The sequence below is a fragment of the Rhyacophila brunnea genome, unplaced genomic scaffold (assembly GCF_057557595.1).
Source record: "Rhyacophila brunnea isolate RB1 unplaced genomic scaffold, BYU_Rbru_1.0 scaffold_23, whole genome shotgun sequence".
Classification (NCBI taxonomy): Eukaryota; Metazoa; Arthropoda; class Insecta; order Trichoptera; family Rhyacophilidae; genus Rhyacophila; species Rhyacophila brunnea.
The window spans coordinates 16887134-17031312 of record NW_028232893.1 but is presented as its reverse complement, the minus strand read 5'-3'; the positions used below and the strand labels follow the sequence as shown (position 1 = coordinate 17031312).

Here is a 144179-nt window from a genome sequence, read left to right as displayed (position 1 = left end):
TACCCCCGTCGCCATCACGAAACAAATTGACGTGCTCCCAGCTCGACGTTCTCTCTCCGAATGGCAGCGAGTCCAAAATTTCGTCGCGCCTATAGTTGAAAATTATTTGCCGTGTCATGTAGTGACTATCATGTGGGCTAATGAGGGTAAATACCCTATTGTATTGAACATTTATTGCCAAGTTTGCCACCCATTTTTATTTATAATCAAAGCTACTCTATTCGATGTATTGTATGTCTAACATTCTATAGTACTATTAACCATTTAATAGTAAGCGAATCTAATTTTATTTCTAATTTTATTGCATGTCTCATTACACTCATTGAATTCATGTGAAAACCAACATATTACTTTTAGGGCATTTTATTGTATTATTTCCACCCCATCGAAATCAATAAATCGATTTCGATATTGTATTGTATTGATCAACCCTAATGTAATCCCCTAACCTAATGCCAGCGCTCCATTGGCGAGCCAAAAGTCCGACGACAATAAGTCTTCAGATTTTTCTACGTTCTGCTACTGGCCAACAGACGTTCAACGAAACGAGTATATAATTAATTTGACGAGTAAAACAGTCGACTTTGACAGCATAGATAATATACGTATATCTGACAGTTAAATCGTGATGGCGTTAAATGATACCGACGTTTTATGTTTTTTGGGTTATTGGGTGGCAGATAATGTAATAACGAAGCAAAGGGTACACAAATACTGGGTGAAACATTGGATAAGGAAACGAACGACATTATCCCACACAAATTTAATACGAGAATTGCGTTTGCAACCGAGCGATTTCCGCAATTATTTGCGAATGTCGGAGGATGTATACACAGAACTGTATAATTTGGTCTCCCCATTTATTAAAAAAAAAAAATACTATGATGAGGGAAGCTATTTCTCCTCATGATAGATTATGTGCAACCCTGCGATTTTTGGCTGCCGGCGGAACATTCACTGACTTGCATTATAGAACTGCGATTGGAAGACAAACTCTGGGCAAGATAATTCCCGAAACTTGCCAAGTCATCATTGACGTTTTGAAAGGAGAATATTTCAAGGTGTGTATTATATTATACGTCATCTAATAAAGTTGGGCAAATTTACAAATATATCATTAACAAGTAGACATTGGTTGGTCTTATAAAGTGAACGTTTAGTGGATTGTTTTACCTATATAAATCATAGACGGCAACATCATAAGAATGGCAGACAAGATGCATTTGAGATAGGTATATATATAGTCACAAATAAGGCCATCGTTGACATGCTAAATATTCAATAGACCATTAGAATGCTGTACCTAGCCAGGACTCTCCATATAGGCTGTAAGCAAGCTGCTTAATTATTCCTGTTGAATGTATTGTAATACTAGTCATATTCTTCGAAAAGCAAGCATGGAATTTGATTTCTAAATGAGGCCACATAATAATATAGGTTTGCTAACATAGCTCAAATACTTACCATTTGTTGTATCGCTTAAGCTAAGGTTTATAGGCATAAAAACAAACAAAAAAACAAATATTTTTACAAGATATTTATTCATACAAAAAACATTAATTTATTATACCGGCTTTTGTACATTTTTGCTTAATATACGATAAACTGGTTGAGTATGAACAGTAGTTGCTGGCATTATTTTGTCACTTTGTCCCATAAAGGCAACTTCATGCATCAGCTTCTCGGCCAGCAATCTTTGTCCCTGTGACATCGATCGTAGTTTCATGGCCATCATTTTGCCAAAAACATCAAATTCATCTTCAGTCTTGCTTAGTTTGTCGGTGATTAATTCTAACACTTTGTTGGCGCTATCATTCGATTTTTTTCGTTTGAACGATGGGGGTTCTGGTGCTCTATTGAGATTCGACCTTGGAGTAGTCGACAACGTGGATGTTGAAGGCGAATATTCTATCTGTAAATAAAATGTTGATTATTTTTTGTTGCAGTTCCCTGATACGCACGAAGAAATGGAGACGATTGCAGAAGAATTTAATAGTAAATGGCAATTTCCAAATTGCCTGGGCGCAGTTGATGGGAAACACATTGCAATCGTGCCACCTGCAGGCGCCGGCTCCCACTTTTATAATTACAAACATTTCCACAGCATTGTTTTGATGGCGATTGCAAATGCTAATTATGAATTTATTTATGTTGATGTTGGAACAAATGGACGTATTTCTGATGGAGGCGTACTGAGAAAATCTGATTTTTTCATACGTTTAGACGAAGGCAAATTAAAAATACCTGCACCAAAAAAACCTACTGCTAATTCTGATGCACTGCCATTTGTTTATATTGGCGATGAAGCCTTTGCATTACGTAACGATTTCATAAAGCCGTATTCACAAAGGCAATTGAATCACAGTAAAAGAATATATAATTATCGGACATGCAGAGCCAGGCGAATTATAGAAAATGTTTTTGGCATTTTAGCTGCTAGATTCCGCATTTTTCAAGCTCCAATAAACATGAAAATTGAAAATATCAATACAGTTGTATTAACTTGCTGTGTGCTGCACAACTTTCTTCGTCGCAAATCAACACATACTTATACTCCTTCTCATGACCTTGATAGGGAAAATCCTGAGACAGGTTTAATAGAGCTCGGACTGAGGTCACAGGACACCTTAGCGCCTTTGGAAGCAACGACTAATCGGAACTCGACTGCCAATGCTAAGAAAGCGCGAGGAGATTTCGAAAAATATTTTAATACTACCGGGGCTGTCACATGGCAAGAAAGTATGATAAGCAATAGATAAATTAAACCAATGTAACAATTTAGTTAAAATGTTTTACCTCAATACAATCTTCGTTGTTTAACGAGTTGGAGTAACTCTCACCAGGAGACATGTTTTCCAAATCGTCCACCATGCTGGATATTGAGCTCGATTCTGTAAAACAAAATGTAAATTGTTAAAATACAACATAATACTCAAACTTGTTTTTTATTATCTCTCCCCTAAGTACCCATTCCTTCATACGGTTAATATTGATATTGGTATAATTGGTGTAATCCAGTATATCGGGTATTTTCAAAATGTGTTTTCCGCTGTATTCCTCATAACCAAACTGTACCATTAATTTTGATTGATGATTGACGATTTATTGATTGTCTCTGAAGGAACCTAACTCGAGCGATTTTTGATTTTATGATCATTTCTTTTCTTCTTCTTTCGACCATGTCCGATCATAATATGGACCTCCACGGAGTGGAGGTTTGTATTGACAGATTTTGTTTTTACGAGAAATGGATGTCAGCCACTTGCTCAACATATTAGGTCCATACTCTGACTCATACACAAATTGAAATTCAATGTGTACTTGTCAGACCCAGGATTTGAACCTGGGACCCGACCACGACTCAATAAGCCGCGCTTCCACCGCCATGATCGTACCTATATATTATTATTTCTTACCTACCTCAGCAAAGAATAAATAATTTTATTGTGACTAGAAATGATTCATAGCTGTATGTTTTAATTGCTTAATAGTAGCTAATCTAATGCGATGTCACTTTCAGAGCTAGGTACGACAATTTCATAATCTGCACGTGTATAATAAATAGCTTTAAAGCATTCCTACGTACCTTCCATTTGGTCGTTCAAGAACTCCAAATTTTTATAGTACCACAGTTTGGGTAGATAAACTGCGTCTGTGCCGGCTCCGCTTCGATATGATGTCCTTACTTTATTTCTCTCCTTTCTGTAACCCGACCTCAATGTCTGTATTTTCTTTTTAACATCGTCGACCCTTGCCTGCGGCTCCACCTTGATTAAAATCTCCAAAAGTTCCGCATACGCCAAGGACTTGGCATCACGATTCTTGTATAGTGGGCTGGTCGTCTTCCACAACGATGGGTTGTCTTTAAAACAACTAATAAAATCTTCCAAGAAACTTTTCGAATGCACTCGTAGATCTACCATTGTTGTTATCGATGTGAGATGTCCGAACACTTTGAATGACAGTAAAATAATGATGGCGCTGTCGTCCGTCGGCATAGATATAAATAATGTGACGGTAAAGCGTGGTGAACGTACGAATTTCAGCGGCTCGGCGAGTAAAATATTAAACATGTTTGAAATCCAACGAGCCTGGTCTGCGGATTAAAAAGTCCGCAGACCTGGGGTGCTCCACGCGAAAAAAAAGTCCGAAGACTCTAAATCGTCTGACTTGCGTGCCAATGGAGCGCCGGCATTACACGTGATTTCTAACGAACACGTATTCAACCGCATCACTGATACTCACAAGTGTAATTATTATATAAGGAGAGTAACCCCTCTTATTAGTGACATTCATTCTTGATATTTAATTGAAACACGATCTGATCTCTGAGTCTGTATTCCTGTATTTCATACTTTATAATTGTGCACTTTAGTGACGAATAAAATATAAGTTCTTAATAATCTTCAAAAGCCTTTGATTGATACACTTACCACTCCTGTTGCTAAGATAACCACCTAACAAATTAATTGGCGCAGCCGGGTAGGATGTTGTCGGTGTGACTGATCATCACATTAAGTTCCAACTTTTAACTGACAACTATCTAACAGCAACGTGGTAGAAATCAATCTGATTTGGACGGCGACGTGCTTCCAAAATCACCGATTTGAATAATCTGGAAAGGACAAGATCTTCAGGATCAGGACATCAGAAGTCATCACATCATCACAGTAAGAGCAGTGAAGACCTCGTGCGTAGCAGCCAGAAGACTTCGCCGCATATTCAAGTAAGAGCAGTGAATACCTCGTGCGTAGCAGCCCGAAGACTTCGTGCGCATATTCAAGTAAGAGCAGTGAAGACCTCGTGCGTAGCAGCCCGAAGACTTCGCCGCATATTCAAGTAGGAGCAGTGAAGACCTCTTCCCTGTGCAGCCACTTCTATCGGAGCAGCAAGGTCCTCATCTTGGCAGCAGACGTCATCAGTAAACTCCACGTCCGTGTGAGTAGCAGCCAGAAGACTCTTCGCCCGCATATTTGGTCGTCACGATGTTCCAGCTCATAATCATCATAAAACTGTAAGTTTTTACATAAATTGTCTTTTGTGCCATTTGTTTTGTTTAAACGTGTTGCACAGTTTAGGTATACATCACACACAATTAAATATGTCTACTCCACAGCTTGACGAAAAAAATTTGTCGTTAGACACGTTAATGAAGTTTGTCCCTACATTCAATGGAGAGATAAAAAATTTAAATCCTTTCATTAGAGATTGCGACTTTGCAATACAATTAGCAAACGAGGCATTAAAACCTATTTTATTGAGGTACATTATGAAAAATATAATAGATAAAGCTCAACATACTGTAGTTAATTTTACTTTTGACACTAGGTTAGAGTTAAGAACATTTCTCATTAAAACTTATTCGGAAAATAAGCATACTTCACAGTTAGAACTAGAACTAAGGTCATGTAAACAACGCTTTAATGAACCAGTTATCAATTTTTTGCAAAGAATAGAAACTTGTATGAATAATTTATTAGATTCTAATAGGTATACAACAGAAAATAAGTCAGAATTAAAAGGTCGTAATGACGCGATTCAAGAAAGCGCACTTAATACTTTTATATTAGGTTCTATGCCAAGAATTTCTTCTGCTATCAGGTATTCGAAAGCCTCTACATTAACCGAAGCTGGTCATGTAGCTATGCAAGAAGAGAAAACTCTTAAGGCAATGGATGAATTAAGTAATTCGTTTTCCAAAATGAATAGACCAAGTCACACGTCATCTAATTATTTTTCAAACAATAGTCAGAATCGTTCAGCAGGTAACCCAAATAAATTCATTAAGAAAAATGAAGGTAGAGTTAGTCATTTTAATTCAAGTAAAAATAAACCGAATTACAATAATAAATTTTGTGAATATTGTAAGCGAGCAGGTCATGTAGTTAATGATTGTCGTTATCGACAGTGGGATAATAGGCCTCAGGTTAACAGGAATAATCATGTTTCTAAAGATTCTTTAAACGGAGTGAATTCCGGAACAACTGCCGTGTCCCGGAAAATAAACCTAGCAATGGCAGAATATTAAATACTCAGTTAACCAGTGCTTATATAAATACATCTGCAATAGAATCGAAAAACAATTCGTTAAAATTATTAATTGATTCCGGAGCAGACGTGTCATTAATTAATTGTGATTGTTTATGTTCTAATGTACCAATATATAACGAAGAGCAAATTAATTTAAAGGGAATTAACACTTGCGATACATCATTAACAACATTAGGTTATTGTTTTGTAAATCTTAATTTTAACAATTTCAATTACATTCATAAAATGCATGTTCTACCAAAAGAACATAATGTCCCTTTAGATGGAATCTTAGGTGAAGATTTCCTTAACAAGGTTGAAGCCGAAATTAGTTATAAAACTAAATGTTTATCATTTCAAGAATTAAGCATTCCATTTTATGTTAGAGGAGACGGATCTTCTAATACAAATAATGGATATATTTTTATGCTTCAACCTAGGTCAGAAACATTCGTCGAATTTACTGTTTTAAATCCTGAAATTAAGGAAGGATTCGTTCCGGACGTAAAAATATTAGACGGTGTTTATATATCTAGATGTATGACGTCAGTCAACTCTAGTTCGAAAGCTTTTGCAAGCATTTTAAATACTACAGAAAAAGTAGTAAAAGTAAAACATTTATCTCTTAATCTCGAGCCAATAAATAAACGTTCTATATTTAGAATAGAAAATTGTCATAGGAATATTCGTACGTCAGTAGATATTTCCAGAAATGATAAATTAAAAGAGATCCTTAGGACGGATCATCTTAATAAGGAGGAGGCCAGATCTGTATTAGAATTGTGTTATAAATGTAATCATATATTCTTATTAGAAAATGATGCACTGACTTTCGCGAGGTCAGTACAACATGAAATAAATACTGGTGACCATCCTCCAATCTTTACCAAATCGTATAGGTATCCTGAAATACATAAGGCTGAGGTTTCTAAACAAATTGATAAAATGTTAGAGGACAAAATAATAAGTCCATCTACTTCGAGTTGGAGTTCTCCATTATGGATAGTAGCGAAAAAATCGGATTCATCCGGTAATAAAAAATGGCGTATAGTTATAGACTATAGAAAACTTAATAGTATTACGGCAGGTGACTCGTATCCACTGCCCCTTATCGCCGATATTTTAGACCAATTAGGTCACTCAAAGTATTTTACTACTCTAGATCTCGCATCCGGATTTCACCAAATCCCAATGAAAAAAGAAGATGCACATAAGACGGCATTTTCTACGCCTTTTGGTCATTTTCAATATAATAGACTTCCATTTGGTTTGCATACAGGACCTGTGAAATTCCAGCGTTATATGAATAACGTCTTGTCAGGTTTACAAGGACTAAGTGCTTTTGTATATATGGACGACATCGTGGTATATGCAGATAATATTGAAACGCACACACAAAAATTAAATGAGATTTTTAAAAGGTTAGATAAGTTTAATTTGAAACTTCAACCAGATAAGTGCGAATTTATGAGACGTGAGGTAGTTTATCTAGGACATATTATTTCCAGTGAAGGATTGAAAACCAATCCCGATACAGTTAGAGCGGTTAAGGAGTATCCACAACCGAAAAATGAAAGGGAAATAAAATCATTTTTAGGTCTCACCGGTTATTATCGTAAATTTATTGAAAATTTCATTGACATTGCAAGACCGTTAACTTCGCTTTTAAAAAAAGATGTTAAGTTTGTCTGGACGGACAAACAAGACTATGCATTTAAAACTCTTAAAGAAAAGCTCACATCAGATCCCATATTACAATTTCCAGACTTTACGAAACAATTTACTCTAACAACAGATGCTAGTAATTATGCAATTGGAGCAATTTTATCGCAAGGTCCATCTGATCTTCCAATTTCTTATAGTAGTCGTACATTAAATAAAGCAGAAATGAATTATTCTACAATCGAAAAGGAACTTTTAGGAATCGTCTGGAGCGTTCGACACTATAGACCATATTTGTTTGGTAAGAAATTTAAAATCGTTACAGATCATGAACCGTTAACATGGCTATTTAATGTTAAAGATCCAGGATCGCGTCTTGTTAGATGGCGTTTAAAATTAGAAGAATTTGATTATGAAATTGTTTATAAACCAGGTAAGATAAACTCGAATGCAGATGCACTGTCACGTATACAATTAGAAAACAATATTTTACAAGTTCACTCGTCAAAAGACACATATAAAGATTTTATGGAAAATTATTATATGAAAAATAAGTTAGATAATTCTAATATTAATGAGATTGATAAATCCATATTTAGTCAAAATAATCATTTGGCACATTGTATTTCAAATGACAAAGAAATGTCACAGAAAATAGCGTTTGAAGTAAAGGAATTAATTGATAATTATGACGAAATTATAGCGTCTGATTCTAAAGTAGGCGATGTTTTAACATCCCCACATAAAGATAATATAACTATATATCATGTTATAGTTAAGCAAAATTATTGGGAAAAAACCAGTTATCACGAGATATTTCTAGGTTTAAGAAATTTACGAAATGAGTTATTAAAAAACTCACATACTGAGGTATCATTACCACGAATAGGGAGTGGTTATGATAATTTGAATTGGAATAAGGTTAAAGAAATAATCGAATACGTATTTTATAATACCAACATAAAGGTATTTATTTGTCATAATATTATTATTAATCCGAGTATTGATCAAATACCTCAGATTTTAAGAGAAAATCATGATCTGCCAACAGGCGGACATTCAGGGCTCCATAGGACAATTAATCGTATCAAACTTAAATATAGATGGTCTAATATGCATAGAGATATTAAACAGTATGTACGTCAATGTGAATCATGTCAGAAAAATAAAGTTAACCGTCAATTAACACGTCAACCGTTAGAAATAACTACGACAAGTACCACAGCTTTCCAGCGTATAGCTTTGGATATAGTAGGTCCACTTAATATGTCAGAAAATGGAAACAGGTATATACTTACCTTACAAGACGATCTTACTAAATTTTCACAAGCATACCCTATACCTAATCATGAAGCAGAAACTATTGCAAAACAATTGACAGAAAAATTTATATGTAACTTTGGTATTCCAACTAGTATACTTACCGATCAAGGAAAAGATTTCACATCAAATTTACTAAAGAATGTAGCAAAACTATTTAAAATTAAGCAGATCCAAACAACAGCATATCAACCACAGTCTAATGGCGGAATTGAAAAATTTCACGCTTGCTTAGCTGATTATTTAAAACATTTTATTTCAGATAAGCTAAATAATTGGGATGAATGGGTCCCATTTGCTATTTTTTCATATAATTCAACCCCACACACATCTACAAAATTTTCACCGCATGAATTAGTATTTGGACAAAAACCTGAATTACCAACAGCATTAAAGCATACAGAATTTAAATATACTTATGATTCTTTTCTCGATAATCTCAAGCTTCGATTAACTAGATCACACGAAATTGCTAGGAATAATTTGATTAATCAAAAGCATATATCTAAAAAATATTATGATAAGAAGGCAAAAGTTATTAAATTTAATAAAGGAGACTCAGTATATTTGTACAATAACAGTATTACTAAGTCTAAAAAATTAAGCCCTAATTACCAAGGACCTTATGAAGTTATGCAAGTACATTCTCCTGTGAATGTTAGTATTAAGATAAAAAAATAAGTTAATAAGAGTGCATACTAATAGGTTAAAACATGCTATTTCAGATTGATAGCGTCTGCGTGCAGTCAGCATGCCGACTACGAAATTGAAAAGATTTCTACGTCACCAGGTATATATTTCGATAATTTAGGATTTCTCAAATTTTATGATTCTTCATGGAAACTTGTGACATATTATGACATATCAACACTTAGTGCAGAAATTAAAATGGTGGACAATATTTACAAAAAGACTTCTTATGTTTGCTACTTAACAACTAAGAAAATGGAAACTCATATATGTAATCAAAATATAAAAAATATTGAAGCAAAATTACCTAACCTAAAGGCGTTAGAAAAATCTTTGTATAATTTAGTGGGTCATAGTGACCAAAATCAAGTTAAGTCTAGGCAGAAAAGAGGATTGATAAATGCTATTGGAGCAATTTCAAAAACTTTATTTGGAACTCTGGATCAAAGCGATAGAGAGTATTATGAAAAATTAATAGATAAGGTAGTATCTGACGATAAAAATATTCTAAATGTAGTTAAAGATCAAACTCAAATCCTGAAAACTACGATAGGCAATTTTAATCATTCCATTACACACATTAAGATAATTGAAGATGCATTTAATAAAAATATTGCATCGTTTAATTCGTATTCTTCAAAATTAGGAGATCGAGTAAACACTATCACTCTAGTTGAAGCCGTTTTAGAACACATTTCTTCTTTGTTTTATTATGTTTCTCAATTAGAGATAGAATTAAACACAGTTATTGATTGTATTTTATTTGCGAAACAAAATATATTACACCCTTCAGTTATTACGCCTACTCAGTTTATAGAAGCATTGAAAGAAACAATTTCTAAACTTCCGACATCGACCTCTTATCCTGTCACCGTAGATATAAAAAACGCTCACGAGTTGTTTTCTATTGTAGACATTAAGACTCTATATAGTAACTCTAGACTAATTTATATTATTTCTATTCCTTTAATTAGTAATACTATATTCAGATTGTTTCACGTTATTCCATTACCAAAAAAAAATAATGATGCATATTTATCGATTCACCCAAATATAAAATATTTAGCGATCTCTGAATCAAAACTCGAGTATTGCAGTCTTCCAGACTTAAGCAATTGCAAAATATTAAGCGATAAATCGAGATTGTGTGAACAAAAACACACACTCTAAACCGACGTGTGAAACAGAATTATTGTCAAATACCAATGTAATACCTTCAATATGTAACACCCAAAAAACACTCAAGGCACTAAACATATGGCATAAATTACAATCACCGTCAGAATGGATATATGTTCTTCATAATAAGGATATGTTAACTTTAAATTGTAATGGTAAGATTTATGATGAAAATTTAATTGGAACAGGTATTTTAAAGTTATTGTCAAATTGTAAGGGTTATTCTTCGAATGCAATATTTACGTCAAGCATCGAACAAAAAAGTAATTTTACCGCAATTATTCCAAAAATTGATATTATTAATGATAATTGTTGCAACGAAGAAAAACTCAATGACAGCATTCATATTCCATTGTTGGAAAACATTCATTTTTCAAATACTGGTTTAGAAGATATAAATATAATATCTCATAAGATTACTTCTTTTACCAAAAATATTGATGAATTGCTTGAAAAGCCACAAATGAAAAGGCATATAACTTTTTATCAATATCTTATTTATATTATAAGTACCTCGGTTGTAATTTACATAATTTATAAATGTATAAGAATGTATTTTTTCCTTAGGTTAAGAATGTCAAGAGCTAATAGATCCGATGCAGATTTAGCAAATGTATTTAATATGTGTTCGGGAAATGTTAACCGAAATAATCAAACTGAAAATGTTGAAATGTCTTTAACTCAAGAAGCCGAAAGCGCTGCCCCACTGAGAAGGAGCGCGAGATTGTCAACACTTGCTAATAATTAAGAAAATTATCTATAATAATTATTCTTAAATCTTAGGGGTGAGATGTCATGTAGTGACTATCATGTGGGCTAATGAGGGTAAATACCCTATTGTATTGAACATTTATTGCCAAGTTTGCCACCCATTTTTATTTATAATCAAAGCTACTCTATTCGATGTATTGTATGTCTAACATTCTATAGTACTATTAACCATTTAATAGTAAGCGAATCTAATTTTATTTCTAATTTTATTGCATGTCTCATTACACTCATTGAATTCATGTGAAAACCAACATATTACTTTTAGGGCATTTTATTGTATTATTTCCACCCCATCGAAATCAATAAATCGATTTCGATATTGTATTGTATTGATCAACCCTAATGTAATCCCCTAACCTAACACGTGATTTCTAACGAACACGTATTCAACCGCATCACTGATACTCACAAGTGTAATTATTATATAAGGAGAGTAACCCCTCTTATTAGTGACATTCATTCTTGATATTTAATTGAAACACGATCTGATCTCTGAGTCTGTATTCCTGTATTTCATACTTTATAATTGTGCACTTTAGTGACGAATAAAATATAAGTTCTTAATAATCTTCAAAAGCCTTTGATTGATACACTTACCACTCCTGTTGCTAAGATAACCACATAACAGCCGTTTCACTGATGTATCGCCTTAAGTACAACGTAAAGATTCTGATTGGTTAATATGTCACGAAGTGCACATAAAATGACAGCAGGAACACAATTATTGAGTGCTGGTTTTCCCCCCAATTGGTTTTATCCTGATATTTACCGCTAGGAAAGTCATTTATTTTGTCTACACAATTCGTAGGTACATCAAAAGTTTTAAGTATGTAATTATAATGTTTTTGGTTGCGTTTTTCTTAGTGGACTGTAATTTTGTGAAGGAATGATTATGATGGTGGATGTTGATGCTGGGAGAAGAGGGAGTTACGTTAGGATGCTAGTCACTGGGTGGGCGTGACCTGTCGGAGAAATCAATAGGTGACCATCCCAGAACTGGTAATGGCTGTAAGATCAAAGTATAGTACAATCAAAGTGTGTGGTGCCTGGACATGAGAAATGTACCCGGGAAAATTCTGTGTTATTGTCGAGGCACGGTATAGTAGGGAAACATGTTAGAGTAGAAGTCATATTGTCACCTCAATACTACAAATAGGTAACTCTGATTTGGTCATTGTTGGGAAAATTAAATTTAAACTTTACTTTATTTACATAAATCTAGGCTATAATTATTATTTAATATAAAAATGGAAAATTGTGCTTGTATAATTGGGAACAATTAAATATTGTTCAATTGTATTAAAAATATTGTAAATGTATTACTTTATTTTGAAAATTTTAGATAACTTTAAAACCATAAAATTAATAGAGTTCTCATTAACTTCTGACTTACCTACTTTTATGATTTGTAGAGAACGAAATGTAGAATCATATTCAATAGCTATCTTAAAAACAGTGAAAATCAAGTTATCGTTGTTCAAGTTGTAGTATTGAGGTGACGATAGTATTATGTCTTATAATAATGTCTCTCTTGCTTTAGGTAAATGACTTTCTTGGTACGAATTTCACGCGCAATGGATCTCTAGACGTTAACAACAGAGGTCCAGTGAACTTAATATCTTCTCGCCTGGTTGCAGGCTCTAGTACAAAGATATGAAAATCAAATTAATGATGAATTATTGTACTGTGATGACGGGTTATTTAAAATGATTTTTATATGAACCCCGCCCCTTAAATAAATGTTTTCAGCGCGCAGGCTTGTACTATTTATTACCTATATAGATTAATAATGAAAAAAAAATACTATCCAACTTCAAGCAATATGAGTACAGACTACTACTAACTAAAAAAAACTTCGTACATAGTTACCTGCAATTACCGGTAAAAGTATGAACAATTTTCGTAATGAAAGCTGGGCTGTAAAAAAAAGTTAAAATATGTTCGGTTATATTGAATAATACAGGGTCGTAGCAATGTCAAGTTCGAGAAACGCTGATCTATAGCGTGAATCCTGACCAGACTAATGGTTCTCAATAAATCCTTCTAAAAAAAACAATATAAGATATTGTACGATATAATTCTACCATCAATATGTCGGCAAGTAACTACTACGAACGTAAACGCTAAATCCAATCATCTTAATGGGGAGGTTTTACGGGTGGAAATGTTGGTAGTACCTATACAATATTATTTGTAACACTGTGAACTGCAAATCTAATAAAAATAAACATCCTTGTGAATAAAGAAAAACATAAGTATGATATATCAGAAAAAAGCGACTACTACGTGCTGTATTTTTAGGATTTAACTATTTACAACACTTCAAAAGGACACTTTATTTTTTTCTATGAATACTTAGGTTTAAAAACTCTTAAAGTTTAACTGGCGTATGCATATAACAGCAAACTACATTCAAGCTATTTACTGCAAATTTGCATGCATAAACCTAATTTGAATCTGTCGAATAGTGACGTCACGTCGCTGACGTAATACGCGTCATGCCGTGGCTAATGTTACCAACTTTTAAATTTAAATTTCCCGATAATTAATTTAAAATTTTGAAATTGTGAATAGGTGTAAAAATGTGCAAACGGTACCATATAAATTTAATAATTATAAATGAATAATTATCATGAACTTTAAATAATTTATTTGTTATAAAATCATATTTATTTTATACTTCTTAATGCACAAAATGATATAGTATACCCAGTAAATATTTTCATAATATGGCAATACAGCTTCGAGGACTCATTGACAATATTACATACATCAGGCGGCTCTCATGGTGCAGTGGGTAAGGCGCTCGCCTTCCACCCGAGAGTTCCTGTGTTCGATTCCCGGTCATGACAAAAACATTTATGTGTTTTTCTCAAAGCCTGGGTGTTTGTGATTGTTCAAAATTACTAACAACCACCTTGTACGAAAAAGCAAGGATATGGTTATTAATAATTCTAAAAAAAAAAAAAAAATATTACATACATCTCCATCGATCCACGATCTGTATACATTTTACAAGCATTTAGCATCATCATGAATCCGATTATAGCATAACGGCACGTTTCAAGTTTCCTACTAAACGCTTGTTGTGATGAACTCATTTTAGACGTATATTAAAGTGACACTGACAGCTCGCGCAGATCGCCGCCATTTTAAGTTTGGTGCGCATTCCTGTACGCATCTTCGTGACGTATGCATTTTTTATAGTTTTCTTATTTGGCCGATAAACCGCTTACTGCGTTGAATGCGGTTCAAAAGTGTATGAAGAAGGCAGTAAAAGTATGTGAAAATTTTCTGATAGTATGTTGAATGTCATGGCGAATAATCTCATTCATCGTGCTCAGAGCTTGCAATACCGGTATTTCAAAACCGGTATCTCAGTATTTTTCAATACCGAAATACCGGTTTTAAAAATCAGACAATACCGATAATTATATTCCATTTTGAAAGTGGAAACAAAATGTATTAACTAACATACAAGGTTTGACAGCACTTTTTGTCGAATTACACAATGTCTAGTTTACTTCCGTTGCCATTAGACGTGTAAGTGTAAAAAATATTAGATGGAATTATCAGTGGGACACATACACATTCATTTGAAAAGGAAAGTGCCAATCTTTCAACTACTAAGTATTTGTAAACATAAAAAATTTCTACCATATCTTTTATTTACCTATTTTTAAAGTTTACATAATTATAATATGTACGTATTTAGAAATTTTTTATGAAATATTAATATTTTAAGGAGATTTTTGTATTTTTATTTATTAGGAGATAGTTCTATTTTTTTCATATATTTAACGAATACCGGTATTCAATGGGAAATACCGGTATTGGTATTTTAATTCGGTATTGCAATCCCCAACCGCCTTATGCTCAAAACATCGGAGAATAGAGCACAACCTCACGCCACTTCGAGACCTGCAACTCGTAGATCCAGAGATGCTAGATAGGTAGGGAATCCAATCCCGAACCAAAATTCTGATGCCGGGATTTCGGGATTACAATTTGACAATCCCGGGATTGGCATTTTTTTTCCATTATTAATATAAAAAAAAATATATTTACATTGATAAAATTGGTTAAAAATAAATCTAGTATAATTTATACTATTTAAGACATTTATTGTTAATATTGTATACGTTCAATCTTGGAAATACATAAGTTTAATGGAGTAAATAATATTTTAATACAAATAATAATGTGCATTTAATATGAGATTGCTGTTTCCGCTAGTAAAGATGTTAGCTAGATTTAATATAGTAAAGCAAATCATGGTGTACTTATGGCCTTTCCGCTTCATAAATATAATTAGTCAGCCAAATATGAAACTGCCGTAAAACGTATGAGATCATGGTGGAATTACTTTGTTAATAGTGCTAAGCATTGCTTTTTTTCCAATCTTTCTCATTTTTATTAATTTATGTGAAAAAATAAAATGAATCGGCAACTTATACATGGGTTTAAATCAAACTTCATTCAAACTCAGGTTTATTTCTAATGTAGTTATTTGTTATTAAAAGTATTTTTACTGTTATATTTTTGTTTATATTTTATTTTCCATAAAAATTGATAAAAAAATTCAATCCCGAAAGTTTCGGGATTACGTTTATCAATTCCGGGATTCATAGGTATCGAAAATAGCTCGGGATCCCGGGATTGGAATCCCTATAGATAGGATTATAAAATAAATTAGCTAGAAGAAAAAAAAACGCTAGATTTCCTTATAATTTTAAAAAAATAATACTTTTGAGAGAACAAAATATATTGAAGGACAATTAATTAATTGTTTCTCAACTAGTAAAAATTTTTTTGGTAATGCGTAGGTATATACACGACAATCCGGTAAGTACCAAATTTGGTCTTCACATAAAAAAATCGTATGATAGTACATATTTAAATTTATTGGAAAGATATTAATTATAGGAGACCAACATGACGTTGACTTCCAAGAAAATTGGTGTAGGTAATATTTTAGCTTTTCATGTGAGAAACTTTAAGCTGTTTGCGGTGTCGAAAATTCTAGACTTAATGCCACACTATAACTTTAACACTAACACTTTCTAATAAGTAATTTAATTTTTAACTATTTTGCTTAATTCAATGAATCATTCACAATATGCTCGTATGATAATATAAAATTATTTATTGAACACACATCGGAATATAATTATTGCATTGTATTTATTTGAACGTGTGTTTCTTTGTACGTTGTTTTCAAATTATGTACCTACCTATAATTCAGTGAAGAAGTGTGGATGTAGGTTATTTAGAACCGACATAAATAGTCCACACTGAACTTTGTCAGTCAAACTTATCGATTTTTATTGAACTTAGACTGCAGTGTATATATATTGTTTATTAACTGTTAAGATAAAATTCAATTAAACCCTGCCTAATCCAAGCCATAATAGATAAAAGTAAACAATTAATCGTTTATCTATAAAATATCAAAAATTATGCAATTAAACCGTACATACTTTTAGATATTTTATTGACAAAAGAATATTCTTATTGTCGATTATGGTTTGGTTAAGGGCTTAATGAATTTAAAAAATAACTATCGAACACCATATGTTATGATACGAATACCATAAGTATGACTGCAAAAGTGTGCACTATTGTTGTCGGATCGAAAACTAACCAGCACCATCTGGAAATTGTATTACTAGTTCAATAAATAAGTATGACTGACAAAGTTTAGCGTGTACTATACGCGTCGAATCTTAACAGCCTACCTCCACCCCTCGCTACTACTATAATTGGTAATACGTACACATTCGACCGTTTTTATTTTAAATCATATGCTATTATATATTGGATCGGAAAAGGAACCAACCCACATTTTGTTGTCAAACAACCAACACATAATGTAAGTCAGAACAAGTTAAATAGGTACATAGACCTTCCTTCCAAAGAGACTTCTTGTTCAATTCTGTTTGGTCGTCTTCACCCCAGGTGTGTGCAGTCGTACCACCTGTAACCGTTGCCAGTAAGGTAAGTTGTACCAATAAGTTCATTTATCTCTAATTTGATTTCGCCGTACAGCCATGAAGGCTTTGTTTGAATAGGATACCGTTGTCTTGTTTGTACCGTGGCTCGTGGATTTGGTTCGCTTTTGACTCTACGTACAATTCGCTTAAAAGCTTCCAGGAAAAGCTCAACATTATTGTACGTACATCCACCACGTTCTTATTTTTAATCTAAGTGAATTGCAAGAACGAGGTTTATAATGTAATTTACTTGAGAATAAACTACATTTTATTATTTTCTTATTCAAAGAATAATTATTGATAATATTAATGTAATAATATGTATGAATATAATATTAATAATTTGAAAATTATTCTACCTCGGAATAAAAAAAATAGTTCGTATATTATATAATTAGCAAGTACGTTAATATTAATATTTGGAGAGATCCTGACGTCGGCCATGAATCAAAGTAAGTAAGTAGAGTACCTATACGCTTCATAACTTTGCACTCCGGCTCTAGAATGAAAATTATGTTATATATGTATTCTTATTTATTTTTTTACATGATAGGTATATCTATATATTTATTTATTTATTATTTCATATATTAATATAACGTCGCTATAGGATTTGTTTCCCGAATAGACCAAATGTCAATTTTTCAGGAGACGAAAAACAAATTTCATTGTCGTATATTGAAATATCAGTAGATGTATCAATCATTCTTTCTACACTGTATGATTGCAACATTATCTAAGAATAGATTCCAAGAATAATATACTGGTATAAATCAGTAAATGCACAGAAAATGCGTTTTATTTACAAGTACTCGTTGTGGATATTCGGGAAATTTTTAGCGCTCTCTCAGAATAATGGATATTCGGGACAAAACATGGACGTTCGGGACTTAAGATCGTAGCGTATTGCTGCACGGCCCACGGATTACTGAGTGGTTAAAAAGTACGCACCTCAAATGTTATATTTATTTACACGATAATTGGTAATGATTACTTTTACTCTTTAAATACCTAATGATCGTAATAACCCAAGTTCGTAGGTAATAATAACATGCGGCATTCGCTTTTTTTCGTAATAAGTAATAAAATAGTTTTTAATAATCTTTTTTTTTTATTCAACGAATAATTCACAAGATTTAAGAATGTACCATTCTAATTATTGAACATACATAATTTTGAAAATCACTTCTGAGAAAATATATTAAAACCAATAGAAAAAATCTTTTTGAAAAAAGTAAGACACCCGGCAGGAATCGTCCCTGCATCTCCTGGGTTTACGACCAAGTCCACGAATTATCCACTATGCTACGAGGTGACATACTTATGACGACAAACTTTAACTATTGGCCTGTTAATACCTGCTCATCAGTATTCTTCAAAATCAAGCGACTATTGGCTATCGGTTTTTGTTTATTAAATAAAAGTAGGTATCTACTACTTCAATTACTAACCGACGTCACGGATTTCTCCAATATTTTTTGATGGTACTTACTCGTACTTGCTAACAATTTTATATTAATACTTTTTCAAAAAAAAAAAAAAAACTATGTATATATATCTGTATATTATTATACCTATATATTTCTATAATTAACAATTAAACTTATTACAAACCACCAAATAAATATTATATATTTACTATTGGAATGACAACACAAAATAATAGCATCTATAAATTAATTACCATTGGCTGCTAATATTAGGTAGGTACCAATATCCTAAGTATATAATATTCAGCAAATAAATAGTTACTAACATACATATTAAATTAAATTAACTATCAGCGCATTCAAAAATAAATCATAGCATCGCCTTTATTTTCATAGAAATACCTAGATTAAAAGTAAAATAAAGACAAACAATGTTTGATTAATAATAATTTGAAATAATAATTATTTTTTACGTCATAGTAGTTGCCGGGTCATACTGTAGAATTCATATAACCGTTGGGATTTTGTGTCATTTATCAAAACAAAATGCAGTTATTTAGGTTAAAATACTCACTTCCATAACTTAACTATAAGTTCAGGGCAAACTGGTGATGTATCAGCTATAAACAATCTCTTCAAATTAGATGAATTCACTATTAAAACAATAGTAACTTTAAAAACAGTATCAATAAGATGAAATTTGAAAGAGGATTCCAGACGGCCGAAAAATATGAAAGTGGGCGTGATTGTTTTAGAGCTAGACAGCGTGAATGTGGGAGCGAGATGCACGGCGTCAGCGCGGTTTGATTGGCTAAAAGTCATATTCGGGAAATAAAAACTCAGCCAGAGATTTATTTCGACCGAAATTAACTTGGATATTCAGGTACGAATAGTTGGACATTCGGGAGAACAACACGGAGTAATTGTAACTTAACATGGCGTATTCGGGTTTTTCAAAAAAATATCTCTGTTCCTAGATAAAAAAATATTTTTTTTATAAATGATTTCGGTAGAGTTCGATAAAAGAAATTGAACTGCATTAAAATGTCGATTTCGACAAAAATGGATATTCGGGAAACAAATCCTATAGCGACGATAAGTGAATATCATTTGCTCTAATTTTATGCGAGGTAATTAGGCAAAGAGGCGTATCAGTGTAGTAAAAAGTGCAAAGAACGTTCGTCTCTGTTCTGGCAGAACACACTAACTGGATAATACTAGTTTTGAATAATTTGACTTTGAAGCTGTTAAAATGTTTGAAATAATGATCTATCATGTGAGTTTATTAAATAATCGTAGAAAGGATGACTTTAAAATAAAGACTGTTTATTTATTAAGAAGGTTTCCAGACGGTACAGTTTGAAATAAGGAATATTTTGGTACTAACTCAATATGTCATTTTTTTGAATTAGTGTCTTCTGCCAGAACAGTGACGGTCTAATCTACGTTCCTATTATTGGTACATTGATTCAAATTACAAAAGCCGATTACCAAATTTATCGCAATTTGTAAAGAATTTTAGATAATGACTATTAGCTAATTTTGTCTTAGGTAGGGTGAAGGTAGCTCTATGGTGGAGAACCTTTTCCGATATCGTGACCTCTTGTGTTGTGATAATCACATGTATAGCAGTGGCGAAAGGTTTAGGAACGAGTAGGCTGTTAAAAACTGGAATAAATAGTGCACACTAAACTTTGACAGTCATTTGTATGTGTTTTTTATTGAACTAAAATTACATTTTACGGATAGCGTTGGTTAGTTTTTACAATTCAATTAAACCCTGCGAAATTGAAGCCATAACAGATAATAGTCAAAAAATATTATTCTATCTATAAAATTATATTTTTTTATTTATTATGGTTTGGTTTAGGCAGGTCTTAAGGGGGATGCTTCTACTTACCAGAGGCACCTAGCGGAAAAATACGAAGCTTGCAATTTGAGACATTTTTTGATAATTTACAATTATTTCAACTGTATTAATTAATCTGAAAAAAATAAAGTATCTGAAAACATTTAAAAGAAAAAGATGTTTTATTTTAAGTCAAAGATAAACTTACAATTATTGTAAAAAAAAATGTAAATTTGTTACATATTTACGTACACAGTTACGTTATTATTACGTTATAATATTTAATGATCATATTTATTATTAAATTTAGTTTATTAAGTTTTCAATATTTCTTCGTACAGATTTTTGACTAATTCATAGTTTTAATATTTTTTATATGTTTTTTTAAAAAACATGGATTTTTATAAAAATATAAATGTGTATAACATGAAATCCTTATAATTTATATGAAATCTTATTTAGGTATGGTCCCAATATTTAAGGCTATACTTGGGACACAGTCTAAAACGATTGTGACTATGCGACGCGAAGATTGTGCAAACGACGCGTGCAGAACAATACATAATTTGTCATAAAAATTCAATATGCGTCCATTTAATGTTATGTCCATTGTTCTATTAGTAATAATAATAATAATATATTCATTGTCATGTCTTCTTTTTCAAGTAAATGGGTAACGTTTTTAGTCATCTTTACATGATTTAAGAATTAATTCGCCCGACGCCATCACAAAACAAATTTACGTGTTCACAGCTCGACTCGCTCAGCTCGCTCCGATTGTCAGCGAGTCCGAAATTTCGTCGCACCTATAGTTGAAAATTATTTGCCGTTTCACTGAAGGATGATCTTATGCTCGATTTGCTCGCCTGGCGTCTTGCAGCGTGCCCTACTACTAGGGATTCCAATCCCGGGATCCCGAGCTATTTTCGATACCCATGAATCCCGGGATTGATAAACATAATCCCGGGATTAATTTTTTTTAACAATTTTTATGAAAAATAAAATAAAAGCGAAAATATGACAGAAAAAATACTTTTAATAAAAATAACAACATTAGAAATAAACTGAGTTTGAATGAAGTTTGATTTATATCCATGTGTAGGTTGCCGATTCATTTTATTTTTCACATAAATTATTAAAAATGGAAAGATTGGAAAAAAACAATGCTTTGCACTTTTAACAAAGTAATTCCACCATGATATCATACGTTTTAAGGCAGTTTCATATTTGGCTGACTAATTAGATTTATGAAGCGGAAAGGCCATAAGTGCGCCAGATTATTTGCTTTACTATTTTAAATCTCGCTAATACATCCATTAAGTCTTTACTATCAGAAATAGCAATCTCCTATTAAATCCACATTATTATTTATATTACAATATTATTTACTCCATTAAACTTGTGTATGTCCAAGATTGAACGTATACAATATTAACAAGGAATGTCTTAAATACAATAAATTATACTAGATTTATTTTTGACCGATTTTATCAATGTTATTTGTAAATATATAAATTTTACCAGTCCCGGGATCCCGGGATTGTCAAATTGTAATCCCGAAATCCCGGGATCAGAATTTTGGCTCGGGATTGGATTCCCTACCTACTACTAATATCAACTTTTTTTTTTAAATATTCATATGATTTTGATGAGGTAACAATATTTTTTTAAATTTCTTTGCATTCTACATAATAACATTATTTTTGATGAAATTTAATTATTAAAAAAATATTTGTCGAAAATTAGTATTCCTGGTCAAATACACCCCGTTTAAAAAGCAACAGTAACTATTGAATTCATCCATCGTGTACTTTAAAACTTATCCTTTAATTTTATTCCTGGAACGGATTATAAATAATTACGTAAGAATAGATGTCTTTACTTCCCAGTAAGTGCTTAATGAAATTTTATTCCCCCGACCGCTTACGGCTAGGCCCTTCCGAATTTCTCGAAATAACAAAATTAGGGAAACAAAAAAAGGAAGAGAAAGTGTAAGTAAAAAAGAAACTCTTCCAGGGCAGCCTGTTGAACTTTGAGTTTAATTATCGGAGACCTTAAGATGTCGACGTCACTACAAGACAATAATTAACATTCCTGGCAAAGGCTTTGTTTCAGACACCTCTTTTTCCATTCTCCGCGCCTGATACTTGCCACGAATCAGTGGAGTATTTTTTTGTTGAATTGAGTGGGGGGAAATAATGACCTTAGACTATAGATACATCATAATGACAGTAAATATACGGTCGAACTTGGTTATTACGAGGAAGACGGGACCGACTGAATTTGCTCGTTATATAACATTTTTCGCGCAAGGTTTGGTTGAGCCTCAGTTGCCTCATTTGAGGTATGGTCTAAAAAGATAGTGGCTAGGCGATACGCGGATTGTGCAAATGACGCGTGCCGAACGAAACATAATTTGTCATATAAATCCAACATGCGTCCATTTAATGTTCTGTTTATTGTTCTATTAGTAACAATAATGATATACTCTTTGACATGTTTTCTTCTTCAAGTAAATGGGTGATGTTTTTTAGTCATCTTTACACGATTTAAGAATTAATACCCCCGTCGCCATCTAGAAACAAATTGACGTGTACACAGATCGAGGTTCGCTCTCCGATTGCCAGCGAGTCCGAAATTTCGTCGCACCTGTAGTTGAAAATTATTTGCCGTTTCACTGAAGTACCATCTTAAGAATAGAATATAAAAAAAATCTGAAAACCATCGTAAAAATCGCCTAAACAAGCATGGCATTCATAAACTACAAAAGAAGTTGTATATTGTAATGAAGTGCTAACCCGCCAGCGCTGGTAAGTACCTACTGACTTCACAAAGCTGGGATGTTTTACATGCAATTTCAACCATATGCGTGGATATTTTTTCAATGTTGTCGGCGAAAACACCAATTAGGCACTTAGACACCTAAATAGTGTCATAAACGTAATCCGATCTCGGCGGCATCGGTCGGATTGTATTGCTTAGGGTCGAAAATGTTGTTTTTCACAGTTTTGCTCGGTATACCCGAGAAGTAGATCGTTATAAAAGTGAATAAATGTATGGAGAAAACCATAGACTAAAATGTCAACGAATGTTTCTTCATTATGATCGTAATAACCAAGTTCGACTGTATTTTATTTAATTTATTCTGTAAACATACCTACCACATTATTAGCGACGAAAAGATTTAATTATTTGGTATGTGGAAGTTAGTGGAACCTACTAGATTTTCTTAATCCCACCCTCCTGCTACCTTTAAAAATCAATATAAAAATAATTATAGATATTTGGACCCTTCCCAAAAAAAATCTGTAATCTGTCCCTAGCCGTTGTGTATGATCCAGTATCGTGTCATATTATATGTACAAAAGATTCATTTTCTTTCTAATAATAAATTCTACTAATTCAATTTGGAAAGCGCTTCAGAGTGTATTAGTTAAAAGTTGTCGCAATTAAGTATGGCGCCTATAGCATAGTGGTCAATGTAGTGGAAACCTGAAAGACGCAGCAACGATTCCTGTTAAAAAAAATTCTATTGGATATAATATATTTTCTCAGAAGTGTTTTTCTGATATATCCAGACAATCTAGCATTGCAATACATAAACGATTGTTTTGTGGTGACCTATTCAACTTCTCATGATTTTTGATATGCTGCTTTTATGTTATTGTACTTTTTAAATATTTTTTTTATATTCTATTTGAAATTTAATGATAAATTGTAATTTATTGATGTTGTATGAATAATTGTACATGACTGTAATATTTATTACTTACTATTAATTTGTGTGCCCGAATCTTAGGGGTACATTGGTACGACCGCGTTACAAACACTCGAGTTGGTGAGCGGGCACAGCAGTTCTCGGTGATTGAGGTAATCACAAAGAGACGCTTTACGTGGCTGGGACATGTATTCCGGATGCCGCCAGAGAGTGCGACACTCAGTACTCTTGTGGCACAGCCTCACCTTGCAGCGGTGCTACGAAAGTGATCTACGCGCTACAGGTCTGGCATGGGGGAGGCGTGAGAGTTGACGATGGACCGAGGGAAGTTGCGTTAACTTGTGCATGTCCTATGCCCCTATGCTGGCACGTGACAGGGTGAAAGAAGAAAGTAAAAGAATCTATCTGCTCTATTTTACTGTTATATTGTATGTACTTTGTTTCCTTTGTGCTAGCGCCGTTTATATATAAATATGTAAATAAATAGAAACGGCCGTACTTAAGAATCTATATGAAAACGATACATTAAGGAATAACACAATATCACGACTAGATAAAATGGTCAGATAAGAGTTGAGGAGTGGTGAGGTGGGATGAAGGCGTGCGCCTAGATCCAACCGTTGTCTGTCTCATCAATAAAGCGATTGTCTCAATTTAAGAATGTGAACAAAATATGGAAGATTGATAAAATTGTAATTAAAAACAAAACAATTTTATCCTTTCTCATTCGCTGCTGACTATATAATGATTTTTTAATTACCACCTTTAAAATGCACGTTAATTACATCGATCGGCCGCCTGGTCATTACGCGCCTGGTGCGTCTTCAGCGTCCAAAGTATTAACAGACACACATTTTTTTTTAATATTTACAAAATAAAATAAACAGCAAATTTATTTTAATATTCCACCGTTTAGTGTCGCCACTAGCACGCTGCATTTATACCGGTATCTTTTAATTAATTAATTATATCTCCATTAAGGCAAAGTCCCCGGCAAAATGGTGATAAACAAAACGCGCCAAAATTCGAAGCTGACAATGTTCTATTATTTTTGGCGGGAATGTTCAGGAGTTCTAATTACAAAAACGGAATATCTGAAGCAAGAGACAATGGATTTGGTCTATGTTTAATCGTTGGCAATGACTTCAATTCGTTGTAGGATTAATTTAATTAGTGATTAAAATAATTCTCATTATTATTAAATAATCAATTATTACAACATCACATCATTGGCTGAGGCAAATCGTAATCGGAAGTAGCAAGGAAGGTTTATTAATTATATTTTGCACAATATATTCAACATGACAAAATACAAACTCAAAATGTTCACAACAATATATAAAAAAGAGGAAAATAAGTAGTTATGACTAAAAAAGTAGATACATAAAAGGTTTAAGTAAAACCTATCTTTAAAAATTATAAAAAAGTCCACTCAAACTCACCTCACGTAAGTGGAAATTATCCTGTTAGATCCTAAGCCGCCAATAGGTATATATATTTTTTTTTTTGGAATTATTAATAACCATGTTCTCGCTTTTTCGTTCAAGGTGGTTGTTATTAATCAATCACAAACACCCAAGCTTTGAGAAAAACACATAAGTATTGTGTCCTCACCGGGATCGAACCCAGAACTCTCGGGTGGAAGCCCAGCGCCTTACGCACTGCACAACAAGAGCTGCCTACCCCCCACCGCAAATATATTACCCTCAGGTAATGCGTATAATATACCCTACCTATCTGGTAACTCATCTGAATTCGATGCACGTGACCAATCCAGCGCAGTCTTTGCATTTTCATACACCATGTGATCTATTAACCCTCATAAAGTGTGTACAGCTCTTCATTATTCTTCGATATTATCCAAATATCATTTTCATTAACAGTATCAGGACTCTATATCAATACATAACATTGCAGAATAATTCATCAACACTATATCTAAATTACGTCACACTTTATAAAATTCTCTATCCCCTTCATCATAAATTATCATCAGACTTCCTCCCTCCTTAGGGCCTGATGTTGTATATGGATGAATCCTTAAGGGCGGACGTGCTCAGCGTGGGTCAAAATGGATTTTTTTTCTATTTTCAAAGCATGATCCTGGCCATACCTTTAACGTTGTAGATAATCTATTTATATAATTTTAAAGCCTTAATAATTCCTTTATATTTATTTTAAACATTCGATGACTGCATAAAGTATTTTTAATACATAACATAGTATACTTTTAAACCTCTCGCTCTAATGTTTTAGAATATAATCGTAATATTTCAGTACAAATGATATTAACGCGCATGTTTGAACATGTACCTAACCGATTTTTTTTAAACGGTACATGTTCAAACACGCACGTTAACATCATTTTACTCCCTACTTCAATTATAGTTTGTCAATTTATGGCTACGGCCGTATGTTGTAGCTTAACCACTGGGGAATGCCAAAAGAAGTGGCGTATTTCAAAAAAACACTACCTTATGCTTAAGTCAATAATTATTATAAAGCAATCATTATTCGTAGGATGTTTATCACAATTGAATGGTCAAAGATATAGCTTATAATTAGTATCTTTAGAATTATCTTCAAATGTGTTAATCTTGCCCATTTTTTGAATAATAAAATGCCTAATTCTTGTCAAATTTGGGATCACAGAGATTATCAATATAATTTTTATCAAAATATTTCACTATAATAATGTCGACATAAATTATACTGATGGTTTTATAAATGCGTTTAAAAATTAACAAATGTAAAAAATCCTAACACCACTGCACATTTATGTACTGAAATATGACTATATTCTAAAACATTAGAGCGGGAGGCTTAAAAGAATACTATTTTGTGTAATAAAAATATTTTATGCAGTCATCAAATGTTTAAAATAAATATAAAAGATTAAAAGGCTTCAAAATTATATAAATAGATTATCTACAACGTTTAAGGTATGTCCAGAATCATGCTTTGAAAATAGAACAAAAGTTCCATTTTGACCTACGCTGAGCATGTCCCCCCTTAAGTTTAGTGGGTTTTGGATTACCTAGTAACCTTTCAACGAAACCACGATTCTAAGGGTGATGCGTTCGTCATTTATGACACAGTACCAACCATCTGTCATCGCCTAGTAGCCTTGCTCCACCTAAATATGGTGAGCGGGTAATCCAAGTAGTACTAGACATAAAAATTAGAATTCTGGACAGAATATGAGATTCAAATTTAAAAATAAGTTATTCTTAGCAAATAAAAATATATAATTATCTAATTTATATCAAATTTTACCCTCCCTTAGGAGAGAGAAAAAAACATGAACAATGTTAAACAATATCTAACATAGTTTTAAAAACAAAATACACAGCAAATCACAGAAAATTTCTGTTTCTGGGGAGCGCTTTGATTAGACTCACAGCTGTTGCTAGTGGTGCTTCGTGAGTCTGACACGAGGAAAAAGTTCTGATCCTGAAGAGTTCATATTAATGACCACGTAGGTAAAATAGGTAATAGATAATAATATAACGACTTTATCCCGTAAAACCCATTGTCACGAAACCAACCAGAAACAGCATCAGATTTGGACAAACCTTAACCGCTTAACCCTTTACTGCATAGTGTTTCACATTTCAAACTATTTCAATATAGCCAATGCCATCTGTATAAATTATCAAATAATATCCTTTTTCGATGCCTATAAAATTGTTTTACCATAAACATCCTACTTTACCGATTTTATTTGGACATTTCAAGAAATAAAGCATTTCTGCATTATAGTCTCTGCATTTCTGCTTTGACAGTTGACGAATTAGTATGTACGCAAAAATCCGCATTTGTAAATAAATATATAAAAATATGTACACATCAAATAATGTGTGTACATTAGTTTTTTATAATTGTTATCATTTGGTTCTGTATTTTGTCATACTGAAATGTAAGATTTCCTAATGTCGTAAATATGCGACACCACGCAGTTACACGAACACCATTGACACGAAACCAACCAGAAACAGCATCGGATTTGGACTAACCTTAATTATAAGGTTGGTGTATTAAATTTTTCCATTAATTATTATTATTAACAAAATATTTTTCAATAAGGTAAATGTTAAATAAACCTTTATTAATAATAAGCCTTAGCCGATGAGTTATATATACATATTTAAGTATTATTCTATAGGTGGAAAACCGTTCTCAAACTTCTCTTGTAAATTTAATTTGAGTATACTTGAAATGAAAATATAATTAATATTAAATTCTACAGGTTTTTCAAAGGTTTGTCGATAGCTATTTCGGTTGTAATACCATTATCAAGACTATTCAGATAGGCCGTTTGCCTTTGCTTAAATACTATACGTGTATAGATAGAGACAGAATACATTTTCTTATTCATTCCAGCAATATTATGAATTTGAACCGTTATTATTAATTGTGATATTATTAATACTTTGAAAACCCTAAGTGGGTTTTTTAATGGATATCAAAATTTACAAAATTTATCAAAATTACAGTGTTTTTTGTGTACTTTGGTTATTTATTGACATTATTAATCAATTAAAATATTATTAGTTTAATTGTCATAATCGTGTGTTTAAATTATATTTAATAGTGGCGACGAATGCATTACCAAATTTTCATTAATTATGTGATTACTTTTGGATAATTCGCGATTAATTTCCAACTGTTCGAGTAAATTTAATTTTAGACCTTTATTACATATATGCAAACATTTTGGTGTTTTATTATTACTGATGCTATGCGAATTTGATATCAAATGTTTAGCAAACTGAGAATCTGTTTTACTGTTCCTGAAAGACCGGAAGTGTTCTTCGAAACGAGTTTTTATTGGCCTGCCAGATTGACCAATGTAGCATAGACTACATGTGCCACATATTATTTTATAAACTCCGCTTTTCTCCAGTTTGTTGATTTTATCTTTACTATTTTTTTAAGTTTAATCCTAGATTATTATTAGCTTTGAATGCTACGTTAACGCTATGCTTAATTTCTTGATAAATTTTGTCTGAAATAATGCCGTGATAAGCAATGGACTTGTAATAACGATTTGAATCTTTAACGTTAGGGTATAATTAATAAATTGAGTATACTTGTTTGTACCGGTTACTTTGAAAGGTAGTTAATTGTCTAAGTACGCAGGTACGATACTTAATATTCTTTTATACAATAATTTCAATAGAATTCAATTTCCCATAATATTTGTTTTATAAACTGTGCCGAATAACTTATATTGAAAACTAATAAAATAAAATAAATTTGCAAATACAGAAGGAAAACCTTTGAAGCTCTTTTCACTAAAAGGGAAATATGGACGGGTATTTTTGTGTTATTTTCGCTTATTTTTAATAAACTCAGGACTGCTCTATTCCCCGGAAGCCATTATAAATGGCCCGGCTTTTAATTAAAGATTGCTTTCGGTTCACTGGTTGAAATGTTCTCAAACTTTCTTCACTAGCATTTTCTATTATTATATTATATATTAAATCTAGTTAGGGTATGTAGTCATGACGTGTTGTGACATTACATAATATAAACAATTCTTTATTAGGTACCTACCTCAAATAATGAAATCGTTTATCCGAGCCACATTCACCAAGAGATCGCAATACCGAATGAACACCTATAAATACCGGTATTTCGTTATTTCAAATTGAAAGTCGGTAACAATACCGGTACTTCTGAAAACCATTTATGCGTCAACTTTTCAATCCATATTGAAAGAAGGTAATTCCGTCCAGAATCCGAAGCCGTGAGTTCTTTTTTTAGCTTTTGTCAACATTCATACAAATCTAGAGCTTCTCCTGCTAAAATAAAATATATTATGTGGTGAGTATTTTTGTGATTAATTTATTTTTGACGGACGATTCAGTCACTTTAGATACAGTTTATTTACTTTATTAATACCGGTATTTTTAATTAATAAACGGTATTCCGGTATCGATAAAATACTGGTATACTTGCCGATGTTTGCAATATAACTGTATGGGTATTACAAAAACCGTCACCCTCGATGGCGTCAAGGCATATTTTGACAAGCTATAATAACATATTTATGAACTTTACATTAATTTACCATTTAAGGAAAAGAGGTATAAGGGGACCTTTATACCACTTTTATCCCATCATAAGGAAGGGGAGCATTGCTCGAGAACTCTACATAGTAACATAATATGCGTTTAATTTTAGTGTTATATTTTAGTCAGAAATTTGAAGGATCTATGTATACAATACAAACTTTGATATTATGTGCTTTCTGCTTTTCTTACATGCATAGAACCTGGCAGGAAAATCGTTTCGTGGAAACTTCTTGAGTCTTGCCAGCCGCTCAAACGATTTTCCAGAACATTTTGTAAAACAAATAATACAATATAATATACATTCAGGTCTGCTCTCTTTGCAAAATAAAATAAACAATTGAGTTGAGTTTTCTCGTAAACATATTTGTTGATATAAACCTACACTTTGTGGAGACCCATATTATGATCTTAGGATCGGACATGGTTTGCATTGAGATCGTCATATACAAGTGGTCATAATAACATAAGTATCATGAAATGGTTCTATGAATAAGCAGAATATAATTTAACAAAACATGATAATATATAAAATTTATATATCTACCTATTATATCATATAAAAATTAGGTACAGTTCGGTTATGAGGAATACAGCGGAAAACACATTTTGAGAATAGCCGATATACTGAATTATTTGTTAGGTTAACCTAACCAAACCAAAACTAACCCAACCTAACCTAACCTAACCCAACCTAACCAAAACTAACCCAAACTAACAAATAATCCAGTATATCGGGTATTTTCAAAACGTGTTTTCCGCTGTAGGTATTCCTCATAACCGAACTGTACCAAAAATTATAACAGAACATAAAAAAACAGAACGGTTTCAAAATAGAACTGATAAACAGAACTATGACATTTTTCAGGAAAAAAATTACATTATTGAAATAAAATTGTCGTATCTCTATGATATGTTGTAAATATGGATTTTTGATAACACATGTTTTCAATACGCTGTAAAAAAAATAAAATTATATAATTTTTGCATTCCTAATGGGAATGGGACGACTGGACTCCGGACAATTGGACGCCGCACTGTCGTAGACACGTATACAGAACGTAGACGAGGTATTTTAATCAGTTTCTATCTACTACTTAGTAGTTTTAATTCATTTTACTCTTAACATAATGTATTCTTTATTGCGGATTGAGAATTACCATGCCTAAGGCTTTATATAAAATAAAAAATTCTTTTTTTGTTAGAACTTAAACATATGCACGATTAAATCATTATTTACGTCTGCATATTTACATTCTCACCAACTATTAAATCATAATATAATCATTTAAATATAAATAATAATATGACATATATTTGTACCTATAAGTACCTATACGTACCTAACGTCTATTTATTTTCGAATTCCGTGGCGTCCAGTTGTCCGGTGCCAAATCGTCCTAGACCCTTCCTAATGACTGGAAAGTCTCAAATAAACGGGACTCAACTCGGTTTTGCCGGCAAACTAGGTATATGTATCTCGTCTTTATCAAACTCATCAATCAATATGTTCAAAATGCTTGGGTTACTAGGTACCTACAACGAAATAATAAATTAATAATTTAATAATTCGCATGATTATCAAAATCAAGCGATACATTGAGTTTTTTACGCCGAATGGCCAACAAGCAGAGATTATAATATAATAAATTAATATTTACATATATTTATTTTATAAACTTTGTTTTATTTTTTCACTGGTTGTGCTGTTTTTTTATAATCAGTTATATCATGTTCTGTTTTTTCCGGTTACCTTATGAAATATTTCCAGTTGAAAATTTAGCTAAATTGAAAATAATAAGTATTTTTTATATATTATTATGTAGGTATTACCTACTTACTTTTTTAATATAAATATTACACACGTGGATAGTCATTTATATATTTAGCGAAATGATGAGGTGTCATTCAACGTTGCCAATCACTCTATTAAAATAAGTCAAAAATATTTTGCTGTTAAGGTTTAAAAGAAAATTTTATTAAATTAAATGTGTTTTAGCAGCGCTCACCTCTTATGATTAAATTTGTGCGTTTTTATTTAAAAAATAGAACAGATATTATTTCGAACTTGATTTTGGTATTCTATAATCTATGTAAATAATTGTTAAAGATATATCTTGTTGACCGCGGAGCATCTAATTACTATTTAATTGCATGCTATTTAAATAACATGCTAATTATATCGAATGGCCAATTAATGAGGGCACAACAGGTGTGCCGTCCGCGTGGAAAGGATTTTAAATAACATTTTTAAAGTATGTAAATAAATGTGTGCAGCTCAGTTAAAATATTTATATTCCTTAATTCAAACCAAAGAATCAAAGAAACATACGTCACGGAAGCTACCTTGGCATAATATAATTTTGTTTCGGAAATGTCATCAGCGCAATATATGAATGAGTTTTCTTAATTACAAATGAAAACTGTACTCCACTTCATCTTAAATACGCTATTTTTGTCGATGGTGTTCAACGGGGGCGTAGCTCAGATGGTAGAGCGCTCGCTTAGCATGTGAGAGGTACCGGGATCGATACCCGGCGCCTCCAAGGTATTTTTTTTTTTTAAATATTCTTTTATTAAATTATAATACATACATGAAACCATCAAATTTACACACTAAAATTACGTAGCAAACTGAAAATCTACCAAAGAAATAAAATTATTATGTTAGAAACTGTAATAAATAAAATTTTAATAAATACGTTGTGGTCACCAACTTTATATTTACAAAATAGATGGCAGTAAGTATGTACACATAATTTAGTGTTATAATAAAAAAATAATATAATAATTGGTACCTATCCTCTCCTCTAGACCTCTCCAAAAATTTAGCCACGTGTTTTTAGTTTAAACACTAGACAATATTTATATTTGGCCAGATATTTGCCGACTTATACGCTGTGAAAATGAGAATTCTGCTATTCTTGGTAGTATTGACCTGTGTGTCCCTGATAACTACTCTTAGAAATCGGGAGCATCAGTTGTTTGTTCTCCCCAGGAACAGAACTAACCTGTCATTGGTAATGCCAATTGGGAGGACAATAACTCTGTTCCACCAAATCACTTCGGGTATTGACATATTCCACCTGCGTGAAAGAGTATAACTTTTTTAAAAATTGTTAGTAAGTTTGTCTTTGACATATAATAAAAAATATTTTCCTTCATAATGTTTTCAGATAGGTAGATACTTAATTTTTTTTATTAATTTATACAGTTTAAATTGAAAATTATCAAAAAAAAATGTCTCAAATTGGAAGCTTCGTATTTTTCCGCTAGCTGCCTCTGGTAGATACAGGATTTTAAATGTCATGTTGTGATTAATAATTTGTATTGTTCACTAGGTATATTATGTAAAATTAAACAAAATTTGAATTTGAAAAAAATCGATGTTTTTTAAAATAAATATAAAATTATTACAAGATAAAAAGAACTTTTTATATACAACGCTTTTAAATTTTCTGTTGAATCATATAAACTTGACTTGACTAGCTTACGCGATCAAAAAAATTGTACTTGATAGAAATAATACTGAAATGTCATTTTGACATTCATATTGATTTCAATGACGCACGTATATATTAATAATTTAGTTGCTAGGACCCCAGACCCCTAGCAACCAATAATGGTGTCGAAATAACTTTTCATACAAAACAGATTTAACTGAACATGAATTCGCTAGGAAATTGCTAGGACTCCAGACCCCTAACAACTAAATTATTAATAACGTGCGTTACTATGGAAATCAATATGACATGTCAAGTACAAATTTTTTGATCGTTGAAGCTAGTCAAGTCAAGTTTATATGGTTCAACAGAATTTAAAAACGTTGTATATAAAAAGTTCTTTTTATCTTGTCATTTTAAATTTCAATTAATCCCTGGGTAATCCAAGTAATAGTAGAAAATAGTCAAAAATTGATCGTTTATCTATAAAATATCTAAAATGATGCCATTAAACCATGCATCACTGTAGATATTTTATAGATAAAAGAATATTTTTCATCGATTATGGTTTGGTTTAGGCAGGGTTTAATGAATTTTAAAAAAACTAACCAACACCATCTGTAATAATATGTATTCTTAATTCAACGAAAACAAATAAGTATGACTGAAAAAGTGAGCAATATTTTTGTCGGATCGCCCATAGTATACCTAAACTATTATGGTTTGGTTAGGCATGGTTTAATATAATTTAAAAAATTAACCGGCACAATCTGCAAATTGTATTCTTTGTTCATTGAAAACAAATATGTATGACTGATAAATTTTAGTATGCACTATCTATATCGAATCTTAACAGTCTACTTCCACCTTTTGCCACTGATGTATCCCATGGAAATGACACGAATTATAAAAAAATCGTTATTATTTTCATAGCAACTGTATGTAATTTGAAAGTTTTGATTGACTTATCATCATTAAAACATTAATAAACATAGAGAAATGTCAATATTTTTTTGTTTAGCAGTATGACGTGGAAACGAATCACGTCGGGGTCACCACTTTAGCGGTATAATGACGTGATGGTGATGGAAGATCGTTGTTACTTAGTTGTTGAGATGTAGGTTTATTGGTTGATACAAGAATGTGCTGAATATAATAATAAGGATAATGACGTGAGATTATAATCGCGAGGTAATGATGTACTGGTGAGATCGATATGATCAAGAGATTAATTTATAACTTGATTCGAATGGAATAACGGATGTACTATATCAAGTGAAGAACTCGTGACAATAGCAACAAATACGTCTCGTGACGGACTCGATGTTATAAGTGTAGATTCATAAATTGGTCTTCTTATTTAAATTAATGCAGTACATCATGGCCCCCACAAAGGGGGGCTGACAGGGCTCTAGCCTGGGGGCCCGGGTTTAGAGGGGACCCGGCGTGGCAAGCCGACCAGTTAAATGAGAAAAACACACCACAAATTTGCTCTAATAGTAAAAAAAAAAGTCGCCTACTATTTTCCTAAATGATTAGTAACATTTAAAAATATGTGTTTGTGTGATGTAATTTGATGTGATACGATGATTGAATGAATTGCGTAGAATTTTGTTTTATAATTATTTTGTGTTTCCTGGCGAATATATGGCGAAGGGTTCCATGTTACTTGGGTACCAAAAAAGAGGTCGCGATCAGTGCTCCATAATATGCCGACATACGATAGTGCCGACAACTCAATAAATCAACTGGATTTATTGAGTTGATTGTAAAATCGGTAAAAATACACGGAATATCCTTAACCCTGGGGTTCCGTGGAAACCACTTGGGGAACACAGCTGTAAAAAATCACACTGCGCTTAACCTTAGCGATATGTAGGGGGGCCCGCCATAGATCTTGGCCTGGGGGCCCGCTTTAAGATGTGGGGGCCATGCAGTACGTAGTATATTATTACCATAGATATTGTCGTAATTCTCAATGAAAACAAGAGTTATATTACGCTTAGTGATATGATTACTACAATTTAGTAATTGCATATAAATTTATTTATTTAAAGTCCATTTTACTCAACATGGTCATTTGTGCACTGGCTGTCATTCAGTCCTCTCTGTTATATTAATTTTTAATATTGTGTAGATAATTGTGTTTATTATAGTATAAAATAAATAGCAAAATATTAAACTGAAAAAAAAACACTTGAACAACGTAATAAGGAAAGAGGTACTAACACATACGTACTAAGTTTTATGACTATTTTTTATTATATTACCTACTATTATTGTAAAGACATTGCAAATATATTTAACAGCTTTCCGCTGATCAGTCATAATATACTATTATTAGTAATGTCTTTTACTCGCACGTTTTGATTTATTACCGTAGCATTGTATTTATTTACTGAACTTAGTAATTAATTAAAATTGATGTAAAATTTACACATTTAACATAATACTATTAATGTTAGACTTTTGTGACCTTGTGACAACGTCGAATTTCGATCGTAATGCAAGATATTGCTTATACTTCGAATGCAATATCGACTGCTTAATCAGCAAACCGGCTAACTCCATTTGGAAAAATTGTTCAGTAAGGAGAAAAAAAAATATAATTTAACTATCGAGCGGAATTTAATTTTTTTACAAATAAGCTACACGATGAATTAATACACTATTTTAGCTTCCCTTTTATATATAAAGAGAAAATTTATAAAAAGCGGAGTTGTTCCATTTACGATATTGGAAATTTGGCACCTACAGTTAGCTGTTTTGTGTGAAGAACGATAACGCATTTATTTATAGGCTCACGAGTTTGAAATTTTGTGTGAGCGTAGAAAACATGCTTTATAACAAAATGTCATCAACATCGCATTTTTGGTCAAAAGTGCAGTTAGCTGGTTTGCAGATTAATAAGTCGATATGGAAAACTGTTTATAGAAAATAATCATTGTTTCATATTGAAAAATAATCGTTATGCATTAATTAATATGAACGAAATATACAATCGAAAATCTTCATTTTATTGAGAACAGGTTACCATAGTTGAAGTTATTTGATATATTGCACTACAATGGAAACATGATAGGAACTCGCTATTTTTTAGTGACAGGGCCTTATATACCTCGTATGATTTTTGTGATAAAGACGTTGTGGAAAATGTGACGTCGCTAAGCCAAAAAAATATTATATACACATTTCTTTGATAATTATTACAGTTCTATGAGAACATAATACTGATATCGATAATTTTCAACGATTTTGTTTTTTAACGAATAGGAGTGGTACAATATGACGTACATAATTTAGTTAGATAGAGGGGTGAAAAATATTTAGATGTTCTGATGAAGACGTGTAAAAATGGGGAAAATAATGTGAAAAAACACCCATAATCGTCTGATGTGTTTTAAATATTATCAAAAAAAAATGTTTTATAAAACGCTAAAGAGAGTGAACCTAAATTTGAAAATTTATCAAAAAGAACTCTTTGTCTACTAATAATTATACAAACAGTGAAGTGACTTGTTCAGTTTTTTTGTTGGTTCCCTCCCAACTTGCAACAGTCGAACGCGATGGCACAATGCTTTCCAACCTCGAACGACGTGACGTGAACGCCATCTTATAGAATACAGAACTAGTACGCAGTGGGTCAGGAAATATTTTCAACAAAAACAATATAATATATGAACATAATAGCGCCTGTACACGTGCATGGATTTACTTGCACAAATAGTGTGTATTTATAACTATCGCGATAATAATTTTAGGTACTACACGTAGGTAAGTGCTGACTGTCTCGCCAATCTCATACTTCAAGAGTAAGCGAGACGCGATGTTGTCATTTTATGGTACTATTTGACAGATCGTGAAACGAGTCTCCGCGCGGTGTAGTTCGTTTTTTTACCGATAGGTTCGCTACAGATATTGCACAGTCCAACTGTCTAATTGCACACATGCAATCTTCCAATTTACACGATAATACGTGTATACACGTCGTGATTTTTTTTGTTATGGCCACGATAATAGGTACGTAGTGTCAGCAGTAAATGCATGCACGTGTAAATGGGGTATACGATACAATATTAAAAATCATTAAAAAAACGTTTTCAGTCAGTGAGACAAGATGACATGATTTCAATGGGTAAGCCCCGTTTTGATTACTAATAACAACATAATACATAATAAATGTCATTTCACTTAATCTGGTTACACTTTACCAAAGTATTAATATATTATTTTGTTTTACAATCATATACTTACGATATTAATTAATATTCATGAAAATATATAGTATTAACAGATTTTATATTGCAAAACTATTTTAATATTTTGTTTATTTTGGAATACTATGCACTAAGTATCACATTAATATTGAATTCATTATTAGCGAAATGAAATATATTTTCATCAGACTGCGAATTACCGAAAATAGTCGATATATTATAATATATATTTTGATTTTTTACGAAATCTTATTAAATTGCGGCTTTATAGTAATCCTTTCGTGAAACAGATGGATATTTAAAAATGCAGATTCAGCTGTTTCAACCACAATATTTGCAACCTCAATCACAACCATTGGGAGTTTCATAAAGTATCTTCTGGTTAACATTTATATTATAACATTAATGTTTATAAGATTGATTTGATCATTTTATCTATATACAATTAATATGAATGATGTCATCATCTTGCAGACTTACTTACCCTAGCTCCAGTGGCGGCTCGAAGATATTCTAAGTAGTGTGGATTACATTAATAATTATTAAATATACATACCTACCAGTGGCGAAGGATGACTTTTGGAAAGAGGTAGGCTGTGGAGATCTGATAAAAAGAACACACTTGTCAGGTATACTTCCGAGAAATAAGAAGATAATACGATATTACTACTAATGAATAAGTACACACTAATGACAACGACACATTAATTTAATGAAACTTCAAAAACTCAGTGACGACATAAAATAATTAAGCGATCAGTTTAAATTACGCAGTTTTTCAAAACATTTATACACATCAAAAATCATCTTTTTATTTTATAAAACTGACTATATTTATTAATGTTCGATTAAACACCATAGAAATTATTTTTTTTAAATTATATAATTATTAATTATTAAGTTTTAGGTTCTGCGATCGGAGCTTACCTTAGTTCATACAATTCGATATACTGAGCGGGGTTACGTGACGTAAAGTCCATATGAAAAATATTGAGAATTATTATTGAAACATCCTTTATTTACGTCAAGACAGATGGCGCGCTGTGGTATATTTTTTAAAACCTTTGCAGATTGTTTTGTTATTATCTGTGTAATACATTTTTACACATACGGCATCTCCCGTTTGCAAAATAAATTATTTTATAGGATATATCGTCTCTGTTTTGGCAGAACACACTAACTGGAGAATACTAGTTTTGAGTAATTTGACTTTGAAGTTGTTAAAATGTTTGAAATAATGGTCTATCACGTGAGTTTATTAAGTAATCGTAAAAAGGATGACTTTAAAATAAAGACTGTTTATTATATAAATAAGTCAATATGCAATTAAAAAATATTTTTATTAAGAAGGTAGGCTTCAAATAATCGCCTAGTATGGAGTCTTCACCACCGATACCTAACTACGTTCTCATATTATAAATTATGTTCCAAGCTAATTATAATAATTGAATAATTTTATTAATGAGGAAATGAGTAATTTTTCAGAATAAATAATATGATTATTTGAGTCGTTACTTAATCACATCTAAAAAGCGTGGTTAACAAATATTGACTTACTAAATAATAAGTATTATTATAGACAATTATCAGTTTTGAACAGCGACATACAGTGAGCATTTTACCTACCTAGGGGTCATTTGATTCACTACCCAGTATGCTTATACTAATGTTAATTGATTGAATTAATAATTTTCCTGAAACAAGAATAATGGAATTAAATTTTCCCAATAATTCCGTGATTATTATGTTTAAGTTGGCGTTAAAAATATTTTACAGTCAAGTGCATTCTTTTTGTATAGCGCCCGATGTCTTCTAAAGGCTTAATTACATTGGCATACGCGCAGATCCAACCAGATCCAACGATCCACGCCAACCGTCGTGACCAATGTTTTTATACTCTTTTAAATTACACGCAATGATTCGATCGCGTTGGTCCTTGCTTTTAATTGGTTTAAAATAAACATAGTATTGCTATTATTAAAAATATAGGTTGACTGAAAACTATTTCTTCGTTAGATTGGTGGCTACACTGACCAGTTTTCCTACGCAATTTTACGTCAAAACTCAGCTGTCAAACCTAGCGGGCTCGTGTTTGGATATTTTCGTACGTTCTCGGCAATATTCGCTTGCTATTGAATAGATCGTGACGGACGGAAATAGAATTTGTTCCAATTTGCTCACGATTGCTCACGATCCCGGAAAACCATAGATAATAAATTTTGGCAATCATGGCAGACGATTGGGCCAGACGCAATCTGAAAATGTAATTTGGGCATAAGGCGAGCAATCGGTCCAATCGCCCGGGCCAGATCCAAAGTGTTTCATTAAACCGTGATAGGATTCGTATGCAAGAATAATGGTTCTACTAACTTATTGACTAATGTTTCGAGGAGTAATGAGTGATCCCAACAAAAAAGATTAATAAGATAGAAATGCGAAAGCCGGACTCTATAGACCAACTATTTCCAAACTGGGAAGCGCGTCTCCCTGGGAAGGCGCGGAATATTGCAAAGGGAGGCGCGAAAAGTTTGACACACTTAATGTATCCACAGGTTTGCAGTTTGCAAATGCATACTTTGTTTATAAAATGGCCGCTGGTTATAAACTACATAAAAATCAGTCCTATAAAAAGTAGTTTGCAAACCTATCTGAAAATATGGAGACTAATTTTATAATAACTCACTTCTATACTATTGTGAAGCGCGCTGGCTATCTCGTAAAAATGAATTAAAAGGGTCAAATCATAATTTTGAATTTAGAGGCAAATTTGTTTAGGAACGATAATTTTGTTGAAACTTGTCTATTTGGTTTAAATTAAAAAAAACGAGTGAATAAATCAATGCAAGGACCACTAATGCATTCACTGATTTAAATAGACAAAGTGAAGGCATTCATAAAAAATGGAGCGTTAGGAATCAAAATTACAAAAAAATAAGTTCGCCATGTTTCCACTTATGATTTCTGTGCCAGATATATTGAAACAAACAAAAATCTATATACTTACTGAGTTCTTGGTTAGTTTACTAATGCACTTTTCACATTATTTTATTAATAAGGCGCTTCTTTGTTTCAGGGCTATTAAATATTTTAAATATATGGTCGTGCGGTACAATTTGATGTGATACCTATATGATGATTGATATACATAATTGAATTATAACTCCCATGTATAATTTAGGAAACACTCCATTCGTGCACCACACTGCCCTTAACCTCAGCGATAGGTAGGTGGGCCTGCCAAAAATTATGGCCTGGGGGCCCGCTTCAGGATGTGTTGTAAATGAACGATGATGAATTTGGATTGACTACTATTGAAATTGATTGTGCTAATAAACAAGCACATTCATCGCGTGAAAACTAAATTAATTTAAAAATGAATATAAATAGGTACCTAGGAAAACCTTGTTTATATGTATAATATTTTTTTTTGTATTAGTACATTGTTGGCTATTTGAAAATGTGTCTATGTGTATTATTTAATGAAATAAAGGGGGGGAGGCGACAAGATTAGATTTTTTTAAAAGGGAGGCGTAGTAACATTAAGTTTGGAAACCACTGCTATAGACCAAGACTTAAACGGCAGTTTTCGTTTATGCTTAGTGAGGAGCAAACTATATACCTAAGATATACAGAGCCCCGGAATGTCTTCAAATATTGTGTTGCATTTACACGACAAGCTTCAATTTACAATATTAATAATACATACGTAAATATTGAAAATAGCACATTCTTTAACACAAGTTTATCTCATGTTTCTCACACCCGAGAATCATATTTTCTTACAACTACGCTCTAAACTTAGTACCTACACTTAAATTTTTGTTCTTGTGTTACATTTAAATATAATAATATAACGAATTATAGGTAGGTACCTACATTTTAATTTGAATTAAATGAACGTAGAATAGATTCTGAAGAAAAAATAAACATCAGTTGTTTAGGATTAAGCACATTGAATGGGAATTAAAAGTTTTCATAGCGGTATAAGTGCCTATAGTATGACATGTCAATAGAATTAGATCAAATATTTTAACGTAAATAAATACAAATGTCTATTTGATAATAAGGATTAAAGAACGCATAATAGCAGCTTTGTGTCTGATGACTATTTATAAATTGAATGTCGGTAGAGTTATATATAAATCTCATATAAGATGAGATTGGTACTCGTACATCTCTAGTACCTTTTGTTTCAATGGGTTAGCCACAGAGGCGTATTTAGATATATATTATAGGCTATCTAAGCTTACACGCCCACGATTGCTGAGCTGTAACGTGTCGGCTTATAATATCGTGGACTCAAATTCCGGGTCTGGAAAATTCACCTGTTTTTTTGTCCTGGATACATTCGTTTACCGTAAAAATAAAAATATGTTAATAAAATCTTCACCCTATGGAGGCCCATATAATCCTCTCAGGGTCGAATATGGTGATGTTCTAAGCTTTCAATAGGTAGGTAAGTTTTAAATTAAGTAAAGACTATCCGCAACGAATTGACGTCTGTTCATTCAGGAAGATTTTATAGTTTTCCCGCCGCACAAATAGCTTTTATCATGGAAACTATGATGGAAACGGAAACCATTGTACGTAATGATGGTGCTCGCATACAAGGCAATGGGCTGAATGGGAAATGTAATGGAGTTGAGGAGAACTCATCTGACAAGACTCATGAAGAATATCAATATTTGGATCTCATCAGGAGAATTATCGACGAAGGACCTGAGCGAGGAGACCGTACCAAGATCGGCACTCGCTCAATATTTGGACACCAGAGTCGCTGGTCTCTAAGTGATGGCATTCTTCCTCTACTCACTACGAAGCGAGTGTTTCTTAGATCGGTCATTGAAGAGCTGCTGTGGATTATTAGCGGCAACACTAATGCAAACGTTCTTAAAGATAAGGGAATCCATATATGGGACGGGAACAGCTCGTGGCAATTCCTTGACAACATGGGTTTTACTGATCGGGAAGAAGGTGATTTGGGACCAGTTTACGGATTTCAATGGCGTCACTTTGGAGCAAAATATGTTAACATGCACACTGACTATACCGGACAAGGCGTCGATCAACTTATAAATATCATCAACACTCTGAAAAGCAACCCTGAGGATCGTCGAATGATATTGTGCGCGTGGACTCTAAATCGATGCCGGAGATGGCACTACCTCCCTGTCACTGCTTGGCACAATTCTACGTGGCCAATAATAAACTCTCATGCCAATTATATCAGCGCAGTGCAGACTTGGGTCTCGGAGTACCCTTCAACATTGCTTCTTACTCAATTCTCACGCACATGATCGCTCGTGTGACAGGATTAGAGCCAGGAGAATTCATCCACACACTCGGTGATGCGCATGTTTATTTAAATCACATCGACGCCTTGAAAAAACAGCTGCTGAGGAAGCCAAGACCTTTTCCGCATCTCACATTTAGCCCCGACGCACCACTGACGGACATCACTGCTTTTACTTATGAACATTTTATTGTATCTGATTACAAACCACATCCGAAAATCAATATGGAAATGGCAGTGTAGCATTTAGTATTGTTTCCTTATTCACTAAATGAGACCTTTTCTAATGCTTCCCTTCACAATGGCCCAAACATGGCGAATGTATGCAGTCACCATTGTGAAGAGAGTGACATTCGCACCGTGTGGCCCGTGGCTGGCAAAAGTTCGCCGTACTTCATCAATACCCGTATTTCAACACGCATCAAAGGTTACAATATCGCCTCGCTTAGGTCATTGTGAAGAGGGAGCATTATAGAATATTCTCTATAATTTTAATTTTTGTTACTGCTTAAAATTATATAATGGAACATTGACCTATAAGTAATTGTAATAAAGATGGTGGGTCGGTCATTGTTTTTGTCAATGTCAATAAGTTATGTACTTATTGTGACTATGATAATTATAATATGTAATTATTAAGATAATCAGTATTTTACATTACAGTCATCAGTATTCCAGCAATTTTTGGTGTTTATATATTATACATTAACTCTTACACACTTTTAATTATATTATTATTATTATGCTATTAATCTCCGCCCACGGTGGCCGCGCGGCATAAGCGTTGGACTATCATGCCGTGGGTCCCAGGTTCGAATCCTGGGTCTGGCAAGTATACATATTGCTTTTCACTATGTGTGTGGGTCAGGGTATGGACCTAATAGGTTGAGCAAGTGGCTGACATCCATTTCTCGTAAAAACAAAATCTGTTAAAACAAACCTCTACTCTGTGGAGGCCCATATGATCCTATTAAGATCGGATATATGGTCGAAGAAGAAAGACCTGTTCAATCACATAAACCATTATTTTAATTGATAAACGAGGACAAAACTGTATTTTTGCTTAAATTCTGTCTACCATATGAATACAGGAAATAAAGTAGGCACCAAGTACCAAAAAGCGGAATTTGAGATATAGGGGTTTTTATGAATAATTCGTTTAGTTTTCATAAAAGCATTGAGCTTTTCAATAAATTTAACATACAATCTTATAGTCCTTAAAAAAATGCAATTAATAATTAAAAATGTCTGAACAATGATATTTATACGTCGCAACACTAATTTCTTAAAATAAGGACTAAGTGCCATTTCTATCTTCGCATATTTCGAAAATGAGAAATTAAGTCTCAATGACACATATTAACCAAACGGCACTTGGTGCATATTTCAAAAATAATCACACAACCTCTTACACCCAGAGCTATTTTTGATTTTCCATAGAAGCTTAAATATATTTTTTGACACTTGTATTTAGGATATTGGCGATGGCACATAGAAAATTTCTGCATACTCACTTCTTTTCCTATTTTCGAGCACTTAGTGCTTATTTAATTTCATGTATTCATATAAGTACCTACTTGATTATTTTAACGCTGGCATGGCGTTTTTTTATGTAGCATAAGATTGACTAAGCATATTATGTTTCTTTAAGTTAAAGTAATTACCTGGCGATATATCTGCATCTGATCCCTAATTATGTTGGTTCTGAAGCCAACGAAGTGTGTGAAAAATAAAATGAATCCAAAATTGTCGTCTGCCTGTATCTTTCCAATTTATTTTATTCGTTCGTAATAAACAGATAAATTAAATATCTCAAGATGAAAGTGACAGACAAATGAACTCTACCTGCATCGTTACTTTCCCAACGGTTTTAATTTATATATTATTATGTGTGTCAAATTTATTGTTTCTTTAATATAAAGTTTAAAGTAAAGTCACATAATTATATTCTACGAGATATTTTTTATGAAAATTGATATAAACACATTTTGTATTTTATTGTACTAAAAATTGAATTCAACCCACATTGCAATAAGAGTGATAGTTACAACTTTTTGTCAGATGTTTATAACCCTTTCTGAAATATTATATTATCAATGGTTTCGTCTCAATAACAATGGAAAATTTTGGATATTAAGTGGGCTTGCACATCAAAACTCGCCGCATGCGTCTTACGACGAATTCGTCGATGTGACGTCATCGTAAACCAAGAAACAAACGTCATCAAATGGAGCTTCGCTGATTGGCCGCCGACTCTGTGACGCTGCGACATGCGTCGAGTTGCGTTGGCCAAAACCTGCATGTCGATGTCCGGCCAATATCAACTCCGCGCATGCACACAGCTGCACAATCGGCCATTTCTCTCCAGACTGTCGCCGCGTTTGGCAGAGCTAGAGCTAGCAGCGCTAAGCAGATGTGCGAGGTTGTGATCATGCAACATTCGCCGGCAGTCTTGGAAGTTTTGATTTATGGCCGTCAGGCACACAAGGTGAGTTGTGATGTGTGTGCGAGCCGGCTTATGTCAAACAGCATTATTTTTTAAATCAATCTTCTAATTATAAAATTTCCGAACTAAATTATTTTGGTCACCAGTCGGTCCAATGCTGGATGGAAGCCTCCACATAACGCCATTAATTTGTCTCATTCCTTAGCCTTTCACTGCCACATTTTCGTACCAAACTGGATTTATTAAAACATAGTTTTAAATATAATAGTATATTATTATATTTATTAAGTATAGGGGGCGGTCCAGACACCAGTCCGCTACCAGTCTGCCGCCTAGTAAATTCTACTGCACGTGTGTTTGTAGTAGGTATTGTAATTCCGAGATTCTGGGATTGGTTGAAACATAATTATATTACCAATATCAACCAATTATTATCAGTGGAGGACTTAGGTACAAGGATTTTGAAACACGCGTTGATAAAAAATAAATAATAATAATACATTGGAACTATCAATGTACCTACCTATTTAGTAAAATGACTAATCTACCACTTTCCCAGAATCACGTCCTGTAACCAAAAATCATATTTTTATGATTTTGGTATAATGTTTCGTGTGTTCCGGGTTCGAATCCCGGATTTAACAAAAAATCACATGTTATTTTTCAATGCGTGTTTGGATCCAGAGGATGCACCTAATCGGTTGAGTAAGTGGCTAAGATCCATTTTTTGTAAGAACAAAAAAATATTTAAAAAATTTATTATGATTTTCTTAGGATCGAACATTGTAAATATTAATAAAAACAATAATTTAGAAATTACATGACTGATTTGAACTATTTCGGGCCCCCTTTTTAAATCATCTGAAAAATCGATTGCATCATCTGCGTCAAAGAAAATCACCGCTGATTATTATGGTAAACACCTGTATCCATGGTCCCTACATCCTTACCGATCGCTAAAGTTAAAGCCAGTGTGACTCTTTACAGTCTTTACAGTAGCATTTTCGAAATGGCGTTCGATTTAAAACTAAGGGTTCAGTGTATTTTTAGTGATTGCTTGTATTTTTAAATACATCCACTTTAATTATGGAGTTGTCAAATATTGACAAACATTAAACAAAAATTTCACGACAACCGCATATTAGAAAATATTAATAACGCCGCAGACAACTTTTTTACTATCAGAGAACATTTATTTTGTGATGCATGTTTATTTTACTTGTCTGGTTGACCCACTACGATGGGTCTCCCTTCAACTCGGGCCCCCAGGGTAGAACTCTGTCAGCCCCCCTCTTGTGGGGGCCATGCCTGTATCTATATGACATTTTGAAGATAGGATAAGTATATGCTCAGAATATCAGTCCTATGCGACATTTCTTTTACCACGGGAAAAACTCGGCTACAAATCGCAGTCCTCAGTTCCCAATGAATACGACACCATCACCACCACCTTGCGCTATAAAGAATTTTCTAGGGTTTTTGCAAGGCGGTTTCATAGATCCTAGCCGAATTCAAATTAGCAATACCCGATGCCGGTAGAAGAATAGTTTTCAATAAGGCATATATTCTCAGCCGGCACAATTTTCATTTGACTAGCATCAAGTAGTTTGCGTGCCAAAGTCCTTAAGAAACTCGATAGTAAATGCGAGGTATCCATAAAGGCATCTAGAAAAAAAAGAGCTTTGGAGCGATTGTAAATATGAGAAAATGCTTTTCATCATAGAAGGCATGGACAGCTCGCCAATGACACATTATCTATCAAAAGACTCCTAAGGTAAATGATACTTATTCACAGGTATATGCATACAATTATTAATTGTGCCTAACCACAAAATACATTGTTATAACATTAATAATTATATGCCGAATATGTGAAGTGACAAGGTGAAGGAAAACCTGTAGTTTTTGCCACAAGGCTAAGAAAAAATTGGAGAAAGTTGATCCAGAATCACCCAATATTTATGTTCTCTATTATTTGTTATTACGTGTCTTATTACTCGATACTAGTGCGAGGTTTGGTTAATAAAAAAATATAGAAATTATGGCCAATTAAATAGTTAACATGCAAACAATATTTTTTTGCCCTATCATTTTCCAATCCTGAGAAAAAAATTATAATTGTGGAACAAAAAATATATTATTAATCCAAAAGGTAGGTACACGACTTGCCGCTACTTTCACGAGGTTCAACGTTTTCGCATTTCGAATGTCAAAACGTTATCAGCTGTTGCTCTCTCTCTCGCTCGCACCCGTGGTTTCGGTAGCATTAATGAACTTTCTCCGTGTACTTACTCCGGCTTTCTCTTTCTATCATTCGCTACTATCGCGGTCGGGCGCGGGCGCGATTGTCATTCGCGATGCGCGCGCAGTACCGCTAGCTTCTATGTAGCATGCAGCATCTCCGTCCGCCATCGAATCAACATAACCCAGATTAATTTTCACTTTCTCGCCGTTTTGCGCTGGCGATGGGCTATGTCTGATATTTCGGGCGAATAATTTTTAACGTAACGTCTTTTTCTTCGTTTCCTGTCTTCTGTCAGTCATTGAATCTCTCACTTCGCGATGGGTTTCACGCATTTGGAAAAAGTCGGTCTGGTGTCTCTAGTGGTTTTTGGTTACGTTATTGTGAATAAGTTTTGTTGGTATGTATACAGAAATTTCTTAGGACCCCGGGCGAGGAGAATTGACTTCAAGGGGCTCGGAAAATGGGCATGTAAGTATTCATTTTCAATGCTATTACGATATTTTATATTCAAACAAAATATATCAACTTTCATGCACCGTTAACTAAACTGTCACGTGTTGTTGTTATGATTGATAATTAGCACCGGTTCCATTGATGGCATTCATAAACACAATATTTTAAGCAGTTTATAAGACCAACAATGAATGAAACATGTAAATAATTATTAAGTAATTTAGTAAAGTGTCTAAATTTTGATAATAATTAACAGATCTTCATTCTTTATTAAATGTTTAAGTACCTACGTACCTCCCGATTATTATAAATATTATAGGTATATCATAATCATAGTGAGTATTATTGATCTACTATTAATACACTCCCATGGGTAATACCTACTTAATATTATATGCTTCGTTTACATACTTAAGTATAGTGATGGCCAACCATTCTCACGTCACGCCACACGTATATTATTTTTATATATTTTATATATTTTTTTTGCGGCACACTAAAAAACTAAGTCACAGTGTTTGTAAACTCTTAAATTTTCATATTATTTATTAAATAATCAGATCAAAATATAACTAGTTAGAGGGTACATATCTATTATGTGATTTTTTGTAGGTATATCATTATTATCCGCAACGTTTTTAGTGTGGGTCGGTTGGTAATCACAGAAAAACAATATTCTGTATGTTGGAATATCTAAAGATGGTGACTATGTTATAAACTCTTGTTTTCAATATAATTATTGCCATCTTAGGTGACACGTTTTGACATGTTTTTTTTATAATGTATGGATTCAATACTTTGCGATTTTTCGAGATCGTTCAATCAACGTAATACTCAGCTTTTAATCTGACAATTACAAGATAGCCAGTGTTGCCAAATATTTTCTAACATAAAAGTTAATTAGATACTTACCAAACCAAATAAATCGTTTTAAACTACCACTCACAAACTACTATTCAGTCTATAATCTAAGTATTCAGTATAATAATTGTAAACTAAAAACATGTTATGTACCCATTGTCGCAGAAGCGTTAAATGTTAATAATGAATACCTGAGAATGCTAAGCCGCAGGCGACTTTTTTTCTCTACTTACCTACAAGTAAAATACGTCATCTCTAAGAAAAGTGTACAAAAATAGTAATTTCTATCATAATTTATAATGAAAATGGAATTAAATATTGCGGCACACTTCCCGATCGCCTATGGCACACTGGTTGGGAATCATTGATTTAGTAAGTATCTATTCATGTATAGGTATTTTATGATTATGATAGTACAAAGTTTCTAGGTAAAATCGTGTTTGTTTAAGGTTTTGCTTATCAGTAAATAAGTAATAAGTAGTTATTATAAAATAATATTATAACAATTTAATAAATCGACCTTATCAAGAAATACGTTTTTATACAAATTTAATTACGATGACACATAAAATGATGATTTTTTTGTGACTTCGAAATAGAAATTTGATTAATTTTATTTCATTATCCAAACAGTGTTTCTCAACCTTTTTTGATGGTGACATTTTACAAAATCTTGAGAAACGCCTACCTATCTGAAAATTATTATAAAATATACATAATATATATTGAGGAAATGTCCCGATTATAAGTCTTTTGAGCAGACAAGAGCCGTATTTTTGAAATTTCTTTTAGTCTCAAAGCCAACCTTATATTATTGCCGCATTGATGGGAAAGTAATTTTATCATACATTTTCTTCAAAGCCATTCTTCAAGCCAATAAATATTGTCATAATTTCTGTAACTGTAACGTCATCATGAAAATTTGAAGCACTTTGACAGAAATAAAATTAACCGTGCGTAGTAGGCGGTGACAATCGTTACTGGCAACGGGATTCCTCGATTTTTACTTTAAACGTAAAGCTGAAAAATAGGTCACATAAAACCTTTTCCCTCTCTATTACTTGAATTCTCGCGGAAATATTATTACCCCTCGAGGAGCTCCGGGGTTCTCCGGAACCCCGATTGGGAATTTAAAATGTCATACTTTCCAGGAGAATTTCCATGCATTTTAATATTTGTGTATCTTCCTTTAAAGCAGAAAATACCACTAGCGTGAGTACACTATTGGCATAATAGCAAAACATGAGCATACATTTTACCAGTGCGTACGCTGGTGCTATATTTCACTTCAGCGGTAAGTGAGATTATATGAATTGACCGTCAGTGTTGTCATTGTTTTGATATTATATGTTGGTGGATACTGAATACCTATTCCATGACCCCCCATCCTGAAGCGGGCCCCCAGGCTAGGATATTTGGCGGGCCCCCTACCTATCGCTAAGGATAAAGGCAGTGTAACGCTCTACATTAATAATAAATGGTGTATGCGGTTAAATTAATGTATATATTTAGTGTTTTTTGTGTATATATATGTACATCCATTTGAATTATGAAGTTGTCGAGTATTGAGAGACAATTAAAAATTGTAATAATTAATTTTTAATAATAATATTAATGGAAGGAAAATAGCGCCGCAGGCGACTTTTTTACTAACTAACTGACTAAAAGCAAATTGGTGATGTGTGTTTATCTCAGTTATCTGGTTGACTCGCCTCGCCGGGCCCCTCCTGAGCCCGGGCCCCCAGGCTAGAGCCCTGTCAGCCCCTTCCTTGTGGGGGCCATGACCTTTTTTCTTTTTTATGAGAAAACTGTTATGAAAAGTAAGCTTGGAATGTGGATATATTATAAAATAACTAAATCAGTTATGTTTGAACTCTTCACTTAATCGAATGAGCGCATGGCTCGTTCTCGTTTATCAGACGGTTCTCAAAATGTTTACGCGAAGTAAGTTCAATTTTGATCAGTAACTATTTAAGGATGTTTTACTTTACGTGCGTATAAAAACGAAGTCGTATTTTCTTCTCGGTTGAATATTTGGCACTTGTGGATTTTACGAGCAAGTAGAAAAATGGCACCGTAGGCAATGATTTTTTTATTTTATTTTAAATTTAATAAGGCATACAAATTATAAAAATCTATAAGATTCGCTTTGCAACCTTCTTCAGTGCAGATTCTAAAACGGCGCAGATTAAACGAACAGAATCGACTACCCTCATCGTTAATTCGCTATCGTTAGAGATAAGGGTTGTTTCTTTATTTAATCAATTTGACCTAACATAATAATATAATGCATATACGGTTATGCCAACAGTGGAGTAGTAAACATAACGCTCTGAATCCGCAGGTCTCGTTGACGTTGATATAACAAAATTGAAACGTTATTGAAACGTATTGCAATCTGTTTTTATTTATTTACAACATTATTGTCATATTCTGTTAACGCGTCTGCAGCTATCAGCTAAAATATATTAAAAATATTTTTTTAGTATACCTGATCTGAGAAATAGTTGTGAATATTTCCAGGTTCCTTTGACCTATTCTGCAAAATATATCAGTATTAAAAATTTGTTTTTGAGGTATGTTCTTACATCCCACTATATCATAGTCGCTAGCTGTTATCACGTGAAAACTGGTACCTAAGAAAAAAAGAAAAAATATATTTTTTTAATTCTGACAGCATAAATATTACGTTACTTTGACTTAACAACTAGTATTGGTTTATTTTATATGAATTTTTCAAAGAGGCCTCCAAACCTGTCAGTGATTTGGGCATCCACGTACTTCATACTATCACTGGATCAAGAGCATTGTTCCAATGAAATGGGCGAGTGGTTAGTTAAGATAACTCCCCAATCTGTGGAGGCCCAGACATATTTCGACGACAACTAACTGTTGTAAATGGTAAGTACTTACCTAATTTAGGTACCCTTTTTTACGTAAGGCATTATTAATAATTATTATTCAATAATTTTAAAATCGCAAAAACTATAAGTATTGAAATTTTGAAATAAAATATCCCAGATTTAATTGTGTGTAAGTGACCATTGTGTCCAGATTGATAAGCACTGTACAAATTTACTCGTCTTCCTACGACGAATAATATCCATTAATTTGTCGTTTCATGACATGGGGACAAAATTGGTTAAATGTCTCAAATGTGATTGCGTTAATAAAATTCCTTCGGTGTGTTAGGTACCTACTTACTTAATTGATTTTACCGGAAATGACCCCTTGCTCTTTACGTCGCGGGTCACATGACCTTAATCCTTATTCGATTTTACGATCGCGAAGGCAATAAATAATGCAAAAGTCTTTACGTTGTATTGTCATTTAAAAATAATGCAAATTTGTATTCGTACGTAACCATTGTTGAGTAATCGGAATTTATCGATTTTCAATGACATATGCAATTAATACTAAGTACTTATAGAAGAATAAACTCAGTAGGTACCAATGACATTATTAATGGACGACGCACTCAATACAGTAGCCAGCAAGTAAATTCGCGCATTCGCATATATAGGAAGACGTCACGCAATTTCCATTATGCGATATCACGCAACGGGAATTTATAGCAATATGAACTTTATTGTAATGGCGTTAGAGCAGTGTTTCTAATGTCAATGTTCATTTGAGTGAACCCGTTTGAACCGAACCATTCGGCAGACCCAACAAAAAGCATCAGGAATTTATAGCAATATCACCTTTATTGTAATGGCGTTAGAACAGATTATGCCATTCGGCAGACCCGACAATAAAGTGAGTGTCATTTTCTTTTCCAGATGATTCGTCCATATTAATGTCATTGGTAGGTACTCAAATGGATATGTAGAAAATAAGATAAAAAAAATTAAACATGGTACGGTTTATCGCGTTAGTTAGGCCTTTCATTGCAATATGTCACCCTGGTTGCATTAAATAATATAGGGACCTACTAATAAATTATTATTTGACAATAATAATATATTATTAGGTACCTACTAAGTATTAGTATTTAGTTTATACCTAGATAGTTATTTCTGTTGTAATATGATTATCAACCAGTTGTAAAGAACCTTTTCCCCTTTTGAAAAAACCGAGAAAATTCAATTATGTAGGTCTTTAAAAGTTTCTACATTGTTCTTTAATTAAAAATATATTTCTTCCGAAATACTAACATCAGAATATTTATAGGCTGTATTCTCGTCGCACCTAATGGCCGCTGGTTCCTGACTCTTGACTCCTGAACCAGACAATTTCTCTTGACACTATTTTTTCAATGGAAGTGTTGAAGGATAGTGAGTAGGAAGTCGGGAGCATCCCACCTAACGTAACTCACCGCCTTTTTTTCACGGCAAAGCCTTGTTAATTCAATCTATATCCATGTCTCTTATCTCATATGTAAAGCCAAATACGCGTAATATTTAACTTCCCCGAATCGATGGTTTTAATTGTGTAACAACTTGACATAAACCCATACATTACTACCAACACACTTTCTACCTTTTCACGACTGAATTCATAATATTTGTATAATATGATGCGATCCAATGACATTATTAATGGACAACGTACTCAATACAGTAGCTAGCAAGTAAATTCGCGCATAGCGACATTCGCACATGTATAGGTAGACGTCACGCAATTTCCATTATGCGATAGCACGCATCGGAAATTTATAGCAATATCACCTTTATTGTAATGGTGTTAGAACAGTGTTTCTAGTGTCAAAGTTCATTTGAGCGAACTCGTTCAAACCGAACCATTCGGCAGACCCGACAAAAAGCATCGGGAATTTATAACAATATCACCTTTATTGTAATGGCGTTAGAACAGATTATGCCATTCGGCAGACCCGACAAAAAAGTGAGTGTCATTTTTTTTCAGATGCTTCGTCCATATTAATGTCATTGGTGCGATCGGTCATAATCCATATTATTTCTGAGTTCCCTGATCCATCCCTAAACATGGCTGGTCTATACTATACGAATATTGCCTTTTCGATGACCCGCTATTATTAATTGCAAAGTTAAAAAGATAATGCAAAATTTATTTATTATTTTTGAGTTTAGTATTTTATTATTTATTAGTATTAGTATTTTTGTCTCAATTACCCATCGTTATTTCCATAATTGGCGGGAAGAGGAAAAAAAGGGGGATGATACATTTTACTCAAATCATTTCAATCGTGGTTAGAAATATCTAAATCTTACGTTATTTTTATGCATCGTATTGGTAACAGACCGGAGACCAATAATTTTAGATTTATAAACGTAATCGAATTATATTTGAATAACTGAGTAATCTAGTTTATTTGTTGGGCAACATATCAGATATCAGACTCCTACTGACATCTAAATGCAAATCTGCATCTTCATCATTAACAGTTTGTCACGGCAATCAACTTTAATAACAATTTCAAATAATCGCAAACCTTCAGAATTAATTTTAATCGACTGCGTTATCATATTTATATAATAAACATGAATTTCATAATAATTCTAAAAAATCTTGGAAAGTTTAATTATTTAACATTAGCATACCGTTTATACTGTCGCAATACAATAAACCAGTGATTCTCAACTGTTTTTGTTTGGCAGAACCCTCGGGACATTAAATTATTATTAAGATCCAGATAGGAAAATTATAAAATATACGCGTGGACAATTAGTAAATAGATATTAACATGATGCCTACGTACATAATTAAATTAAAAACGTCACTTGCAACTAGTTTTAAATTTCAAAATCATATCGGATCAGCGCCGCAGGCGAAATTTTTGATAAGGTAGTTATTTTAACAAATCTTTTGTCCAAAGCTAATCGTCAGACCAGTACACAAACATAATAATATGTAGTATGGCAATAAGTAACTACTAATTATAAAGTAATTATAACGTTATCATGAAAATTTTAAATAGTTTGTCAGAAACAAAATGAACAGTGCGCAGTGCATGGTGACGTTCATAACTGACAACTTGATTCCACGATTTTTAATTTAAACTTTAAAGTGTTTCTATATTTAAAAATATGTCAGGCCTTATTTTACGCTAAGTACTTAATACCAAATTGGTGTCAAGTTTTATTTTTTGAGAATCGTCCACAACCCCGATTGGGAATCACTGCTGATTAGACATTAAAGTTTATTTTAAAACTAGTATTAACATGGTGAATTGGGTAATTTTCAATTATTATAATATTGAAATAATTTGGCGATGTGGGCTGGAAAATACACGACACTTCTTAAATATAGATCTTTCGTCGACAATAAATTAGTAAGTATTGTAGTTATTAGTTATTTATTACAATTCCGTTGTACTGTGATGAATTTTCATTGTATGCATCTATTTTCCAAGAGCAAGAATAGAGTTTTTACTAATTATGGTCACTAAATTACATCACACAAAGCATTGGCAAAGGGTGGAGGTAGGCTGTTGAAAACCGCCATAAATAGTGCACACTAAACATCGTCAGTCATACGTATTTGTTTTCATTGAAATAAGACTACAATTTACAGAATTATGGTGTTGGTTAGTTTTTAAAATTTAATTACCTTAGCCCTGCGAAAACCATGCCATAATAGATAATAAAAGTGACATAATAATCTGCCTATAAAATATATAAAATTATGCAATTAAATAATACATTCTTTTATCTATTATAGTTTGGTTAGGCAGAGTTTAATTTATTTTACAACGTTTTTATTAGCTCGTACTCTTATTTGTACGGTACAAATCTTGCAATCGATTTTTAACTAACTTCCCGACTAGCTAGACATTTGAAACTTTTAGAATATACCAGAACACGATGCCAATGCATTTTTTAAATACTTTTAGCGATCTTTAAGTAGAATTGAATTCATTTTCAGTTAATTCTGTTAACTGTGAAAAGTTATTTCGGAAGAAATCCGTAATCCAATCCACTATTATTGGTTGCTAGGAGTCTGGGGTCCTAGCAACTAAATTATTAATATATATGTGCGTTACTATGGAAATCAAAATGACATTTCAGTATTATTTCTATCAAGTACAAATTTTTTTGATCGTTTAAGCTAGCAAGTCAAGTTTATATGATTCAACAGAAAATTTAAAAACGTTGTAAGTATATAAAAAGTTCTTTTTATCTTGTTATTATTTATAAACTAACCAATGTCACCTGTAAAGTCTTAGTTCAATAAAAATAAAAACGCACGACTAACAAAGTTAAATGTGCACTATTTATGGCAGATCTTAACAGCCTGCCTCCCCCTTCGCTACTGACACATAGTATTTTTATTATATTCGACCAACATTCACAGCATTTTTCGGATTTGAGTGAAAATGCTCATAATATATTATGCCAAATATATTTAACGACTTTAGTAGGTACCTACTTATAAATTAAAAATAGTAAAAATGTGTGTAAAAGAGTTTCATCTATACGGTTTTAATTAAAGTGACTAATAATAATATGTATATATGTATTTGCCTTAATCAGACCTACCCTAAGAAATATACACGTCTTATTAATGGCTCATAAAAGTTTGAAATTCAATTTTCGAATTTAGAATTTATTACAATAACCATATTCGGTAACACTATCCTGTTCTTGCCTTTAGTTTTTTTTTTGTAATATTTTTTTGTGCTCATCTCGAAACCCATGTTTTTCATTCTAGCCATCAAACATCGAAATGGGTTCGGTGGTTTTCGCATAATTTTGTGTATGGTACGGAATTATAATAAGTATAAGTATAATAAATATATAGATAGAATATTGTTGGTAGTTTGCAGCAGTCAAAATTCAATTATTGGTACCGAATACTACCTACCTGTGATATTTGGTTTACGGTTGCATCAAGTTCAAGAACACTTGGGCCTTCACCGCTATTCCAAAGGTGCCAACGACCAGTTTTCTACTACAACATCCGTTACTATAGCAAGAGAATCGAGAGCTGAGTGATGTAGTTGCACTATTTTTAAAATTCAAATAAATAATTATTAAACATCGATATTTTTCGATTAGACGTATTAAGGACCGTGGTGCTGCTTATACTTAGATGTGAAGTAGAACATTGTTAGTATATGTTAGTGAACTAAAAAGCCCCTCCTATTTAGTTAATCGCACTTCCACTTCAGCGACTTCCGGTTATTGCCTAGATCTTCCTGTAGGACAGTATGATCGGCTATGGTCATGACGTTGTGCGAAACGTCATAATATTTCAGATCTATCAGATTAATATCACCATATCAATTATATAAAATTTATTATTTGACATTATTTATAAGTAGGTATGTAAAAATTAGATTAGAAAAAATAATTCTTTTAACTAAACCGACTAGTTTCTTTCCAATCGAGTTATTAATTTACTTGAATTATGAAAGTAGTTCATCTCTATCCAAATTTCGTCATAGCTCGCGTTTTGTTCGTCTAACCACATCACTTTCTTTTCGTTGGCGATTAGGTACGTACAGTTGGTACGACTGACAGACATGCGGCTGCGAAACAGTACTCGGCACAAAAAGGTTCCTCGGCCGAATAAACCTGCAAGCTGCTTCTAGGCCACTTTCACATCTGCCGAATTTGTAGGCATTCTGGCAGGCGCTATCACCGACCGGCATCGGAGCGATGATTGCACAAATAAAACTTGATCGTATCAAGCTTGCCGCTTGCAATGAGCATTTTTTATGCGCATGCGCGAATTCAGAACAATATAATAAAATACTATGCATTTTGAATATGTCATCATGTTCATTACCCGGTGTCGATTCACTGTTGGTGAGACTTCCCTTAGCTCCGTCCATTCTTCACGTTCCCTAGTTCTTCACTTCCATGTACATTCACCAAATATGATAAGCTCGTCTATCCAGCGGAATTTAGGGAGTCCTTGTGGTCATTTAGTGTCTCTTGGTTACCACTTTATGATGGAATATATCCACCCAACCTGTCTACTTATATATCGATGTCGTCTTTCCGCATTATGCCCGACATGCAACTTGCGTTGATGTAGATATCTTACCACCAAACAAATAATAATAAATATTCCGATACGCTATATTATACCAATACAGTAAATTCTGAAGCAGGTTTTTGAATGTGTGAGTATCCTACGAAAATGAACCACGCATTATAGACGTGCAATACACCAATATTAAATGAGCGTCAATGCATAAACCGAGAGCCGTTGTCAGCATTCGACGTATTACGTATTCTTGACACGTGTTTAAATTTATCCCATATTCTTCCTTACTCGAGACTGGTTGCCTGCTTCTCCTTACCCGTTAGGTACTTCAGTTCCCATTATTTCTGAGTTCTCTGTATCTTACATAAGGGGTCCATTTGTTTTACATTTTCAAATAATCTAATTCAACGTTTCATATTATACCTTAATTTTTATAACCGGTTTACTATAACGACAATAGCTAACCTAACCTAACTCTGTATTCCTTGTCTGAAAAAACTCACTATGAACCTATCTGTTGGCAGTTTGATTTAGGTTTAACGTTACGTCAAAAAATGTACTTAAGTATATGGTATATACCTACTTTTATTACCATGGTCTATCTCTATTTTATCTTCTTTAGTGGCACGTTACGACATATACGTCCGAGGCACTGACAGATTTTGAAAAACAATAAATTCCAATATGTTGATAATACAAAATATCAAGTTGTAACTATCGCATAAAAATTCAGAATCCGCTAAACTTTTTGATCCATGCATGCAGCCTTGCAACATTTTATTGTTATGTTCGCGAAAGTACAAACTGCCACCAGTAAATACATGCACGTGTGTGTACATGGGCTATAATATCATGTAACTAAAAATAATAATTATTTAAGATGTTAGTGATCACATAATATTATAATCGGATCACTGAGGGGTTTATTTTTCCTGTGTCTACGTATTGAGTCCCTTTGATGTTAGTTGAAAGGATTTTGTTATAGGTAGGTACTCAACACCTCTTTAAGATTTTCGTATAATTTAATAATTGTATGACTGAATTGAGCTGTTTTCAGGTCCTCTTTTAAATTTTCTAACGGACCGTTTGCGGTATTTGCGTCAAAGAAACACGCCGCTGATCTTCTGCAATATTTTTGGAACGAGATTCTCTCGTGCGACGGTATTCCATCGCTGAAGTCATATTATTCATTTCTCTTCTCTCACATTTATTATTTTTTGGTACACAATTATTTGGGTCAACGACGCATCGGCCGCTTGCACTATAAAAAGGTTCTTTCAATATTCGTTTAGCGGCTAAGACCGAGTTATTACCAGCCTTTTTACCTTGCTAGTTTTTTTGTCGATTTTTGTTGGGAAAGTGTTGCTTTCTCGGTAGGTAATAAATGATATTGGTTTGACACGAGGTTAACACATTAATACTTAATAAGCAATGTGTGAATGTCGCTGCCATAGAAAAGTTGTCAAACTTAACAAGTTGACTTTTTTATTAAAGATTCAAACAGAAAGCGGTTTCGGTGACAACAAAAAAATGTGAACACTCATGTACTTTAATATCAAAAGATTACTCATATTTATAGGTGAATACGTTTCAATTTGTATTGGGTACCTACACAACACAGAACAGATTAATAAATATAATTCAAATAGGCTATACCCCAATACACTACATTTTGAAGCGCGGTTTTGAATGTGTGAGCTACGAAAATGAAACAAACAATATAGACGTATAATAGTGTGTGTTGAAACCTAGGGGCGGCAAAGTATATGAAAGTATGGTGAAGCCGGCAAGTATGGTGAAAAAGTATGGTGAAACAGACTGGTAATCAATTTGCAGCAAAATTTCCATGTTAACATTATATTATATGGGTACGTTATAATGACCAAAGTAAATCCTCCGTGATGCCCTGCATTTTTTTTATCGCGTCGCCATTTCTCGTGAGTTATCGGCTGTTGTCGGCATGCTTCATGAGGAAGCCAAATCGTTGCCTATCTGTACTTTTAATACATCCATGGTTGAAACCTTCAAAAAATACACTAATATTGTATGAGCGTCAGTGCATAAACAGAGAGCGTTGACAGAACGAATGACAAGTTTAGAATGACGTATTCTTGATATTGCCAGAGCCGATTTGATTCGTCAAAGCATATTGAATGTCTCGTCAGGCCATGGACGAGTTAACTTGTGCGTTCTTGTAAACGTCATAACTTCTGAATAAATTGTTTGTGTATATTTTATAAACAATATTATTTATCGTTTTAGTGTGAAAATATTCACGATAAACTCGAGAAACATGTTGATTTGGTAAATTTTCACAAATATTTAGGTACTTACCATTCTGTTCTTTTTTCAAATTTTTAAGGGATTTCTATTATTCAAAAAATATCTGTCCTTCAATTATTAGTGTCTACCTAATATAAATTGGCTCGCAGTGAAAAGGCCACATTCTTCCATGCAAGAGATCAGTTGCCTGTTACTCTACATCCGTGAAGTATTTATTTTCAGTTCCCATTAATTCTGTATTCCCTGGTCTACAATGATTTAAACCTCTAAACAATTTGAAGTTTACCGTATGATGTTGTATCGGAAATTCAGCCCTAAAATATTGAGATTAAGTCCATGTCTAAATAAGCCATTTACTTATAAAAACCGCCTGAATACAAGGGAAAGACAAGAAAATAGGCAGGAAACTCATGTATTTTTTACTATAGTATGATTTCTACTTACATTAATGAGTCGATATGTTAAAATTTGCATTGAGTACATACTGATTTCCCCCGACCATGTCCGATCCTAATAGGATCATAATTATGGGCCTCCACAGAATAGAGGTTTGTATTAATAGATTTTGTTTTTTACGAGAAATGGATGTCAGTCACTTGCTCAACCTATTAGGTACACACCCTGACTCAGGCACAAATAGAAAAACAATATGTGTACTTGCCAGACCCAGGATTTGAACCTGGACCCACGGCGTGATAGTCCAACGCTTAAGCCGCGCGGCCACCGTGGGCGCATACTGATTTAAACCTTTAAAACAACTGCGTTTTAAATGCACAATAGAAGGTTACGTTTGAAGACGTGTGTATGAAGTTGCGTGTATCGCAGTTTAACGTGAGATGTTGTATCGGAAATGGATAGCCGTATAGTATTGGGATCAAATTAAGTGTCTATAACTAATACTTACAAAATATGTAAAAGAAACCACCGGAATACAAGGGAAATACGGAATAAAATAGTTTCGTTTAATTTATATACAATTCTGGCAGGAGGTACTCGTAAGGATCAGGTCGTATGTGTAAAATATTTGATAATAATGACAATGTCATTATCAGATATTTGATATCAATTAATATAAAATTAATTTTCTTATTCAAATCAAATCAAATTTATTTATTTTACATATAATGAACATAACAAATTATAAATTCAAAGCGTTCACGACATGACATAAAATTTAAAAAAATAAAAATACAGAGAATAAGTAATAAAATAAGAAATAAAATAAGAAAATAAATAAAATAAGTAACAAAATAAAAGTAGATGGAAGCACACACAGTGAACTTTGATAGACCCTATCTTAAAAACTTATAAAACAACGTCCACCTAAATTCACCTCACGTAAGTGGAATATATCAATATCCGAAGCGATTATTGAATCTAATAACATTGTAATATTACTGTGTGCAATGCTCCACGAACAACGCGTATTTTTTTGGATCTCAGTGATATACGGCTATATACTTCCGGTAAGACAGAACTGTGCTACGTCGAAATATAATACGTAGGTACAGTGTACATGTGACCAATACTCGGACGGCAAAAAGCAGTTTATCCCAGATAACTTGGCCATTTTACGTAGGTACCTACATTAAATTTCGTTTATAAAATTGTACTTACAACGAGGAAGAGAATTTTGCCAAGTTTAAACTCTTAATGGTCAATCGATACGCCGTGTTGGCTTAGTATAAAGTTCACAGTTCCATTGTTTCATAACCACGACGTAACTTAAACTCTTGTAATCAGTGCGTTTTTAGATAAGCCACGTTTTTAACTTCGGCCAGACTGCACGCGCGTGCTGTGCGTGACATCACAGATAACAGTTTAATCTACGTGATAGATTAAACGAGGCTTAAAAACTTTCATCGAAAGTGACCTTTAAGAACGTATTTAAATTTCGCTTCATTTAAGTGGGCGATTATGGGTAATCCAATACAGTTCAATGTTGCATAATCACCATTAAATATTTTAATAAGTACATTTTGTAAGTTGTAATTTTTTGTGGCGTGTAGTCCATAGATGCTGTGGATGCGGCACATCCCTTATATATTTTTTTTCGACCATGTTCGATCCTAATAAGATCATAATATGGGCCTCTATAATATATTGGAGGTTTGTATTAACAGATTTTTATTTTTATGAGAAATGGATGTCAGCCACTTGCTCAACCTATTAGGGCCATAAAATCAAACACATATTGAATAACAATATGTGTATTTGCCAGACCCAGGATTCGAACCTGAGACCCGCGACGCTATAGGCCGACGCATAAGCCGCGCGGCCATCGTCGGTGTCACACATATTATAATATAACAAATATGTTTAATATATACTTCGTATTCGTATGTACACGATGTGCAAAATAAAAAGCATTTTTTTAGGAGTATCTCCCATCTCAGATATATTCGCACGCCACTTGTAATTTCATTCATAAATCAATGACGTCAAATGATTTTCATTATTCACTCCACCCCATTGTCACAAAATCTTTTATACCCCCCCTCTAAATTAATTACGTCACATTTTTTTTATTCTTCTTATATTCGTTAAAAATAATTTGTTTTAAACGATCGATTTTAATAAAATGTGTATATTTTCTTGGTTTTGGTAAGTACGTCACATTTTATGCAACACCTATCCTCTTCGACACAAATTATCATTATGACATAATATGTGATACGGTAGCACATTTAAAATCGTCTCGACTGGAAGATGGTCATACATCAAAATCGGGCGCAATATTGTAACTGTCTTCCGTGCACACAAGCGAGGTAATACCGGTATGAATGAAAAAGCAGCCTCTGGACATGTGGCGATCTGATATATTTTTATAATACTGCGCCCCAATATGTCGAGTGAAATTTGTTGCTTGCAACACCTGCTGTTTTTTTTTCAAACTAAAATGTCGCATTCGAGCTGTGTGCGGAAGAATATTAATTTACATATATTTTGTGAATAGCAAATAAAATCACATATCCGACGTGTTGCAGTCGGGCGAATTTATATGTTTAGACTCGCTTGATTTTTTTAAAACTCTACTTAAAATATCTAAATATCCCTGTAGTCTACATTACGGAAAGATATTTTGGTGTTGCCTGAAATCTATTTGTAACAAATTACGTAAAATAAACATAAACAACATAATATTTCAATCCTGTCATTAACGCTGTCATAAGAATTGCACTCATATAAAAATAATAAAAATGATTGAATAGAGTACATATTTCTTACAAAGTGTATGCTGTTCAGATTATTAAATATTTAGTTGATTGATAAATATTCATATCCTATTTTTTTAGATGTAAAAGCAACTTAAATGCTTTCGCAGTACTCCAAAAGATTTCTGTACTTAGGTACATTGTTTTAAAGTGTTCTTGCAGCAAATGGCAGCAAAATTTTCGATCCTTCTTCATTCGCAATTTTAAAAGTTTTACGACTATTTTGTCCCATTAATATAGATACTATTGTTTGCATTTCTGTAGGCATTAATTACACACAAAATTCTCATGTTCATTCAATATAATATTAATATACCCCTGTTCTTCGACGCCTGATGTAGTCAGAACATAGTAATATGTATTTATATTTCATACATATACATTTCGGAATATATTATATTATACATTGAATGTTATCATCATTGTGTACATATTTTATGCTTACATAGTGAAATTTCATTATTAGGATATATTTCAATATTGTCAGCATTCGTTAATTTGCATAATAGTCGAAATATTAATTGCCAATCAGCGTTTGAATCAATACCATACAATAGAATAATTAGCATTTTTCAGTGGTTACCTATTAAATGATTTATTCAAGTCAAGTATGTATGTAGGTACAATAAAATAAAAATATATTTCATGGAATTGAATTGTGAACAAAAAAATAATTTAGGCCAGCAATATCTCCAATTATTTTATTGTCATGTAAAATTTAAGTAATAATATACTTAATACAATTTCAAACACATTTACTTAATACTTTGGACGCTGAAGACGCACCTGGCGCGTAATGACAGGTGGCCGATTGATATAATTAACGTGCATTTTAAAGGTGGTAATTAAAAAAGAGTTTATCTGGCGCTACAGGCTATTCAGGTCCATGGCCGACAGCACAACCGATCCCCAGGAATTTGTGTCCTGAGCTTTCTCTTTCCTGTTGGTCACACTCAGCCCATATGCATTTCTCTTAACGTTACCCGCCCATCTTTTCGGGGGATGGCCCAGGGGCCCAGCGCCTAGTGGGGCTTCTTCACGACCTATACGGTGTCATGGGCTCACCAGGCGCCAATTAATAGCAAAGGCTGTGCGGCTGGTCAATGCAATCCCTGGAGATGTAGACATTTTTAGTGATGTGCTACGTATTTTGTTTTTAAAAGTCATGTGGTGAACGTCTTAAATTAATGATTTGCTATGTGCTCAATGTGCCTTTTTTAAATAAATAAAATATTACTAGATTTAATACATACAGGAATCAATATGTAAATTTATGACTGACCAAATCCCTAAATATTATATTATATTGTTAAATTTAATATTATAGCAAGGGATGTTTTATATAAATAAATAAGAGATACATTTAAATTAAGTACCAATTAGACTAGATAAAGATTTATTGTGTAAATTTAATTACTAGCTATATTCATACAATGTTGAATTGTAATGTTCACGCCATAAAATCGATACTTTGTGATATTTTTGTGGAACGTCTGCTATGTAGGGGGCCTAGATATTCTCCACTTGACCCTTGTCCGCGAGCAGAGGCGGCTCTACCTTAAGTGTTCGTAGGGACCATCCCCACATTGATATCATGTAAATAATAATACACGTCCGATATTTTTATCATTGTCATAAAAGACCTACATAGTTACATGATTACATGATTAAATGAACTATTTATTTTATTTTATCCATCTAAACCCGTCGCAATTTTATAGATATATTTATTATTATTACCTTTACAAAAAAATAAAGCAATGATTGTAAATTATGTAAAAAAAATATAATGATGATTATGGGGTATTAAAATAATTAATTAAATTAATTACGCCCTATTTTACGGTGACACCTATGCACAAATTAAGAAAGCTATGGCGTCTATTTTTCACTGTCCGGGGTCACTCAGTCCCATCCCATCGCCGCGGTACAAATCTCGTTTTACAAAGGATATGAATGCATTAGCGTTAGTATACGCTTACTGGGGAGCGAATCAATAAAATTGTCCCCTAGGTGTGTAAAAACGCTCGCTTTATGTCTTCGTTCAAAACTGATAATTATTGTAAGTCAATAATAATAAATATTATTTTTAAGTTAATATTTTTACGCACGAATTTAAGATATGATTAAGTAACAACTCAGATATTCATATTATTTATTCTGAAAAATTACTCATTTCGTCATTAATAAAATCATACTATTATAAGTAGCTTGGTACATAATGTATAATATGAGAAAGTAGGTAGGTATGTATATTAAATAATTATTGGCTAAACCCCACCATCTAGAAAGTCGTCGAGCCGCCACTGTCCGCGAGAATATATCGCAAGTACAATAAATCTCTATTCAGTATCCAACATTATATTATATTGAGCATGTAGCAAATATAAGAAGACTCTGTCAGAAATATCTGATTTTACGATAATTGTCAATTCATTGAATCCAATAAAGTATTTTAATAAGATAAAATCGTAAATTACTACTTTTGGATAATTATAGCAGCTTGGTTAAACCATGGTATAACAATGGAGAGCTCTAGTCTAGACCCATCGCATCTAGCAACGTGACCGCCCCCCCCCTGAATCTTCACGCCCGAAGACATTAATTGTATTGGTTTTTAATTTCGATAATATCCGAATACTTAGATAGTCTTTTCTCATTTCTCTGTTAGGCTCCAGGTTTCATACTCAACTCGAACGACTGTTTTCACGTCCACGGTGTATACCAGGAATTTTGTCTTTTTGGACAATAACTTAGATCTTGGAATAGACTCTTCAGTGTGAAGAACGCTGCATTTTTATTCTTCAGTCTGCTGGAAAGTTCAAAGTTCATCTCGTTCTTTTGGGAGATATTGGTTCTCAAGTACTTAAAGACAGCGGTGATTTCAAATCTACAAAAATGTTTCTTGTGTGTATATTCTTCCTCGACACTCTTAATTATTTGGCCTTTTCAAAGTTACACACTCTTTGGATTTATTCTTTTCATCGCATCCTCGAGATGGCTTTATGAATAAATGAAATTAAACAAAATGTATATAATAGCACTACAACATAGTGCAACAACAAATGATAATAGCCGCCTTATCATTGGCGGCAATTCTTTTGAAAATATTAAGTCACAACGAAACAAAATAAATCACCTGATCAACTTCGTCAATGGGTGAATTTTTGTTTCTACATGTTTGATTTTAATTCTGTTGATTATGAGGCCGATGCGAAGACCACTTTTCGAATCAAATTTAGTATGTTCCGAAAATGGCTGTACATGCATACCTATATATCTAGTTATTAAATTTCGTAAAAGTTTATTTGCTCTACATATTTAGATAATAACAAGAATTACAAATATTTTGGACATGCCTGGTTTTGATTCTGAACGTCATTAAAATATGATGAAATTATGCAGATCTGCACCATTCTTCTTTATTCTTGTTAAAGAGCGTAACACAATAAGTAAACTGAAATCTTTTCATAATATTAAATTGACGAGTTTCGCGTTACAATTAAATTGTATTTTCTCACACTGTCTCGAATAACAGTAACCTCGTTGTTTATTCAAAAATTAGCTAGCAGTTTTAGATGATTTTACCATTTTCATTAGTATAATTACCATTATTCAAGGTCTAATAATCACGTTATTTATTTTACGATTAAGTAGATAACTATAGTGATTTCCCGCAATATGCCCTCCGTAAAATATAAATAGAAAAAATCGACTGAGGAAATAATAGACAGTTTTGATTTAAATAATAAAATTAATTCATTTATTGACATGTATGTATATAGCATGTTGGATACATCAATCACTGAGTGGATTTTAGTCGACAGTACCATAGACCCATATTGAAAATGTAAAAAAATGTTCATTCTGTTATAATATGATAAATGATTTCATTAGGACTTTCAAGAGGACACATTACCCATTCCCATTTTTATTTCGTTGACCATCTAACTCGAAAGTCATTTTCAAATTAACCACGAGGAAACCCGCGAAACATCTTTATATCACTTGATTCGTACTGCATTACTTAAGGTCTGCTACAGGAGTGAATGAAAGATAAAATAATGTAATTCACCCTGCATTAAACTAAGGCTTAGTTCATTTTTACAGTCGCGCAGTAGGCTCTTTATAAAGTTGGAGAATAGTTTGACGAAGAGTGCAACGAATGCTCAAAACAAGACCAAAACTTCATGAAAAATGTAATATTGAGTACCTATTTCTTTGTGATTGTGAATGACAAATTAGTGTTTTGTTTAATTTTTAACGCCTTGTCGAAGTGCCTTCAGACACATATTAATACATATGTTTAAATTGAATAGTAACAATGGAATAGTGTGGTAGATTATAGTGCCTGTATACATGCATGGATTTACTGGCACCAATAGTGTTTAAATTATACTATCGCAATAATAAGTGTTTACGCGTAATCTTGCTAACTGTCTCGCCAATCACATAATTCAAGCGTAAGCGAGACGCCTTGTTGTCACTGTTTGGTGCTATTTGATAGGTTGTGAAAATTGGTAAACGTTAAAATGCTCTGCGCGATGTACTTAGTACTTACAGCAGTTTCGCCACGATCGCGTTGTAGGTACTGCAAAGACGCAGATATTGCACAAGTTCCAACTGCCGCGTGAAAATTCAGAAGCTGTGCTTTTTTGATCCATGCGTGCAATCTTGCAACGTGCACCGCGTGGCCCATGGCCGCGATAATACAATACGTCAGCAGTAAATCCATGCGCGTGTAAACGGGGATTATTTCCAGTTTTGATATTGGATAGCAGATCACAGCGCACTTCTTGAAGTTGGACACGCCTTATGTAGTAGAAATAGGTACCTTATGACTTCATAAACTAAAATAACGAATAAGAAATCGAGTAGTAGATTACCGCCTATTTAAATTGTAGATATGCCAGGTATATAATTATATACTTATATATATTTGAAAATACGCCTTATAATTTAAATATCCTTACATAATATTATAGGTACTTACCTATTTCATAATATATATTATCAAAAGCAAAGAGCCAATCTGTCTAGTATTATAATATTGTGTTGACTTTCAGTGTGTTGGTATTTATCTCAAACTTAACATTAATTCACTGAAGTAAAATTGTTTAATGATTAATTATTGTCTAAGTTAATTACATCGCGTATGTACTCGTACGTTAATGTGCACGAAAAACAGTGTGTAGATTATAAATCGTAGGTAATAGGTAATTTGTTAGCGTCTCGAAATAAAATTACTGCCACCTAAAACATTACAGCGGGGTCTAAAATAAATTAGAGACAACTGACTGACGGGACAACTGGGCGTCGCACCGATGAATGAGATTCGCGAAACAATACACATACTAATATGTTTGTTATAATTTGAATGAGTATGTAGACACACATCTAGTAATATAAAGCATCTATAAGAGTCAATGATATTAATATGGACGAAGCATCTGGAAAAACAAATGACACTCACTTTTTTGTCGGGTCTGCCGAATGACATAATCTGTTCTAACGCCATTACAATAAAAGTGATATTGTTATAAATTCCCGATGCTTTTTGTCGGGTCTGCCGAATGTTTCGGTTCGAACGGGTTCACTCAAATGAACATTGACACTAGAAACACTGTTCTAACGCCATTACAATAAAGATGATATTGCTATAAATTCCCGATGCGTGATATCGCATAATGGAAATTGCGTGACGTCTACATATACATGTGCGAATGTCGCTATGCGCGAATTTACTTGCTAGCTACTGTATTGAGTGCGTTGGACATTAATAATGTCATTGACAATAGTCAATGTTCCTTTAATGTAAACACGTGTGCGCAAATGTAAAAAGGTGTTTACACAAATGTTTCCAACCTCCGCACAAAGAAAATTTGTGCAAAGTAGTATGTGGTCTCAGGCATCAAAATTAGATGAGAATATTTTGCATTTTAGGTAAAAATCATTACTGCCGTTTCACGGTAAAATATTTTGATATATTCACGTACGCATCTACTCAGAAAATGATGAATCCTTCAGTACACTACATTCAGCTTGCATCTTAGGACATTTTTACCATTCACTGGCTACCAAAATTCCAACAATATAAGCAGCCCTTGTTCCGGTGAAACGTCATCTGTTTCGCAATTTTTCGCGTTTTTAATTTTGAATGCGAATCTTTTTTGAGAAACAGTCAATTTCCATACTTCAACAATTTAATACTCATATCTCTTTATATATATATTTATGAAAATTAAGTAAGTCTAGAATTTTGAGATTAATATTGATCCCTTTTTGAGTATTTTTTAAATGTACAGATTAATTATATTGAATTGAGAATAGAGAAACAAAAACAAATATAATTACGTTGACCTTAGGTCATATTTTTAGCTGTCATTGCATAGGTGTTTTGTGTTTGAGAAGCTCTACAAAATTTTGTCGACAAATAACTTGATAAAAATAAATTCATTATGCTACGTTCATGGGAAACTGTTTTGTTTTCTTGTGGCTTTTAAAAATCGCCAAGGCCGCTTTTTCTTACTGAGTTCATTAATACCTATTTAAATTTTAACTGTTTATTTATAAATCTACAGTTAGCTTTATTTTTGACTGTACCAATTATTATAAGTGGGTAGCATCAATTTTTAGAGCGAATTTTTAGTAGGTATCTTCATTATTTCGCTGAAATTAGAGATTAGGCATACCTAACCAATTCCATTATTTCTTTAACCGTGAGAAACTGTTCCTTCAAGAATACTCGTGTAGTGCTTTTTCATTGTCTCTTTCGTCACTTAATACAGACACATCAGCTCGCGACCTCGAGCGTTATGACGTGGTCGTACTAGTGTACTTCTAAATGAAGAATGATACTGATTTTAAAAATTCAAAAGTTGAGACCTTTCACGTCCTGACACGTAAGCGTTGAACAGCTGGTATTTTTTCGACTTACATCTGTTTGAGTTAGTTGAACATAGACCATGTCCCATGTCCATTTATTTTAATTGTTCACTTGAAATCTTCAACAACCGTCGTAAATAAGTATTCAAATAAACAGTACTTCTGCTTATTATTTGACAATATATTGTATATATACCACACGGCGTCTCTTCTTGCATCTTCCGAGGTCTTAGCACCGCACCATCCCGAAGCTTCGCTGTATACAGAGAATTCGGTTAACTTGAATAACAATAAAACCAGGGTATACTTATGTTGAGGACGAATAGGCAAGTGGCCGAACCAGGTCTAACATTGCCTCTTCACTCCCAGCGTGATAACTACTCGTTACTTCTAAAGTTCACACACGCGGTATCCGCCGGAAACATCTATTCTCAAAGCTCTGTATAGTAAAGCAGAATCGTCAGAATGCAAGCGTTAAAGATTCGGCGTTATTTGATTTTTATCGAGTTAAGTTCTTTGTAATCTCCCCTGATAAATATGTAATGTGTTTTCGTCCACGTGTGATGATATCAATGCGGTGATGTCCAGAGCGCATTTGTCCATCTTTAAAAACATATTTTAAAAACTTGGTTAAAATATTAAGCTACTGTTCCCCGCGCACTTCGTAATTATTTTACTACTTTAGTTGTAGATACTGAGAAAGTTAAACCACTGTCTCAATTTTCATAAAATATCCACAAAATATGTAAATTAAATTAAGGAAGTTTCCAAACTTATTAATATGATTTATTACATTATTTTATGAGGATTAAACAGAGGTATCGGCATTCCATTATAAGCTTAAATTCGGTGTGGGTATCTTCATTAATTGGAAATTTACCGTTTAAATTGCTGAGATGAATTCATCCGCTTAAGTACCTCTTTAGTGGATACATTAAATTGATTTTGCAAAATTTCACTAAACCTACTTATAAAATAATATTGTACTTACGTAAGTGCTTAATTTTTTATATATTTTTTTTAATTATTGTAAGTAAAATTACTTATATAAAACATTTTCAATTGATATATCTTGGCGGCTCTCGTGGTGCAGTGCATAAAGCGCTGGCCTTCCACCCGAGAGTTCTGGGTTCGATTCCCTGTGAGGACACATTATTTATGTGATTTTATCGAAGTCTGGGTGTTTATGATTGTTCAAAATTACTAACGTTTACACATTCACCTTGTACGAAAAAGCAAGGAGATGGTCATTAATAATTCAAATTCAATACATCTTCATAATATAAACGGAATTTAAATATTCATTTTTCTTCTCTTACTGCCGTATTCTGTCGAAGATTGCAACGCACCTGGTAAATGTACGTCTCCATATCCTGAACGAGTCTTATCAGAACATTAACGCCTTGGGCTGTGTGCAATGAATGACCCACTTACAAAATATAGGGAATGCAAAACCGGTATCCCAGTAGTACAGAAATACCGGTTTTAAAAATCGACAATACCGATATATTCGGTAACAAAGTGTATGTAATTAACATAAAAGGTTTATCAGGACTTTTTGTCGAGTTACTTCCGTTGCCCTTCGACGTCCTTGGTGACCAGCAATCACACGTGCAGATTTGCGAAATACATTTAGGTACATTATAAATAGATGTTTCCCTAATTTTAAATTTAATCAATTTGTTCGCCAGTCGCTCGCATGTTTTAGAAGTTGTCAGGTGTATTAATTATCGTCCTCGATTTAAATATGGATGTTTCTTTTTTCTAAAGCGCTTCTTGCAATTATTTCTAGTGTGATCTTGTGGCCTGACTCCAGCCCGTTAGAAAACTAGAATCAACGTACTTTATCTTGTTCACCCTCTCTACCGATTTGCTCTCAATGCAGGGCTCGAAATGAACCGGAGCGCACCAAAGCGCCGTTCTGGTTCATAAAATCCCCAAAATTTCCGCGCGTGGAAAAATTATTTAACCGTCTGAACTAGATAGGTCTTGTAACAAAAAAAACCGAGTACACTTATTTTTATAAAATATGGGTACATAAAATCAGAAAACTATGGTGATAGTTTCGTAAAATTATCGAGAGCTCCTGTTCGTAAAATTTTCCATTTCGAGCGTTGTCTCAATGTACCTAAGGCGGACATTTTTAACCACCTGTCTACTGATGACCATAACGAATGCACATTCATCAATTTGTTGAAATCAAGATTTTAACTTATTTTATTATTTATTTTGTGAAATTATTTAAAAAAAATGCGATTTCATACCGGTTTGTATGGTAATCTGTAGGTCTTTAACACAGTTTGCGGCATTTATAATAAATTCGAGTAGATTATTATTGAATTATTCTCACTTTTCGTATGATGTACAAATTTATTATTTAAAGGCTGTTATTATATTAAAAGAAATATCAACAAAAATATTATTAAATATTATGTTTGTATCAATTAAACCAATAATGTCGTAAGACGAAAGCATTTTTGGTTTTTAAAAAATGTAGAAAAGTTTCTAGTTAACTATAATCATAATATTATGTTAATAAAAATAATTAAGTAACACAGCGCTCGAAATGGAAAATTTTATGAACCGGAGCGCTTGACAATTTTACGAAACTATTAACAATGTTACTTATCTAATTCTATACATATGTGTATTTAAAAAAAGATTTAGTTAGATTTTTTTATAATATGACATATCTCGCTCAGACGGTCAAATTAATATTTACACGAGACGGAGCGATAATTTCGGGGATCGTATGGACCGGAACGGCGTTCCGGTGCGTTCCGGTCCATTTCGAGCCCTGAAGTAACAGACAACGAAGTAATATCATTAAATGTGTTCTTTCTTTAAATAAACTATCATGTTTTCCCGCCAAAAAATAACAGTAGGTAGAGATGCCACTTAACTTAATTTGTTAATTAACGCAACTTTGCACTCCGGCTCTAGGATGAAAAATAAATGATGTAGGTACCTACCTACTTACCAAATATATTCTAAAAATATTTATTTATTACTACATAATATATATTTTATATAAGTGAATATCATTTGATCTAATTTTATACTTGGTAGGTAATCAGGTAAAAAGGTGTATCGTTGTATTAAAAAGTGCAAAGTTATAAAGCATAATTAATAATCTAATGGAAATTAATACTACTACGTAATACATTTAATATTGTACAATGTTCTATTAACAAATTTTCTTTAGTATCTACATTATTATTATGTATGTAATATATTATTGTTTATTTTGGAATATTATAAATTTAATATATTTATTGATTGGATTTGCGATCAACTGATAGAACTCCATTATAATGGTTTTAAAACAAAGTTTTTCTGTGAGTTCAACAATATTGGAATTATTTTTATATTGACAGCTGTAGTACAACTAATGCTCTAATTCTATCATACGTAACTGCGCATGAATTTATAGAATAAGTTGTCTCAGACCATTCTGAGGATGAGTTTATAGACCGAAACAGCTATCAGCATAAAATCAAATATATTATAATAATTAACAACAAAAAAACTGTGTCAAAACCGGTAAGTAATACTGACTCGTAGATTCCCATTTAATAAAACAGTTTTGAATGAACAATATCAATAATCGTAATAAAGTGTAAGACCCCTTATTAATATTTTTGTTTGATATACGTCATCTTCTTTCGAGCGAGTCAACAACTACGTCTATCTTGGATAACCTAAGCCAATTGACGGTGTTATTTATGACGAGATTTCTCGCAGAATCAAACCGATATGGGGTGTATTTGGGTGCCTAAATAGCATCTTAAGAATAAATTGACCTACCATTGTATGTGTTCAACCGATGTGTGCTACATGAACTTTTAATGAAAGAGAAATCCAAGCATTACGAGTAGCGCGGGCTGGCATGGAAATGTGCATGTCGGGCATAACGCGGAAAGACAACAAAAGAAACAAACTATAAGGACGCAAAACTGAGTATGTACGCTATGTGATATAAGTCACTAAGCAGATTAAATGGTAATGGTCTAAATAAATGCCGTCAGGCAGTGCGTCTATTCAATTCTAAGCTATCCTAAATGCTAATTTTTTGAAATATGTTTTTCAACTACGTAAGGTAACTAAGGGCTCAGATACACGAATCGTCAATTGTATAAAAAAAATCAATCGTAGATTCTAATTAGATGCATTTGGAATCAAGTAAGACCCGCGTTTATCCACATAAAGTACACTGTCATATGGCTAAGCCCAAAGTGGACCTACTAAAACTCGCTCGATAGATTTTCAAATCAAATTTATTTATTTTACATAGGTATAATGAACATAACACATAATAAATTCAAAGCGTTCACGACATGACATAAAATAAGTGTCAATAATTTTTAAAAATAAAAATACACAGAAGTGTGAGTTACTAATACAATAAGTAATAAAATAAGAAATAAAATAAGAGAAGAAATAAAGTAAATAACAAAATAAAAGTAGATGGAAGCACACAAAGTGAACTTTGATAGACCCTATCTTAAAAACTTATAAAACAACGTCCACGTAAATTCACCCTCACGTAAGTGGAATATATCAATATCCGATTTCATTAAACATGGTTATTGCCCTCCCAATTGGCATTACTAATGGCAGGTTAGTTCTGCACCGTGGGAGAACAAACAACGGATGTCCTCGATTCCTAAGGTAATTATCTGAGACACACAAGCCAACACCACCAAGAATGGCAGAGTTCACATTTACGCCGCGTATAAGTCTGAAAAAATATGTAGCTAAATAAAGATCCCTTCTAAATTTTAAGCTACAGTATGTAAGCATCCCTAAGAAAAAATCAGTCGGATAGAGCCACGGATAATATCCATACAGCCGAAAGTAAAGGAGTCTTAAAAAATTCTTTTGGACTCTCTCCACCATAAGGCCGTACTTCAACTGATGCGGGGCCCAAACAACAGACCCACTCTCAAGTCTGATTCTAACTAAGGAGTTAAGTATAGAGAATTTTTAGTACCGTAACATCCGAAAAGACCCGGGAAGTACGCAAGACAAAGCCCAACATCTTTAGCGCCTTTTTACAAATGGTATCTATATGACCACTAAACGTCACATGAATTCATAAAGTTCTGTAGATGTAGGTACGTGGAAGTGAATAACTAGATACCGAGACGAATGGAGGGCACTATTGGAGGTCTACATCGCGAATCGACGCCAGCTGATGATGAGGATACGTCTTCTCTAAGAATAAAATTAAAGGACTCAAAATTTCTAGTTCTATTTTGAAACGTATTGACGATAACTATGTATTCAAAATTGACGATTTCTTTTACAATAGTTACTTACGGAGTCAATAGATATAGACGCATCTATAAAGTTACAATTCAGGTTTTATTGGGCGTGATAGTTATTTTATTTTTTTAAATTCAAATGAAAGTATTTTGCATGAGAATAACATCGAGTGAATATCGGCGACCTAGTTTTTTAGGATTGCGATTAGCTGTAGAATAGAATGGTGAGAAAGTGTTGCAAGATGAGTAAATAATATGCACTATGGACTTTGTTCTCGGCATTGAAACAGACAGATACATGGAATGTAGACATTGAAAATATAGTATCACTTATACATTATTATTTACATTATTTACATCGCATATAGAAAATCGTGTCGACTGGGATATGCTCATAAATTAAAACTGCCGACAATGTTGCAGATCTCTTCCGCGCGCACAGGTAAACCGACTTGAGAGTGGATCGATTGTTTGGGCGCCGCATCAGTTGAAATACGACCGTATGGTATAGCGAGTTCAAAAGAGATTTTTAAGACTCCTTTACTTAATGTTCTATGGATACTATCCGTGGCTTTAACCAATTAGCTTTCTTTTAGGTATACGTATATACTGTAGTTTAAATGCCAAAAGATATACTATGCAATTGGCCACGTTTTATTACTATTGATACGCGGTGTGACCTGTCCCTGATAACTATCATATACATCGGGAGCATCAGTTCCTTGTTCTTTCAGGGTGCGGAACTAACCCACTATTGATAATGCCAATTGTATGGGCAATAACTGTGTTCAACTAGATTGCTTCAGATGTTGATATATTCCACTTACGTGAGGATGAGTAGGATGTGGGCGTTATTTTATAGAAAAAAATAAAATAGGGTTCACTTAGCTTATTCGGTCACTCAGCTCACTCTCACTTTACGTAAAATAAATACATTTGAATACACTTTAAAAAGGCAGTGAAAATTTTCGTATCTGCATCCGCTGCACTGCTGTAGTTTTTGGCGCGAACGATGCCACGCGCTCATACCGCTCGTATAGAATGTAATGCCAAATACTTACTACCCACGCGCAACAGTATAAAAAATGAAACAATATTTGAAATATTTTTTAAAACTGTGGGTTATAATATATAGTTGGCATAATAAAAATTCTGATGTACTATTGAGTTGGAGTGGATATTTTTAATCTGAACATCATAAGTAATGGATGGCAATTAGCTATTAAAATCTTGTTAATTAATGTGTTATGTGTTGCTGTCAATATTTGTATTTATTTTTAGAAATTGACAATATTAATTATTATTAAACATACACTATTCTATATTTAAAATTCCCTCCCCACGCATTCAATTAATTATATGGCTGAAGTATTTTATCAACTATCCCTTTCCTATATTTCATAGTTTCTTTTCAATCCTACCCGAGAGAATTGATAATTATTTTTATGACATCAACTAATGACACTTGTTAAATCTCACCATATGTACGCAAAACACGTGTCGCAAAGCAATTATTATAATGTGTATTAAATATTATTTGCAAAGAAAAGTGCATTCAATACAAGTTATTATTTTATAGAAAGCGAATTGATCGTGTTGACTTTATTATGCACGTAGATGCACTGTCGCCAACTCGTTATAGAGTTCAATGCACCTCCGTCAACCAGATATGTGTCAGTCAGTTAGAGACTTTGAACGCAACGGTTAAAGTGACAGAAAGCAGTAGCGAACGCGGGCAAAAGTACACTTTAGAGTTTAGACCATTAAATTTGTGATATGATATTTTTTTGGCATTTGTATGCAAGTATTTGAAACGGTAGGCGTGTATGTTGTTTGTGTATATGTAACGCCGAATGTGCGAAATTGACTATTTCATGAAATGGGCAAAATTTTGCCTAAATCATGAAAAATGCAAGCCCGTTACCTTATTCATGAATTAGGCAAAATATCCGCCAACTGCGTGAATAGTGCAGTAATTTTTCTGCCTAGTTTATGCATTGAGCAAATTAGCTACAGTGGTGTTTTTTGCAACTAAACCAAATGTATTAAATGCTCATGGATTGGTCAAAATAGATGGTCGCGCTCCGGTGGTGGTTTTTGCAACTAATCAAACTAACCATATGTATCAAATGTCATTGATTATATATAAATATACCAATCAATAACTACAATGACGTTCATATCCATTTACTATGCCCAAAAAAGAAATCTAGAACTATAATATGATAACGGAAGAATTTTATTAAAAGGTATTTTCGCGATTTGATTCGTGCTTGGGTATCAATCGTGCAATGGTCGATTGTTTGTTTGTGATGGTATGATTTGATAGTTTGTTGACACTTGTTAGCTAACCTCAAAATGGACATTCAGTTGAATTCAGAATTACAAAACATAACCTAACCTAATAATAATAATATTATATTATGTCCAATTATAACTAATAAAACCATCCGTATTAAATTTACTTTTTCTACTGTCATGCTGACAGTTTAAGAATTCCATACCCTTGCAAATTTACGCACTCGGCAGATAATTTACCTAATTCATGAATAAGGCAACGGGCTTGACTATTATATGAATTAGGCAAAATTTTGCCCATTTCATGTAATATTCAATTTTGCGCATTCGGCGTAAATTATATATTCCTTCTTATACATTTTTAAAAACAAAATATTTATTAACTTGACGGTTACTGATGCATACTAGCATGTTGTTTTAATGTATCATTGGAATGTTGTCATACTATATCATTGAATCGAATTATCCTCATGAAGCTGTTTTAAATTCTCAATAATATATCCAAAAAGGTTATCACATGTTTTAAACAAAAAAAAAAATCAATATTATTTTAAAGCAGTTATTAAGATAAGTGGTGTATTTTGTCCCCCCCTGTAATTTATTTCAAACCACAAGCACACACACACCCCTATATATATATTTTATGCATGTATAGGTAAAACACTCTACAGAGACATTGTTGTACGCTAAAATTGCTTCGCATCTGTATTGGTATTATTTGTGTGTATGCAGGCCTGTAATAAAACCCGACTTAGAACCGCCTGCAATTATTACCTTATCACCAATTTGTTAGGCGTGGAGTGCAGGGGCATAAAGGGCGGAGTTTCTATTGTTATTGAGAGTCACTGGTCATAAACATGTCATAAACTCATTCTTTGCAGTCGTCTACAGTGTTCAGTGAAAATGCCATTTGTAATTGTTCTCTTAAGTCCTAATGATTATATGTATAATTAAATGACATTGCCAACGAAATTCTATATTTCCGGTATTATAATTGTCTTTAAGTGTTTAGTTCTCTATAAATTTATAACTAATCTATTAAATAACGATAATAAGATGGTTAAGGCTAATTCATAAATTCCAAAACATTGTATATTCCCAATCCCAACTAAATAAATAATACAACACGATGTTTTCTTTCAATTGTATCTATCAGTATAAGTAAATAATATGTATGTACTTATGTTCTAATGTACGCATTTTTATTCCACATTTTATTAAAACAATAAGTCATAAAAATATGCTTATTTACCGTAATACTTCGTGCACATCCTGTGTCAATACTACCAAAGAACACCAATACAACTGCAAATCGTTTTTAGAGGTACAACAATGTCTCTGTAGAGTGTTTTACCTATATGTCTGGCGTATCATTGTCCGGTGCGTATTTTACCGTAGCATAAAAAAATGCCGCTCGCTAAATAATACAAAAGGCAATTATTATGTACTGTACTGCGGATAGCCTGTGGAAACTTTCTCCGCTCGGCGCTCTCGTTGACGGGCGGGGTATTGAAAATGAAACTAGTCAAACGGCTTTTGACGGCGCCGTTGCAAAACCGAGCACGCTGGAACACGATGGTTGACCAAGTTCATTGTCAAAATCAGTCCATTCGCAGAGCTGTCCGATGCACATAAATGTACTTCAAAACATAGACTATACTTGGAGTGATTCATAATATATATTTGACAGCGATTCTAGAACCCGAGTGCCTTGTGAAAGTCGCACATTAATACATTAGAATATCTCTACTAGTTAAGCCTGAATATGTAATCTATAAACTTTTTAGGAAAGATGTCATTTCCAATCGTAAAAAAATAAAATGTTGTAACCACGCAAAATATAAGTAGGTATTATTAACACATACAATGAAGAATACTTCATTGTGTTAAAATTAACAACAATCACATATATTATAATTCTTAAACAATTTCTTTTATTCAACGAATAAATTATTAGCAAGTGCAAGTACGTCATAACTATAAATTTGGAGTGAGACGGGCGTCGGTTAATAATTAGGGCAATAATTAATGATATCTTTTATCACCTCCAAAACGGAAATGGGACAACTGGACGCCGCACTGTCATAGACACGTAAACAAAACGTAGACGATGAATTTTAATCAGTTTTTATCTACTACTTAGTAGTTTTAATTCATTTTACTATTTAAACTTTTACTCATTAAATTTAAACATATGCACGATTAAATCATTATTTACGTGGGCATATTTAAATTCTCACCAACTATTAAATCATAATATAATAATTTAAATATAAATAAGTACTTAATAAAAATAAATGTTTTTTTTAAGTACGTATAAGTACCTAAAGTCTATTTATTTTCGAATTGCGTGGCGTCCAGTTGTCCCGGCGTCCAAATCGTCCTAGACCCTCCAAAAGTTGGGAGATACTCCCTCTCGTTTGGTATTACTGTCAGATGAATGGCATCTACTGTTATTTGTGAAAGATATTATGAATAATTATATTATGTAAGAACTACTAGTTAAGTTCGTCGTAATTAATTAGAATGCGCGTAGCTTAATTTGTTAAAGCATATTGCCGTAAATCTAGTGCTTACAGGTTCAAATCCCGTTGGGTATGATATTTTTCTCAAAAAAAGCTTTTATCTTGTAGGAGTAGGTTATGTAGCTGTATGTGAGGTGTTTTTAAATTATATATATATTAAATATATATTATGTGTAAGGTGCCTGTATCAGGTCTCTGGTTATAGCAAATTTAAAAAATAAATTTTATTTTATCAACACGTGCATTATGTCTTCATTTGTAATATTATATATATATATATATATATTATAACATAGTAAAATATATTATTTAAATAGTGTACACTTTGTAATTTGCTCAAAATTTTGGAGAATTTTAAATTTTACGTTCTGTATTACTTTGTCATGATACAATATGTAGGTACATTTTGCCAGTTCAATATTATTATCTCAAAGTCCAAATTCATAAAACTACCGACATATCTGTAATATAATATATGTACACATTGTTCAGACCTAGGGGCGGTAGGTTATATGAAAGTACGGTGAAGCAGGCTAGTATGGTGAAAAATCATGGTGAAGCGGGATGGTAATCAATTTGTGGCAAAATTTGATCGTTAACATTATAATATATGGGTATGTTTCTCGTAAGTTGTCAGCTATTGTTCGCCTGCTTCATTCAGCTGCACGAGAAAGCCGATTCCTTGCCCCTCGCTTAATTTAATACCTCTATGGTTCAGACAGTTCCGAAAGATGTCATATTTTTTTCATTTTTTTAAGACACCCGGAGCTTTTAAGTGTGCTTGTATAAATAAATAACTTTAACTAACTCATTAAAAAGTGTTTCAAAGATAAACACCTTTAAAGTTTTATATGTAAAAGTGCTTATATATTTGCAAATATAAATGGAATGAGTATATGTAGATATATATAATGAATGCTGTTGTGAAACATATTGTTATATGGGACCTATTTCACATAATTTAATAATGATCCGGATCGGTGATTTTCATTTAAATAGTTGTTTTCTTAAAACGTTGATTAAAGATATGATGTAGGTAATAAATAAATATTAATTAATGTTTTTGTAGAATAATATCCACCAAATATTCAAGATTTTAGACAATTGTGCTACTTAAAGCGACGTACATCTGCTTGAAGATATACTTATGACTGAATAAATTAATTTAAAATAAATCGAGCGGTTAAGTTTTTGTTTTAGAATACTCATGTGACTGAATTTATAAACGAAAAAAATGCTGACGCGGTCAGTTTGTATGTTTACTAATTCATCCACGTAGTAGTCTCGAGTCTGTAAATGTAATCTAAAAATAAATGAGCATATTTAGCTAATTTTTGTACTGTCAGTTAATGGAATGCTCTTTTTATTAGGTGCTCTTAACTCCAACCCAAACATAAATGAGCAAACAACTTAAATAATCTAATCCGAGCGCTGTTCCCCCATCCGTTTGTATGCTTCTCATTAAGAGCCAACCGCGGTGAGATTATCAAATTTGTACGTACTCGTACGACATGGCGAACATGTCCCCATGGGAATTTTACACCAGAAGTAGGGGAGTCTGCCCGCGAACGGGACGATAGCTGATGTAAATTTTATAACAATAATTTCGAAAAAAATCGTTTACCGACACAATTATTTTTAAAATTAAGGAAATTAGTCACTACGCGGCGCTAGATTGGAGCATCTCATTAGATTAGAGTAAAAGAAAACTTGGAAGGTCCTGACCAAGGCCTGAACAAAAACGATGCATGAGTGCGAGTGAGAAAGTATTCGGCACCCTTACAATCTCTGCGACACGCGCTAGAGTAAGATAAAAGGTCTACATATCTGTGAGCTAGTTTCCAAAAGTATCGCCATCAAATCGGGGCGAAACGCTTCATATAGCGTCGATAACTTGCGAGCTCGAGTTGCTAAAATTGATATTTTTTGTGTTAAACATAAAGTCAATGGTAAATATTTTTAGTTAATTAAGTAGAAAAGATGGTTCTGTGTATTGTCTTAAAATGTGGTAGCCGTATTGATAAGCAAGAAGATGGTATTACGTTTCATAGGTAAGTTGATACATGTTCGTGATAATTTATTTGTATTTTATTATATATTTTAATATCAGTGACCTAGTGTTTCTTTAAAATAACTTAAATTATGGATATCTTTACCTAATGGTTGCATTTTGACCGCTTAAAAATACTATATAACGTAAAAAAATAGAAAATTATATTTTAATTCTGAGCGTCTAGTGCGAGCACTTTGGGCGAGCACTAGCGAAATGGTCTATGGTCTCGAACATTTGTAGACGAATGCGTTCGCTCGCCCACAAACCAAACGCAAGGCACGCGGCTTCATTTAGCAATGCAACGGGTGGCGTCTAGATGTATCTTTAGTCTAAGGTCCTGACATAGTTGGACTCTAGCGTTCGTTGTTGCATCAAATAAGCACACAACACGATCGCAATGCCTGTGTCCATCAGGGTTGTAGGAATAGATAAGGTCTTGTCCACATGCCGCGTTTTCCAGGTACATGTAACCTCATTGAGCCGTTCACACGCACTCGTGCCGTGATGACTGTCGCGCGCAGTCAAGGTACAGGTGACCTCATTGAGCTGTCCATATGCACTCGCGGCGAGACACGTGCCATGTAGACAAGGCCTTAAGTTATTAATAGGTAGATTTATTGACTGATTAATTATCTAAATTTCACGTTTAAAAATATTTTTTTTTGCAATCTTCATGCTTATTTTAATCCATATTTTGAGTTTGCGAAATTCATATAATCGAAACGAGAAATCACTCAAAATTTGATGTGTTCCCTAACTAGTTTGAACCTGTTTGGTATTTTTTCTCTTGCGCATGTTCAAATGCATACCAGTTTGGATCATGTAATTTACAAATGGTTAGTTTTAATTTCTAGTCATGTAAACAGCATTGATTTGGCATCAGCACTGACAATTTTCACATTGTTTACTTTTACTTATATCATCCATCATGTCGGATGGCAACATTCTAATAATTCATTAATTTGATATAATTTTAAGCCTCCAAGCATCTTTCTATACTATGCTCGTGTGTTATAGTTTATGTATGACTTGCGGGAATACAATTCAAACCGGAAATGCGCAAAGCTCATGCGTCTAACGTCAGCAAACCACCTAGATCGCTTGCGGGAACGAACATATTGTAGATATAAAACACATTAATAATATGGTTGCGTTCAGGTAGCCAATTAAAATATATATACAGTTTTGATCCAAGAGTATTTAATTGTCATATCACTTGACATAATGTGTCGTAAACATGCGCAATGACCAATGGGTTGGGCGAAACATTCCCCGAAAAAAAGTTTATTTATATAGGCTCCACTTCGTAGATAACCATTTGGGGTCCGCTCAGGAGCGAACATAGTACTTAATCTTCTTTTTTATTTACCTGGTAAAAAATATTTTATTAAAAATAATTGTTACGTACCATACATCGTTATTGATTATGAATCAGAATTAAAAATAAATTTTACAACATAGATGCAATGAGGAAAGAATTATTTCTCACATAGCCCTCTATGACGATGACGTATTAATGACGTGTTTAACATTGTTTGTAGTCGTACCTACATATTGATCCAATGAACAAATAATAAGTTTTTATTCCATGATTTATTGGTGTCTCTATATATTGTGTAACTAGCTAAAGTTAGTATTTTGGAAGCTTATTTTCTTTTTATTTGCAGTTAGTTAATGTATACCTATCATATCATTGCATATTAATTTATAATAGGTACTTATATAAGATTTGGAATAGGAATAAAAAAAAAATAGCAAACAATGTCCCGTTCTTGGTAACTCTCCCCTATTGCTCGTACGAAATAATTTCTGCGCAAACTTTGAACACCGCTGGTCCTTTTCATGTCTCAACGCTGTCAGTGTGCATCGCGGTTTATTATGGTGAATTTAGAAAGTTTTAGCAATTATGGTATGACGATGCTCTGGGATTCATTGCATTTCGAGATTCTCAGCGCTTGTTAAAGATTGAGTCTCATTAATTAATACCAGAGCAAGTTGTATTGCAATATATTATTTTTTTGCATGGTAACATTTCTTTTACCTAATCGGTACAACTAAGAAATATAAGAGAAGTGGACGACATTTCAGATGTTTTGAAATCTTGCACCGTTCTATATTTCTTAACGAATACCGGCATTCAGTATTGCAAACCCTAGTCTCATAGTCACTGCCAATATAGCAGGAACCTTTTGTTTTTTTCATTCATAATTTTTATCGGACATCACCAACCAACTCGTCCGAATGGCCGGCATTCTAACGGATGATAATATAGTCAAAGAAAGCGTCTCATGTATAACGCCGAGAGCATAATATCTTGAATGAACCGAAGATCGAGGGCATCCGGAACCACTTCCTCGTCATAACTAATTATTTTCTTGTTAATAATTATTATAATATCGCGAATCAAGTTTTGCTTTTTTATCTTGATTTATAAAAAATAATTTAAATACTAAAATTTTGACAAGAGTTTGATTTATCATTATCTCATTTCACTCGTTAGTAACAAAATAACAACACGAGAAACGAGCCCACAAATAATATTATGAAAGAATCGAAGTGCTGATGAATAAATTTTAAATAAAGTACAATATATGCCCCAACCCCCACGATGGTTTATAATGGTCTCGCGTTCGAATCACAGGTCTGAAAAAATCACTTGTTGATTTTGAATGTGTGCTTGAATCCAAAGTATGGATTCAGAGGGTTGAGCAAGTGGATAACATTCGTGTTTCGTACAAAAAAAATGTGTCAATACAACCTCAACTCTGTGAAAATCCATATATGATTCACATACTTAGCCGGCTCTCACATCAAAACTCGTCTTGCCTACAGCCTGTCGAATACGTCGATGTGACGTCATCGTTATTTACAAAACACATGTTGCCAAATGGAGCTCCGTAGATTCATCGAATGCGATTGTTTTGTTTGAAAAAAAAAACATCTGCTGTTGCAATCGATAATTAGTCGCATGCTTCTCGCGCTCCGAGTCGAAGAGTCGAAGTCTCATACAAACACCTACGAATTGGTCATTCCTATACCGGATCGCCGCATTAAGATATATATATACTTTTTGAACGCTACGCGCGACTGTCGCTAGGAAGATGTGCGCAGTCTTCATAAGCAACACTAGATCGCCGTCTCAGAAGGTTTGATTTGTGACTGTGCGGCACACGAATCGAGTTTAGATGTGAGAGCCGACTTATTATTGAACATGGAATACATATAAAGACATATGAGAGAAACATAATTGAAATTACAATTAATTTATTTTACATTTATTGCAAAGATTACAAAATATAACAAATAAACATGACTGTAACTGCTCTACGTTATAAATTTTATTCTTAACGTTCTTAATATGTTTGATGGTTGATGATATCGAGGAGATAGAAGGTCGTCAGGAGAATAAATAAATACAATAATACTTTAATAAAAATGGCAGCGTGAGATTATAATCGTTGGTAATGATGTAGTGGTGAGATCGATGTGATCAAGAGATTGATTATATTAATGAACTGAGAGACTTGATTCGAGTGGAATGACGGTTGACTATGTCGAGTGAAGTACTCTTGACAATAGTAGTGCGTCTTGTCATGGACACAATGAGTGAGTGAGGATTTATACATTGTCCTTTCAATTTATACAAATGCAGTACATATAATATTACAAGATATATTGTCGCAATTAACAAATCATAACATACACCGATGATCTAGCTATGATTGAGGAAATACTGACAATTATTATCGTTATATTGTTTTGTTTTGACAACAAAACAAACATATTAAAGTGTGTCACTCAATTAATGCTTAGTAGTATGATTGCTACATTATATGTTATTATTTTTGTAGCAGCGTATCTTATTTGAATATTTTCGTTTGATTTGTCATTTTCAAAACCTAACGACATCAGTATTTTTTCTCAGATTATTAATATTTCATTTACCGAATATAAGAAACATTTGTATAGAATTTAAAATATTATTGTATAATCGTATTCAGTTTTGATGATAGGTCACAAGTCGTACTCACTATAATTTACAATTTTCTAATGATTGTTTATCTCAATATTCCAAATTTGTTACGAAATTTTACCAGAACAATAATTTTCCATGCATTGGATAACACACTTTTTACTGTCTTAGTGTAATCTTTGTTATTTTAGTTTGTAATAAGTAATAATCATCTAACTGCGTTGGATAATGTTTGCAATTTCTACAATGTGTTGAAAAAATACTATATTCATTAGGAAATAAACACGTTCATCTTAATTACCATAATTTATTTTTTGTTTACGTCTTGTACCGGCTGAATTACAAAATGACCTTGATGTTAATTTTTCAATCTAGTTTACGAAACTCATTATGTTTGCAGTCGTCACGATCTTTTAATGTCATTAAATTAATTTCAATTAATTCACTGACGTGTTTATGCGAAAGTCATTCAACCGCTTTTGTAACATTTAAATGATAATATTACATTATAACTGACATTCTTGAAAACCACATTTAAAAGCATTGTAATGTTTGAATAATTTTAACAATATTAATGCGGATGCTTGGAGAGAATTTAAACCCGACTTGCCTGCTCTTCAAGCCAACTAAATTCCGGCGTCCTGGAAGATCGGTAACACTATATACAGACGTTACAATATGTAAATTGTACGTAAAACATATCACCGTGGCATAGTTTGCCGGGAGCTTTCTTATCGGAAAGAGATGACCGTATACTATACGGTCTCCAATTTTATTAGATGCAATATGAATATTACTACAATTTTCATAACTGATTTTGGCAAAATTCATGAATTCAAGAATGAAAACCTAACCTAACAAAAATAATCTAGTATATGGTTTATTTTCAAAATATGTTTGCTGTTGGCTTCCTGTAAAGTGTAAACCGACATGGACCGTGTTTTATTTAGACATGAATTTTATGTCAGCAATATACGGCCATATAATATTTCCGATACAACGTTTCCGGACACGTAATTACGCGACTATTTTCTCCAGAGAGAAAAATAATTTAATTAACAATATCTCATTGATTCAATTTCTAAATCAATAAAAAATAGCTATAATATGAATATTTCAATATTATAACAATACATTGAAATGATGTGATTACCGCTATTATTTCTTAAATGTTTCTAAACAAATATTTGATAGGTATATTGTTTAACGTGGCTTTTAAAAAGTTTATGAACAAAAAATCTATTTTTAATTACTATTCACAGCATCTTCAACATATCTTCAAAAATGTGTGTATTTTGTTGTAGTCATTTTAGACGTTGTGCTATAGGAAAATGTGACTCGATACACTGCAATCTTTCGTATATCACCTATCTTTCTACTATACATAAGAACATAATATTGAACATGCATAGCATGAAATATAGGTATGTTCTGTGTGAAAACACCTCAGATATTCATGCCTACTAGAATCTTATTTTTGTTATTACATTCTCAAATCTTGTGAATTAACCGTTGAATAAAAGTATTAGTTTAATAAATACATAACTAAAATTATACAATACCAAATTCTGATATTGTGATCGTAACAGCGCTCGGAATGGAGCGGAACGCCCCGGAGCGCCGTTCCGGTTCGTGAATTCGTTGACAATTCCGTTCCGTCTCGTGGATTCTTCGAATCTACCGTTCCTTCTCGTGGAATCCTGATAGCGAGATGTCTCGTAAAATTCTCGAGCCTCATCAGAATATTTAATATGGCGTTCCGGTTCAGATTGTGTTGAAATTGAGGAATATGAATTGGTATATAAATATATTTAAAAAAAAATTTTTTTTTTATTAAACCTATGATTTTACTTGTTGACTACCCCTGATTTTTAATAATTCGTACATGTCGATAATAACAGGCAAATTTCTTAGAAATGCATCTAGGTATATTTTTTACTAACAATGCATTTCTAGACAACCCATGCCTGATAATAAAAAATACAGTTTTTATTGAAGAAAGCACCCTTACATGACTGTATTGCTCTCTTCCGTTTTCTTTAAGACAATATGAGATAATAGTATATTATTCTATTCTTCAGTGCTATTCAACAAGTTTTTTTTGCTTGCAGGCAAAATCACAAAATACATCATTTATTTAGGGTAGGTACCTACTACTAATATCGATAATAACGTTAAATTATTACGCACTTGATTTTCAATTAAAACACATGAAATATCTACATAGGCATTGTGAAAAATAATACATTTGTTAATTAATGTTTTATGAATAAATAAATTACCTCTGTGTAGGTACGAGTATCTACCAAGGCTTGGATTTTAGACACTTTGGTATGAACCACAGGGCTTGCTGACTTGGGTAAGAGTGTAAATCGCGGGTTCCCAAACAGTTATGATTTTGAGTACATTAAATTTGTAATCAATACGGGAGTGGAAGTTACAATATTTTATCGAATGAAACGGGAGAGAAATGGATGGAAGAAACAAAACAATAACTGTCCGATCGACGATTGCGTAAAATATAGGATATACCTAGGATAGCTAACTTTATGTACTAGGTAGGCTTGACGCATTCATAGTTTTCACAATACATCATAAGACAATCGAGGCCGTTCATTAGTCGACCTGTTGATATTAGATGGTATGCAACCAACAAGGTGTCTTCCCATCGGTATGGAGCGATATACATCCAAGGAGGTTTAATAACGCTATTGTGCAAGTAAATTAAAATGTCTGTGGTCTCTGTACAATTTTTGCGTGTATGGGCATCTTCATCAGGGGGTACGAACAAATTTAAACGTTCATAGTATTACCCATATCATGCTGAGCTAGGTACCTACTCTTATTTTTTATTTCGGTTTTAGTTCGGCAGAAATACTTCGCAGTGAAAAAATACTCGTAGGTAGGTACCTACCTAAACTCTTTACCTATCCTTCATGTTATACAGAAAATAAAGCTAATGGAAAAAATATATTGTTGAGGATATTAAAATAACCATAGTAATACGGTCCTTTGAAATAAATCATTAAATCAATATAGGTAGGTACCTACTTAGTTCATATTTTTTGTTTCACAAAACTTCTACGTAGCAAAGCTGTTTACTACTCAATAATAATACAATGAATCCTACCTATTGTGCATTGAAAAAAATATTGTCGGTGAAGATTTATGGCTCCCAAATCCACAGAAATGTTACGTAAGGAAGAGATTTTTTTGTCTCAAAAAAAGGTTTTATAAACAATAACTAATAGCACATGTAATTTTTGATTTGAGGGCTTTGAAAGAATAAATTTTCTTACAAAATATTAGTTTAAACAGCAATCCTCGACTAACAAGAGGTCGTGGTCGTGGTCGTTTACATCGTCGTAGTATTTATTTATAAAACCATAATAATTATAAAAAAGTACATACCCACCTAAATCAAGTAGGTACTATAATAATTATCGTGTCTTGATTGTGAGTTTTTGTTGGTGTTTTGAATTATTGTTTGTCTTGTGATTGGAGAAACTTGTCACATACTATGCAAACCACAAACATAGTGGTACTATGATAGTACTAAGGATTTTTATATAGGTACCTACTGTACAATAATAGCAGAGTACAAATGAGTAAAAATAACAAAACTGTGTAGGTATTGCCAAGTGGTAACGACGAAATCTTAGAACAATGTATTTTGAGTTGTTTCCCTATAGAAGTTGGGTATCGAATAGGACCTTATTAATGGGTAAGTGTCTAAACTCTATCTTATGCCTAGTAACATAAAAAGCGAATAAATATTATGTATTAGTTATTAATTTCATATACCTATTATCGCAAAGGTATTTTTTGTTATATATTCATAGAACAGATTCCTTATTACAGAGGTATTTGAGTCATCATAGTGAGATTTAAAATACTGTAGAAAAATTGACGCGGCATTTTGTTTAGGAACATCACTGTGTGACGTGTTTTTTCTCACCCTCATATGCACCTATATATTATATACATAACATATAGATTGCATTGAGCAAATAATACATTGCGAAAACTCATGCGATAGATGTTGACGAAATAAAAGAGGTAGCATACATTTAAATAAAATCATAGAGGAATCCAATGGGAATTTACTTACATAATAATAATAGTTTCAACAACATCAGAAACCTATTAGAATAAATTATCCCACATGCCCACATGGTGTAAATATTTGAATATTTTTTTCTAATATCTACAAGTCTGGCGTTGTTTAAAATTATGCATATTTAATAATGAATGCTACATTCGTAAAACTTGTGTATTCATTAAGTACTTAATTTTATTAAATTAATTTATTATGAACCATGCTCCTACTTTTTCGTACATGATGGATTTTGATGTGATTAAAAAATTGTTTAATCAAAATATTTCCAATTTAGGTACTAGCTTTAAATAAAGTAGCATGTAACTTGGTTTAACCAATATACTTATCTTCTGTTTGAAACTTTCACGGTTGTTTGTCATCGTAATTGATTTTTGGGTTTACACCGTGTGTAATTCTTCATTCTTTGCTCGACGTTTCGGGCTTGTTGCAGAGGCCATTATTAAGAGATATTATATGATATCGAAGAAAGAAGGGAGAAGTACACGTGGTGAAAACCCAAAAATCAATAACGATAAGGTATCTTCACTCATGTTTCCATTTACACTTATTTACATGTTTTAATTCAAACTAATGACGAAACAAATGGACAATTGTATTGGTTTGTCCATTATTTCATATATTTTTATGTTTCCTACTCCAATTAGATTCATATAATTACATTTAGGTATACATATTTGTATAATTATTATTATTATGAATGATGTATTTTTTAGTAAACGATTTCGTAAACTTATATTATGATATATTTTTTATGTTACAAACAACTGATTCGTGCGAAGGTGATGAGGAAAATGTTTCATAAAGTACATTATGTAAAACTAAGATATTTTTTTATATTACAGATATTATATCTAATATTGCACATTTTTGAAAAATTATTGAGCGTTCCTGTTCGTAAAATTTTCCATTTCGAGCACTGGATCGTAAGCATTCAAGTAAGCATACTTAGCTGCCGATTAGTTGGTAAATGGTTTGACAGCGCGATCGGATATATTATTGAACACGTTCTTCAAAATTCAATACATATGATAACAACATTCAATTTCACCAGTCACTATTAAGTGGTCAATTTCTGTTTAATTATAAATAATATTGATAACCGACTGAGCGGCTGATTCAACACTATAACAGCTGATATTAGAGAAAGTGCCTTTGTATATTATCATCAGGTGGGAGGAAACTGCATGACTTGCTTACTTAACGGGTTTGTTGCTTAGGAGGTTTATTTAAAATAACACATTGTTATAATATAGAAGGCATGTCGTTGTTTGATAACCGGATAGTCGAGTATTTAAAATTTATCGGGAACTTGATTAACAGGGAAATGTTTGTTTCTATTTTTGGATGCAAAAGTGAGACTTTATCTTAACTTTTATAATTTGTGTTCGCTACCTACGCATTTTTAATTTATTTGTTTATTAAAATGTGTTTTTTGTATGTGTAATGATAAACTGTCACAGTCAAATCGAACAAAATAACGAAACTAACCAATGTTGACAGAAAAACGAGCTATCAAATCTTCTATACCACCAAGGCCGTGGGAGATGTGTGAGAACACTTCGAGATGGATTGCGTTGATTTTGAATTGACCGGCCAACCGCGTGAATTGCTCGACTCTCATAGACAAATTAATTATGTATTTCAACAAAACAGATGTCACTGGTTGATAATTACATTAAATTTTAGTGCATCATGCATTCGAAGCATTCAAGATATGCCCGGCATAGCATTTTTTTCTTTTACGAAAGTATAAAATCTATTTAGCTGATATTTTGTGATCTCAGATCAGGAAACACAAAGGAGGGTGGGAGGTTTTGAGTCACGTTAGATGAAAAAATCTTACGATGATATGCACATAATCTTAATATAACAATATTAATAAGATATTGCAAAGCAGTAAAGAGTTTTAAACGCTTTTACGGTCAATGAATGAGAGAGAAAGTGACAACTCGGTTTATTACTCTCGGGCACTGTTATAATATAAATACAAATAATTACTTTTAAAGTAGGTAGATACCTGCCTACTTTTATGCAGTTGAAAAAAAAAGGGTATTTATTTTGATAAAGCCGTTATATTTTACGTGAGTTTCATCCAGATTTACCATGCGGACCCGATTGCACCATCATTACTATGTAGTGAAATCGCTGCCTGATTTCCAGGTTGTTCTATTTCACATTTTTAAGAAAAATGACTTTTTAATGCCATTTTGTTCTATTTCCAGAACTCTGTTTAACCCATTAGTCAGAATATAAAAAAGTATCCACGCATTTGTCGATAATCTCTTATCTAAGTTATTCTTTTATATGCAGAACACAGTTTTTAATATATATATATATGTTGTGCAATTATTTCAATGTGAACTATCAAATTGCTCTCCTGAGAATTTTACAGTAAATGACATAAAACAACCTGGGAATCAGACAGCGATATATATATTGGTGGTACAATTTATTATTTCAATGTGAACTTTCAAATTGCTCTCCTGAACATTTTACTGAAGTGACATAGAACAACATGGGAATCAGACAGCGATATATATAAATTGGTGGTACAATTTATTATTTCAATGTGAACTTTCAAATTGCTCTCCTGAACATTTTACTGAAGTGACATAGAACAACCTTGGAATCAGACAGCGATATATATATTGGTGGTACAATTTATTATTTCAATGTGAACTTTCAAATTGCTCTCCTGAATATTTTACTGAAGTGACATAGAACAACCTGGGAATCAGACAGCGATATATATATTGGTGGTACAATTTATTATTTCAATGTGAACTTTCAAATTGCTCTCCTGAACATTTTACTGAAGTGACATAGAACAACCTGGAAATCAGGCAGAGAAATGGTGCAGAGAGAGAGAGAGAGAGAGAGAGTGTGAGATGTGTTACGTTATTATAGTCAGATAATTCATGACTTCAAATTAAATCTTGGTAGCGAATCCACCACGTCTAGTCAAAAATTGACTCGCGTTATGGTCAGGAGTCAACCGATTATCTCCAATTGCCATTGCTCATTTGGAAAGAATAAATATATATCGTGTCTGTACTTTTTGGAGACATCCCACTTTCTCTGACAGATCATTGACTCCTTTTTTTATTGTTTGCATCAATTTTTTATTACAGAATTTTGAATCAAGTAAGACTTGAGGCAACGTACACTATTGTAACTTCAGTATTGTGTGTATAAGCCCTAAAATGGTCAAGCATGATGTTGTACATTCTTTTGAGACAGTTTTAAATTTAGAGATATTTCCTCTATTTCATACATAAGGGGTGGTGAATCTAATAAACAAGAACTTAACGTCCAATAACGGTTTGTATTTTACAGATCAAGACAGGACAAAATATTTCTATAAACTATTATAATTTATTTTTGAAAATAAAAATTTGGATCAACGTACGTATTTTGGATGTTTGTTTTGATTTAACGTCTTGCAGCAAATTTTAGAATTTACAAGGTTCTTGTCGGTTTATGGGAAGCTAGCGGCAAACAAATTTTAAAAGTAGCCGATATACTGGATTATTTGTTAGGTTACGTTAGGTTTTCATTCTTGAATTCATGAATTTTGCCAAAATCGGCAATTACAATTAACGCGGTTCCCGTCTGGCTTCCGGTAAACCGACTTGTAGGTACCATTTAAAACACTATTTAAATACTTCTTCTTCTTCTTCTTCCACCTTGTCACGTCCAAACATTGGGGCATAGGGCAAGCACAAGTTGGCGCCACTTCCCTCGGTCCATCGCCAACTCCTGCGCCTCCCGCCATGTCAGACCTGCAGCACGTAGGTCGCTTTTGTAGCACCGCTGCAGGGTGAGGGAGGGCCGGCCACGGTGGCGGAACCCTTATGGCTGTGCCACAAGGGTACGAAGTGCCGCACTCTTTGGCGGCATCCGGAATACGTGTCCCAGCCACGTTTACGTGGCTGGGATTTAAATACTACCTACGTAATATTACTTGTTAAAGACAGTCAGAAGTCAGTTTCTGTTTCATTTTTTCGTACCAATTTAGTGGATTTAAGAAAAACTAATAATAAAAGATAAACCTTTAATAATTAATCATTGCTTAATAAAACTATGTTTTTATTTTTTAATCCACTATTCTGTCCGATAAAAGATGCATTGATGGAACTGAATTTTTACGATAGTATCGTTGGCAATAAAATAATAGTAAAATAGTGTTGGATGTATGAAGGCTATTATTAACTGTCTACCTAAACTACACGCTGCAATTTATTGTTGCACTTTCTAGAAACTTTCACTCATTTTTCAATGTATAATAATTTGTGAGTATTGGTTACAAAACTCGTTAAGTTCATCCACTTTGCATATTATTTTTGACATCGATATTCTCTACCAATGTGTTAGTTTATTAGCTATCAAATAAAGCTAAATCACATCCATTAGCTGATAATTATTATTTGTATTATTTTAGCAATTGCAATTCTTTTATTCGATATTCGCTATTCGTATGTTGTCAAAGCAAATATATATTTTACTTGTAATTTTTTTATTTTTTTTGTGATTTTACCGAGGATTTGACTGCGTCTCGCTGTCTTATCGCCTCTTCCCTTCTAGAAGGGGATCCGTCGATCAGGTCCTCACTCTTATTCTGTTAAATAGCTTTACAATTTTGCCTAGCTCTTCCGTCTTTCCCACCGCCAAGACAACCTTCAATTCGTCGACATTCTCATAGTTATCGGCAATTCGCAGCTGTACTCTGTGAAGTTTATATTTAAGTCATTGTAGTGCTATATGTACAATGTCCTCTAAAACATGACATTCACCGCAGAGTTGCGATTTGCTTTTTCCCATGAGGACCTCAAATCTTTGCTTCTTAGCCTCAGTATTAACTTAAGCTCATTCCTCGTCAAAGAAGACTCTACAAACCAGGGCACCTCTCGTGGTGATAGTAGAATAGACTTACTTCATTTCCCCATTTCTAATGATGCCCTATGGTGAAAATCTATCGACATACTTTGGCCTTTTTTCTGTATAGCCTCATTCCAGTCCAGGTTTTCTGGTATCCACTGAAATGGTACCCCTGAATAGCCAGCTTCCTTTGCCAGATCATTCGCCCTTTCATTGCTATCAATGCCCATGTGCGATGGGATCCATTTTAGGCATAGATCTCCTACTTGTATTTTTTAGTATCTATGACTTGTCTGAACTTCTCTAGGCCTTTTTCCAAGAATTAAATTTACCCCGTGGACCGGAGAGATAATGTGGTTTAATAATAAAAAAACTAAACTTCTGTCAGTGCAAAAAAAACCTTGTTACTACTTTCCTCTGCTATATTTAGTAATAATTTGTGACGGCTTGACGTATGAGGCAACTTTTTCAATTAATGGGTTTAATATAAAAATTTTATTATAGATTTTTTTTCTCCGCTATATTCGTGGTTGTATTTTTTAACATTCTACTATCTTTCTGGCGTATGTCTCCAAAACCCCTCATTAATACCCATCTTCCTTTCAGCTATATTCAGTATTATCGTATCGTTTTTTGATTACTCCCAGCACCATTGTTTTAGAGAAGAGTAATCGTTTATTTAACTTCTCGGATGACGTTCTTTGAAGGAGTGAAACGTGAATATTATCTGTAAAGGATCTTGGCATTACGTTTGACAGTAAACTGGCGTTTATTAGATTTATATGGATAAGGCGCAACAAATGTTGGGTTTTGTCGTGTATATTTTCCTGAATGGCTAAAAGATTATCTTCGTGGAAGATAATGTAATCTAATCAAGGAAAAATACAGTAAATACCTATAATATCTTGAAACAATGGACAAGAGAACTAACAACATATTCACTATTGTTGTTTTAATTTAATAAAACGCATTTTTTTTGTAGTACTTATTCCACTTTTAGTCAATAAATTAGGACCGGTTTCGTCCGACTCAGAGGGACATTTTCAACCCAGTTAATTTATTGATTAAAAATGGAATAAGTACTACAAAAAATGCGTTTTATGAAATTAAAACAACAATACAATGCAGTTCCACCATGAATTGACAGTTAACAAAATAAAAGACACATTCACTACTTCAATTTTGGAACAGCGAAAATAAAATCAGTAAAATCCCTAAGCGAAGATGTGTACAAACTGTTATATGCAAAATAAATAATTTTGAATATGAATTTGTACTCATTGATTATGGGTATGCTTGAAGGAGCGTAACTTTAAGATATATTTTGTAGTTTTAGGATAAATGGACAAACCGCTATAAAATATTTAGTTTCGCTAAATTTTACTTCCATGCCTCATAAATACGTAATTATTTTAAACATCTTGTTTAAAAGCCATTATAACTAGCAATGCTATTCAATATTAAAATGATGTAAAATCATGACACACAATAAATGACTTTCTTATTACAATACAAATAAAATATAATCAAAATTGCAACGTCGTTTCTCATTTGCGATTTTAGAAATTTCGAAATTTCTTTGAGAAGCGTTGTAGAAATAAACAAAGTTTGGAAATTAACATTGTATCCAAAATCTGACTGTTTTTACAATATTTTTTTGTTTGTTTCGTGTAAGTATTTAAATGATGATTGTCGCAAATTTAGGCAAGTGTGTATGTGAAATGTAATTATTTCCGCCGCGTAAGCGTGCGGCAATTATTACAGTCACTTTACTTTGTCAACAGTTTATTTGTCAATGGCAGAGAAATAATTATTTTGCAATCCATTTTGACGAGACGACACTGCAATAATGTATATTGACAGTAATAATGAGTTAATGACAACTGAGATTTAAAATGTAAATTACAATTTTCTCTCTTAAATGATCGCGCATATTATAGGACGTGATGTTCTAGTGTGTGAAGGGTGTCTGCTGTAATGTAATTATTATGACGAAAGATTGATAGAGGGAAGGAAATATTACCCCACAAAATCAAAAAAATAATACAATAATATCTTTAGATGACATTAGAATAAACCTTAGATGCACTTATGTACCTATCTAAGTACTATGTTGTTTTTCGGACACTTAAAACTTCCAGCATTTATATATACTTAATAATGTTTTCACGATCTTTTATTGTATTAATTTGGCCTATAAGCAAAAATTAACTGCATTTTGTATCAGTGTGCAATTCAGGCGAAAATCAGCTAACGAAAAAATACTCATATGAAATAGTACAAAATTTAAATCAATTGGAATATCAATATTTGATTGTTGTCATTTGTACACCAGAAACATAACAATTAAAGAATATATTATATTTTTAAGTATTATTGATCATGAATTAATGTACCTACGTCTGTTAGAACAATTTGTGTAATCAGTAAACTTAATACATAACTGCCTTATATTTTCCACGATGACCGAGCGGTTACGCGTCAGTTTTATAATGTCTTGTGTCCCGTGTTTGAATCCCGGGTATGGCAAATTCGTATGTTGTTTTTCAATATGTGTTTAGATCTAGAGTATGGAGCTTATATACTGAGGAAGTGGGTAACATTCATTTTTTTATAAGAAACAAATGTCTTAATACAACCTCACTTTAAAAAAACCCTACAGCAATTATTGATGTATCAATGTATACAGCCTTCATAGAGAATCTAGCTACTTTCATATTTAGTGTGCAAAATTAAAATGTTTTTTTTTTTATGAAGATCATAATGTGAAAGTTAATACGGAAATCCTAGGATTCCAGAATATCAATCCAACTATTGCAAAAATTTAGCTTTTGTCGAAATATTTTAATTCATAGACAAATTGTACGTACGACATTTCACCGAGCCACAGTTTGCCGTGAGCTTTCTATCGGAAAGAGATGACCGTTTACTATACGGTCAAGATTCAATATGAACATTAATTCAAATTTCATAGCTGATTTTGGCAAAATTCCTGAATTGAAGAATAAAAACCTAAAATAACCTAACAAAAAATCCAGTATACCCGCTAATTTCAATATTTGTTTGCTATTGGCTTTAAGTAAAGTGTAAACCGACAAGAACCGTGTTTTATTTATTTCCGATACAATATTTCACGGTGAAGTGTGATACGGCGAACTGCATATGTACAAGTTTCCGGACATAGGGCAGAGATTTCTGTACTGTCTGCGGTGGTAGGAACTGTTGTGGTGCTAGAAATGGGTCCACACAGCATTCCTTATAGTTCCAGATTAAAAGCTTGCACGTAGATTTCTGTAACAATTTGGAGAACAATACATCGTATTTGAACTAGAGTATCAACAATCATGGAGGAAGTTGGGATATTCTGATAATTATTGACAACATGTTGGAAGCCAAGACGCGGTTATAATAGCCGTAGCATAGTATGTGCAAGAATTGGATCAGACAAATCTAGGCGCATGTCTCTTACTGACAGTTTTTTCCCCGATTTGATTGATCGAGTAGGTAGCGCGAAAATGCTATTTATTCCCGTGTGGAAGAACAGTGTTGTCATCGCTCCTGTTGCATTGGATTGTCTCGCGCAGCCCCCCTTTCACTCTTTATTGTTACCTGTTAAAACTATCGAACTATGGGTTTAGGTATATCTGTTATAAACCGTAGAACGCTGCGTTTTAGTCCGTGATAATAAATCAGCACCTTAACGGCCCACGTGCTCGTCGTAGGTCAAAATTGAGTTTTTATTGTATTTTCAAACCATGATCAATTTATGGCTACGGCCGTATGTTGTAGCTTAACCACTAGGGAATGACAAAAGAAATGGCGTATTTCAAAAAAACACTACCTTATTCTTAGGTCAATAATTATTATAAAGAAATCATTATTCATAAGATGTTTATCACACTTGAATGGTCAAAGACATAGCTTATAATAAGTATCTTTAGAATCATCTTCAAATGTGTTAATCTTGCCGATTTTTTGAATAATAAAATGCCTAATTCTTGTCAAATTTGGGATCACAGAGATTATCAATATAATTTTTTATCGTAAATATTTTACAAAAATTATCTCGTAATAAATTATACTAATGGTTTCATAAATGCGTTTAAAAATTAATAAACGTAAAAAATCTTAACACCACTACACAGTTATGTACCGAAATATGACTATATTCTAAAACATTAGAGCGAGAGGTTTAAAAGAATACTATTTTATGTAACAAAAATACTTTATGCAGTCATCAAATGTATAAAATAACTATAAAGGATAATAAGGCTTCAAAATTATATAAATAGATTATCTGGAACATTTAAGGAGTGTCCAGGATCATGGTTTGAAAATACAATAAAAACTCAATTTTGACCTTCGACGAGCATGTCCCCCCTTAACCGTTTTCGGTAGTTGTTCGTTTATTTTACGATCTATGACGTGACTGATAAAAAACATTTCCTTTCAGCGGGTCTATTCTTTACTTATCGACCACTAAAGTGATAAAGTGATAAATATTATCAAACTTAGGGTAGGTTTTTATCAACTGTTAGCACTTATTGTAACAATTACAATACGTTGTTGTAATTGTTGCAATACGTGCTATATTTTAACAGCAGCAAGGTAGGTGCTGTTAAAATATAGCACTTATCGCAACAATAATTGTTAAGGTTGTAATTATTACAACCAACTTATTGTAATTGTTGCAATAAGTGCTAATACTTCGATACAAACCTACCCTAGTAAGTCGTCGTATTTATCACTTTATCACTTTAGCGGTCGATAAGTATAGAATAGACCCCCAGCTCCATCCAACATCGTATATAACAATAATATAAAATGTCAGCCATCCTAGTTACATTGATAGAGCTTCGTTATAATATAGTATGGTGAAGGTTCTGTGGTCAAGGCTTCACTGAATGAGGAAAATATATTATATTATCATTATTCAATATAACGTTATCTAGTATAGATTGACCGCGTACAATTTTCCTTGGTACTTAGTAAAAGTTGCCCTCATTTTTACAACGTTCTTCTTAGGTCGTATTCTCATTTGTCCGGTGGTTTTTTGTCCGGTACAAATCTTGCAATCGATTTTTAATTAACTTCCCGACTAGCTAGACATTTTAAACTTTTAGAATATATCAAAACATAATGCCAATGCATTTTTTAAAATACTTTTAGCCATCTTTAAGTAGAATTAAATTCTGTTTTGTATGAAAAGTTATTTCGGAAGAAATCCGTAATCCAATCCACTATTATTGGTTGCTAGGGGTCTGGGGTCCTAGCAACTAAATTATTTATATATACGTGCGTTACTATGGAAATCAATATGTGTCAAAATGACATTTCAGTATTATTTCTATCAAATACAATTTTTTTTGATTGTTTAAGCTAGTAAAGTCAAGTTTATAATTATGATTCAACAGAAAATTTAAAAACGTTGTATGTAAAAAGTTCTTTTTATCTTGTGATTATTATTCAATTAAGTCGGTCAAGTACCTGCTATACATAGGTATAATCAGTTTCATTTTATTAATCCCCATTTTTACTACGAATTGACAGTTATGTAACACCATTAAAATGAGTCTGTAAATAGACAATTCGTAAACCAGTTCTTTAATAACTGTCTTTTTATTATCCAAAATCTTATAACATTATGTAAAAAATAAAATTTTTATATATCGAAATGAATTTAATTAGCTTAATGTAAATATATTATAATATTTTGAATCATCGAAATTGATTTTTTTAACTGGCGTTTTTGTGTATATTATAATTTCGTAATATAGAAAATATATATATATATATTTATTTTACAAAGAATGAACTTATATTATAATTTTTGCTCCCAATCAAAAGAGAATGAAAATTGTTATAAATGAATTTATTTCAAAGGAAATGGTTTTACATGGAGCTTTCAATGACACTAGAGCTTGTCTATCTTTTATGGGAGAAAAAGCTTTGACGATAATATGTATGAACCTTATTTTTGAATTATTTTTTTCCTCGTGCTATTTCAATTAAGTTAGTGATTTCAATTAATTTGCATCATTTTTAATGGCCGCCTTATTTTGACTTAATAATTCTAAAAAAATCCTTTTGAAATCCTTAAAATTGTATCCAGTTCGTCAGTCAAAAACAAATAAAAAAAACTAATACGACGGTCACTTTCGTTGTCATGTCGGATATCTGGTCCTATGGTCCTACTACGTTTTATAATTCATCATTCATTAAAACATAATATAATATTTTGCCTAATTAATTCACATATTAAATTGAAATAATTTGGAAAACATGGCTGCCATTTTGTTATGGGAATTTCAGACTTCTTCTTTTTCTAAACATTGGCAATGGGTACTGACGCAATTTATGCCAAGTTTGGTGCTCTTCTCAAAAAGATCAGTTTTCCTATTAAAAAAACGATGCAACTACAGTCGAGCATTCACAGTTTGAAACTGAATCTATAAACACAACTAATTGTCGATGTTCTTATGAAAGCTTGTACGTATCTACATTTTTTTATGTAATGACTGAAATGTCAAATTTGAGTAGGTCAAAAGCAAAAGAGCTTCTCTTCATCGCTTATATATTGAGATATAGGTACGCATAAACATAATAAAACAATTTTGAAAGGGTTTTAGGTAGAACGGTATCAGATTCTTGTAGCAGTTCAGGCGGCTCATTTAAAGTGTTGTTATTGTTACTTTTAAATGAAGCTAACATCACCCCAAAGTGATGTCGTCATGGCTGCAATGCCAGAAGAATCTGACTTTCGTCTACAAGTTTTATTATATTAATATTAGTATTATTGACCGAAGGTACTTGATGGAATTTGAATTTAAATTCAGGTACTATGTGTACTCACCAAAAGGTAAATACACACTGACAACGAATACAATTAATTCTAACTTATATGTATAATAAATTGATACAAGAAATTAGGTAAAAACTTTATCATCCACCTTTTAAGTCAAGGACCATAATAAAAATGAAAAGATGCCGAAAGGCGAAACCCGGGTCGCAAAAAACGACTCAAATGGAATAATACAGAACTTAAATCCTTTAGAATTTATCATATTACTTTAATTTAGTGTAATAAGCTACTTTGATCATTGTTTAAACTTATATTGGTCTAAGGTCTTAAGCGTCGGCCTATAGCGTCGTGGGTCCCAGTTTCGAATCCTGGGTCTGCCAAGTACACATTGTTTTTCAGCTTGTGTATGTATCTTATAGGTTGAGCAAGTGACTGACATCCGTTTCTCTCGTAAAAACAAACAGAATATGTTAATACAAACCTCCACTCTGCGGAGGCCCATATTATGATCTTACTAGGATCGGACATAGTCGGAAAAAAATCTAACATTTCAAAGGGTGGCTTTTGTGTATTTAAAAAATGGAGAGAAGTCCGTTTGCTTCTTACCAACTCATTTAGTGTAAACATTATTTATTTCAAATGAAATTTCATCAAAATCGTAAATATAAAACAAAGTAAAATAATTATACCCAGACGAGGTCTCTATATAACAAAGGTAACGCAATAATGCATTGAAAACCCTTTTTGTTCACTTTTTTTAGGTTGGCGCGTAGTTGATATGTGGAATATTATACCTATTATTTTATTACACACCGTACGCACTTGTGTAAACACAGATATGACCAAAGCCTTTGAAATTATACTCATTGTTTGCTAAAAAGTTGCGAAAAAGTCAAATTTAATATAGCAATACAATACCTGAATGGCGAAATGTATCAGGTTTATTACACATTTGTGCGATATTATTAATAATTTATATTATTTTGAATCTTTCTGTTTTTAAGTTCAATCTTTTAAAAATGAACAACCGAATTTAGATGAAAATACAATTAATATCGACACAGATATTGATAGTTAATATTCTTACACATTCAGTCACCATTTTGCACATGTTTAGAGATAGTTGTTTGCCACATTTGTAATAATAATTTAGTTTAAAATGTCGTTAATTAATATACAGATCGAGGTGTAATTATCCGTTATTTCTAAATTCTCTCTGATAAAAAATGAGAGAGAGACAGACTCAGAGAGAGGACAAATTACTTTGAAGTTAAAATTATGCATTAATTATAAAAAAAAATAGTTGGGATTATGTACTATACTAATAGGTATATAAAACAAATTTTAACACATGTTTCGATGGAATGATTAGCTTTATAAAATACTAGCGAGTACCCGCGATGCGTTGCAATGCCACTCAAAGAAAGAAAGTGTTTGTGTTTTAATTCTGTTTATTGAAGTGCTTTTGTATAAGTACTTACACATTATTTTTTGTTTTTCCGTCTGGTGCGTACACGAATAAATCATAATGTTTTCCAACGCGGCCACACACAGCTGTACATGTGAGAAGCGTGGATTTTCCAAATTTGGTATAGGAACGCATACGAATAGAAGATGATAGTTGTACTAATTCAGAAACCTTCACGGGCGTGCGTACAATAACTGACCAAGGTTTCATTACAATCGGATGAATGGTATAGGAACGCATACGAATAGAAGAATAAGATAGTTGTACTAATTCAGAAACCTTCGCAGGCGTGCGCACAACAACTGACCAAAGTTTCATTGCAATCGGATGAATGGTATAGGAACGCTTACGAATAAAAAAGGATACAATGAAGAAGAAGAAGAAGATGGTTGTACTAATTCAGAAACCTTCGCGGGTATGCGCACAACAACTGACAAAAGTTTCATCGCAATCAGATGAATGGTATAGGAACGATACGAATAAAAGAAGATAGAATGAAGAAGAAGATGGTTTTTCTAATTCAGAAACCTTCGCGGGTGGTCACACAATAATTCACCAAAATTTCATCGCAATTGGATGAATGGTATAGGAAAGCATCCGGGACAGACAGACAGACAGACAAACAAACATTATTTTTTATATATATAGATAGCCATCGGAGATAATGTGTGAGATTATGTATCGGTGGGTGAAAAGCGCTTCCAATGATGTTAAGAAAAGCTATAAAAATAATTGTCACTCCATAGATATTATATCATCCGACGACGAATAAACGGGATTTTGTTTGTGTTTTATATAACGTTTTTTTTTAAAATATAGTTCGTTGTGTCAAGGCTCTACTATTACGTAGTGATATCCCTAGCATGCATTCAAACTTGATAAACAAATTTCTTTTTTTTGCTATCATTATGCGAATACATTTAATGAATGGCGAAATTATGTATTTTTGTATTATTTTATTATACATCGCCAACTTAAAAACTGGTTCCAACGCAGTGGCACTGATCTGCAATAGCATAATATTAAAATTGGTCGCCGACCGTGAAAACAGCTGACGGTTTCATTCATTAGTGACTCACGTCGACTGGATAATGATACAATGTAAGTTTATTGTTTCATGTCATGAAATTCGATAAAATGCAATTAAAACAAATATTATTTTTTGTGTTTTATTTCGACATGATATCAGGTCGATTTTTTAGATCATATTATTTTCCGTAATTTTAGCATTGCTGAATTGATTGTTATTTTTACTGCGATTTGTTATCGATGTCATTCATAATAAAACGAGATGTTTTGAAATTTCGGAACCCTTCGTAGGAAAGAAGTCCTCGGTAGTCTGGTATCACCCGGATCGCTCGCAGATAGAAACCTACACTACCTAACAGTGAACTCCATGGCCAAAGTGCCGCCCTTGAGCGTCGCCTTTGAAATTGTATGAAAAAAAATGTAAGGTGCATAATATCTACCTATTTTATTACCTTAAATAGACATATCCATACATAATAATATCATCATCAACTTACTGAAGATTATAACATTTCTTTCAAATCTACTCTCAAACAGCGGTGGTTTCAAGTACGCGAAGATCTGAGCTAGTTTGAAGGCTCAATTGCTATTAAAAAAAAATAAGATATTCCGCTTCATGGAAAATCGCCACTGCGTTCAAAAGTTGTGATTGTTGCATTCGTTCCTTAATTAGCCGCCTCAACTCATGATCTACCTTCCTCATGGGAGAACATTCACTGGGGATAGTTGTGCATATGTATTTATATGTTTCAAAGATAAGAGAACTGTTGTTTTATTCATATCCCAACATACTAAGACAGGATTCGACCAAACGGGGATGGTTTGCAACCCTAAGTGTGACTATTAATAACAATTTATGTCTCTGTGTTAATTAATTTATTATTCCTATTTCTAAATAAACATTGTAGTCGTGCCGAATCCCGACACGTTATAAAAGTAATACAATTATCTGAAATCTGAAAATGTCACCTTTTAAATATTTTGTAAATTCTGGTATGTTTTTAAATGTCTAATATCGATAAAATGGAAGCGAACCTATGACTTGAGTGCCACACACGAAATTCTGTTGACATAAGAAATAATATTATAAAACTATTGTACCCACTACTTTAAAAAGCACCAAATTTACCCCAGCAGGGTTGACAACCATCCCGGTTTGGTTGAGATCGTCTCGGAAAAAAGAATACCCTGCTTCGATAATATCCTGGAATTTTAGAGGCTACTATTTTTTTTAAAACGCCTAGGTTATAAGGAAACGTGACACCTGGAAAATTAAGAAAATAAAGCTAAATCTGACGTCGGGAGAAAATTATATTTCAGAGGGGAAAACCGCACGGACGGAAAATTATGGTCCCGACGTGAATTTTAGACGGATTCTTTAAAAGGCAATCGGAATGGGGATGTTTTTATGGAAAAGCGCGCGTCACGCCACTACTATCTACTATCTACATTACTAATAATATATATCAGGGTTGGCGAACCTTTTTATGTACGCGTGCCAAAATTTCCCAAATATTATTTTTCAACTCTCTGACGTGCCGAGCATTTTTTCATGATGAAAAAATTGTTTAAAAAAAATGATGTTCTAGATACCACTCACATAATATAGCTTTGTCACTTTTTTTTCAATTGCGCAATACATTTTGGTCCACTAATTTTGAAACTGTCTGCCAGAAATACTACTATGTACTAGCTTCACCAAGTTTTTGTTTCCTATTTGGTGCAGTCATTTTTTGTGGGTAGAAATGAAATTGTTTGTTAATGTATTAATTAGTTTGGTTCTTATCGCACACATTTTCATGAGAATTGCTCCGATCTGATGAGGCATTCTCTCGCTACATTGGTCTCAAGCATTGTAAATCGATCAAAATTATAGGTTCGTGCCGCGGCATCCCCCGCCGCCTGATGAGGTTATTGTGATAATATTATGTGTGGTTCATAAAGTCTAATGCTGTGTCTACACTGGCAACCTCATTAAAATTCATGATAATTATCAAAATTTGTTTGACCAAAAATTATTTTAATCGAAATTTAATGAGGTTATGTTGCTAATGTGGACACGGCATAAGGACCAACCTATGCAATTACATACATATTTAAATTAAACGTAATGCTTATTCTTGAAGAGTTTTTGCCTGCTATTTTATATATGCTACACAATGCGATTTGTCATTTATTGTTATGAAAGGTAGTTTTTTCTCTCTTCAAACGCGTGCCATAGGTTTGTCACCCCTGATATATATAATATTTTTGGTACAGAATTATACATACACCTGTATCTAAAAATGTTATTTTTTGCGAATACAGAATAAACTAATATAATGAAATGTGTATTGTGAAAATCTTTTGTGTATAAATAACGAATTATTATCATTTTCCTCTCAATGTAAACCGGGTTATTTGAATTCTTTGACGGTGTATGAATTTTGGTATTTGAAGGTAGGTACGTCAATAAATAAATTTGTAACAAAGATTTTTGGGAAATTTTGTTCCCATAATAAAATTATTTAAATATGCGTTCATCGTTTATTATGTAATTAGTAAATTAAAATTCAAATTTATTAAATGTATGTAGGTAAACTATTGAGAAATATATATTTTGTTCTAATAAATAAATAATCGAATTTATTTTGTATAAAAATATTAGTGTGGTTCCATAGATGTCAGATGATAAATTTTGATCAATAATAAAATTGTAGGTATGGTTTGAAACTTGGCTATGTTTCTTGAGTACTTACGTATTGATTTTTTTGTTTCAGTGGTCACTGGATCAACAGATGGCGTTGGCAAGGCATACGCAAAAGCTGTAAGTATAATCCAAAAATAATAGATTATCACATAGGTACCTTATTACTGTAATAATGTTGTTTCCATGATTTCCATGATTTCCATGACAGCCATCATTGTAATACTCAACGTTTGCGTGAGAGTTCACATTACATAATATTATTAAAAGCAAAAATACTTGTAGTATAGGAGTTTATTACTTCTGACAGTGGAAACAATATTTGCATTACTCATAATAGTCATAATAATAATATGGTTAAACCCCGGAGATCACATGAAACATGTTCTAATCACTCTTGAATGTTTTCTTTAACGATATTTTTAAAACCTTCTAAAACCTATGTTTTCAGATATTTCAATAATTTATTATTGTCTCAGGTTCGTTAGAACCCAATTTCGCCCATGTTTATTTTCACACCCGAATAGTTTTTACTGTGTACGTCGCAGGGCTCGAAATGGACAGTAGCGCACCGGAGCGCCGTTCCGGTTCATGAAACCCCCAAAATTATCATTCCGTCTTGTGGAAAAAATAGTTGACCATCTGAGTTAGATAGATTTTTATAAAATGTAAGTACATAAAATTGATAACTATGTTAATATATTCGTAAAATTCTTGAGCGCTCCGGTTCGTAACAATTTTCATTTCGAGCGCTGGCACGTCGGCTTATAATGCCGGGAGTCCCAGGTTCGAATTCTGGGTCAGGCAAATACACAAAATATTCTTTTTAAATTTGTTTTTTGAGTAAGAGTATGGACCTAATAGGTTGAGCAAATGGCTAAGATCCATTTCTCGTAAAAATAAAGATCTGTTTATACAAACCTCCAACCCGTGGAGGCCCATTATTAGGATTGGACATCAATATAATATTATACCTATATACGTATCTAATAAATTAATTGAGTTAGCATTTACATGGTAGAATTCCATTTAAAAAAATCTATAGAATTTAATATTATTTATATTTTCATGTCTTGTATCTAATAAAACTGGAGCACAAACAACGCGTTATTTTTTATATCAATGCTATACGACCGCCTATTCCCGATACGGCAGCTTACGGTGAACAGTGGTACAGCGAATGAATTGTCATAAGTACATATAATTTAAATGTTATCGTATCTAGGCATATACTTAGGTTATACTGATAATTTTATAACAAAACAAAAGATGTCATTAATCGAGTAAGATACCCAATGCAAAAATAAATGAATAATAATTATTGTTTGAATAATAATATTAATGGCTAAGTATATAATTAGCTTTCGTGGAGCGAGAAGAGATGTCTCTGGCAGTTAAAGAAATAATAAAAAGCTTGAATGTTTTCTGTCTGAAGAGAAACATGGCAGGAACAAGGGCGAAGACTCACCGGCGAGGCTTCAGAAAGGCTCTATCTGCAGACTCTTGTACGTTTAAGGATTAAAAAGGATTACATTACCTGTCGTGTACACCTGTGTTCTCGAATAAAGCCGATTTTATCTTATAGATAGGGGAGGTAAATTGGAGCATGTTTTTATATACTTATTAAGCGTCACTATTGATAAAATGAAATAATACTAACCTATAGATAATGTGAAACCTAATAGTGTCTATAATAGGGATTCATAATAATATTATGAACTTTTGCATTGCAACACTTGATGGGGTTTTAGAAGAAGAGAAGTTTAGTCAGGTTGACATGAAAGCCATAAAACAATTCATATTATACCTATAGACTTCTGCGTTATCTAAAACACATTTTTTTGCGATTGTTCATTTAAATAATCTAAATCAATAGTATGAATAGAGGCGCCGCGGACCTTATTATAAATTAATTAATTACAGATAATCTTCTTTGTTTATTTACTTATGTATTTAAAAAAGACACATTAAGCAAATAACAAATTATTAATTCAAGAGGTTCACAACATAACATTTAGAATAAAAAGTAAATCAACTAAGTAAAGAAAAAAACAAAGCAAAAAATAATTTCATAGTGAAAGAAATAAAATAAAAAAACAATAATAATCAAGAATAATTACAAGATAAAAAGAACTTTTTATGTACTTACAACATTTTTAAATTTTCTTTTGAATTATATAAACTTGACTTGTTATTACTTGAATTATATAAACGATCAAAAAAATTGTACTTGATAGAAATACAGAATAAATATAGAATACTGAAATGTCATTTTGACATTCCATATTGATTTCCTTAGTAACGCACGTATATATTAATAATTTAGTTGCTAGGACTCCAGACCCTTAGCAACCATTAATAGTGTTTTACTTTTTACGGATTTCTTCCGAAATAACTTTTCATACAAAACAGAATTAACTGAAAATAAATTCAATTCTACTTAAAGTTGGCTAAAAGTATTAAAAGAATGCATTGGCATCGTGTTCTGATATATTATAAAATTTTAAAATGTCTAGCTAGTCGGAAAGTTAGTTAAAAATAGATTGCAAGGTTTGTACTGGATAAACAACCACCGGACAAACAAGAATTCGACATAATAAAAACGTTGTAAAAATACAAATTAAACAATAAAATAGAATCTTTATATCTCTAGGGAGTGCATTGACCAGCCGCACATCTTAATTCAATGCGAAATCGGATATTTTGCCACAACAAAGTATCTAAGTCCTCCACTATAGTTTTGAACATAGGTATATTATTACTTATTGTTTGTACAATATAATAGAACAGCACGTAAAACGCCCCGCACCACTCGGATCGATGTAGTCCTTTTGAGAGTTTCATTCCTGACAAATTTCAGTTTCTTCTATCGAACATCATAGACGGGTCCAATGTCGAGTAGTCTTATTGCACTCGCATGCACAAGGTTTTAAAGCAGCGCAAATGACAAATTAATTTACACAACGAAGTTCGACAAAAGGTAAATGGTGCCCATTATTTTTTCAGTTTGTCAATTACTTATTGATTGCGTCTAGATTTAATTTCGCCAATGTTGTCAGTCTACAATGCCGCTTATTGTATTTTAATAGCAGGTATCAGGGAACACAGCATTGATGGAAACTTAAATTACCTAATTGGTGTGGAGTAACAGACAACCGATCTCGAGTGTGGAAGAATGTGAGATAAACTTAAACACGTGTCAAGAATACGTTATTCTAGGTTGTCCTGACAACTGCTTTCGGTTTCTGCACTGACGCTCGCCCATTGCAGACAGAATTTATTTTTCATGAACACTTAAAAAGGCACACTGATTACTTAAATTGATTTAACTCATGTATTATTCATTCAATTCAAATAAATCTTTTTTATTTATATTTATAGGTTTTGAATATTTCTATTAAGTATTTACATTTTAAGTAAACTTTACGTATAAGTGGAATGAAAAAAACATGTCAAATATAGTTTTTTGGGTTTTTTAGCCTTTTTTATACAAAATGACATAGATAAAAAATCAATGATGGAAGTAAATAATAAAAGAAAGATATACTAAAACCGGAGCTTCAAGATATTTAGTAGATGGAGGGCTATTTTATGTTTATTACTGTCTCAAACACCTCATACCTAGCGAACTGATCATTATTCTGACAAATTTAAATAAAAATAGATAAATCAAATATTTCTTAAAAAATATATTGGACTGTATATAACTAACATCATAAAATAATAGATACATCTATTATTCGGTAATTTCAACTTAAAAAAAAATCAAAATATGATTTTTTTGATTTTCATCATGTCCTGCATCCTGTAACACCGGCGCCAAATTGGCACCGATAGGGCGCGATGGGTTAATAAATATTGGTGTATTTGAAAGTTGCAACACACACTATTGCACGTCTATAATATGTTTCATTTTCATAGGACACTTTTAGTTTCAAAACCCTATTTAAAAATGTAGTGTATTGGGGTATAGCCTATTTAAATTCAATTTATTTATATATTCTGTGCTATGTATAAAACCGGTATAATATGTCTAATTCTATTTCATCCGTGGTATCATCACTAGGAATCTTATTTTATGTTATATAACTACTACAGTTAAATAAGCACTACTATATAATATTTATTATGTATCTCTTTGCGGGCCGCGAGTTTTAAACGTCTGGTTTTTATATTAAGCCGTAATAGCAAATGGTTGCTACTTTAAAAAGGCCTCTTACATACAAAACATATTGCTGCCCGAAACGTTATGTTGAATTATTAATCCTCATATATTTTATTTCATTTCATATATCGTCATTTCAAAAAATATAAGAGCTTACAGGATCAGATGAATTACTATTTAGATGACGAGGTCGTATAAGTCGTTGCCATCTATTTTTCATTAATAATTATAACCTTGTAGGTACATTATCGGCGATTACCGATCGATCTATAGGTACAGCCACAAATAAATTGACCTCGAGAATAAGAATAAGGAATAGGAATAGAATTCGACATTCAAGCCCGGTCGCACATGCAAACTCGTCTCGGCTGCAGCATGTCAAATTTGTCGATGTGATTGTTTTGTCATTCACAAACAATAACATTAATATGGACGAAGTATCTGGAAAAAAAATGACACTCACTTTTTTGTCTGGTCTGCCGAATGGCATAATCTGTTCTAACGCCATTACAATAAAGGTGATATTGCTATAAATTCCCGATGCGTGATATCGCTTAATGGAATTTGTCACATGACGTCTACCTATACATGTGCGAATGTCGCTATGCGCTAATTTACTTGCTAGTTACTGCATTGAGTGCGTTGTCAATTAATAATGTCATTGCTCACAAAACACATGTATAAAATTTCACTTGGTATGTACCGCAGGTAGAATACTAAAATGCTGCATCGGTCCATGTGTAGATGTTACTTTTGCATTCGCTTACGTTAACTTCGTGACGTCACTGTCTCGGTATGGTTCCGCTTGGATGCGCGGAAGAGAGTTAAAACATTGTCTTTTTCTTACTTAGGTACATAATATAATATTTGGGTTTCATGATGATTAGACATTTTTTTTTTTTTTATAGAATTATTAATAACCATGTCCTTGCTTTTTCGTACAAGGTGGTTGTTAGTAATTTTGAACAATCACAAACACCCAGGCTTTGAGAAAAACACATAAATGTTTTTGTCATGACCGGGAATCGAACCCAGGAACTCTCGGGTGGAAGGCGAGCGCCTTACCCACTGCACCACGAGAACATTTTGCGTCAATTATTAAAATCCAAGACTTATCTCTTTTAGATTAGGATGCCAAGCGACCTGCAATATCTAGCGAGGCAGCTGGCTCTGGTTGACAAAAACTTTAGATAATTGAACGGTTACTTTTAATTGATTGAATTATTAATTATTGTTTTTATGGTTGTTTTCATTGAATGCACTGCACTGTATTACATTTTGAGGATGTATTTATTTATGTCTACGATTTTTAGTTTACTAATAGGACGGGATTCTTTGCATGCTGGAGAGGTATATCTAGGATTGCAGGCACTGACCTTTAATGATGATGAGGCTGGCTCTCTGGTCTGGTTCTCACTCACTAGCACTATCACTTTCTCGGTTACAGTGCACTTTTTGAGTCACTCTGTGGTTTGTTGAATAGATTTGAGTATAGATTTGATAATGAGTTTGATTGTTTATGAATTACGGCGCGTTACGCGACAATTGAATTATTTCTGTGATGACGCTGGGGTCATCTTATTTATTAATGTGTTTGGTACTGCAGTGTCTGGATGGCGGCAATAATTATGGACGTGGGTAGGAAATTCATATGGAATTCGCGCTACCATAATTATTGGCCCAAACAATTGCAGATAATATTAATTTAGTAGTTATACGTATGAACTTAGTATTTAATAGTTTCATGTCATTTTCGGACAAACACAATATTCGTGAAATGATTATTTTATTGAAAGATTACCTGTGAACTGCATGATTGAAAGGTTTGATATCGACTAATCGATATAATACGATAAGTTCGAGTGACGTTAAGTTAATTATTATCTTCTGCGATCGTTTGTTCGATTTTATGTTGATAGTTGTTAGTATATAGTATTCCCAGTATTGATTTTCTTTAGTTGTGCTAATTTAAAAAAATTACAAGATAAAAAGAACTTTTTAAATACAACGTTTTTAAATACAACGTTTTTAAATTTTCTGTTGAATTATTATGCTCAATATGCTCAAACGTGTACTTGATATGAAGTAAATAAAAAACAAACAAATATATAGAATACTGAAATTTCATTTTGACATTTCATTTTGATTTCCATAGTAACGCAGGTATATATTAGTAATTTAGTTGTTAGAACCACCGCCTTAGCAACCAATATAGTCTTTTACTTTTTACGGATTTTTCTGAAATAACTTTTCATACAAAATAGAATTAACTGAAAATGAATTCAATTCTGCTTAAAAATGGCTAAACGTATTAAAAGAATGCATTGGCATCGTGTTCTGGTATATTCTAAAAGTTTCAAATGTCTAGCTAGTCGGGAAGATAGTTAAAAATCGATTGCAAGATTTGTACTGGACAAATAACCACCGGACAAACAAGAATACGAGCTAATAAAAACGTTATAAAAAGAACATAATATTTAGTATTTATTTCACTTAGCTTAAATATTATCCATCAGGACCAAATTCGTCCGCTACAATGGCATATCGTCAACTCTAATGACTATGCTTTTGAGGATGATACGAAGTTATCAATGGTAATTTAAAATAATGCTACAGTATTAAACAAAACATCAGAATTGAAAATACGTAATTATTTTTCAAAATATATATTATTATGATGATATAATTATTTAAGAATTAATTGTGTAAACAAATTTCATTTTTTTTTGTTATGTTGGAAATCCACTGACGCACAAAGTCTTTATTACGCTATTCTTTATGTTTTCTTTTTATTAGCGGAAAATAACAATTTGCGTCAGTAATTGGAAGCCGGCCTTTAGTTCAAAATATTGAATACGAACATAAGACCTTTGTTATAATTATATGGTGTTTCATAAATTATTACGTATTTTTGTTTACATTTTCTTTTGAAACTTTTCCATAACACCCTATTGTTGTTTTTACTCAATTGTTATAAAAATGCATTGTTGGGGTTTTTGTGTGTACTGTTGTCACAGGCGCGCATTCCAGGTATGTACATGTTACCTCATTGATCCCTCCACGTGTAATCGCCGCATGTCACTTTTCACGCGCGGTCAAGGTACAAGTGACCTCATTGAGCTGTCCACAAGCACTCGTGGGGTATTGCAGCGAGACACGCGTCACCCGGACAAACTCTAATGATTAATATTCTAATCAGTCTAATCATAAAATTATTGCCCGTAAATATAATTGAATATTATGAAACGTAAATACGTCAAACGCTATCAATCTGATAGGACACAGTATAAGAAATTTGAAAAGGTGCCACTTACCGCAGCTGTATGTGCAAGGTATTATAGAAAATGTCGTAAAATGAAAACCGGATAAATGGCCGATATCATTGCCAGTCAGGGATGAACTGTGGGCATGTTTTGTCAAATTTAAGCCCGGTCGCACATAGAAAAAACATCTCGAACGGGATATGGTCATAAATTAAAACCACCGACAATGTTGCAACTATCTTTACCATTTAATTTTATCACATCCCATAATCTAAGTCAAAGTTAAGATTAGCCCGATGTGGTATGGAAAAGGGCATGTTGGGCATAGCTCAAAAATACCGCAGAACAAACCGATGAATAAGTAGAAAGACAAAGAGTACGCGGTGTGATTCGATACGGGATGCAAACAATGAAAAATAAACAGGTCTTTAAGTCGGGTTATTAAAGTCGATTTGTTGAATATTGAAGTTAATGGTCCCATCAAACGACAGCCGCCCCGCACCACACCCGGTCTTAATCAGACGTATCACATGACACCACGTTTTCATGTAAATAATCATTTTTTTATAATTGGGAATGTTTCAGGAGTGGTTACCTAAGACTGAGGTCACCATGCAATCAAATATGGTTTGACCGAATTTACATGAATTTAAGTTAGAGTGTGTAGAGGTTTTATCCAACTCTACAACCGACACGTTATTGTCTATGCTCATGTTTAGAGAGTTGTCTAGAGACCTTGAATCTATGTAGAGGTAACAAGGGCGCTCAGCCCTTTTCCAAACTATCAAGTTGAAAGAGTCATGTTAAACCATTACACTCAAAATATAGTTTAATATGACATCATGCTATCTGCCGTGTAATAACCACTCACGTAATTGTGCCATATAAACGATACAAATACCAACTCGTGTTTCCCTTCAACACTACCCATACCATATCGCATGTCACATACAAAAACAACCATCTGAATATAACATAATAACGGGGGTAGTTGACTGAACAAATAACAACTTTATAGGTGCATATAGATCAAAAATTAAAAGTTGTATTAGGTAAATAACTGCCGAACAATTTAAGTTGTAATTGTAAGAGATCTTCATCGCGCCGGATTTTTTTAAAATGCAACATAGTTGGCCTTTCTGGCGACCAGGTTGCATCGTCCCATGGGCCAACAGCTGGTTGAACCGGCTTGAGGAGAGGTTTCATTTCGGTACACATTTTATTACATTCCTAGGCAATGTTGTTTCTGCACCCTGTATTTCTCCGCCACAATACATCAATTCAAATCCACTCATCAATAATTAGAATTTAAACAATACTATATTATTATCCTATCAATTTTGGGACACTCTGTTTATGGCGAGATAATAAACAACTGCTTAAAGCCGCCCGTCCACGCAACAATGTCGGCATTATTATTATTTTCGGAATTTTTTTCAAAAAAAAAAATTCAAAAAAAAACACGGCTCTCATTAGGGGAATAATTAATCAGATGGCCGCCGCGCCGTGGAAATATCGCCGTTTTTCTTCCCATTTTCATTTTCATGTTTTCCTGCGCGGCCCTCAGGCGAAAATGAGCCGGCAAACAGAGTCCGCTTTTCCTCATTGATCATTTTCTCGGAAAGAGATCTCTATCTATTGGTGATTTATTTTTAAGCAGTTGGCATTTTTTTTTGAACTGGTATTATGAAAATATTAAATGAATTTATTTAATAACATTGAATAAAGGTTATGTATGGTTCGTTGGGTATATTTTTTTTAATTACTAATTTTATTTCAGAGTTATAGATGAAGTTTTCCCTGTCCTTATAAAAAAATTTCAGTGACTATGAAATCCAAACAACAGGGGTTATATATACCTACAATAAACCAGTGTATCTCTACGGATATTTATTTTATTTTTATTTGTTTCTTTGTTAAACACTACAACAGGCCGTGAAGATCAATTATGACAGTGGAAATTATTATGTAAATATATTGTGATCTCACCTTCGGGAGGCCTTCACCCGAAGAGGGGTTCTTACAAACCAAACAAACTAATTACATACCATTGTTCAATTTATAAACAATATCTAATAGTATTAGATATATACAAAAAAAATAAAATAATTAATATTATCTAAACTAGAAAATAAGTAGAAAATACAACCATAGATATATATATATATATGTATGTATATATATATACACATAATATATATAGTCATTTAACTGTCATTTACTTTTGTTTGTAAGAAATAAAAAGGCTTTTTATTATTTATTTATTATTGTGATCTCACCGGGATCCAACCCGGAGCCTTTGGGTGAAATACCAGCGCCTTACGCACTGGACTATGTATGAGCCGATACGGATGATATAGTGACAAGAATGGAACCAGCCTTAAATGAGGTATTTACAGCACTGGGAAGAACTACCAAGAAAATGTCACTGCACGTTATTCACGCTAAAATAAAACAAATGCTTAGTACGTCTGAGGTTTCTTTAAGGTTTATAAAAAATGGGTACGAATTTTTAAAAGTTCAAGATTTTATAAGTCTGGAATTACGCATTATTTCTCTAAACGACATCAGCTAATAAATAAGATGAACAATATTACTATATAAAACAAATTCAAATAGGCATCATAGATATTCTACTATGGTATAGATATAGAGACACGTCCAAATTCCTCTCAACGAAAACAAAAATAAATATTTTGCGAGTCTCGTTGAGGGTGAAGACCGCTGGGTTTAGGGATGACCAGGAGCTGGTGTAGACGGAGAGTCGTCAGGAGGAGAGATGAGAAGTCGAGATTTGATGGAGGTTGCTCTGATGGATTCAGGAGTACGTTTTATTTGCAGCAAAAACAGTTGGTACAAGAGTAGAGTGCGAAAATTATAAGTTGAAGTATCATGGCCGCCGTTGTGACGCTACGATATATTATGAAACGATTGTCAGTATTGTAGTTCTAGAAACGGCCACGCTTCACTTAAACTTGCTGCAGTTTATGTTACAAAAACGTTTTGTTACAATACTTATGATATTGTATTGTCCCGAGGTCCGGACTTGTGGGACAGGAGCGACTTACGCGAAGCTTACTGATCAGACGGAAATTATGATTGATATGATGATAGGTATTGGGACTGATCCACTAATCAACCTAATGACCTGCTAATTATATGAATGAATATTCGGTAAATTGCGAGTTTTTGCTGATTAAGTTTGCTATTGAGAAATCCGCTGGCCTCTGCAATATTACACTTCGATGTCACGCGTGTAGAATATGCTGTGACTGTAGATGCGACTATTGTGCGATAGTTTAAATGATTTTCTAATTATTACAATGTTGAAATAATGATGGCAATGCCCGAGGTCATTGACCACTACAAACGTTATAAAACCCAAGCCCATATAAATCTGGATACCTTTTGAAAGAAGGATATTATTTAGAAGATGGCATATGGCGAGGAAGCTATATGTGATGTACAGCAACCTTTTCGTAATCTTATACGTACGTAAAAGTGGGGTGTCTCTGTTGGATTGGAGATGTCTTGAGGCCATGTCTTTAGACCCAACCGTTGTCGAATAACTCGCTCGCAACAATTCATTACGAACATATAGCTGCTGTGCGGTGCGGGTAGCGGCCACGTCTCGAGAATCGAATACACCCAATCACACATGAATAAGAAAACCCTTATACTAATTTTTTATAATTTTAATGCTTAGTTTTTATTGATTTTTACTCGGATAATATTAAAATTAGGACTGAACCTAGTAAATGAATAAATAGAAGTAGTTTAGTACCGAATAGTATTTTGAAATAACTAGATGTGTTTTCCTTTTGTTACAGTTGGCCAAGAAGGGCTGCGATATAATCCTCGTCAGCAGAACTGAATCTAAATTGGAGGCCGTTGCCGCTGAAATAAGTAAGTATGGTTTGCTAAGTAATTGAACCTGAACTTTCGTAGTAGAACTTCATAATAATATTTTTAAAACAACGTTTTTATATAATTCTAGATGTTTCAGTTATTTGTGTTTACAGGTGTTTCGGACTACTAATCTATCTCCAAAACGATCCTAAAACAAATAATTAAAAAAAAATCAAACTGAACACCTGTAACTTGTACGTCATATTAGAATGAATAGTTTCAAGGTAGATAATACGTTTCATAATAATATAATATATATGTATATTCAATAATGTAAGTGACGTTGTGTTTGTTCGATATTTTAATATTTGAATACGGTTAGACAATATTAATCATATTTTCTTGCATTGTTAGATCGCAAAGTATTTTTATTGAAATACACAACTTGTAAAAATCTCAGTAAAATACTTATTATAATAATTAAAGAATATAATATATATATATATATACATTATTTTCACCGTGTCCGATCCTAAGAAGGCCATGGGACCCACAGAGTGGAGGTTGTATTAACAAACTTTCGTATTAACGAGAATGGAGGCTACTTACTCAACTTATTAGGTTCATACTTCGGTTCAAACATACACTGAACAAGCAGCATGACCCACGATTCGAACCCGGCCATCGTGATATAATTACGCTAAATTCTACCCAAGTACATAAAATTTACGGAAAATGTAGAGTTTCTGATTTTTATATGAGTTATCACCATAAGAGCCAATTACAGTAGCGCGGTAGCAACAGTGATAAAATCACAGACCCATCCAGACTTGAGATAACTACAAAGAAAATAATAATAATAACTGCACTGGAAATAGAACCCGCAACGCCGGCATGAGACGCCAGTGTTTTTAGGCATTTGACGAGGAAGATCATCTAGTACTTACTACAAACATTCATACTAATTTTTTATTTAAAAATAAAACGGCACATTGAGCAAATAACAAATTATTAATTCAAGACGTTCACAACGTGAAATTTAGAATAAAAAGTACAAATACATCAACTAGAGAAAAGGCAAGATACAGAAAAAAACAAAGCAAAAAATAATTTTATAGAAAAGAAATAAAATAATTACAAGATAAAAAGAACTTTTTATATACCATGTTTTTAAATTTTCTGTTGAATCATATAACCTTGATTATTCTATGTATTAATAAATACTTTTTTTGTACTTGATAGAAATACTGAATAAATATAGAATACTGAAATGTCATTTTGACATTTCATATTGATTTCCATAGTAACGCAAGAATATATTAATAATTTAGTTGCTAGGACCCCCTTAGCAACCAATAATAGTGTTTTACTTTTTATGATTTTTTTCCGAAATAACTTTCCATACAAAACAGAATTTACTGAAAATGAATTCAATTCTGCTTAAAGATGGCTAAAAGTATTAAAAGTATGCATTGTCTTCGTGTTCTGATATATTCAAAAAATTTCAAATGTCTAGCTAGTCGGGAAGTCAGTTAAAAAAAATCGATTACAAGATTTGTATTGGACAATCAAGAAAAAAATTGTATTGGACAAACAAGAATACTACCTAATAGAAACGTGGTAAAATAGAATTTTAAAAACATATTGATTTAATACAACGACAGCAGCCATTTGTTGAGTGAGTCTAAACAGATAGTGCATGTATTAGGAAATGACTATCAAAGATGCCTGACTCAGAAGATTAGTGGTTAGGTTAGACTGTTTGACAAGCAAAAGGCGTGTGTGCAAGTCATACTCAATCCATAGTTTTTGTCGATGATTTTTTTTTAAATATTTCTTTTCATGAAATACTATGGATATTATTATTCTACGCAAATATAATATATTCCTTTTAACACTATAAGAGGCAATAAGGTCCAATGAAAGTGGTGTAGTAAAAAAATAGTTATAAATACAAGTAAAACAATCACAAACACCCACTGAGAAAATTACATAACTATATTATCACTTCGCCAGGATCGAACCCGAAGCCTCAAGATGAAAGTTCAGAGAAGATAATAATGTTACCATTTTTTTTTATTACTGTTTTGATGATAGAAATACGATGAAGCCTGAAAAATTCCTACCAAAAATGGAATACAATGAATAAGTTTATTATTTTTATTAATTCTCCAGTAGTCAAAAAATTAAGTTCTTAGTACGTTATTAAATCCATTTGTTTTATAAAAAAACTTTTGCTTCTAGGGGAAGAATCCAATGTCGAGACGAAGTGTATCGTGGCTGACTTCACAGAGACTGAAGGAGTCTACGATCGCATTGAAAAGCAGCTGACCGGATTGGAGATTGGCATTCTCATCAACAATGTTGGTGTTTCCTTCTCATATCCTGAGTACTTCCTGGAAGTGCCTGACAAGTAAGTGAAAAAGACAGAGCCACACAATAAATTAATGTACATAACGCAAAAGTTGTCAATGTTACACACCAGCAATGCGAGCGTATACCGTGGCAACACGTACCTATGGAGCACGACTTATTATTCTCGTCCTGAATTATTTAACAAACAGCTATTTTTTTTTTTAAATCAACGAATAATTTTCAAGATTTCAGATTGTTCTATTCTTTATTCGTATTTTATTATAACGTTTTTATTAGCTCGTATTCTTGTTTGTCCGGTGGTTGTTTGTCCAGTACAAATCTTGCAATCGATTTTTAATTAACTTTCCGACTAGCTAGACATTTAAAACTTTTAGAATATATTATCAGAACACGATGCCAATGCATTCTTTTAATACTTTTAGCCATCGCAGAATTGAATTCATTTTCAGTTAATTCTGTTTTGTATGGAAAGTTATTTCAGAAAAATCCATAAAAAGTAAAAGACTATTATTGGTTGCTAAGGGGGTGGTCCTAGGAACTAAATTATTAATATATACGTGCGTTACTATGGAAATCAAAATGAAATGTCAAAATGACATTTCAGTATTCTATATTTGTTTGTTTGTTTGTTTTTTATTTACTTCATATCAAGTACAAGTTTAAGCATATCGAGCATAATAATTCAACAGAAAATTTAAAAACGTTGTATATAAAAAGTTATTTGTAGTATTTTTTAGAATGTTCTGTATTATTCGTTGAATAAAAAAAATAATTTACTATATTATTAGCAAGTGCAAGTACGGGAGGTCCAGACGTCGGTTATTAATTAATGTAATTGATACCTTGATTTCAGTACCTAGCTTGACGAAATTTGTTGAGCTCATCAATAATATGTAAATACTACTAGTTAATTTCGTCGTAATTGGATGTAATCGTGCAGGTTCGAGTAATACTGACCCTTCGTATTTTTTTCAAAGATTTTAAAATCATGTATGTAGATTTTTTTTTCTTTTATTGTGTTAACTGTCAATTTATGGTGGAACTGTACATATTATTGATTAATTTAATAAAACGAAAAAAATTGTACTTATTCCACTTTTATTATTTAATAAATTTGGACCGGTTTCCTTAGTTGAAAATGTCCCTGAGAAGGAAATTTAAAAAAAATTGAGTTTTATTTAATTAAGTTTTATAAAACTGGCGGGTATAAAAGAAACTAAACAAAATTGAAGCTCATACAAATCTCAACAAAATATCAACAATGCATAGCTTGTTGACTTCTTGCATTGCAGTATAATACTATTGTAAAATATATTGCCAAACAAAGTAGTTACATAAAGTCTATGATGGTTTTCTCCGTAGTCTCGACCTCTGGTTCGAGAAGTAAGTTATTCCTAAGGGTGGTATCCGGCTGCATAGCCCCATAAATTCTTAAACCGGCAACTACTAATTTATCAGCGTCGCGACGTCATCTCTGCATCTTGATCTCTGGCCGTCGCGGCGCCTGGGGGGCGTCGGATGACGTTGCTTCTGTGCCAAGTCCCTGCACGAGTGTTGGGCACTTTTAGTAGGCATGTCGAATTACTTGAATTTTCGATAACCGTATATTCGAGTCTTTACAGTACAATTACTCGACTAATTGTGTAGGCATGGTTTTGTTACAAAATAAAACTCTAAAAGTAAAGATATGACACCTGCTCAGACACGGGCTATAGATTTCTTCAAACCTATTGGATCCCAGTGGCAAAGGTGGTGGTAGGCTATTAAGATTAGACATAAATAGCGCACACTAACCATTGTCAGTCATACTTATTTGATTTCATTAAAACTAAGTGCTGGTTAGTTTTTTCAAATTCAGTTAAACCCTGTCTTAACTAATCCATAAGAGTTTAGATAATTACGATGGCTTATCTGACAAAAATAGTGCTCACTTTTTCAGTCATACTTATTTGTTTTTGTATAATTAAGAATACATATTACAGATGCCAGTGGCGAAGGCTCCATACTAAGCGATTATTTAAAGCTTACCTTCTATTTTCAAGTATTTAATTTATATAAATAAATATCTATATTGTAGGTCGTAGGACATTGTAGGTTATAATAAAAATATTGATTGCCATCTATCGTCGTTATTTATAAGTAGAGCTTTTAATTTAGTCATGTTTCGAATCAAAAATAAATGACGGAACGTCCAACGTGAGTGCTATTTTTAGAATTATTTCAACGATAATCCAAGCCGAATTTTCTACCGAAATTCAGTTGCCAACTTCATGCATGTCTGGGTTTTTGTTCGAGACTCAGAAGCGTTAACAGACAAGCTTATTCGAAATGTTGATTTGTTTATTGTGTTTGCTTATCTTTAAAAGCAAATAATAAATAATAAGGATAATTAAAAAAAATAATAACTATTGTGTTCGATCACATATAATTTATAAATTGTTATTAAAAATAAATATTGTATTAATTCGCGATTATTATTTAGGTTACTTCAGTCATAGACAAACATAACATGCTATTCACAGTTTATGTCATTTTGACATGTCAAAGCGGTGGTAAAGGTTTATTTTATAATACAAAATTCATTGTGTTACTGTGAATGTGGATAAATTATCTCATACTGTACCGAAATCATTCGCCAGTGCTTATATATAAGTATTTATTAAATTGTGTAGTGTCCCGGTAGAAAATGTGCGAACGATTGCATTTAAAAATTATCAAAGCTTGACCTTCCAAGGGTTCATTTAGATTTGAATACAGCAAAAAAACTTATATTAGACATTTTCACAACAATTTATAAATGATAAATATTTGTTTTTAACTGGCAGTTATACATTAAACAAACTTTTTTGTTGGCGATGCGTATTGTTTGGTAAAGAAAGTATGCGTGGAATTCTACTGCCATAAGTGATTTAAATAATTTGACAAATTCAGCGGTGAAACCTATGACCAGTGTGTCGTTGTCATTAGTGTGCACCTATTCATCAGTAGTAATATCGTAAGTATTATCTTCTTATTTCCCGTAAGTTACCTGACAAGTGTGCTCTTTTTCTCTGATCTCCACAGCTTACCTCTTTCCAAAAGTCACCCTTCGCCACTGACAGATGCTGTTAGTTAGTTTGTTTTTTAATTCATTAAGCTTTGCCTATACTAAATCATTTTTTTTTCGATCATGTCCGATCCTAATAAGATTATAATATATGGGCCTCCACAGAATAGAGGTTTGTATTAACAGATTTTATTTTTACGAGGCATGGATGTCAGCCACTTGCTCAACCTATTAGGTCCATACTCTGATCCTTAGACAAATTCAAAAACAATATGTGTACTTGCCAGACTTAGGATTCGAACATGGGACCAACGACGCTATAGGCCCACGTTTATGTCACGTGGCCATTGTGGGTGACTAAACCATAATCGACAAAAAATATTCTTCTATGTATAAAATATCTAGAACTACTAATTTTTCAATACGAGACTAATGGTATTAGTTATGTTATTAATTGGTGACTTTTTGGTGTGTATATTATTTCTCTAAGCAAATAATAAATAATTGAATTTGGCCAATCCAAAGAATTCTCCTGTAAAATATTTCAGGTGGGATTAAGAAAGGTTCTTAATTCGTTTGAAGAAAGGTAATTTTTATTGAAAATGTATGACAGCACGTGCATTCAATACAATAAGTATACATGTAATATGAGGTGAGAGTACAAACTTAAATTTAAATTCAAAATTAAATTTGGAGCTACACAAATAAAAACACATGGTTGAATTACGTTGGTTTAGCATGAGTGTGATAAAATTACTACTGATACAATAAAATAACGATTACATCGAATCTCTGCATAAAAGATCGGTTCAAGCTCGAACTGTATGACTGACTATACAGTTAACTGATGTGCCCCATCACTAGTGCTAGCCGTGAATACTATTTGGCCGCCCGCATGCAACGAAACTGACCTTTTCGTTGTTTTTACTCAGGGGATATGACGGTGCAATGGACGCTTTATGAATATTTTATCGACTCTCGAGAGTAAATATTATTTTGCTTGATGTTTCTTTAGTCGCGTCTGTATTTGAGAAGAATTATAATAGTATCGGAAAGCAAACAATATGACAAAAGTAAACTACATACTTTAAATTTACTAGTAACTGAACACTGCTCTTGAACTATTTAGAAAGAATGCTATCAGGTTTAAATTACCTGATATTGAGCTTCTTAATTCCTAACTGGACAAAGGTTGTATTACCTAACACCTTGTTTAGATTGTTCATTATAAAAAAATATGGTTATTAGTTATTACATAATCGCTTTATATATATATATATATATATTAGTCTGTTTTTTCAAGGTTTATAATACCTACATGATAATTTGTTAAGGAGAAAGAGATTTTTAGTTAGTTTTTATTCTTTGGTAATTAATAGGTAACATTTTTGTTTAACTATTTGAAATAATTTTGAACATTGCCTATGTACGATGGTGTGGACTAATAAAAGATAACGAATTTACGAGCAGTCGTTAGTAAGTAAGTATTATAATATCTCCGATAGATACTCAAAAATCTATTGTTACAAACGGCCAATATAAGGCAGCTGCACTTGCGTATATATGGGGCTGAATTCCAGGATACTGATCATTCTACTCTGGAGTGTCTCCACAAATCAACTTAAAGGGTAGAGCTCGGTAAGTTGGCCTCGTCATCGTCGTTGGTCGGCAATTGCGAGTTATTTTTTATCATGCAAGGAGGTCTATTATTATCAAGACTTTGTGACGACAGATTACATTTAAATTGGTTTACCAATCAAGGTCTACGTGGGTTGCTTCCGGAACGCTATCGGCACAATTTTGAAGGGTACATAAAGACACATACGTGCGGAGAAAAAAGTAATCTTGTAACAATTAAACTATTTAAGATTTGTTACAATAATTAATTTTAGTTTTATTTAAGGGGGTAAGTTGGTATATTTTCGATATATTATAGAGTAAGAGTCAAGCCATAATTATTAAATTTAATGACCTCATCAAACCACAACTGACCTACACCACATTCGGTATTAATCGGGCTGTCACGTATCTACGTTTGAATGTGAAGTATCGTTTTTGGTTACTGTGATTGTCTTAGGAGTAGTTACCCAAGACTCGCCATCCATTCAAGTGTGCTTTGACTGAATTTACATGACTTACGAAACTGCAAATAGATCCGTTCTAGACTTTCACGTTGGCAGTATGACGCCACATTTTTTTTTAAATGTGGCCTTTTCGGCGCCCAGTTCGGACAGTCTGATGTACCCAATAGCTGGTTGAACCGACTTGAGCATCTTTTCCCTTTCCATACATATTTTATGACATTCCTAGATATGTGATTTACATCTTATATTTCTCCGCCTAATGGACATGGTAAACGAGTAACAAAACCATGCTCATAGACAGGTTACTACTTTAAATTCTCTTACGATGATATTATTAGGTAATATTATATCAGTTGCTAATAGCGTCATAGACAAGTTAAGTTTATGAGCGTTGTGACGTCATCTACATATCGAGGACGTCGCGCCGTCTGGGGAGCGTTGCGACTGGGCGCCGCGGTGCCAAGTTTAGATACTGCCTGGCCACACGCCTACAACAAAACTGACCTTTTCGATGCTATTGTTTTGACCCGGGGGACGTGCGCGCCGGTGCATCGGACGCTTTTTGAATACTTTATGGAGGCACGAAGATACAATATTATTTTTGTGAAAATTTTATTTGAGTTACCGTGTAGTTGGAGATAAACAATGCCAATATGAAAACATTAACGTTTGTTCAAAGTCGGCGGGTGGACTATATAAAAAAGTAGTCTACGCTACTAGAGAGTTTATGAATTTTTGAAAATTTAAACAGAAGGGAGGTTTATGAAATCTTAATACCAACCGAACTATTAAAATAGGTACTTATATATTTAATATTAATAACCATGCTCTTGCTTTTTCGTAAAAAGTGGTTGAGTGGGTTAGTTGCATTGATGTGGGGCTAATTAGGTTCCTCCATTTATATCTTTAATTTTCTTTATGGCCAGGATTAAATATTTTGTGTAGTGTTCTTGAGTTGTTCTATTGCTTAGTACTTCGTGAAGCTTTTGGAGGTCAATTTCATGATTATGCTGTCTACATTATCTACTTATATATTGCTAGAAAAAATACATGATAGCAGTGCCACCTGTCAACATTCTTGCTAAAACTAATAAATCATACACAAAGAAATATAGGGAAACAATATTCATAGCTAAAAATGCATCAATTTGAATACCAAAATTGATTGGTAGATCTGTTTCGATAAAGACGGTGTATTTTACATAAATTTCACCTTGAAGGAAACTCGCATGGGATAGCTACCACGTGGACCCTATTGCGTCATCATTACTGTGCAGTGCAATGCGACAACGCCACGTGGCACCGATTGGGTGCAGAACTAACCTGCCATTGTGGATGCCAATTGAGAGGGCAATAACTAAAACATGATTTTTTTATTCGTCGAGTATTTCACAAGATTTAAGAATGTAACATTCTGTTAATGACCATAATTTGAAAACACTTCTGAGAAATATATAGAATACTAGGAAAAATCTTTTTTAAAAACAATACTGCAATCAACAGGATTCGAGCCTCCAGGAATAGCGCCTGTGCGCACTCACTGTTCTTGCTCACTATGCTATATTATGTATCTTATCTAACTACGAAAAATTGAACCAATGGTTTTTACAATACTCTTTGAAGCGGTTTCTAAATTGCGTTACTAATTTTGTTAAAGCTATACTTCAGCTGAGGCATGGTCTAAAAAGATCGTGACGGGACGATGTGCGGATTGTGCAAATGACGCGTGCCGAACGAAATATAATTTGTCATAAAAATCAAACATGCGTCCTTTTAATGTTATGTTTATTATTATATTTGTTATAACAATAGTATATTCATTGTCATGTTTTATTTTTCAAGCACATGCGGAACGTTTTTTAGTCATCTTTACACGATTTAGGAATATATTCCTCCGACGCCATCACAAAACAAATTGACGTGCTCACACTTAGACTATCAGTCTCCGATTGGCGACGACTGCGAAATTTCGTTCCACCTACTGTTGAAAATTATTTGCCGTTTTACTTATGTATGCTCTTAATAGAGATTTTTTTATTAAGTTTAATGACAATTTATTTTGCTACTCGTTTTTTATAATATGTTTAAGTACTAATAATATGTTTGCAAAAAAAAAATATTCTATTTGAAAACCTAGTTTGCTTGATGCGATTATCTCAAAATGGCTGTATATAGAGATTACCGATTCACCTCACTTAAGGGGGAACATGCTCGTCGAAGGTCAAAATTGAGTTTTTATTGTATTTTCAAACCATGATTCTGGACACTCCTTAAACGTTGTAGATAATCTATTTATATAATTTTGAAGCCTTATTATCCTTTATAGTTATTTTAAACATTTGATGACTGCATAAAGTATTTTTGTTACATAAAATAGTATTCTTTTAAACCTCTCGCTCTAATGTTTTAGAATATAGTCATATCTCGGTACATAACTGTGCAGCGGTGTTAAGATTTTTTACATTTATTAATTTTTTAACGCATTTATAAAACCATTAGTATAATTTATTACGAGATAATTTTTGTAAAATATTCACGATAAAAAATTATATTGATAATCTCTGTGATCCCAAATTTGACAAGAATTAGGCATTTTATTATTCAAAAAATCGGCAAGATTAACACATTTGAAGATGATTTTAAAGATATTTATTATAAGCTATGTCTTTGACCATTCAAATGTGATAAACATCTTATGAATAATGATTGCTTTATAATAATTATTGACCTAAGAATAAGGTAGTGTTTTTTTGAAATACGCCATTTCTTTTGTCATTCCCCAGTAGTTAAGCTACAACATACGGCCGTAGCCATAAATTGACAAACTATAATTAAAGTAGGGAGTAAAATTATGTTAACGCGCGTGTTTGAACATGTACCTAACTGAATTTTTTTTTATTTTTTTTAAACGGTACATGTTCAAACACGCGCGTCAATATCATTTTACTCCCTACTTTGATTATAGTTTGTCAATTTATGGCTACGGCCGTATGTTGTAGTTTAACTACTGGGGAATGACAAAAGAAATGGCGTATTTCAAAAAAACACTACCTTATTCTTAGGTCAATAATTATTATAAAGCAATCATTATTCATAAAATATTTATCACACTTGAATGTTCAAAGACATAGTTTATAATAGGTATCTTTAAAATTATCTTCAAATGTGTTAATCTTGCCGATTTTTTGAATAATAAAATGCCTAATTCTTGTCAAATTTGGGATCACAGAGATTATCAATATAATTTTTTATCGTGAATATTTTACAAAAATTATCTCGTAATAAATTATACTAATGGTTTTATAAATGCGTTTAAAAAATAATAAATGTAAAAAATCTTAACACCGCTGCACAGTTATGTACCGAAATATGACTATATTCTAAAACATTAGAGCGAGAGGTTTAAAAGAATACTATTTTATGTAACAAAAATACTTTATGCAGTCATCAAATGTTCAAAATAACTATAAAGGATAATAAGGCTTCAAAATTATATAAATAGATTATCTACAACGTTTAAGGAGTGTCCAGAGTCATGGTTTGAAAATACAATAAAAACTCAATTTTGACCTTCGACGAGCATGTCCCCCCTTAATGATTTTTTTTTTTTTTTTTTAATTAAAAGAGTTTTTTTGTTCGCCAATAAAAATGTCTATTGATCTAATATGGAGAAAGGTAGCATGTTATTTGGTTACCACAAAAGAATATTGCGATCAGTGCTTCATAATAAATGATGCTGAGCATGGCCCCCACAAGGGGGGGACTGACAGGGCTCTAGCCTAAGGCCCGGGCTCATGAAGGGCCTTGCGTGATGAGTTGATCATTGAGATGAACACTGATCACAAATTCGGTCAAATAGTTAATAATAATTAGTAATTAATAAAGGCGCTATTTGACTTAAATGGTATTATTAATTAAAAATTTTAGTTGTACGATGCAATTTTTAACTGTGTGCTGATACTCAACAATTCCATAAAATCGCTAAAAATACACCGCAAATTTACCGCGTACACCATTTTTGGAAAACGCTACTGCAGTGCGTCACACTGCCTTTACCCTTAGCGATATATAGAGGGGCCTGCCAAATGCCCTAGCCTGGAGGCCAGCTTCAGTATATAGGGGCTATAATGCTGAGTGTTGACTACTCAATAATTCAAATGAATTTGTTCACAAAAAATCGATATAAACTAGTCGAAATAAGCTTAATTTTACCTTGCAGAACCTTGGAGTACCGCGGAATACCATTTAAGGAAAACTACTATAGAAAATCACATTGCTCTTAACCTTGACGATAGGTAGGGGGGCCGTTTCAGGATGACGGGGGATGACCTTACGGTAGGTATATTAAAAGAATCACTAAGTGCGGAGATAAAAACAGAAAAAGCTATTTAAAATTCATTATAATGCGCATGCTCGTCGTTGATAAGCAAATAAACAAACTCATAAGTCACAAGACCGTGCAGATAATAGCTTCCTTTAACTGCAATATGCAAGTTGCGCTGGGTACTTATTGTCTGTTTATCTTAGAGCTTCGGAAGACGCCTGAAAGATGTTAGGAAATGTTTTCAGGAAAATATTATCCGTTGCTAGGAAATCCGAGTAAACAAGATGAGCTCCAAAGTGTAACAGGATTTCACTATGCATACAATCTATTTGGGCCTATGAGTACACTGAGTCTGGTGGCTGAGACGATATTACACCATGAGGTAAAGATATATTTAATTTAATTGTGATTTTAAATAAAATAATGACCCTGTTATTGAGAAAAGGGAATCACATGATGGAATGTAATTAATGAAAATACCGGTAGATAATAGTGTCAATTATAAATCTTATAACAAATGTGTTATTGAATTATTCCGAAAGTAGTCAAACAAACGCCACCTCACACTAAATTTATGTTTTAATTTTTTATGGTAGTGCGAGTGATGCTCCTTTAAAAAAATCTACCAAAAGTATCAAAACCGGTCATTTTCATATCATTAAATACTGCCAACATTTAGTAATTCTAGATATCATGTTATTGCAATTTAAAATTGCTTTATGTACATGTTCTATCGGATCGGATAACCTTGATTTTTTTTAGCATACATATTTCTCTAAATTCTCTATTGCGCCAAAAAGAGATCATCATCAATGGCACTCAGCTCGAACAGGTGAAAAGCTGCATCTATCTGGGACAACAAGAGTGTCTATAGATGGATGTATATTTGATGAAATTGTTCGCAGAGTAAAGCTAGGCTGGAGTGCTTTTGACCACCTGAATAATGTCTTCAAAAGTGACCTTCCACTGTGCCTAAAACACAAAGTGTTCAATCAGTGTGTGTTTCCCGTGATCACATATGCGTGTAAAACATGGACGCTAAGTAAAAGAGAGATCCAGAAACTTGGTGAGGTGAGGAGAGGTGCATGCTGGGCATAATTCGAAAGGACAAAAAGAGGAATGAGTGGATAAGGAAGCAGACAAAGGTTTGCGATGTAATCGAGTTTATTAAAAGCCTTAAATGGAGATTGACTGGACACATAGCTCGAAGAAGAGACAATCGTTGGACAAATCTAGTCATCCGGTGGTATCCAAGAAGTATAAAACGTCCGCAAGGTAGACCTAGAAGCCGCTGGATCGATTGAATGATAAAGTTCTGCGGAAGTACGTGGCAACGCAATGCACAGGACCGAGAGAAGTGGAAGCAGCTTGAAGAGGCCTTCATCCAGCAGTGGATAGATTCAGGCTGATGATGATGACATATTTATATATATATACACATAATTCGTTGTTAACTCTAAATACCTAAACTATCGCCATACCAACTTTTGGCATGTCGATAGGTTAGCAACTCCACGATATAGATTTTTGAGTTTAAAGTTCATATGTTATATCAAAAACGGGACACTCATATTCGCAAAGGCAGCGGACATATTGTGCACGTTGGACCAATCATCGGTTATTATTAATCGGACGTACCACGGGACCTTACTTTTGGGTGTGGAGCATTAGTATTTCTTACTGGGAATCTCTAAGCAGCAGTTACTCATGACTGGTCGCCTTGCACTCAAGTGTGCTTTGACTGAATTATTTTTATACCATGTTCGAACTTATGAACATCATTTATTATGAACCTCCACAACATGGAGGTTGTATTAACAGATTTTTGTTTATTTTTACAAGAAATTTAAGTTAGACACTAACTTGTTCAACCTTGGGTCATACTCTGGATCCAAATATTTATGGTGTCGCCATACTGTTAACGTAAAGACCACTTTCTTAGATTTTTCGGCAGTTTTGTGTTAGCTTTTGTTTCATTCTACCATTAATTTTTAAATTTGTCCCTCAGTGTCTCTCTCCTATGGGCACTTTTACTTTAATATCATGTACATTCCGTTAGAATAGTGCGCCTACGATAGCGGAGAGATAACGCGGCGGATTTTATTGTCGTGGTTCCCGTGTTCGAATCCCGGGTCTGGTAATTAATTACATGTCATTTTTTTCAATGTGGACCCAAAGCACGGACCAAATAGGTTGAGCAAGTGGCCAACATTCATTTCTCGTAAATACAAAAATCTGTTAGTACAACCTCCACTTTGTGGGTAATGGATGGAAACATGTTGATGTAATGGAATGTGAATATATAATATTTATATAATATATATTATGAAACTGATAACAATAGTGCCTTAAGTCGTATTTTTCAAAAAATGAGATATATTATATAGATTTTGTGTCAAAATTATCATGTATTTCAAGGCTAATTCATTTTATGAGCCGTGATAAAGTTCCGATATTTTTAAAACCAAAAATTCATGTTTCTTTTCGCCGGTTTCCACAAATCAAGTGTTCTTTAAAACTCGGCTTGGTCGAAAGGAAGTATAAGTAGTTAAAATGCTAAGCTTTTAAACATAGGAGGTTCTTAGTGCTTTTTATTCATTCTGGCAATGCACATTAGAACCCCGCAGATTGAATCGTGCTTTGAAAGCTTAGCGTGTATGCGACGGATTGTCACGGCCTGCCGCAGAATTGTGCAGCGGGGTGCATCGTTCCCGAGATGCATTTCTTATATTGCATTGCACTTCTCACGGGGAAATAATGTACTTTGTAAAACCACTGCGGCTTCTCTATGCAAATCTGTCGGGGCTACTTGTAGGAAGGGATGCACTATAATGGTAGGCATCTGGAATATACATAGATGTTTTTAAAATCATTTAAAATGATTTAACTCTGTCCAACCTCTTTTGATTTAACCCACTTTCTTATTATGTTCTCTTTATGAATGATGTTATTGGTTTATGAGTAGTTTTTCCTCTAACCTCAATGTGTGAATGAAAGTAATCGTACTATCTTCAGTTTATTATATCAGTCAATTTACTCTTGATCTGTTACGGTGACTTCGTCGACAAGCCCTTTCAACTTAACCTAACTTTTTTTTTTCAATTTCGTTTTTAAATTTTCTGATAAATTATATAAACTTGACAATTCTATGTGATAATAAATACTTTTTTTTGTACTTGAAAGAAATACTGAATAAATTAATATAGAATACTGAAATGTCATTTTGACATTTCATATTGATTTCCATAGTAACGCACGTATATATTATAATTTAGTTGCTGAGACCACCCTCTTAGCAACCAATAATAGTATTTTACTTTTTACGGATTTCTTCCGAAATAACTTTTCATACAAAACAGAATTAACTTAAAATGAATTCAATTCTACTTAAAGATGGCTAAAAGTATTAAAAGAATGTTTTGGCATCGTGTTCTGATATATTCTAAAAGTTTCAAATGACTAGCTAGCCGGGAAGTTAGTTAAAAATTAATTGCAAGATTTGTACTGGATAAACAACCTCCGGACAAACAAGAATATGAGCTAAGAAACACGTGGTAATAAAATACCCTACGTCTGCTGATTGGTAAGTGGATTGTTTTTATTTTACAAAACCAACCCAATTTTAACGTACACTTGGAGGTGCATGTTGATCATAGCGTAAAATGACAACATATTAAATCAATGAATATGAAATTAGTTAAGTGTATTCGTTATCATAGGTGTTGCCAAATTGATGGAATTTCCAGTCTGAAATGTTTTTCGGCGAAAAGATAGCCACTGGTCATGCAAGAGTCACTAAGCTACTACAAGGTCTGAAGAACTCTGAAGCTCTAATTTGGTGGGAAAAACAACGGATTAAGAAGAGTGGAAAAAACATGGGAAGGGTTTCATTCGGCAGTAAATTGTCCGTAGTTGATAATGACAACTCGTCCACCGGGGAAACTACCCAAAATTTCAAGGCTTTGTGTTGATAATGCATTCAATATAGAAAAGTATTTTCTTTATAATTCTATTTCCTAAACGGGTCATAAAATCGAATAACCCTTTCTGGGATTAATCATTAAGTTAATTATAAACGGAAACCCAGAGGCTGATTATTAACTGTAAAATTGTTTTGTTCATTGCTAAGTTAATTTTAACTGAATAAAACATAAACATAATTATTTAAAAATCAAGGCTTTAACAATGAAATGAGAATTTGTGCAAAATTTTCAAACGGCATTATCTTAAAACAAGGTATTTTGAGTTGTTTCCCGATAGAGCTAAGGTATCAACATGCTGGTGTGATAGTCGCATCCTCTGGGAGAAACTCATAGTATGTCGGTTGAAAGTGAAGAGCTACTGAGATGTTGGATGATGTGAGAGAGATGCTTTCCACGTAGGAAAATTATTTATTATTTTATTAAATTTATTATTTAGTATTTTGGTAGGCTCCTCTCATTCATTACGCGGTATTTGTCTTTGAATATGAAGTCGTATCCATATATTAACAACATAATCATTATTGAATTAAAAATATAAGTATGTAATTAAATTGTTTAATATATTGAAAAGTAGATTTTTAATTAATTCTCACCAACAATATGCACATATTTTTTGGACTTATAGAATAGGTCAAAATTATTATGTCAGCAATATAATTTTATCTTATGTCATTATTATTATAACAAAGGATAACATTTTAGATATATAACAATATAAATAATACCAATTGCTTCAAATTGTATCGTATTGCTGTGATGAAAGCGATAATTCGAATTTCAATTTGCTGAAAACAAAAGATAACTGACACATCATTAGTTTTGACAGTAAACAATGAAAGATATTTACCAGTGAGTGTACTATTAAAAAATCAATATTTTGCGTAGTAATTATTATGAAGATACGCAGTTTATTAAGGCGAAGTCTTCACTGAGCCTTTTTTAAAGAGGCACCTAGCGGAAAAATACGAAGCTTGCAATTTGAGACATTTTTTTGATAATTTACAATTTCAACTATATTAATGAATAAATATGTATCTGAAAACATTAAAAATAAAAATATTTTTTATTTTAAGTCAAAGACAAACTTACAATTGTAAAAAATGTAATAAAATGTGAATTTGTTCTATCGATCCGCACCCTATTATTACATATACTTTATGGTCATATTTATTATTAAAATTTAGTTTATTAAGTTTTCTAAGCATCACCTAAGCGATTTTTGACAAATTCATAGTTTTAATATTTTTTATATCTATTTTAAAAAACATCGATTTTCATAAAAAATATAAATGTGTATAACTTGAAATCCTTTTTATTTATATCACATCAATTATTTTTATAAATATAAATAAAATATTTATATTAATCAATCAATTATTTTTATAAATATAAATAAAATATTTATATTAATATAAATAAAAAGGATTTCAAGTTATACACATTTATATTTTTTATAAAAATCGATGTTTTTTAAAATAGATATAAAAAATATTAAAACTATGAATTTGTCAAAAATCGCTTAGGTGATGCTTAGAAAACTTAATAAACTAAATTTTAATAATAAATATGACCATAAAGTATATGTAATAATAGGGTGCGGATCGATAGAACAAATTCACATTTTATTACATTTTTTACAATTGTAAGTTTGTCTTTGACTTAAAATAAAAAATATTTTTATTTTTAATGTTTTCAGATACATATTTATTCATTAATATAGTTAAATTGTAAATTATCAAAAAAATGTCTCAAATTGCAAGCTTCGTATTTTTCCGCTAGGTGCCTCTTTAAAAAAGGCTCAGTGAAGACTTCGCCTTAAGGTAAATAAAGGTTTATCAAGTATTTGAATATTTCAGCCGAATGATTTATAACATTGTGGCACATTGAAAGGTTTTATGTCGTCGTGTAAAATGTTATGGAAATCATCGAGTCACGTGGATTTTTAACATTAGCCGGTGACTGAGATATGGTGATAAACCAAAACTGCTCAGTTAAAGACTATGCTTAAATAGTGACGTCACGCGGCTATTCGAAACGAATGAAAAACCAGATTCTGCACGTGCATCGATCCAAAATTTTCCTATTCTACATACGCTTTTGAATCGAGTAAAATTTGTTACAAGCGACCAGGAAGGAGATTTTTTTCTTCTATATAACATGTCGCATCGACGCTGTGTGTGGCAGTATCTTAAGTTATTGCGCCTAAATACTTTCAGCACAACTTTGAATGACGCCTGACGTTCGTTACCCCACGATATACGGCATAAGGGATGTGGAAACGTGACGGTTGGTGGACGGAAAAGCAAGTAACCATATTATGTTGCATGTGTTTTGTGAATGACAACAAAATCACCTCGACGTGTTGTAGTTGAGACGAGCTTCCATATGCAATTTGCTTGAAAATAATATGGGAAAGATTTTTATATTATTAATACCTACTGAAAGTGTTAAACAATCGAAAAAGTGGTATTTAGTGATAGTATTTTGACTCATGTGTGTTATTTCTGTTATGACATTTAAAATTATTTAGCAAAAACGTGAAGCATGATTAAAAATGGTAACATCCCTCAGTTGTCATTCCATTTTTATTATTCACAAAATATGGCGGCTATTTGTTATGTTTATTGATTAAATTTTACAAGATTTTTCAACTAAATAATATTGCCTAAGTGTAGTATTACTGTCTGCTTATTTACTCATTGTGCCGGATAGTCTTTTTGTATGGCCTGAAAATTGGAAAATAAATGTCATAGCAGTAATGTGAAGCTTTTTGCAAATTAACTTGCTATTAAGTAATTTGTAGCTAACTTACTCAGTAATTGTTTTTTACTTCACTTCCATAGATGTTTACTCCATTTCTATAGAAGGATAATTTTTTAAACATCTTTGCTTTCAGCCGAGATATTATAATTATGTCCGTTATCCAAAACCTCTTTATATTACGGAGAATAACATTTTTATACCTAGAATTCATCAAAATGGAATAAATACTTATTTTTGTTTCGTGAATAATTCCTTAAGGGATTTCAATGAGAAAATGCCAAAAAAGGCTTAATGGATTTACTTTTTAGAGAGAAGTTGTTAATAATTTCTTTTGCTGAGTAATAAAATACGATTGGGTAATCTGAAAAAGCTTGAAATACTTAGGTAAGGTAAAACTCTCAATATTAAATAAATAAGTTTTATTTTTATTGGCGTGATATTTATTTCCCAGCGCGCGGGTCGCATCAGGTTCAGTTGTTCTGTCACGAATGGAAATGTTCTCTGGAGATTTCTTCGAAAAATCGTATTTGTTTCCGCGGCCGCCCGTGAAATTGCCATTAAGACAATTTAGTGGAAAATGGATGTTGGCCGGAATTAATTCTGGGCGATCGATATCAATAATAATTAAATATTTCCATTTTATTTTTTTAGGAGAATGCTTGAAAAGTATTATAATTATTATTGACTTCGTTCTCGTTTCTAGCCTACATGACTGAGGACCGTATTTAGTCTGAAAGACTGCCAAATTCTAAATCAGATTCTATGGATTTTACAGTCAATTCACTCAACTTTATCTGCGTTAGTCATCCATCTATATTACTAGTTAACCCAAAATGATTGTACAATTCAAATTACTTATTAATTTTCAAAATAAAAGGGATAAATGGAGTCACTCTATTATAAAATGTATTTTTGTTGTTAGGAACTAGGTATGCAAAAAATTTACGTTACAGCAAGTTTCAAAGCTTGGTTGTACTCACAGACGCTGTTGTCCGATAATACATTCCTTTACTTACATATGACTGTTTGTGAATTCACTCTCTTTTCAATCTGAGCCATCGTACAGTAGGCGGTTTTTTCTAAATTCTTTCACGATGTATAACAGTAAATTCTACAGAAAAGAGAGTGTCGAAAGGCTTGCGGTGCAATTAATTACCCGGGTATATAAAGTGCAGTAACAGATTCGATAACACAAACGTAGACGCCTCCAAACCAACCACCCCGCACCACAACCGATCGAAATCGAACGCATTGCGAGGCCCAATGCTTGAATGTGAAGTACGACAAGTTGTTTATACTGCAAGAGCCGTTATCGAAGACCGAGGTCACCACGCACTTTAGTGTGATTTTTTCGAGTTTACATGACTTGAAGTTAAGAATATTCGTTGGAAAAGGGGGCACGGAAAATTATTGACAACATTGTAAAATAAAATTTAAATCTAATAACTATTTTTTTTCAAACCAGGTCGGACGACTCGATAATCCCAACAGCTAGTTGGACCAAGTTTTCAGGCCATTCCCAGAGGATGTAGTTTGCATTTTGTATTTTTCCGCCACATGAGTATGTTAGTTGGGTCACAGGTTGAAACTCATCGATCTTGCGAGCGAAGCCACCATCACCAGATAAAAATGACTGGTATGTTGTTCAGGAGTCAGTGCTGGTATATCTCCGTTGTATACCAGATCCAAAAAACGTCCATAATATTGATAATATTAACGTGTGGTATTTCCATTCTATTCATACGAGAACTATTACATATGCGTGGGGACGCTGCCGTAGTTGAAAACTCCCGTCGTCGCAGCAAATGGGGAAAAAGGTCCGGTGAGTCTCGGGGGACGGGTCCGTCGGCGTGACGCAATTGTCGACGCGTCGGATCGTTCGAAACTTTGTACTTAATTTGCGTCGGTAATGTATTTGTTGTGTCGCAGGGACTGGGGAGGAACTGCGGCCGGGGTGTTTGCCCCATATGTACGCCCACCTCGACTTGGATCGGATTAAAAAAAGTGCTAAACCCTACTTTGGGCGCTGACATGATACTTATGTAAATACTATAAACGAAATAGACAAAACGTTCGATAATTAAAAAAAAATACAACAGCCGCGTTCAGTTTCAAAGTCATTTTTCAAAGTTTTACTTGAAAGTTTTCCGGGAATAAGTCAATGCGATTTACGTGTAATATTATATAACTCTGCACAAAGTTGATGAATACAAACTTTTTTGTTATGACAGCGTCGGTGAATATTTTTATTTTATTTTTTCTATAATGGTGTTTCAGTTGTTTGAAGTAAGGCATACAAAATTACTAAGAATTAAGAATTACACATTAATCTGTAAAATATTAAATAAATAAGTACGCCGGTAATTAACTATGCTATTAAAAGGTAATTTAATTGCAAAATTTTAGAAATCTCAGAGACATACATAATAATATTAGAAACACATTAGAAAGCAGTAAGAACGAGCAAGATTCTAACTAAAATTTATCACTTTAAATATAATTACATACCTACTTGTATTAAAAGTACCCATATTATAATTACAATAAAAATACCCGTAAATCGATAGGTAATACGATTTGATTATATTAAGAGGTAAACCGATTTAGCGAAAACCGTACATAATGCATAGGTACTCTAGTTTGAAGCGATATATAGTTATTCAAACATTAGATTGTAGGTAGGTATACAAAATGCGTTATTTAACTCATTGGTATTTAAAGTGTATGTATTTTCTAGCAGTGCTTTGGAAAAAAATTGGGCAATCTTAATTCAATGCACTGATGCATGGTAAAAATGATTAACCCAATTGTTGAACCAGTTTATGACTTCATCTGCTTCGTGTCACGATTTAAAAATTGTAGAATTAGGCGTGTTAAACATACACGTATAACGCAATTTTGAAATTTGAAAAATGATTTATTTAAATAGGGTCGTGAAAGAAAACAAAATAAATGATACTCCTTATAATAGTTTGACAGGTGCATACATTGCAGTAATAAGTAATAACATATCGAGTGATTAGCGTCGGATAATTGAGTCTGAAACACCAGAACAAAGACAATAAGTCATAACATACACGTAATCGTATGATAGAGAGGGAGACATGTGAGAAGACATGTGAGAATGTTAAAAATATGTAGTACCAACTGCCACCTGGTAATATTTGCTAGTATTTATTAATATATTTCTTTGTCTACAGGGAAGTCTTATACGAGCGCATCATCAAGGCCAACGTGGTGGCTGTCACCAGAATGTGCGCCATGATCATGCCAGGGATGGTGGAGAGACGCAAGGGACTTGTGATTAACCTTTCTTCGGCTGCGGCGCTGATGCCGGCTCCTCTGTTTGCAGTATATGCCGCCAGCAAGGTAAATGTCATATTCCAATAACGAAATTATTAACTCTCAAAAATGTATTTTATGAACGTTAATCATGATCGCTACTATAACCTAATTTGGGTCTCGGTCAACTCCAAAAAATGTCTCCACTACCTTCTATATATCGCAGTATATGTGAGAGAAAGACAATATGTAAAACCCCGTGCGATGCGTATTATCCCTTTGCCGTCACACAGTGGGCTCTTTGCATAGTAAGAAAAAAGTGAGTATTTTTGTGATGGTAAAAGACATGACGTATTGTTGTTTAAGTTACAATGTCTTAGTGTTCTCAACGAAATATAGTACTTTTATTCAAGTTGAAGAATGACAAAAGGAGAATCTGATAGATCACTGTCAACTTTAAAATAGTGTGGTAGATCCTTACAAATTTTGGTTACAGCCAATGGATATTCCTATAATAACATATTGAAACATCGTGTCGTAGACCTATTATTATTTGTCAGTGATAAATAATTCATTTTTTTTTACACAGATTTACGTTGACAAACTCAGCGAAGATCTGGCATCTTCCTACTCCCGCCACGGTCTGATCGTCCAGAGCGTCCTGCCAGGACCAGTCGCCACCAAGATGTCCAAGATCTACCGCGCCACCTGGATGGCACCCTCCCCCGACGACTTCGTCAAGTCCGCACTCACCACCTGCGGAAAGGAAGACAACACCACCGGGTATCGCCCACACGATTTGCTCGTCGGCGCTGTCAAGGCTATCGCGGCTGTGTGTCCTTCGGCGGCAGTTTGGTTGGTCACAAAAACTACTGAGAATATACGTAGAAGGGCACTGAAGAAAATGTCGAGCACAAATTTATAAAATGTAAAATAGGTTTTGTTAAACGTTTTTATTATATTTCTGTGTTCATATTCTAAATTGTTCTAGGTTTCTACTGTGGTTTATTTCAACATTTGATCATGTTTGGTTATTAAAATTTAAATATACCTATTAAAGAAAATATCTATATAGATGAAGTCTGAACTTATAAATGAGAAATAAAAAATGACCCCTGGACTACTCATTAGATTAACTACAGTCACTGGCAAAGAGTGGGGATCCGACAAAAATAGTGCACCCTAACCTTTGACAGTCATACTGATTATTATGTGTTTTCATTGAACTAATAATACAAATTGCAGATGGTGATGGTAAGTGTTTATAGTTAAATTAAACCCTACCTAAACCAAACCTTAATAGATAAAAAAATATTATGGTTTCATTTAAGAGGGTTTAATTGTATTCTAAAAACTAGTCAATACCATCTATGTACAATTTGTGTTATTAGTTCAATGAAAACAAATTACCATGACTGACAAAATTTAGTGTGCACTATTTGTGTCTGATATTTACAGCCTATATACACTCTTAGCTACTGACTACAGATCACTTCGTATTGCATACTTCTACTATAAGATTTATTTGACAATACATTTGCAAAGTATGAAGAAGCAAGCCGCCACGGTGAGTAGACAAGCCAGCTACCAATAACATAACCCTTTGGCGTTATTATATGGTTTATAATCTTGTAAAATCGTTTGTAACTGCACGCGAGAAAGTAAACAGTCGATACAGAATCTGACAGCGATTGCTGCAGTTAAGGCGATAATTCAGTGAAACGGCAAATAATTTTCAACTATAGGCGCGACGAAATTTTGCACTCGCTGGCAGTCTGAGAGCGAACGTCGAGGTGTCAATACGTCAATTTGTTTCGTGATGGCGACGGGAGTATTAATTCTTAAATCGTGTAAAGATGACTAAAAACGTTACCCATTTACTTTAAAAAGAAAAAATGTCAATGAATATATTATTATTGTTACTAATAGAATAATAAACAGAACATTAAATGGACGCATGTTGGATTTATATGACAAATAATTATATTTCGCATCGCCTAGCCACGATCTTTTTAGACCACGCCTCAACTGAGGTATAGCCTTAACGAATTTGGAAATGCCAACTTGACGGTGGCAATGTGTGTGCAGTTTACCACTTACATTATGCTACTTTATTAGTTCAAGAAATGTGTTCGAATGTCATAATAGGAAATAGGATATTGGGCTCCTTCTATATAGATATTATTTTTTATAAAACTGCAACCATTTTGCTAAAATTTACCTGTTATTTTTTTAAAATAATTTATTATTTATTTTCTTCACTCATTTTGTATTTTTTACCATTTTATGTACGTTCACTTTCTTAAATATGCTATGTTTTTATTTTTTGTTGATTAAGTATCCTGATAATTTAATTAATCATTAATTGACTTACTTTAACTGTAGTTGTTAGGTGCATGATCTAACGGTTAGGCTAGGTGATTCCCAACCTTTTTGTTTGCCGGAACATTTGGAACACTGTCTAGAAATTCGAGGAATTCAAATTTATGAATTCTCGCCGAGCCTCTAAGACGCCTCGCGGAACGCGGTTGGGAATCACCGATTTAATCTGTACCTACGTAATTGATCCCTGTCGTTTTAAACGTAGTATAAATTTTTGATATTTTAAATTTTTCGTTGAGTAAATTAAATTTAGCCTTTATAAAATGAATAGGTAGCTTCACTCTTTGAGGTAAAATATAGGTAGATAACTAACTATAAGAAAATATTAATAATATTTCACTGATTTACTTTGACCAACTTGAGTAGGCACGTATTTTTTGATAATATATTTTTTTAGTTGTGAGTACATAAGTTTTAAACTGTTTTTTTTTTTATAAATATTTCTTTAATTCAAATTGTTATAAGTTTTTTTATTCGTAAACCTATGTTAGGTAGATAGTATAAAATATTTAATTTGTTGCAAAACACGGAGTTTTATTATGTAGATAATATATTGTGTAAGTTATAAAAATTAATTGTTATGTATG

At 32.9% G+C, this 144179-nt stretch overlaps 2 protein-coding genes, 1 non-coding gene and 1 pseudogene across 3 annotated transcripts; all 4 read left to right on the top strand.

Moving 5' to 3' along the window:
- The first annotated feature begins 5095 nt into the window (after window positions 1–5095).
- Window positions 5096–6028, top strand: LOC147069602 (uncharacterized). Its single transcript, XM_085950850.1, has 2 exons — window positions 5096–5668; window positions 5909–6028. The coding sequence occupies exons 1-2, from the start codon at window positions 5102–5104 to the stop codon at window positions 6026–6028; spliced, it is 687 nt and encodes a 228-aa protein (XP_085806976.1). The 5' UTR covers window positions 5096–5101.
- A 27164-nt stretch (window positions 6029–33192) lies between these two features.
- On the top strand, window positions 33193–33265 carry TRNAA-AGC (transfer RNA alanine (anticodon AGC)). The gene has a single exon. It is a non-coding gene; the product is annotated as a tRNA-Ala (tRNA).
- A 9667-nt stretch (window positions 33266–42932) lies between these two features.
- LOC147069600 (thymidylate synthase pseudogene) lies at window positions 42933–43931 on the top strand (annotated as a pseudogene).
- A 4537-nt stretch (window positions 43932–48468) lies between these two features.
- spidey (hydroxysteroid 17-beta dehydrogenase 12 spidey) lies at window positions 48469–143094 on the top strand. The gene is made up of 6 exons (XM_085950288.1): window positions 48469–48831; window positions 108149–108195; window positions 119334–119409; window positions 121597–121765; window positions 141129–141297; window positions 141800–143094. The coding sequence occupies exons 1-6, from the start codon at window positions 48681–48683 to the stop codon at window positions 142133–142135; spliced, it is 948 nt and encodes a 315-aa protein (XP_085806414.1). The 5' UTR covers window positions 48469–48680; the 3' UTR covers window positions 142136–143094.
- Window positions 143095–144179: the final 1085 nt, after the last annotated feature.

Excerpts from the sequence above, each read along its gene's own strand:
- LOC147069602 (XM_085950850.1), top strand. The coding sequence starts at position 5,102 with ATGTCTACTCCACAGCTTGACGAAAAAAATTTGTCGTTAGACACGTTA. Across the intron at positions 5,669-5,908 it reads AAGAAGAGAAAACTCTTAAG|TGGGATAATAGGCCTCAGGT; the intron begins GCAATGGATGAA and ends CGTTATCGACAG.
- spidey (XM_085950288.1), top strand. The coding sequence starts at position 48,681 with ATGGGTTTCACGCATTTGGAAAAAGTCGGTCTGGTGTCTCTAGTGGTT. Across the intron at positions 108,196-119,333 it reads GCAAGGCATACGCAAAAGCT|TTGGCCAAGAAGGGCTGCGA; the intron begins GTAAGTATAATC and ends CTTTTGTTACAG. Across the intron at positions 119,410-121,596 it reads GGCCGTTGCCGCTGAAATAA|GGGAAGAATCCAATGTCGAG; the intron begins GTAAGTATGGTT and ends TTTTGCTTCTAG.